Source organism: Lutra lutra, chromosome 2 (assembly GCF_902655055.1).
Source record: "Lutra lutra chromosome 2, mLutLut1.2, whole genome shotgun sequence".
Taxonomy (NCBI): domain Eukaryota; kingdom Metazoa; phylum Chordata; class Mammalia; order Carnivora; family Mustelidae; genus Lutra; species Lutra lutra.
Window position 1 is genome coordinate 124,515,078 of NC_062279.1, and position 144,179 is coordinate 124,659,256.

The window sequence follows — 144,179 nt, forward strand, 5'->3', positions numbered from 1 at the left end:
TAATAAGGAGTCCCATATCTTGACATTACACAGAAACTGAGCTCACCACTGTATACTAGACATTGGCTGTGGGTCTAGCTAGATGGTCCAGCAGGGGCCAGAAACCTGAGAAATTTCATAGTTGTGGTTGTTATACACCCACCCACCCCCCAGAACACACCAAAAAAATCACTGATCTAAAAACAAACCAACACAATTATTATTTTAAATTCCTCCCACCCTTCAAATATTATTCTAAATGCCCCCCCCATGAGAGAAATTGGAGCTAAAAGTAAGTGAAGATTATTACCATAATTCTTTTTTTAATCATTTTTTAAATTTATTTTCAGCATAACAGTATTCATTGTTTTTGTACCACACCCAGTGCTCCATGCAATCCGTACCCTCTCTAATACCCACCACCTGGTTCCCCCAACCTCCCACCCCCCCACCTCTTCAAACCCTTCAGATTGTTTTTCAGAGTCCATAGTCTCTCATTGTTCACCTCCCCTTCCAATTTCCCCCAACTCCCTTCTCCTAACTCCCCATGTCCTCCATGCTATTTGCTATGCTCCACAAATAAGTGAAACCATATGATAATTGACTCTATTACCATAATTCTTTTAAGGAATACGTTATGTTGGCTTGGAAACTGGAAGAGGCTAGCACCTATTGATCATGGAATCCCATGCTGGGGAACTAGAGAAAGCAGAGGTAAAGAAAATATGCACATAGAACTATAACATTGTTTCTGTGTCTTATTCATTGGGGCTTCCTCAGTGGCCATTCTCTTATAGGGAAAATACCTGCTTTGAAACATATTCAACTCTGTTCCAGGAGTCTCCACCATGATGACTTTCATTACAGAACAAAAAGACAAGCCTGAATGTGTTTTGCTTTCATTACAACAGACTCCCATTTAATAGGTCAGAATTCTGACATCCAGACTAAAAGAGCAATTTGAGGAATAAACATTTCTAAGTATTTAAATTCCAAAATACAAGCCTATTTGAAAATATGCGTTTTAAAAAACTTACAAATACAATAAGTTTCTTCACTTGGAAGTATGATAATGTATGATATCTTTATTTTCCGTTTTCCATGGATTTTAGGCATTTTCCATAAATAAGCTTCATGGATGTAGCCATCTGTGTGTGTAATGTCGGGAGTCATAAGGCAAAACAGTGTCAACAACATTCTAGACAAAGAGCATGGGTCATTCATTTAATAAATATTTATAATTGGTACTCTTCTGGACTCTAGAAATCTAACATTATAGAATCAAATCTTTATAGCATGGAGGTTACATTTAAGTTGAAATAGATACCTACTAATAATTTTTTAGAGATTAAATATATTATATGTATGCTACTATGGAGTTAAGAGTGACCAAAGAAGGACTCAGTGGGAAGTTGACATTTTACCAAAATTTTAAGGAGAGAAGAGTGTCAGTCTGCATCTAATGTGCCTCTCCAATTGAGTCTCTAACGTTTGTCCCAACAGTTTCAGCATGCCTCTGCTCTGATTGATTGAAGGCCATGAATTAACAGCTGTTAAATATTTGGGATATCATTCCTGAGTAGACATCTATAGTTTTCCTGGGAAAATTCTGACCATTTCTTTTTTCTCTAAGACAAGCTACCTTTCTGAACCCTAATTCATGTTTCTGAGTCCAAAAATGATGGACCAGGATAAAGGTTCAGCCAAAGCCTGGCCAATCATAGGCCTTCTCAGAGATTTTAACCACAGATCTGAGGAAAGGCTCTCAGTGTCCTGTCAGCACAATGGTGATACACAGAGCACAACTACAGCCAAGTTTATATGTATATACATTATATTGTCCTCTTTTTGTGTGCCCTGGTTGACGCTGAATTTATGGAACTTGTAAAATATAATTTTAAATAATGCAATCAATTATGTACCAGACACTGTGGTAGAATATATGAAGTAAACACTGTTAAGATGTCTCAAAATTATTTCAGAGAAACCTGATTTTCATCACAAATCTAAAGCAGAGAGCATTCACTATCATATAAACAATCTCGTTTAATTCTTGCAGAACTCAAATGTAGCTTACTTTGACTCAGGCACTTCTGAAATCCATACAGACAATTAAGTTGTGGAATCATGATTCAACCTGAGACTCCAAAGTTAAACTATCAAAGTTATAATATTACTTATTCTTAGGTTGCCAAAATTTGGAAGAAAAATTATTTTTATTCATTTTTTTAAATTCTATAAATATTTTTAGAGAAATCAAAGATGAGAAACAGTAATAATAAAGACAGAATGCTATAATAGTTTAGAAAAAAAGAGGAAGTTGGCATTAGGACTATTCTATAAATATTGTATGGAGAAAAGAAATGGGGATTATATTCTACTTGTTATTGTGCTCTTACTGTACTCTGCATGACTTTTTACCTTTCTTTCCATTAAGACTTCTTTTTTTTAAATCTTAATGCAAATGTCACAGGGAATTTGTTCCCAAAGTTAACTGCTCTCCCCATATAAAATTCAATTGGCATTAACAGTTATACAAAACTTTGGAATGTGACAGGTATTAAAAAGATTGTCACCTTTATCATGTAATGGTATTCTTCAGGCTCAGTAATATGTACAGAAGTTTTCTTCAATTTATAGAAAACAAAGACATTAGTATCCATATGTTTAAAAACTGATTACTCAGGGCGCCTGTGTGGCTCAGTGGGTTAAAGCCTCTGCCTTTGGCTCATGTCATGATCCCAGTGTCCTGGGATTGAGCCCCGCATCAGGCTCTCTGCTTGGCAGGGAGCTTGCTTCCTCCTCTCTTTCTCTGCCTGCCTCTCTGCTACTTGTAATCTCTGCCTGTCAAATAAATAAATAAAATCTTTAAAAAAAATAAAATAAAAAAATAAAAACTGATTACTCAAAACAACTTAGTACAAGTAACAAGTGACAGAACCAGAACCATAGTCCAAATATTCCAATCCTGAGTGTTATCTTCTCTCTACCTAAATACATGTGAATGTATCACATTTAGGAGTCTCGTGAATATTTTTTTTTGTTTCAATTTTTAAAAAAATCTGCTATTAACTGTTTAGTTCTTTAGCAATTAGTTTTGAGCAGTAGTAGAAACATTTAGTTGTCTGTTGTTTCAAAGAGCAGAAACTAAGACCAGCCCAAATGTAGAATTTACTGAAAAGGCAATGGGAAGTTCACAGGGAAGATCACAGGAAAGAAGTCTATGACTTTGATGATGTAGACCTAGGATTTAATGTGTTATCACATTAAATCTATCACTCTGTGACAGCTCCTTTTCACTTGCTGTTAGTAGAAATAGTCTTTCCTACTTAAGTCTCTAACCTATGCATTTGATCTTTCTATTGTTATAGTCTGTGTTTGGCCTTAATTTAGGTTTATTATGGTGCTGCTTCAGACCTCAACTTTAAATGAAACTTTAGCTCCAGAACCTACAGTATGGGTCTCTGAGTTCAATTAAAATAATAATAATAATAATAACAATAATGATGATCAGTCTGTTCCATAACCAATTTTTTGACTCTGTTTAGCTGAAATATGTATTCTGGTCTAACATAATATGGCCAGAAGGATGGATTCAATAATACATATATGGGTGTCCCAGCATATTTATTATAAAGAATTTGCTCAGAGACAGTTATATGAAGGATTGTGAAATTTTGCTAGAGTTGAGAAAAATCTACTTTAGATTTTTATTTTCCCTGAGAGGATACATTATCCACATACCTACTTGATCTCTTCTCTTCACTTTTGCCTCAGTAGACACAAGCAGTATTTCAAGGCTTCCAGATGAAGGAGTTCAGAAAATGTTTAGTAAATGTGTTCTTCTGGATAAGGTCAAACAATTTTGCACCTAAGGAATTTCTAATAAAATCAATAGCTAGAATAAAATTTTATAGAACCAAAACATGTGAACCATGACTGACAAAACCATGTGAGGTGTGACTGACAAAAACATTATTCAGGATTTCTTGGAAAAAAGTCAGCGAAGTCTGGGCAAAACTACTATGGTTACGGTAGATTTAAAAGTATGGATCATTCAGAAATGACTAGCAACTTCTGAATATCATGGATTTTGAGACTGGTTTTCTTAGTATTTTCCTATTATTTCATTTAGAAATAAAAACAGACTTATAGAACATTGCAAAATAGAATTCCTGTATACACTTCACACCCAGATTCCCTAAATGCGAAGAGCTTACCATGTAAAATATATATAGTCCTTGAAACTTTCTGAACCATCTGAAAATAAAAGACATGACTCCTTCTGCCCCTAAATAATTTTCTAAAAAGAAGGACTGTCCTACATAATCATATAGCCACAGTATGATTATAAAGATCAAGACCACTGACATCATAAAATTACCTGAACCCTAGATCTTATGCAAATTGTGATAATTTCTCCACTAATGTCATTTACCTGGTCAGGATCCAATCCAATCACATCTTGCCTTTAGCTGTGATGCTCTTTAATCTCCTTTAATTTGGAATAGGTCTTTATTCTTTCTTTCATGACCTTGACACTTGGCTTGCAGAACGTGTCTCTGTTTAGATCCTTATGGTTCTATTCAGATGGTGTATTTTGTTGGAATATCACAAAAGTGATTGTGTATTCCTCTGAGTATATCATATCAGGAACCACATGATGGTGATCTGTCCCATTAGTAATAACATGAAATTGATCAGTTGGTGATGGTGGCATCTGGCAAGAATTGAGTACGGTAAAGTTACTATATTTCTTTTGTAATCAATATTTGAGACAATATCTGGTTTCTTCTCAAGGTTTCATCTCCTAATATCAAGCATCCATCAATATGAATCAATTATTGCTCTGATGGTAACCAAGAGTGATGATGCTGATTTTATTAATTAGCAGTTTATTAGTTCAGCCAGAACATGCTTTAAATGTTCTGAATTAGTCCTAAAATCAAGCAGAGTAAATATTCCCAACTTAAAGTAACCAGTTCAGAATTTTGTTTCTAAGAAATTTGCCATTCTACTTTCTCAGGAATATATACAGCTCTAGTAATTACAAGCACGTTTTCATGGGGGGGATTAAAATGAGCAGAGATAATGAAATTTGTATTTGTGATCCCTCCCGAGTCCATTCAGTAACCTGAAAGATTAATGCATTTGTGTTTTATTTAAACTTCATGATTTTTTTTTTTTTGGTTTTGGTTTTTGTTTATTAGTGGGATTTTTTTTCTTTGTTCATCTATTTTCCTCCTACAGTTCATTTTGTCCAAGAGGCAAGTCAGGCATTAGATATCATCCATTTATTCAACAATGCCACACTAAGAAATGCTATAATCAACAATTCTGAATATAGCAGAGTTTGGAAGAAAAAAAAAATAAGGTTTTACCTCCTTGAGCTCCATCCTTGTCTTTGGTCAGAGATTGTCTTCACATGGGTTTCTTTCTCTCATCTATATTTATACATAAGCAAATGCTTTAAACAAACTCCCTGAGTTATTCTTTGACATTAACCTGAAGTTCTCATTCTCTACAGCATAAATTCATCTGCGTTAAATCAGATTTTCCCTAATTCAATAGTAGCAAGTTCCTATTAACCTTATTATATCTTTGAGTCTTAATATTTCTCTTATCAATAATATGTCAGAATCTGTTAAAAAACATATGAATAATCTTTTAAAACCAAGATATGGAAACATTTATTTTAAAATATTGACTAATCTGAAAATAAAAGTGATGATTTTAAGGAGATGTGCACTACTTTATACTATTTTTTTTCCCATCCCCTATAAAGCCTATCTCTATACTGCCTGTTTAGAGGGGTCATCTACAAGTTTCTAAAAACATTTGGTAACTTGCTCTGATCAGCATATTCCTGATTGGTCTAGGGTTGGTGTAGGGTAGCAGGGGTGAGGGTGATGGGTCTCTCAGTCTTGCTGAGCTATGAAGGAAGCTTGTTGTTGTTATTTGTATTAGGTCATAGAAAACAGATATAAAATAAAATATATCAAGTTAAATATAAGGTAGGCTTATTAATGTTCTTATTTGGCACAACATCTTGTTATCCTTTATTTATGGACTCCATTTATTCTCGACATCTAACTGGTTCATTAAAATCTGAAATGATTAGGGGGCGCCTGGGTGGCTCAGTGGGTTAAAGCCTCTACCTTCGGCTCAGGTCATGATCCCAGGGTCCTGGGATCGAGCCCCACATCGGGCTCTCTGCTCAGCAGGGAACCTGCTTCCTCCTCTCTCTCTCTGCCTGTCTCGCTATCTGTCAAATAAATAAATAAAATCTTTAAAAAAAAATCTGAAATGATTAGGATGAGTAACAGAGGTACTCTAGTAAAGGAGATCCCTGAAATTTGACTACCTGTGAACCAAATGTGGAGATTTCACTGACTTAGGCTTTCAGGGTATAATGAGAAAAAATGCATCTTGGAAAAAAAAAATGGAAATATGCCAGTACCTATCTTATCATGACAAAACTAAAGAGATTTCTACTTCTCAGGTTTTACTGTTTCCTTGAAAATAAATAGACCCTTACTGTTATAGAAAATCAAATAATAATAATACTTGAAGACTAAACAATTCTTCACTTTGATATCAAAACATAGAAAATCTCATCTATGGTGGTCAAATCCTAGAATCGTAGGTGCTCAGAACTCAAAGGGACTTTGAAGGCCCATTTATTCTACCCCTCTGGCAGAGATTGGTTCAGTGCTACATAACTATCTACAGTATTTTCTCAGTGCATTTGTGCCCTTTCCTTACCTCATTCTTCTCACATCTAAACCATAATAATGTTTTCAAGTTTCAAACAGGTATTGTGATATAATGATTTTGCTCCTTATTAATATAAAGGAACATTTTTTATTTATTTTAAGTTCATCAGAAGGTCATTAGGGTCTCCTTTGTCCTGGTGGAACAAACCAAACGTCTTCTAGTCTTTGTTGAATAAGCTAGTATTATCACATTCTTGCACTGCTTCTTGTCTGCTCTTTATAAGTTTGCACATATAAATCCTTAAAAACCAAAAAGAAGAATCAATCAGTACTCCAATTATCATGCATGGATACATTTGTCTTTAAAAGAGCTCCGCATTTGGGATACATAATTTGAATTAGCATTGTATGGAAATATGGTTCAAATAGTCAAAGAAGAATAAAACCAAAATCCAGACTATAAAATTTTATCCTGAGATTGTATATTCTAATAACTATAGACTCTGAAATGAGCTTAGATATGAAACCCCACACAACGAAGCTGATATTGAATTGGTCTAATACATGTTACAAGATGTGACAACTAATTATAACTTTCTGGTTGTATTGTCTAAAGAAAATCTTTAGCAACCGCCATCGACTTCCAGACTTTTTAAACATTTCTCAAACTGCTAAATTTGACAAGGCATTACTCTGCTGACCGTGTACAGTAAATAATCAAAAGCATGGAATGTATCATTGGAGGACCTACTGTTGATGAAATCATCATGATTTTTATAGCTTAGCTCACTTTTACAAGCAGAAGTGCTGTAAGGGTCAAAGCCCTGTTTCATGTCATATGGCAATTGAACAAAGCTGAACACCCACCATGAGACACCGAGGTGGCCAGCTGGCATGGTGGCGGCTCTGCAATATTGTTTTGCCCACCCACACAGTGTGTTTTAAACCAGTAAATAAAGAACACAACAGTAGCTTTTAAAATTACCAACTATAAACAATTAACTCATTAGATAAAAGATTGATAATTAAAGAAAGAGAAAAATTGCACATGAATCTTAAATATACTGGAGGAATAAGCCCTTTCCAAATGCAATGAACAGGGCAGAAAAAATAATCTCTTAAAATGCTCTATGAGACAATACAGTTTGCTACTTTCAAGTTTCAGCCAAGAAACTATAGATCAGAACTAGATTTAACTTCTAGTTTTAGCTATAATATTAACATGTAATACACTGTAGGATACATTCAGTACCTTTCTTGGCATTCTAAAAAGCAAGCACTCCATGAAGTAGAACAGGCTATATATTATGTGGTATGACATAGAACACCCATGTCATACTCCAATTTCAGAATCTCACACAAAGATCTGACCATCTGATAAATGAAAGCTAGTGGGGTAGCTAGAATGATTTAAATAGTTAGGACCACTCTTGTTGACAGTTTTACTTGTTTAAAACACAATCTTAATTCCAGTTGCAAAAGAGCTTTACTATGTTTTCTAAATTGATTAGCAGATGCATTAGGTATTATCTTTATTCTTTGAATAATAATATAACTAAATTAAAAAAATATTTTAACTAAAATAGTAAATGTGGGTTGAAAGAAAACTTGCTTTGGATTACATCAGGTATGGGTCAAATATCCCCATTTGGGCTATATACTTGTTATGAATAAAGTTTCTAAATAACTTCACAGGTAAGATATAATAAAAAAAATATACTGTTTGTCTCTTTATCTAAAGAACTCTGGTGTTCTACAACTTCAAGTTTCATTTACTCTATCATTCTTTTTTAGCAGTCTCTGTTTATTTTTCATTTGTGGGGTATCTTATGCACATCTCTGCATGATATTTCTGTTGGCTTACTTTGTAAACTATCTGCAAGTGTTTTGAAATAAGCTAGAAACTGCGATTCCTATTAATGGGTGTGATTACTAAGATAAAAGATAAGAGAAAATATTATTTTTAAATGGGCCAGATTCTGCTATAAGAGTAAATTATTATTGATTCTTTCATCCCTCTGCTTTGAGATTTTATAGATAACCATAAGGCCCAGTGAAATTAAAAAGTTTCAAAGATTCACTTGATGGTGATTTTTTTTTTTTTTCCCTACAGTCTTCATCAGTCTAGCCCCACTTCTTCAGGGCCTCAAATAATCATTTTAGATTTTTTAAAAATCAATAACAATAACCAAGCAAAAATGCAAATTCTCATGATTAAAAAAAAAGAGTATGAAGCCAATTTGTCTTTCATTAATGCATTCTGATTACAGTGAACATGTTAACATGATTTCTGGTGATCAAATTCCCTTCTAACCACACAAAATGCTCTGGCTTCTTTCCAAGTGTGGCCTAGATTCTGGATTCCCACAGTTAGGAGCTTTGGGATTTGTCTTTGCCTATTATAGGTAGAGAAACGGAAAAAAGGGAAATGGAATTCTAGGTGACATGATTTTAGGAACCAAATAATGGATTGATATGGCCACTTTGTGAGAAAAGGCACTGGCTGATGAGACATTTAAGTAACAGGACAAGAAGGTGGTATCTAGAAATTTTTCCTGAGGAAAGGTTCACAGGGAGCTAGAGATTCTGTGTTTTGCTACTGAAGAGTTTATAGAGAATATTCTTGAATATATAAAATTTGGACAGGTAATCAAAAGCAAAACAGAAGAACTGAGATATTAATTAAGTACAAAAGAGGGAAAATCACAAGACTACAACAAGCTGAGACGAAAGGCAGACTTGATATAGAAGAAAAAGACCTGGTGGTCAGCCCAAGGATGCACTGAACCACACACAACTGAGAGCAAACCTAAAGGCCAGGCTTCTAAGGAAGGCCCAGTATTTTTACAGTGTGACTAAATCCTTTGTTGTCATTTCAACAGTCTTCTCTGCCTAAGCACCAGGAGTAGACTCCATCTCAAGAAACTCCTTTCTTTGCTTATCGGTCAGAAGTGAACTCATCTATTCAAGTTTCATCATGAGATTTCAGCAAGTCAGTCACATTTTCACGTTTCATTTCTAATTCTAGTTCTCTTGGTATTTCTACCACGTCTGTTCTTACTTTCTTCACTTAGGTCTTGAACCCCTCAAAGTCATCCATGAGGTTGGAATCAACTTCTTCCAAACTCCTATGAGTATTGATATTTTGGCCTCTTCCCAACTCACAAATGTTCTTAATGGTATCTGGAATGAAAACTCCTTTCCAGAAGATTTTCAATTTATTTTTCCCAGATCCATAAAAGAATCATTCTATGGCAGCTATAGTCTTAACAAAATGTGTCTCTTCAATATTAAGAATGAAAGTCCAAATTACCCTTTAGTCCATGGGCTACAGAATGGAGGTTGTTTTCACAGGCAAGAAAACATTAATCTCATTGTACATCTTCTCTAAAGCTCTTGGGTGACTATGTGCATTCAATGAACAGTCAATCATATTTTCATAAGTTTTTTTGTTTGTTTGTTTTGTTTTGTTTTCTGAGCAGTAGGCCTCAACAGTGAGTTAGCTAATTCTGTAAACCATGCTGTAAAGAGATATGCTATCCTCCAGGTTTTGTTTTTCCATTTATAGAGCACAGGCAGAGTAGATTTAGCACAATTCTTAAGGGCCTTAGGATCTGCAGCATGGTAGGTGAGCCCTGGCTTCAACTTCTTGTCACCAGCTGCATTTGTCCCTAAGAGGAGAGTCAGCCCTCCTTTGAATCTTTGAATCCAGGCATTGGCTTCTCCTCTCAAGCTAGGACAGCCGTAGGTGGTATCTTCTTCCAATGGAAGGTTACACGACATTGAAAATCTATTGTTTAGTGTAGCCATCTTCATTAATGATCTTAACTAGATCCCCTAGATAACTTGCTGCAGCTTTTACTTAGGGGATCTAGTTAAGATCATTAACTCTGCAATCCCAGAACTGATGCACTTTTTAAAAAACTGCTATGTGGATAACTCAAGCATTTTTACATGATTTGGAAAACAACTGGCACATCTTTACTAATCAAGTCCCACTTTCAATGCTTTCTCTGCCCCACCCTCATTGCTCAGCTGTACAATATTCATTTATCTACCTTGTTTCATATATCTGTCTCATAATCATCTGCCAAAGTTTTTGTTGCAAAAAAAATCTTTATGATTAAATACACAATGGAAAGATGATTAGACATTTATAGAATTTGAAATGTTTAAAATTAACACATAATGTAGTGTGATAAGAAGGGTACTTTTTTGCTATACAGATAGCTTCTTTGCTTTTTTCATTTCCTTTCTTCTATTAGCTTCATACTTTACTTCTGTAGCTTCCTCACTTCTCTTGGCCTTCATAGAAATGAAGAGAATTTTCTGGATTAGGTTTGGCTTAAGGAAATGTTGTGGCTGGTTTGATCTTCTATCCAAACCACTAAAACTATCTCCATATCAGCATAAGGCTGTTTTGCTTTTTTATTATTCTTGTGTTCACTGGAGTAGCACTTTTAATTTCCTTCAGGAACTTTCTCTTTGCATTCACAACTTGACTATTTGGTGCAAGAGCCCTAGCTTTCAGCCTGTCTTGGCTTTCAACATGTTTTCCTCAGTAAAGTAAGCTTAATCATTTTTAGCTTTTGATTTAAAGTGAGTGGGGTAAAAAATCTTTCTTTTGCTTGAATACTTTAGAAGCCATTGTAGGATTATTAGCTGGCCTAATTTCAAAATTGTTATGTCTCAGGGAAAAGGGAGGCCAAAGAGAAGGAGAAAAATGGGGGAATTACCAGTTGGTGGAACAGTCAGGACACATAAAACATAAGGTCCACAGTCTGATATGGGTATCATTCATGGTACTCCCAAAATATCACAATAATAACAACTCAAATCACTGATCACAGATCATAACAATATAATAATGAGAAAGTTAGAAATAGTATGAATATTACCATGCTGTGGTAAAGGAAGCAAATGTTGGAAAAAATGGTGCCAAAAGAAATGCTTAATGCAGGGTTGCCACAAAACTTTAATTTATAAAAACACGATATCTACAAAGTGCAATAAAGTGAAGGTCAATAAAACAAGGCATGCCTATACATCACTGGGATGAGGTATCATCATCTGGAAGTATTACATATAAAGATAAATACTAAGGCATTTTAAATTTCTTAAATTCCATGTCAATAAAATCCTGCAGAGTGAAGGAGAGGATCCCTATATGAATATCACCAGCCACAGAATTGCTTAGGTAGATTGCATGTTTTCTATATATTTTTCATTTAAATGACTCAGTCAAAGATACCATAAATTGATTGGATTTAATGGTATTGTTTTAAAACTCCCCTTTTCTACTACTCCAATGGAAGTAAAGAGCACATTTTTTAACTGTATAACATTTGAAACTGGGCATTTTTTTCTTCATTTTGTGATACATATCCTTAAGTGGTTTAAAACAATCATTAGTTCTGAGTTATGTCTTGTATATATAAAGAGTAAACTATTCTTTCACTGTAGTAGTTTCCAAGATATCATTTTATAAATGACAAAGTATCTAGTTAACAAAAGAAACTAGAGTCATTAATAAAGAAAACTGCTTTTCTGGAAACCCAAACATCTGAACAATTAAGCTCTGAATAGAAATAAGCAATTTAAAATTTTATGATAAGACAAATATGTTACTGGGGCACCACTGGAGGTACATATTTTGCACTTAATTTTTCCCCTGGGAGGGGGAATCTCCTTGAAGAGGGAATCCATCAGTCTGGGACACAGACTGGGGAAGAGAGGACAGAAAAAATGTTCTTCCTCATTTAGGGGTGGGGGTTGCAAGAAGATCTCATAGCTATTACAGAAAGAGGCTGTCCCTAAATAAAAATTCTGATATTCTCCAATCTATGTTTTCTAAATTTCTGGATTGATTGATTGATTTATCTATCTAAATTCCTGGGTATACTTGCAGGATGTTTTTGCCAGGGAAGTACATGGGATACTTTTTGCCTTGAAGCATACAGGAGAGTTTCACATAGATGCTTTTAAGTAATTGTGAATGAGCTAATCAAAATCTTAGAGGTACAAAACAAAATCTATAAAAGTAAGGGAAGTTATCTCCCCCTTCATTTACTTCTTCTCATCAGCCTCCAACGATCTGTATTGAACTCAAGAGGTAAAAATGTTATTAAATAGACTTAAACATTAATTACAGAAAAAAATGAAGCTGGTATATATAATCCATAAAGCAATTCATCACAGAGCATATAATTATAAGAACACAGATTATAAAAATATTTTCATTATCTGAAAACTTATAATTGCAATTATATATTGCTCATCTGGTCAACTGACTGAAACAATATGATAAACACAACATTTACTTGATAATGAACTTCTGGTAAATAGTTTATATTTTCCCACAGTTATAAAAGAAAGTTATTACTTAAATAAGGAGATATTTAAGACATATTTTTTTAAAAACTCACAAGTGATTATAATTTTGTTTTTATCTGTTCCTTTAAGTTGTTTAAACTTAGATTTAGGAAATGCTTATACCTCAAGCCATATGTATGTATGTGTGTGTGTGTATATATATATATATATATATATATATATATATATAATTTTTTTTTCATATTCTATTTTAGGTGTAGTTAGGTTTCCCCTCTGGCATGACGTGGTGGCTTTGGGGAATAAAAGTTTTAGATTTTCAAAGAAGATAAAAATAGTTAATTATTTAATTTGACAGTTTATTCCTATAAGTCTAACTCTATTAAGCTTTTAGTTACAACATTTTTTAAGGAACTGAGATTTAATAAACAAATGAGATGATCCAAATGTTTTATAATTTTAGGAACAACCCCAAAGAAATAATGCAAGTGAACTTAGTTAGAATAATTATTTTTCAAACTAATGATATTATAAAACTATCCTACCATATCTTTTTATTGTTTTGTACCAATGCATCTTTCAAAATTGCACAAAAATAAAGTTTCTAGAGATGGTAGTGGCAATGATATTTCTACTACTGGTGATAACTAACATGATTTTCCAAGTAATAGAAGTTAAAACATCACTGAAATAATAGCAGCATCTTGTTATAGTCTTACTGAGGGACATAATTCTCAGGAGTCTATAATATACATACAGACATAAATATCATTAAAATTTGGATAATTCAAAGAACATAACAGTGAGCACTTTACATTTTATTATTCATTATTCAGTATAGAGTCTCATTAAAATGCTCTGGGTTCTATATAGCAGAACATCCTGTATTTAAATGATAAGGCCTAACATTAGGCTTTATACTTCCCATTCACTCAGCCATCTGATGAAGTCAGCTTCCCTGGGAACGCAGTGTCCTTAGGAGTTGGCTCACTGCAGCTGAGACAGATCCTGAGGTTGCTGATGAGTAGAGGGTGTGGGCTGACTATCCTCTTTGCTATTATTCTCTTTGCCATTCCCTAAAAACTCCTCCCTAGAATTGAGATTCTGGCAGTAAATTGACACTTCTATCACAAGGGTGCTAGGTAACAATATGGAGTATGAGAAGTGGTCAGATTTGGGATACAGTATGGAGGTCAGGCTGGAAAATTTTCTTAATGGATTAAATGTGTGTAATAAGAAAAGTAGTTGTCAGGAAGAGTCCTAGATTAGATTTTTTTTTTCTTAATAGTGATCTCATGTTGTATTTCAGCAACACTGCACTATTCAAAAATCAACTATATTTCTTTTTAATCAAGGGAGAGGGATTTTTTTTTTCCCAGAGTTAATTCATGAAAAGTCAACTATTTTTCCGAAATAAGAGAGGGATTGATTTGGAAGGTAGAAAAATGAAAGTTTTGTTTGGAGTGAGTTTAGTTTGAGCTATGCATTAAACACCTCATGTGTATGTCAACTATAGACTTAGATGTATGAGGTTAGTGAGGAGATTGGAGAAAGAAATGTAAATTTGGACATCTTCGCTGTCATAGGATCAACAGGGGTGAGGGTTAAGACAAAACAAGAAAGCCAAGGATGAAACCAACACTTAAGAGTTAATCTGATATTTAGATGCTGGAATGAGGAGGAGGATCCAGAAAGGAGACTAAAAAACTTTCCAGGGAAATGACAGAGAACAAAACAGGGAGCCAAATGAAGATGTTTCAGGTTTGGAAGATGGAGATAAAGATGTTTCTAAATCATTCAATCTGATTTTTTTCCTGTTCCGATGAAAAAATCCCTCTCCCTTGATTAAAAAGGAATACAGTTGATTTTTGAATAATGCAGTTTTGCTGAAATACAACATGAGATCTCTATAAAAACAAATGACTAAGCAATAGTCATCAGCTTTCACAAAGTTATATTTAAATATAAAGATCCTTCTGCAAGTGAACTATAAATTAACTTTGACATAAAGGAGAAAGAGTTTAATATGCTTAACTGTAATGATTGCCCAGAAAAACATTCCAAATCCAGTCAAAATGTATTCTCCTAAATACACAAAAGCTGTGTTCACTGCATAAGTTACTGTTTGGTCAGTAGCTAATTTTATAGGCTGTCTTGCTTATGAAGGAATTGTTTTGTAATAGCATAACAAAAAACTAATGATAGCTTAGGTTTTTCTTTTGTGATTTCCTGTTGTGTTAACTGTCTATGTAAAACCAAATATCAAAACAAAACTTTTAGATATATTTAGATGAATTTTAAATAATGAATTATTTTAAAGTTTTCTTACATAAAAGTGATAATTAACATCAAACCCACTTGAGACACATTAAAAGAAATTAAGCTTTGTGGTAAACATATTAAATAATTGCCCATTCAGCCCTTGGGCAAATTTTGTAATGCAGTTTTATCACAATATAAAATTAGTATTGTCGATTAGTATTGTCTTAGTTTTACTGACAATTGAATAGTAGTCTACATTTGGGTCAATAACTTTAAATGTGAACCTAACTTATGATAAAAAAATAATGAAAAATTACTTAAATTACCATTTAAGAAAAAAAACCTTACCTGTATTGTGCTTACTGTTCATTGTTTTTTTTTCCTTTAATGAATATCTTCAAGGATATAACTGAAGTTAACATATTTTATTCTTTCAGTGTTGATATGTGGATTTTATACTCTCAAAATTTACTTTTTAAAAATCCCCATATAAAATTAAATTTTCTAATTCTTCTCTTTTAGTAACATAATATTTATTGAAAAGACGTCTTTGTTATGAGGAACAGCGTTATATGTTAATTACTATATGACCACATGTGCCCTGGAAAAAATTTTCAAATTAAAATATTTATTTAAGTAAGCCAAAATTATATTTGGGTACATTCAATCAGACTAACGTTTGTTTCTGGGGGAAATACTTGTTTAAGTTTCAATTTGTTAAAGGTTGTTTCAATCACAGTATTGTTTACTTCTAAGACATTGAGGACAGTATGAAATTTTTGTAATTTACAAAGATATATTGCAAGTTAAAATACAGTTTACCCATGAAATAATCTAGGCATGATTGGAATTTATTTTAAATCATATAAACGATGAAACTCTGCCATAACTCAATAAGTAAAGTCCCAAAATTCGACTGTACAAAATGTGGGGTCACGGTATTGCAAGGTAACAAAAAACAATCGTTTTTTAGTTGCCCTTCCACTTACTACATGGTTAAAAAAAAATAGAGAAAATATTGTCATTTATTTGTTTTATTTATTAGGCCAAGCAGGAAAAAGGACTGATGTTTCAATATATACATCCTACACTGAACTAAGGAAGACCAAAATGATCACCAGACAACTATCTAACACTTCCTTCTACTGCCCCCAACACCATCAAGAAGAAATCAGCTTTTACTCACCTTGCCCCTTTTTGAGAATTTGGGCTGGCCAGAGAGTTGGATTTATTCACCAATACCACATAATCTGTATTTTGATACTGTGGGTGTTTTACAGTAATTTGAAATATTATCTAGTCAACAGTCTTTACTTGTTGCTACATTCATCATCTTGCTTATTGCCAAGGTTTATTTAGTTGATCAGACTGACGTTGATTATATTATTCCTTTCTAATTGCTTTCTAGAGGGTTTAATTAATGAGACTGGTCTTTCCAGCAAAAGAACTGTCTTTCCAACAAGAATGAAAATGAAGTAGTTGTACTTCTCTAAGGAAAATTCTAAACACATTGTGTATGTTTATTTTTTAATCATTCATAGAAATCGTAAAACTTCATTTTATTAAAACTGTGTTTTGTTAAAAAGCAAATATTAGAGCTCCATCACATTCCACAATTTATTTCTACATTTACTTTTTCTCCAACATATACTGAGATTATGGTAGCTCATGAAGATACACTTATGAATAATCACAGCCTTTTTGCCTAACTGCTTAGTCTTGTGGAGTAAAAAAACAAAGAAAAACTCTAAGAAGTGTGATAAAGGCTGTAAAGGAATACTCACAGTCCTCATTTAGTACCACCAAAAAGCGAGTAGATTTGAATGTAGAACAAGCCTAAATATGTTTGAAAAAATTTTTCAAAATTAAAACTTGAGATATAATAAAATAGATTTAATAATTTGATGTTCTTTTTATTTTTTTATTTTTTTAAAGATTTTATTTATTTATTTGACAGAGAGAGATCACAAGTAGAGAGAGAGGCAGGCGGAGAGAGAGGAGGGAGCAGGCGGAGAGAAAGGAGGGAGCAGGCTCCCTGCTGAGCAGAGAGCCCGATGCGGGACTCGATCCCAGGACCCTGAGATCATGACCTGAGCCGAAGGCAGCGGCTTAACCCACTGAGCCACCCAGGCGCCCCCAATTTGATGTTCTTTTCAAAGTGACCACTCATGCTAAAACAGCCATTCTTTTAAAGACTGGTAAAAGAGAATTCATACTACCATTGCTGAAATCATATTAAGGAAGAGAGAGCAAGATATCAGGAGAAAAATACTGTAATTAATTTTCTTCGATATATAAGGCTCTAGAATGCTTACACTAGGATTGATTCGTAAGACATACAACCTGCAATGTCATAATGAAAAGATGATTACATTTTATATATTCCTTTTGTAGGGAAGAAAAAATATTTTTTAAAATGAGGTTAGCCCTCAAGCACAATTGTTGAATTTCATCATGGGTTTGGATGCCAGGCAAGGCTTTATTGCCATATTAGCAAGCATTATCTTTGATATGTTTTTCTACCAAGTCCTTTTTAACATTTATGTGGGAGATAAAAATTAAAGATTATCAGAGTTCTTTTAGTATGCCTTCATCCATTGATATCTCTATATCCAATCCCAAGAAGATTGATTGATATCAATTAATTGATATCATCCATCTCTATAACCAATCCCAAGAAGAAAATGCCAGAAACTTTACAATAAACAACATTGCAGTGCTCTGAGATATTACACAGTACAAACTAGAAAGCATCACCCTCAAAGTCTCTCCATCTTTTGTTAAAATTCTACCAGCTTCTAGCCATTAAAACAACAAACAGAGGTGAATAAGAGTCTCCAAAGTACTGAAACTAGAGATAATTCCTTTCTATTCAAGATTTCCCCATGCCTCAAAGTTCAAATTTGGGATATATTTATTTGAGGAAAAAATCTTGAGAAAAGCATTCAACATGCACTCAATTTAAATCATTTTGAACACAATGCTTCTGGATTATCTACATGTGTTCCTCTTTAAGAGCTACATTCTTTTTCTTGAAATATTTATTTTATTTTATCTTAATTTGTTCCACTTAAATTATTAAATTATACCATGTGCCACACATTTCCTAATATAATTTTAGTAAAGTCTACTGATAAAGCTTTTAAATAATTAAATGAGCAATTCTCAGTTTTCTTGGAAACTTGCCTCCTTATAATACATTACACTTTGTAATTCCTTCTTACAACTCTCTTACCACTTTATGTACAATTCTTCTACCTTCTTGACTGCCCTTTCCCATTCATTGTCTGTTGATTTCCTTCCTCTTCTAATCTTATAAATATTTGTATTTCCTGAAGTTTTGTGTTTTGCCCTCTACTTGTCTCTATGCTTTCTCTCTGAGCCATTTTGTCTGCTCCTTATATTTTCAGTATATTTCAAATATGTCAAGCTGTTAAATCTATAATCTTAACTAAGCCTTCTCCCCTAAAATCTTCAAATGCTGTATAACTTGACTGGAGGTTCAAATATTATATCTTATAACATGGTTTAAAGAGACTTCTCAATTTCTAATTTGATTTGCAACTTATTTTGTTTGTGTCTTATTTCCACTCTATATTAATTGAAAGATGTTCTTGGGGCACCTGGGTGGCTCAGTGGGTTAAAGCCTCTGCCTTCAGCTCAGGTCGTGGTCCCAGGGTCCTGGGATCGAGCCCTGCATCAGGCTCTCTGCTCTGCGGGGACCCTGCTTCCTCCTCTCTCTCTGCCTGCTTCTCTGCCTACTTGTGATCTCTGTCTGTCAAATAAATAAATAAATAAAATCTTAAAAAAGAAAAAAAAGAAAGAAGTTCTCAAGAGATAAAATTAAAAGTATAGCATGGAAAGAGAAAGATCTTGCTCTAAAGAGAATGTACTTTGTGCACACTTGATTCAAACCCAGTGAAACCTCATTTCTTTTAATCATTAGTCAATAACTGAATTGCCAAAATAATTGTTCATAGTTATTGTCTTTAAAGAATAATTTTTCATTAGTGTTCTTTATTGTATATTTGAGATATATAACATATAAACTCTATATATGTTTATTTTCAGGCAATTATATTAAAAAAGGAAAGTCTTTAAAATGATACAGTAGTTTCATTTTTCTTAATGGTTTCTTAATGAACTGTCATAAGAATAAATGAGGTTAATTCACATATTCCATTTAAAACTTGATGTTGATATAAGTTTTCCTAAACATGAGTATTTTTCAAACATAAGTGGTAAAGAACAAGTCATATATAAAGACACTTTTAGAACTACTTGATTTTATAGTGTATTAAAGGTATTCTTTTTTTTTTAAGATTTTATTTATTTATTTGACAGAGAGAGATCACAAGTAGGCAGAGAGGCAGGCAGAGAGAGAGAGAGGGAAGCAGGCTCCCTGCTGAGCAGAGAGCCCAATGCGGGACTCGATCCCAGGACCCTGAGATCATGACCTGAGCCGAAGGCAGCGGCTTAACCAACTGAGCCACCCAGGCGCCCTAAAGGTATTCTTTATAGGCAGATGAACTATCATTGCTCATTGGAGGATATCCTCTGAATATAGATGCTTACTTACTAAAAATTACTGATGCATTAACCCAGAGCTATGTAATTGAAACATAAATGCTCTTGAAACAGCTGAAGACTCTCTAATAGAGAAAGTTTGGAACATTTTGAATTTCATTGTTTTGTGCCATAATTTTTTTTTATTATTATTTTGGCTGGCCCAGAATGAGTTTTCAGAATCTTTTAAATATGTTAATTGTTTGATTACTGACTCTCATGTGAAAAAAAAACAAAAACAAAAAACAACGTTGGTGTGTTTCTGACTTCAATTAAGTCCTTTAGATCAACACTAGAGAATTTATTCTCATGTAGTTCAACCTTGGAAAAAGCATAAGCTAATTTTGAAGTTTATTTCTTTATGAAAACCAGTTTGTTCCAAAGGCAATTCATCTGGAGATACTAATATGCCATTTTCCTTCTATTAAACTACAACTTTTTCTTTGAGAGTAGACATTCAGAAATGAACTAGTGGTTATATTTCAGTATGTAGTGGTAGAATGGTATTGGCATATGATATGTTTATACTATGAGAGTAAAATAATAAATACCACTTAATTCCATTATCTACTGAGAGAAGATATACCATTTCATTATAATTATTATCAATTTAGAACAAATGCAATAAGTTGAAAAGATGTTTATAATAGCTCAAAATCTTAAAATAGATAAAATCTATGTAGACTAAAATACAATAAAGGTTTCATAAAATCTCATTGACCAAGAAATCAGAAAGGAATGCCCTTCTGTTCTTTAGTTTGTGTATTCTTTTAAAAAATCATTGATATGGGGAAGTAAAGATGGCGGGGAAGTAGGAGGAGGCGCCTTTTCAACCTGTATCCTAAAGTGAGCTGATTACCTACTAAAGAACTCCGATCACCCATGAAATCAGCCTGAGATCAGAATTATACACGTCTGGATCTCTACAGGGGCAGAAGACACCAGTGGGCAGGTAAAGCAGAGTGGGAACGTAGGACTGATATCAGAAGATAAACAAAAGGGGGAGGGAGCCACCAGAGGTGACCGATTGGAAAGTAATACCCCTAATACGAGAGTGCCCTGCATCTGGGGACCAGCATTAACTTGGAGACTGGTTGAAAGCACTCACAAAGAGCAAAGGATCGTGGGGGGGAAATTGTGGGAATCAGGGTGGCTAGGGACAGGGGCTTAAGTCCCTGGACCCAGGACAGCCTCTCCTGGTGCTGAGCCAGAGAGAGTGCAGGTCTTGGTCCCTGAGCCCCCAGCACACCCGAGAATGTGTGGGGTCTGGCTCCTGTGAGGGGCTGGGAGCCTCGCCAGATGGCAGAACGCCAAGCCATGCCACAGAGCCTGAGACATGCACGCCCCTCACCCGCTCCTGAGAGAGGTGCACGAAGACCCACCCGGTGCTCTTAGACCCGCACCATTGTTTCAGAGCCTGAGGCATTCACACACCCCAAACTCTCCCCTGAGAGAGGTACGCGAAGGCCCAGCCTGGTGCTCTCAGAACTGTGCCCTGCTCTCAGAGCCTGAGGCGCGTGTGTGACCCACAGCCTCCCTTGAGAGAGGTGCACGCAAGCCCAGCGCTCTTAGACCCAGAAAGACTAGGCACAGCCCAGTGTGCCTGGGACAGCCTGGGACAGTGGGAAAATCTCAGTGTGCAATCTCTGCTTGGAACCTCTCTGGTGGTCTGGAGCTGCCTAGATAGCCACCGCTGCTGTGGTTTTGGGTACAAGCAGAAGATCCTGCGTCCCGAGGGACGGCGACTCGGAACCTGCTCTGCCAAGGGCATAGGGGGAATTTATGTGGGCTCTGCAGCACCCACAGGAGAGCAGACTGAGGCTTCTCTCTGAGAGGGAGGTCAGGGTGCAGTTTGCTTTCCTCTAAACCTACAAAAACCATCAAAAGCTGTCAAGGCGAGAGAAAAAAAAAAAAAAAGTGAACAAACATAAAAACTTCCAGAGAACAAAAGCCTGAAAAAACCGGTTTCCTCAGAACCCACCCCCTTGAGGGGGACAGGAGGAATGAACTCCAGGAACATCATTGACTGAAAACCCACATGGCAGACCCCTCCCCCAGAAAACCAACCAGGAAAAAAAAAAAAAAAAAAAGACTACAAGAGAACAACCACTACTACTTCATAGGACAACTTTTATTTTTAATTCATTCCCACTATTCTGGCTCATTTTTTTTTATATAGATAATTTTTTAACCTATTTACCATCACAGTGAGATGTCCAGTACATCAAATTCCATAATAACCTTCTAACCTGAACTTTTTGATACATACACCTGTGTTTTTCATTTGCATTTCTATTTCTGAAATTTCTTTTTTTTTAAATTTTAGTTTGGTTTAGTCTAGTTTATTCCTTTTTTTAAAATTTAAGATATTTTATTTATTTATTTGACAGATAGAGATCACAAGTAGGCAGAGAGGCAGGCAGAGAGAGAGGAAGGGAAGCAGGCTCCCCACTGAGCAGAGAGTCCCATGTGGGGCTCGATCCCAGAACCCCGAGATCATGACCTGAGCCGAAGGCAGAGGCTTTAACCCCCTGAGCCACCCAGGTGCCCCTAGTTTATTCCTTTTTTATTTTTATTTTTATTTTCTAATATTCATATAGAGTTAAACTTCAAGGTAATCCCCTTTCCCCAATCAATACTACCCCTATAGGTAAGCCAATTTTTAATCCCGCTTTATCTTAGGAAAGTTGAGTCCTTTAACAAAGATATCAAGATACATCCAGGAAGAATCAAAACAACCTTCCTTGCCCACACTGAGAATTTATAACCACTCTCCCATCTTTTTCTTCCACCAGTGTTTCTGTGTTTTTGTGTTTGTCCTGATAGTATATAAATCTTTTTTTTTTTAAAGATTTTTATTTATTTATTTGAGAGAGAGACAGTGAGAGAGAGCATGAGCGAGGAGAAGGTCAGAGGGAGAAGCAGACTCCCCATGGAGCTGGGAGCCCAATGTGGGACTCGATCCCAGGACTCCAGGATCATGACCTGAGCCGAAGGCAGTCGTCCAACCAACTGAGCCACCCAGGCGTCCCATGATAGTATATAAATCTTACACTTGGGGTTCTTTTTGATGAGGTTCTTCCTTTATTTGCCTAGATATATAGATATATATAGATATAGATATATTTTCTTTCTCTTGTCATATACTTTTATCAGTCTTGTTGTTTGTCTGTTTTGTTTGTATACTTCATAAATCTTACCTTGGGGCCCATTTGGGCTGAAACTTCTCTTTTATCTTCCCTTTCTTTCCTGTCTCTCTCTCTCTCTCTTTTTTTTTCTTTTTCTTTTATTTTTTCTCTCATTTGGGTGGGGAATTCTGATTGCTCAGAAGCATTCCAGGGTGCACCTTGACTGCACCACGGTCGACACATCCAGCTACATCCATTCAGTCATCTCTCACCAAAATGACTAGGAGGAGGAATGCTCAACAGAAGAAAAATACAGAGGATGGACCTACTGCAACAGAGCTAATGGCTATCAACATAGACAATATGTTGGAAAGAGAATTCAGGCTAACAATTATCCAGGCAATAGCTAGGTTGGAGAAAGCCATGGATGACCAAACAGAATTCATTAGGGCTGAGCTGAAAATGACCAGAGATGATGTTCACAATGTTAGGGCAGAGCTGAAAGCTACCAGGGATGAGGTTCACAATGCTCTCAATGAGTTTCTTTCTTTTTTTTTTTTTTAAGATTTTATTTATTTATTTGACAGAGAGAGATCACAAGTAGATGGAGAGGCAGGCAGAGAGAGAGAGAGGGAAGCAGGCTTCTCGCTGAGCAGAGAGCCCGATGCGGGACTCGATCCCAGGACCCTGAGATCATGACCTGAGCCGAAGGCAGCAGCTTAAACCACTGAGCCACCCAGGCGCCCTCTCAATGAGTTTCAATCTAATCTAAATTCTCTCAAAGCTAGGGTAACTGAGACAGAAGATAGAATTAGTGATCTGGAGGACAAACAGATAGAGAGCAAGGATCAGGAGGAAGCCTGGAACAAACAGCTTAGAAGCCACGAAAACAGAATCAGGGAAATAAATCATGCCATGAAATGTTCCAACGTCAGAATTATTGGAATTCCTGAAGGGGAAGAGAAAGAAAGAAGTCTAGAAGATATAGTGGAACAAGTTCTTCATGAAAATTTTCCCAATCTCACGAATGGAACCAGCATTCATGTACTAGAAGCCGAACGGTCTCCACCCAAAATTATAGATTCCAAAAAAACATCAAGGCACCTGATAGTCAAATTGAGGAATCATAATTGTAGATATAATCTCTTGAAAGCTGCTAGGACAAAGAGGCTCCTTACTTACAGAGGAAAGCCCATCAGAATAACATCAGACCTGCCCACAGAGACCTGGCAAGCCAGAAAGGGATAGCAAGATATATTCAGGGTGCTAAATGAGAAGAACATGCAGCCAAGAATACTTTATCCAGCAAGACTGACATTCAAAATGGATGGAGAGATAAAGAGTTTCCAAGATCGGCAAGGCTTAAAAGACTATTCAACCACCAAGCCAACACTGCAGGAAATACTAAGGGGAGTTCTATAAAAGAGGGAAAATCCTAAGAATAGCATTGAACAGTAATATAGAGACAATCTACAGAAAGAAAGACTTCAAAGTTAGCACGATGTCAATAAAAACGTATTTATCAATAATCACTCTCAATGTGAATGGCCTAAATGCGCCCATAAAATGGCACAGGGTTGAAGATTGGATAAAATGACAGGACCCATCCATATGTTGTCTACAAAAGACCCATTTTGAACCTAAAGATACACCCAGACTGAAAGTGAAGGGATGGAGAAGCATCTTTCATGCCAATGGGCCTCAAAAGAAGGCCAGGGTAGCGATTCTCATATTAGACAAATTAGATTTTAAACTAAAGACTGTAGTCAGAGATACAGAAGGACACTACATAATTCTTAAAGGGACTATCCACCAAGATGATCTAACAATTGTAAATATCTATGCCCCCAATATGGGAGCAGCCAATTACATAAGAAAACTGTTAATCAAGATAAATAGTCATATTGATATGAATACATTAATAGTAGGAGATCTTAACACACCTCTCTCAGAAATAGACAGATCGAAGCAGAAAATCAATAAAGAAACAAGAGCATTGAATGACACATTGGACCAGATGGACCACATAGATATATAGAGGACATTCCACCCTAAAACAACAGAATACTCATTCTTCTCAAGTGCACATAGAATCTTCTCAAGAATAGACCACATACTGGGTCACAAATCAGGACTCAACTGATACCAAAAGACTGAGATTATTCCCTGCATATTATCAGATCACAATGCTATGAAACTGGAGCTCAATCACAAGGAAAAGTTCGGAAGGAACTCAAACACCTGGAAGCTAAAGACCACCTTGCTTAAGAATTCTTGGATCAACCAGGAGATCAAAGAAGAAATGAAAAAATTCATGGAAACCAATGAGAATGAAGACACTTTGGTCCCAAACCTATGGGATTCAGATCACAATGCTATGAAACTGGAGCTCAATCACAAGGAAAAGTTCGGAAGGAACTCAAACACCTGGAAGCTAAAGACCACCTTGCTTAAGAATTCTTGGATCAACCAGGAGATCAAAGAAGAAATGAAAAAATTCATGGAAACCAATGAGAATGAAGACACTTTGGTCCCAAACCTATGGGATACAGCAAAGGCGGTCCTAAGGGGGAAATACATAGCCATCCAAGCCTCCCTCAAAAAAATTGAAAAATCCAGAACACACCAGCTCTCTCTACACCTTAAAGAACTGGAGAATCAACAACAAATCAAACCAACTCCACACATAAGAAGGGAAATAATCAAGATTAGAGCTGAGATCAATGAGGTAGAAACCAGAGATACATTAGAACATATCAATGAAACTAGAAGCTGTTTTTTTTGAAAGAATCAATAAGATCGATAAACCATTGGCGACACTAATCCAAAAGAAAAAAGAGAAAGCCCAAATTAATAAAATTATGAATGAAAAGGGAGAGATCACAACTAACACCAAGGAAGTAGAAACAATCATCAAAAGTTATTATCAACAGTTATATGCCAATAAGCTAAGCAACCTAGATGAAATGGATGCATTCCTAGAAACTATAAACTCCCAAAATTGAACCAGGAAGAAATTGACAACCTGAATAGACCGAAATCTAGTAACAAGATTGAAGCAGTGACCAAAAACCTCCCAAAAAACTAGAGCCCAGGACCTGACGGATTCCCTGGGGAATTCTACCAAACTTTCAATGAAGAAATAACACCTATTCTCCTGAAGCTGTTTCAAAAAATTGAAGCAGAAGGATATCTTCCAGACTCTTTCTATGAAGCCAGCATTACCCTGATCCCCAAACCAGGCAAAGACCCTACCAAAAAGGAGAATTTCAGACCAATATCACTGATGAATATGGATGCTAAGATTCTCAACAAGATCCTAGCAAACATGATCCAACAGCACATTAAAAAGATTATCCACCATGACCAGGTGGGATTCATTCCTGGGCTACAAGAATGGTTCAACATTCGCAAATCAATCAATGTGAATGAAAAAATTAATAAGAGAAGAGAGAAGAACCACATGGTCCTCGCAATTGATGCAGAAAAAACATTTCACAAAATCCAGCATCCATTCCTGATTAAAACGTTTCAAAGTATAGGGATAGAGGGAACATTCCTGAACGTCATAAAATCTATCTATGAAAGACCCACAGCAAATATCATCCTCAATGGGAAAAGCTTGCAGCCTTCCCGTTGAGATCAGGAACACAACAAGGATGCCCACTCTCACCACTCTTGTTCAACATCATATTAGAAGTCCTAGCAACAGCAATCAGACAACAAAGAGAAATAAAAGGTATCCAAATTGGCAATGAAGAAGTCAAACTCTCTTTCTTTGAAGATGACATGATTCTTTATATGGAAAACCCAAAAGACTCCACCCCTAAACTAATAGAACTCATACAACAATTCAGCAACGTGGCAGGATACAAAGTCAATGTACAGAAATCAGTGGCTTTCTTATACACTAACAATGAAAATACAGAAAGGGAAATTAGAGAATCGATTCCATTTACTATAGCACCAAGAACCATAAGATACCTGGGAATAAACCTAACCAAAGAGGTAAAGGATCAGTACTCGAGGAACTATAGAACAATCATAAAAGAAATTGAAGAAGACAAAAAAAGATGGAAGACCATTCCATGCTCTTGGATTGGAAGAATAAACATTGTTAAAACGTCTATACTGCCTAGAGCAATCTATACTTTTAATGCCATTCCAATCAAAATGCCACCGGTATTTTTCAAAGAGCTGGAGCAAATAATCCAAAAATTTGTATGGAATCAGAAGAGACCCCGAATCGCTAAGGAAATGTTGAAAAACAAAAATAAAACTGGGGGCATCACGTTACCTGATTTCAAGCTTTACTACAAAGCTGTGATCACCAAGACAGCATGGTACTGGCATAAAAACAGACACATAGACCAGTGGAACAGAGTAGAGAGCCCAGATATGGACCCTCAACTCTATGGTCAAATAATCTTTGACAAAACAGGAAAAAAATATACAGTGGAAAAAAGACAGTCTCTTCAATAAATGGTGCTGGGAAAACTGGACAGCTATATGTAGAAGAATGAAACTCGACCATTCTCTTACACCGTACATAAAGATAAACTCAAAATGGAAAGAAGACCTCAACGTGAGACAGGAATCCATCAGAATCCTAGAGGAGAACATAGGCAGTAATCTCTTCAATATCAGCCACAGCAACTTCTTTCAAGATATGTCTCCAAAGGCAAAGGAAACAAAAACGAAGATGAACTTTTGGGACTTCATCAAGATCAAAAGCTTCTGCACAGCAAAGGAAACAGTCAACAAAAGAAAGAGGCAACCCACAGAATGGGAAAAGATATTTGCAAATGACAATACAGACAAAAGGTTGATATCCAGGATCTATAAAGAACTCTTCAAACTCAACACACACAAAACAGACAATCATATAAAAAAATGGGCAGAAGATATGAACAGACACTTCTCCAATGAAGACATAAAAATGGCTATCAGACACATGAAAAAATGTTCATCATCACTAGCCATCAGGGAGATTCAATTAAAACCACATTGAGATACCACCTTAGACCACTTAGAATGGCCAAATTAGCAAGATAGGAAACAACATGTGTTGGAGGGGATGTGGAGAAAGGGGAACCCTCTTACACTGTTGGTGGGGATGCAAGTTGGTGCAGCCACTTTGGAGAACAGTGTGGAGATTCCTCACGAAATTAAAAATAGAGCTTCCCTATGACCCTGCAATTGCACTACTGGGTATTTACCCCAAAATACAGATGTAGTGAAAAGAAGGGCCATCTGTACCCCAAAGTTTATAGCAGCAATGGCCACGGTCGCCAAACTGTGGAAAGAACCAAGATGCCCTTCAATGGACGAATGGATAAGGAAGATGTGGTCCATATACACTATGAAGTATTATGCCTCCATCAGAAAGGATGAATACCCAACTTTTGTAGCAACATGGACGGGACTGGAAGAGATTATGCTGAGTGAAATAAGTCAAGCAGAGAGAGTCAAATATGGTTTCACTTTTTTGTGGAGCATAACAAATAGCAAAAAGGACAAGGGGAGTTAGAGAGGAGAAGGGAGTTGAGGGAAATTGGAAGGGGAGGTGAACCATGAGAGACTATGAACTCTGAAAAACAATCTGAGGGGTTTGAAGGGGCAGGGGTGGGAGGTTGGGGTAACCAGGTGGTGGGTATTAGAGAGGGCACAGATTGCAAGGAGCACCGGGTGTGGTGCAAATACAATGAAAACTGTTATGCTGAAAATAAATAAATAAATAAATAAATAAATAAATAAATAAATAAAAGCAAGAAGGGAAAAAAATCATTGATATGTTTACTGTAATATCTTAAAGAGACATTCAGTAATATCCAAAAAGAGATGGAGAGGGAGATCCTAAAGGACACTCATATCAGTGATAGTGGTCAAGAGACTTAAATCAGAGTTCTTTTGTTTTTAATGAAGTATGACTGATCTAAAATATACTATGATTTTCTGTTGCACAGCATAGTGAGTCAACATGTTTATACATTACAAAGTGATCCTCACAATAATTCTAGTTATCATCTGTCACCATACCAAATTATTACCATTCCAGTTATTTTAACAGAGAGAACTTTATATAAAGAACGGTTAAATACCCATTGAAAAATTAGGACAAAGAGAAACTAAGGTATTATTTTGGAAACAATAAGAAACAGATATCACCCCTTGAAGTAGGACAACAAGGGGAAGAGATTGGGATTACTAAAACCTTCCAAGTTTGGAAAAGGGTCCTCCTAAGCTGAACTTCAATGTTCTAGGGGTGCTATTTGTCTGGTGCTGTATCTCGGAGCTTAGAAGAGGGGCTTTAAGGATGAGGAGGGACACTGGCCACTTCATGCCAGTGTAATGAAAAGGTCACAAGTGCAAGTATTGGAAAAATTCCCAAAGGTTGCAACTGTAATGAACCTACTATTGCTGACATGAAGAACCAAGGCTGTGTGCCATTAATGGGAATAGGAAGTCTAAAGAAGCAAAGAGAAAGAAACTATTTCTTTCTCTTCCAGGCTCCCAATCTTCCCTCTGCTGGCAGAGCCTACCAGGAAATAAGCTTACAAAGCAGAGCTGTAGTTTGCAGAGCTCTAGCCCCCATATCACAAATCATTGTGTAGAATGATGGGTTACAAGTGAAGAAAACTAGCTTAATAACTTACAAAACTGAACACTAATGATGGCAATGTTTTGGAAGTGAATTTTAAAATTGTGAAATCAAATTGAAACCACAAGTTTTGCTGAACTGCTCTAAAGCTTAAAGAGGACATAATATGCTGAAATTTGGAGAACATCCAAAGAAGTTGCTGAGTGTTATTCTCAACTAAGTTCTTTTGAAAGATATAATGAATTTGAACCTCACCAAAGGAAAAGAAAAATAATATTAGCAAAACTGTAAAAAAGTAATATTCATACTTGCCTGTCCTCCAATTCACATATACAAAGCAGAAAGGTCATGTCTATGATAAAAGATGGCCAAATGAGTTAAAAAAGAAAAGGACAACTTTGTAATCTCACTATCAGAAGAACACAAGTGTCAGATTTCTCAGCAGCTGTGTACAATGTATGTTTATGGTCCCTGGGAGAGTATCTTGTGCTTACTTATGTTTATAAAGAGCAAACTTCTGTTAGATACAACATAAACCTACTATTTATTCCCCCACAATTCCTTGAAATCTTATCTAGATTTATACAAAATATATTTGATGTTTGTATTAAAATTAGAACCTAGAAAGGCAGTCATATTTAGTTATAACCTATGAGCATGTATTCTACACTTCTCCTTTCTTTTTTTAGGAGGTGAACTATCACAGAATTTTTTTTTACTAAAAATTATGGTCATTAGTTTCAGGTGAAAGAAAACTGGAAGAGAGAAAGGATGATAATTTCTGCAGAGAATTTTTTTTTTCAGAACTCATCTTTATGCTGAAAGGTTCATAGCTTATTTTAATTTATTCTTTTTATAGAAAGACAGAATGTGATACAGCGAGGCTGATTGGAGGAATGGGCAGTGAAAGAGAGAGAATCTCAAGCGGTCTCCACTCCCAGCATGGAGCCTGACGTGGGGTTGGACATGGGGATCAATCTCACTACCCTGAGATCATGACCTGAGTCAAAACCAAGAGTCGGACACTTAACTAAGCCATTCAGGTACCCCAAAAGGTTCATAGCTTATACTACATTTATCTCTAATGGGAATTTACCAGTGTAAAAATAAGTAGCCATTGCTAGTTTGATCTATTATAACTACGTGCACACGCACACACACACGCACACCCTTAGGAAATATAAAGGGTATATATCCAATTCGATTTACCTCTTATTAGTGTGCAAAATTATATGTAAATTTATGATACTATAATATATATATACCTATATATAAATTTTGTTGCACAGTAATATAAATCTAGAAGAGCCATTTAAATATTTGATTATAAGTCTTTAAAAAATGGCTAACATTTACTGAGTGCCTTCTAAGTATCCAGAGCTACTCTAGGTGTTATAGAAACACAGGTGAAGAAACAAAGACTAATTCATGCCCTCATGCAGAAATAGTTGACAAACATATAGTCTGTTACATGGTAATAAATTATATGATGAGATATAAAGTAGGAAAGAATTTAGAAACTGTTAATAAAGTGGATAGTTATTATAATCTAAGGTAATAAAGGAAGAACTCACTGAGAAATTACCTTAGAATATAAACAGAAGGGAGAAAGAGATAGTGAATAACATTATCTAGGAACAACCATTCCAAAAGGGGAGAGAGTAAGTGCAAAAATTCTAAAACAGGTGCAAACCTGGAGTGTTCAAGTAACTCCAAGATTGATGTAACAAGATGTAAGGGTTATGAGAAACAAAACAAGAGGTCATATAAATAAAAGAAGTCTGATGATATGGAGACTTGTAGATACTGGCCTGGCAACTGTAATCCATGTGAGTCATAGCAAAAGCAGCATTAACACTGGCTATACAACATCAGTTTAAAGCCAAATTTCTTCACATTTCACATTTCTTCCACATAACTAACTCCCTTAATTGATTTTTAAAATAAGCATTGAGGTCTTCATATAGCAATTATGGGAGGGAGGACAAATCAAAGTTATTTCTGAGTTTAGCCTGAAATGAAGAGAAATAATAGCTCAGGTTAAATGGCTTTTTAGGTTAAATGGAGTGGAAATCCCTGTGACATATGTAAGTTGAGCCAATTGTATCAAGCAATATATCATAGAAATACCAGTTAACAATTATCTTTGCGTTAAATTAACCTCCATACTTTCTTCTCTTGGTCATTTCCCATCCCCCAACTTTCCTTTTTAGAAAAGTTCTAGAAGTAATTTTATAAAAGTAATAAGCAAGTTTTATCCAACTCAATTTCAGTAAAAGAGAAAAAAATTATCAATAATATCTTAAAGCTTGAATGTGTAACTTTTTAAAAACAACCAACATTTGCCCACTTATATTTTTTGGGAAAAAATGTGTATAAATTAATTACTGAATAAATAAATAGGGGAGAAAGGACAAATCTCCATTACAGATAAATTTTTAGAGATAAATTTAAACCTTTCTTAAAGAACATAGAAGATTTTAATAAATAGAAATGCATAACATACTGAGGGATGGGACAATATTATCAATTATTTCAATATTAATATAAAGACAACAAAATTTTCACTTGGACATTTTGAAAAACTCTGCATCTTAAAATTTAAAGGAAAGGCTAACAATAGATGGATTTCTAAAACTTAGATAAATGTCAGAGAAGCTGTAATTGATCTATTATTTATGAAGATGTAAATGCTATTATAATAAGTCATAAAACACTATAATAGAAACATAGATATACCAATGGAATACGTCCAGATTTATATAGAAACTTGACAACATTAACATTGAATGGCAAATTAATAATGAAAGGGAGGATGGGCTAAATTGGGTGATGGGTATTAAGAAGTGTACTTGTTGGGGGCGCCTGGGTGGCTCAGTGGGTTAGGCCGCTGCCTTCGGCTCGGGTCATGATCCCAGGTCCTGGGTTCAAGCCCCACATCGAGCTTTCTGCTCAGCAGGGAGCCTGCTTCCTCCTATCTCTCTGCCTGCCTCTCTGCCTACTTGTGATTTCTCTCTGTCAAATAAATAAATAAAATCTTAAAAAAAAAAAAAAAAAAAAAGAAGTGTACTTGTTGTATTTAGAATTAGGTGTTATATGTAAGTGATGAATCACTAAACTTTACTTCTGAAGTCAATATTATACTATATGTTAACTAACTAGAATTTAAAGAAAATATTGAAAAAAAAGAATAGTAAATAGAGTTATGTAAACTAGCTCACACTATAAAAAATGAAATATTTCCTAATACAACATATAAACTCAGAATCATGGTGGGTAAAAGCTTAAGTCTGAAAAGTAAAGTTTTGCAGTATATCTTTTTGAATCAGAGATTGGAAAATATTTATTTTTTAAAAAAATCTCAAATAGTATATACTAAGCAAAAAAAACAAAAAAAGATGGAATTGATTAATTTGTTTTAATATACACAAACATTTTATTTTTTCAAGATTTTATTTACTTACTTGAGATAGAAAGAGAGCATAGGTGGGGAGGGTGCAGAGGGAGAAGCAGGCTCCCACTGAGCAGGGACCCCGGCCCAGTCAGATCCCAGGGCCCTGAGATCATAACCTGAGCTGAAGGCAGACACTTAGCTGACTAAGCCAACCATGCACCCTATAGACACAAATATTTTAAAGAATTAAAACCAATTTTATAAAATCTCTGAGAAAAAGAGAGAGAGAATACTTCCTAACTGATTTTTTGACAATAGTACTTGATACAAAACCATATAAACAGTACAAAAAAAAAAAAAAACAAAAACAAGAATGGATTGACATCTCAAAAAAAGAGAGAATAGAGTGACATCTCTAATAAACATAGATACAAAAGTCCTCAACAATGTATTAGCAAGTCAAATCCATCATTACATAAGTAATTATATATCATGACCAAGTGAGATTTATTTCAAGTTTAAAAAGCTGGTTCAATATTTAAAAATAAATCAATATAATTAACAGGCTAATTAAAAATATAATCACATTAGTGGGTACAGAATAAATATTTGACATAATCCAATAATCATTAAGGTTAAAAACTCTTACTGAGTTAAGAATGAGAGGAACTATGTCAGCTTGATAAAGAGCATCTACAGAAAACTTATACCTAACTTCATAATAGTGAAAGACTGAATGTGTTCCTTTTAAGATCTGGAATAAGTCAAGGATATTTGTTCTCACCACTCTTATCCAGCCTAGCATCAGAAGTTCTAACCAATATGATAAGAAAAAAATAGAAGGGATATGAAAGAAAGATATGAAACAGTCCATAATTTTAGATGATTGCTTATATAGAAAATCCCAACAAATCTACCAAAAAAATCTCCTGGACTTATAAGTTAGTTCAGCAATTTTGTAGGATGCAAGGACACAGATGGATCTATCACACTCCTGCATAGAAATAATTAACATGTGGAAACCAAAATTCAAAACATAATACTATTTATAATCATGCTGAAAAACATAAAATACTTATATACCTAACAAAACTTGTATAGAATCTGTACAATGAGTCTTTTTAAATGGTGATGAAAGAAATAAAAGAAGAGCAAAATAAATGGAGAGAAATATTGGAAGACTCAACCTAGTACAGATATCACTTCTCCCTAAAATGATTTAAAGCCTTATGTAATCCATATAAAATTCTAGTAAGGCTTTTTTTGTTGACATAGAAAACTTATTCTAAAACTAATATAGAAAGACATAGACTCTAGAATAGATTTAAAATATTGAAGAATAAATGGTGGAGTAGCCCTCTACCTCGTATGAGGCCTGTTACATCGGCACTGAAACAAGGTAAGTGTGGTAGAAGGATATTGTGGTAGAGGGAAAGACTCTTGGATTGTTCCAAAAAAACAGGGAATCCTGAAATAGAGGCACATAAATATGCTCAACTGATTTTTGATAAAGAAGAAAAAGCAATCCAATCGAAAAAGGTTACCCTTTTCAACAAACAGTGCTAGAACAACATAACATCTGTAGCTCTCCTCAGCCCCTGAAAAAACAACAACAATAACAACAACAACAAAAAAACAAGAATCTTGATTCATATCATGACCTTTATATAAAATACAATTCTAACTACAATATGTTTTGGCATGGATGGAAGAAAGGGAAACCCTCTCACACTATTGGTGGGAATGCAAACTGATGCCACCACTCTGAAAAACAGTATGGAGTTTCCTCAAAATGTTAAACATAGAACTACTCTATGATCCAGCAATTGCACTACTAGGTACCAACCTAAAGGATACAAAAATACTGATTCAAAGGGATACATGCACCCTGATGTTTATAGCAGCATTATCAATAATAGCCAACTAATGGAAGGAGCCCAAATATGTACTGACTAATGAAAGGATAAGGAAGAGGTGATATATATATATATATATATATATATATATATATATATACACACACACACACACCCCACACCCCTACATACATACACACACATATATATACACACACACACACACATATATACATACATACACACACACTATGGAAGAGATGATATATATAGAGAGATGAGATTATATATATATATATACATATATGTATATATATATATATAGAGAGAGAGAGATTTGTACACACACACACACACACACACAGGAATATTACACAGCCATAGAAAGGAATGAAATCTTGCCATTTACAATAATGTGGATGAAGCTAAAGTAGTAAGCAAAATAAGTCAGTCAGAGAAAGATGAATACCATATAATTTCACTCATATGCAGCATTTCAGAAACAACACAGATAAACATGTTGGGAGAGAGAGAGGCAAACCATAAAATAGCCTCTTAACTAGAGAGAACAAACTGAAGGTTGCTGGAGGGGAGGTGGGGGGAGGGAAAGGGTTAACAGAATGATACCTATTAGGGAAAGTACTTGTCAGGAGTATCAGGTGTTATTTTTACATGATGAATCACTAAATTCTACTCCTGAAACTAATACCATGCTATATATTAATTGGAATTTGAATAAAAACTTGAAACAAGAAAACAAAAAGACAAATACCATATGATTTTACTCATATGTAGAATTTAAGAAACAAAACAAATGAACATGGTGGGGAGAAGAGAGGCAAACCAAGAAATAGGCTCTTAACTATAGAGAACAAACTGATGGTTACCAGAGAGGTGGGGATGGAGGGAAAGATTAAATAGGTGATGGGGATTAAGGAGGGCACGGTTCATGATGAACACAGGTGTTGGATGTAAGTACTGAATCACTAAATTCTATAGCTGAAACTAATATTACACTGTATGTTAGCTAACTAAAATTTAAATACAAACTTGGGGGAAAACAAAACAAAGAAACAAACAAAAAAAAACAAAATAAATCTAGATTTATTTAGTATTTATTTATTTATTTATTTATTTGAGAGAGAGTGAGCATGAGTTGGGGTGGCGGGGGGAGGAGAGGAGCAGAGGAAGTGGAAAAATCAGACTACCTGCTGGGCAGGAAACACAGTGTAGGGATTAGTTTCAGAACCCTGAGATCGGGGCACCTGGGTGGCTCAGCGGGTTAAGCCGCTGCCTTTGGCTCAGGTCATGATCTCAGGGTCCTGGGATAGAGCCCTGCATCGGGCTCTCTGCTCAGCAGGGAGCCTGCTTCCTCCTCTCTCTCTGCCTGCCTCTCTGCCTACTTGTGATCTCTCTCTGTCAGATAAATAAATAAAATCTTTAAAAAAAAAAAAAAAAAAGAACCCTGAGATCATGACTTGAGGTGAAGTCAGATACTTAACCAACTGAAATGCCCAGAGGCCCTGAATCCAGATTTATTTATTTAAATTTAATTTTATTTTTTTCAGTATTCTAAGATTAACTTTTTATGTACCACACCCAGTGCTCCATGCAATATGTGCCCTCCTTCATATCCACCACCAGGCTCTTCCATCCCCCCGCCCCTCTTCCTTCCAAAACCCTCAGTTTATTACTCAGAGTCCATAGACTCTTATGCTTCATCTCCCCCACCGATTTCCCTCAATTCACTTTTCCTTTCCTTCTCCTAATGTCTTCTATTTTATTCCTTATGCTCCACAAGTAAGTGAAAACATATGATAATTAACTTTCCCTGCTTGACTTATTTCACTTAGCATAATATCCTCCAGTCCTGTCCATGTTGATACAAAAGTTGGTTATTCATCCTTTCTGATGGAGACATAATACTCCATTGTATATATGGACCATATCTTCTTTATCCATTCATCTGCTGAAGGGCATCTTGGCTCTTCCCACAGTTTGGCAATTGTGGCCATTGCTGCTATGAACATTGTAGTATAGATGGCCCTTCTTTTCACTGTCTCTGTATCTTTGGGATAAATACCCAGTAGTGCAATTGCAGCGTCATAGGTTATCTCTATTTTTAATTTCTTGAGGAATCTCCACACTGATTTCCAAAGTGGCTGCACCAACTTATATTCCCACTAACAGTGTAAGAGGGTCCCTCTTTTTCCACATCCTCTCCAACACTTGTTGTTTACTGTCTTGTTGATTTTGGCCATCCTAACTATTGTAAGAGCTTCTCAATGTGATTTTGATTTGAATCTCCCTGATGGCTAATCATGATGAACATTATTTCAGGTGACTCTCAGCCACTTGTATATATTCTTTAGAGAAGTGTCTGTTCATGTCTTCTTTTTTGATGTGATGATCTGTTTTTTGAATGTTGAGTTTGAGGAGTACTTTATAGATTTGATATCATCCCTTTGTCTGTAGTGTCGTCTCCCATTCTGTGGGTTACCTCTTTGTTTTGTTGACTCTTTCCTTTGTTGTGCAGAAGCTTTTGACCTTGATGAAGACCCAAAAGTTCACTTTCGCTTTGTTTCCTTTGCCTTTGGGGATATGTCTTGAAAGAAGTTGCTGTGGCCCATGTTGAAGAGATTACTGTCTATGTTCTCTTCTAGGATTTTGATAGATTTCTGCCTCACTCTGAAGTCTTTTATCCATTCCAAGTTTATCTGTGTATGGTGTAAGAGAATGATCGAGTTTCATTCTTCTATACATAGCTGTCCTATTTTACCAGCACCATCTACTGAAGAGACTACCTTTTTTCCACAGTATATTTTTTCCTGCTTTGTCAAAGATTATTTGACCGTACAGTTGAGGCTCCATATCTGGACTCTGTTCCACTGGTCTAAGTGTCCATTTTTGTGCCAGCACCATGCTGTCTTGTTGATCACACCTTTGTAATAAAGCTTGAAATCAGGCAGCATGATGCCCCTAGTTTTGTTTTTCTTTTTCAACACTTCCTTAGCATTTAGGGTTCTTTTCTGGTTTCAAACAAATTTTAGGATTGTTTGTTCCAGCAATTTGAAAAGTGCCGGTGGAATTTTGATAGAGATGGAATTGAAAGTATAGATTGCCCTAGGCAATATAGACATTTGACAATGTTTATTCTTCTGATCCATGAGTATGGAATTATTTTCCATCTTTTTGTGTCTTCCTCAATTTCTTTCATGAGTGTTCTGTAGTTCCTTGAGTACAAATCCTTTGCCTCTTTGGTTAGGTTTATTCCAAGGTGACTTTTTTTTTTTTTTTTTAGATTTTATTTATTTATTTGACAGAGATTTCAAGTAGGCAGAGAGAGCAAGTGGCGGGGGAGCAGGCTCCTTGCTAAGCAGAGAGCCTGATGCAGGGTTCAATCCCAGGACCCCAAGATCTTGACCTGAGCCGAAGGCAGAGGCTTTACCCACTGAGCCACCCAGGTGCCCTATTCCAAGGTATCTTATGGTTATGGAATCGATTCTCTAATTTCCCTTTCTATATTTTCATTGTTAGTGTATCAGAAAGCAACTGATTTCTGTGTATTGATTTTGTATCCTCCCACATTACTGAATTGTTGTATGAGTTCTAGTAGTTTGGGGATGGACTCTTTTGGGTTTACCGTATTAAGTGTCATGTCATCTGCAAAGAGAGAGTTTGACTTCTTCTTTATCAATTTGAATACCTTTTATTTCTTTGTTGTCTGATTGCTATTGCTGGACTTCTAGTACTATGTTGAACAGCAGTGGTGAGAATGCTCATCCTTGTCCTGATCCTGATCTCAGTAGGAAAGCTATCAGTTTTTCCCATTGAGAATGATATTTGCTGTGGGTTTTTTCATAGATAGGTTTTATGAAATTGGGGAATGTTCACTCTATCCCTATACTTTGAAGAATTTTGATCATGAATGGATGCTGTATTCTGTCAAATGCATTAATTGCATTTTCCACATCGATTGAGAGAATCATATGGTTCTTGTCTCTTGTTGATTTGTTCTATCACATTGATTGATTTGCAAATGTTGAACCACCTTTACATCCTATGGATAAATCCTACCTCATCATGGTGGATAATCCTTTTTTTTTTTTTTAATTAAATTAAATTTTTTTTTTAGTGTTCCAAAATTCATTGTTTATGTACCACACTGAGTGCTCCATGCAATATGTGCCCTCACTGATACCCACCACCAGGCTCACCCAAACCCCCCTCCCCTTCAAAACCCTCAGGTGGTTTCTCAGACTCCACAGTCTCTCATGGTTTGTCACCCCCTCTGATTTCCCCCAACTCACTTTTTCTCTCCATCTCCCAATGTCCTCCATGTTATTCCTTATACTCCATAAGTAAGTGAAACCATATGATAATTGACTCTCTCTGCTTGACTTATTTCACTAAGCATAATCTCTTCCAGTACCATCCAGGTTGATACAAAAGTTGGGCATTCATCCTTTCAGAAGAGGCATAATACTCCATTGTATATATGGACCATATCTCCCTTATCCATTCATCTATTGAAGTGCATCTTGGTTATTTCCACAATTTGGCAAATGTGGACATTGCTGTTATGAACATTGGGGTACAGATGTCCCCTGATATGGACCCTCAACTCTATGGTCAAATAATCTTTGACAAAGCAGGAAAAATTATACTGTGGAAAAAAATAATCTCTTCAGTAAAAGGTGCTGGGAAAATTGGACAGCTATGTAAAGGAGAATGAAACTCAACCATTCTCTTACACTATACACAAAGATAATCTCAAAATGGATAAAAGACCTCAACATGTGGCAGGAATCTACCAAAATCCTAGAGGAGAACATAGGCAGTAACCTCTTTGTCATCAGCCACAGCAACTTTTTTCAAGACATAAAGGCAAAGGAAACTAAAGTGAAAATGAACTTTTAGGACTTCATCAAGATCAAAAGCTTCTGCACAACAAAGGAAACAGTCAACAAAACAAAGAGGCAACCCACAGAATGGGAGAAGATATTCACAAATGACACTACAGACAAAGGAATGATAGCCAAGATCTATAAAGAATTCCTCAAACTCAACACCCAAAAAACAGATAATCATGTCAAAAAATGGGCAGAAGACATGAACAGACACTTCTCTAAAGAAGACGTATGAGTGGCTAATAGACACCTGAAGAAAATATTCATCATGATTAGCCATCAGGGAGATTCAAATCAAATCAAAATCACATTAAGATGCCACCTCACATCAGTTAGAATGGCCAAAACCAAAAAGACAGTAATAAGTGTTGGAGAGGATGTGGAGAAAGGGGAACCCTCTTACCTGTTGGTGGGAATGCAAGTTGGTGCAGCCACTTTGGAAATCTGTGTGGAGATTCCATAAGAAATTAAAAAATAGAGCTACCCTATGACCCTGCAATTGCACTACTGGGTATTTACCCCAGAGATACAGATGTAGTGAAAAAATCTTTTTAATGTACTGTTGGATCCTATTACAACAAGATCCTACAATCTTGTTGGAATTCTTGGCATCCACGTGCATCAGGGATATTGATCTGAAATTCTCCTTTTTGATGGGTCTTTGCTTGGTTTGGGGATCAAGGTAATTCTGGCTTCATAGAAAGAATCTGGAAGTTTTCATTCTGTTTCTACTTATTGAAACAGCTTCAGGAGAATAGGTATTACTTCTTCTTTGAATGTTTGGTAGAATCCCCCAGGGAATCCATCAGGTCCTGGACTCTTGTGTTTTGGGAGGTTTTTGATCACTGCTTCAATCTCATTACTAGATATTGGCCTATTCAGTTTGTCACTTTCTTCCTGTTTCAGTATTGGAATTTTATAGGTTTCCAGGAATGCATCCATTTCTTCTAGGTTGCTTAACTTATTGGCATATAACTGTTGATAAAAATTTCCAATGATTATTTCTTTTTCCTTGGTGTTAGTGATGATCTCTCCCTTTGCATTCATAACTTTATTAATTTGGGCTCTCTTTCTTTTCTTTTGGATTAGTTTGACCAGTGGTTTATCGATCTTATTAATTCTTTCAAAGAATCAGCTTCTAGTTTCATTGATGTGTTCTGCTGTATGTCTAGTTCCTAACTCATTGATGTCTGCTCTTATCTTATTTCCCCTCTTGTCCATGGGGTTGGCTTAATTTGTTGTTGATTTTCCAGCTTTTTAAGGTATAAAGAGAGTTGGTATATTTGGGATTTTTTCAATTTTTCAAAGTGAGGATGGATGGCCCTCTTAGGAGCATCTTTGCCACATCTCATAGGTATTGGACTAATGTGCCCTTATTCTTATTGGTTTCCATGAATTTTTTGAGTTCTTCTTTGATTTCCTGGTTGATCCAGACATACTTGAGCAGGATGGTCTTTAGCTTCCAAGTGTTTGAATTCCTTCCAAGCTTTCTCCTGTGGTTGAGTTCTAGTTTCAAAGCATTGTGGTCTGAGAGTATGTAGGGAATAATCTCAATCTTTTGGTATCAGTTGAGCCCTGATTTGTGAACCAGTATGTGTTCTATTCTGGAGAAAATTCCATGTGCACTCGGGAAGCATGAGTATTCTGTTGTTTTAGGGTAGAATGTTCTGTATATATCTATAGGTCCATCTGGTCCAATGTGTCATTCAAAGCTACTGCTTCTTTTTTGATTTTCTGCTTTGATGATCTGTCTATTGCTGATTGTTATTGCTATTGTTAAGATCCCTTACAACTGGGGTGCCTGGTTGGCTCAGTGGGTTAAGCCTCTGCCTTTGGCTCAGATCATGATCTCAGTGTCCTGGGATCAAGCACCGCATTGGGCTTTCTGCTCAGCAGGGAGCCTGCTTCCCCCTCTCTCTCTGCCCACCTCTTTGCCTACTCGTGATCTCTCTCTCTGTCTGTCAAATAAATAAATAAAATCTTAAGAAAAAAAGATCCCCTACAATTAATGTATTCATATTTATATGACTCTTTGTTTTGATTAACAGTTGGCTTATGAAGTTGGCTGCTCCCATATTGGGGGGCATAAATATTTATAATTGTTAGATCTTCTTGGTGGATAGACACTTTAAGAATGATGTAGTATCAGGGTACCTGGGTGGCTCAGTGGGTTAAAGCCTCTGCTTTTGGCTCAGGTCATGATCCCAGGGTCCTGGGATCAAGCCCCACATTGGGCTATCTGCTCCGTGGAGAGTCTGCTTCCTCCTCTCTCTCCCTGCCGGCCTCTCTGCCTACTTGTAATCTCTGTCTGTCAAATAAATAAATAAAACCTTTAAAAAAATGATGTAGCATTCTTTTGTATCTCTGACTACAGTCTTTGCCTTAAAATCTAATTTATCTGATATGAGAATCCCACCCTAGCTCTCTCGAAGCCCATCGGCATGAAAGATGCTTCTCCATTCCTTCACTTTCAGTCTGGATGTAGCTTTAGGTTCCAAATGGGTTCTTGTAGACAATATATGGATCGGTCCTGTCATTTTATCCAGTCTGCAACCCTGTGCTCTTTTATGGGAGCATTTAGTCTATTCATGCTGAGAGTGATTATTGAAAGGTAAGTTTTTATTGACATCTTGTAGCTTGCAATCTATAGATTTGTCTATAGTATGCTTGCAATTTATAGACAACATGTTGCATGTTTCTATAGATTGTTTCTGTAAATTTCTGTTCTATGTCACTCTTGGGTTCTTTCTTCTTTTATAGAACCCCCCTTAATATTTCTTGTAGTGCCGGCTTGGTGGTCACATATTCTTTTAAACCTTGCTGGTCTTGGAAGTCCTTTATCTCTCTGTCTATTCTGAATGTCAGCCTTGTTGGATAAAGTATTCTTGGATGCATGTTCTTCCCATTTAGTGCCCTTAATATGTCTTGCCAGCCCTTTCTGGCTTGCCAGGTTTCTGTGGACAGGTCTGATATTATTCTGATGGTTCTTCCTCTGTATGCAAGGAATCTATTCCCCATAGCTGCCCTTAAGACCTCCTGTCTAAATTTATGATTCATGAATTTCACAATTAAGTGTCAGATGTCTTTCTAGACTCATTGTCTTGGGGCTGTCTTCTCTGCCTCTAGGACATGAACAATTGCTCCATTCCCCAGATCAGGGAAATTTTCATCCAGTGTTTGTTCAACTATATCTTCTATTCTTCTCTCTTTCTCCACCCCCTCAGGAATCCCACTAATTCTAACTTTGGAATGTTTCATGGCATCATTTATTTCCTTAATTCTGTTTTCATGGCTTCTAAGCTGTTTGTTTCTGACCTTCTCCTGATCCTTTCTTTCTATCACTTTGTCTTCTAGATCGCTAATTTGGTCTTCTGCCTTGGTTACCATACCTGTTAGAGTATTTAGATTAGATTGGATCTCACTGATAGCATTTTTAGCTTCTGCCAGATCAGCTCTCAATTCCACCCTTAGAGATTCTATTGTTGCCGCTAATGGTCTTCTCCAACCTAGCCATTGCCTGGATAATTGTTACCCTGAATTCCCTTTCTGACATACTGTTTATGTTCATATCCAATAATTCTGTGGCAGAGGGCACAGTGTCTGAATTTTTCCTCTGTTGGGTGTTCCTCCTCCTAGTCATTTTGGTGAGAGATGTTTGAGGGGATGTATAGATGAATATATCAACACGATTCAGGCAAGGTGAACACTGGAAAGTTTCAGAGCAATCAGAAGTCACCACCAAAAAGAAATGAAAAAGAATAAAAAGAATAAATCAAGCTTTATTACAAAGGTGTGATCAACAAGACAGCATGGTGCTGGCACAAAAATGGACACTTAGACCAGTGGAACAGAGTCCAGATATGGAGCCTCAACTCTATGGTCAAATAATCTTTGACAAAGCAGGAAAAAATAAACTGTGGAAAAAAGGTAGTCTCTTCAGTAGATGGTGCTGGTAAAATAGGATAGCTATGTATAGAAGAATGAAACTCGATCATTCTCTTACACCATACACAGATAAACTTGGAATGGATAAAGAAAGAAAAATAAAATAGAGAAAACTCAGCCAAAATGAGCCCCCAAAGTAAGATTTATAAGGTACATAAACAAGAACGAACAAACAAAAAGGCTGACAAAAGTAAATGACAAGAAAAAAAGAAAAAAACAACCAAAATGATCCCCCAAAATAATATTTATATAATACCAGATCAAAAACAAATACACAGAAACACTGACAGAATAATAAGATAGTAGGGTGGTTATAAATCCTTGATTTGGGTGAAGAAGGTTATTTTGGTTCTTCCTAAGTGTATCTTGTTATGTTTCTTTAAGGACTCAACTTTCCAGAGATACAGGGAGATTAAACTTATTTACATATAAGGTAGTATTGAATAGGGAAAAAAGATTACCTTGAAGCTTCTATCTATATGTATATTAAAAAAAGAAAAAGAAAAAGAAACACAGGTATATGTATGAAAAAAGTTCAAGTTAAAAAGTTATTATGGAATATGTTGTATTAAACCTCCGGTTGTAATGGTAAGTAGGTTAAAAAAATTAAAAGACAAGAATTACGAGAATGAATTAAAAGAAAAAAAAGAAAGAGAAGTTATATCTATGAAATATACAGGTTTTAGGGCAATACCAGAAGCTTAATATATTGTTTTCCCCTGATGTTGGGTTTTACAGTTTTATGGGGACCCTGTGGTGGTTGTCCTCCTGTTCTTTTGGCTTGTCTTCTGGGGGAGATGCCTGCTGCATTGTTTTCAATCAATCTTGCTAGATTTGAGTCACCCTGGCCCCTATCAAGGTGCTGGGCTTTGCGGAAATCAGTTTTTCAGACTTTTGTTCTCAAGGTTTTGTTCTTTGACAGCTTTTTGAGGTTTTTTTGAGGGTCACATCAAAGAATCTATCCGCACCCAGACCTCTGCCTCAAAGAGAAACCTCACACTGTTCCCCTCTGGGTGCTCCAGAACACACAGACTCCCCCTCTGCAAACTCCCCTGAACACTGCAAACTCCCACATGTGGTGTGCACTCCCAGCCACCATCCCAGTGGTCACTCAATGCCCCCCATTTGTCTCTGCACCCCCATGCCACTAAAACCATGAACAACATTGGTCAGGGGGCCCGCTTCCAGTGGCTGCCTTTGCCGGGACTTCTGTCTGGAGTTCAGGCCCATGCTGTGGACATTCAGACCCCATGATCATGCAGGTTGCAAAAGGCTGCCACCAAGGGATACCGATCAGAGATTGAGCCTGTTTCTCTCAGGCATGGGCTGGGAGGGTTTAGGCCCTGTGGTCAATGTCAGAAGGCTGTGGTCATAGAGACCACTGGCTAGAACCCACAGCAAGCTCTCTGAGGTGCAATAGGGGTATGTCCAGCCAAGCGGTGGTGCCACCAGCAGAAAGACACAGGCTCAGGGACCACAGACTGGGGGCCCCGCTGGACTCTCTCTGGCACAGGTGGTCCCCGGTGGTGACTGTCCTGGGACCAAGGGTTTATGCCCATGCCTGTGACTGCCTGATTCCACCAGTTGCCCCTTAAGATCTTCTGCCCTTTTTGAGTGCTTTTAACCAGACTTCAAGTTAATGCTGGTCCCCAAGCACAGAGCACTTTCATATTGGGATATTACTTTCCAGTGGGTCAGTTCTGGTGGCTTCCCCCCCTTCTGTTTATCCTCGAATAACAGTCCTAGCATTTCCACTCCACTTTAACTCTCCACTGATGTCTTCTGCCCATGTAGAGATCCAGAAATGTATAATATTACATCTCAGGCTGATTTCATGGGTGTTCAGAGTACTCTGGTAGATATTTAGCTCATGTTAGGGGACTGGTTGAAACAGGGTCTCCTACTTCTCAACCATCTTGCCCCTCCTCCTATTAAACAGCCCAGATCCAGATTTAAATGAAAATACAAATATATAAAATTTTCAGGAAAAAAAAAAAAAGAAACAACCTTTAGGATCTAGGGCTAGGCAAAGAGCATGATTTATAATAAGAAAAATTAATAAATTAAAATTGTTTGCTCTGTCATGGATCCTATTAAGAGCATGAAAGCACAAATTTCCAACTGGAAGAAAATATTTGCAAACTTCATATCAGACAAAAAATAGTATCTAGAATATAAAAATGACTCTCAAAACTCAATATCTAAAACACACACCCCCCAACAAAAAGCAATGTAATTAGGGGTGCCTGGGTCGCTCAGTGGTTTAAAGCCTCTGCCTTCAGCTCAGGTCATGATCTCAGGGTCCTGGGATCGAGCCCCACATTGGGCTCTCTGCTCAGCAGGGAGCCTGCTTCCCCTCCTTAGGTCTCTGTCTGCCTCTCGGCCTACTTGTGATCTCTGTCTGTCAAATAAATAAATATCTTTAAAATAAATTTTTTAAAGAGCAATGCAATTAGAAAATGCAACTAGAAAATGTGCAAAAGAAAAAGAAAATGTGCCAAAGGTAAAAATAGATATTTCACCCAAGAGGATATACAGATGGTAAATAAATACATTAAAAAGTGTTCAACATCATAATCCCTTAAAGAAATGCAAATACTAAGCCACAAAAACATATCAGTACAACAACTATCAAAAGAGTTAAAATTAAAACAAAACAAAACAATGACAAGGATGTGAAAAAAACTATTAATTTAACAATACTGGTAAGTGCTGGGAATCTAGAATGACATAGCCACTCTGGATAACCGACTTTTTTTTTTTTTTTAAGATTTTATTTATTTATTTGACAGAGAGGCAGTGAGAGAGGGAAAACACACAGGGGGAGTGGGACAGGGAAAACAGTTTTTCTAATGAGTGGGGAGCCCGATGAGGGGTTTTATCCCAGGAGTATGGGATCATGACTTGAGCCAAAGGCAGAAGCTTAACGACTGAGCTACCCAGGTGCTCCAGACTGTTGTGTTTTTTTTTTTTTTTAATAAAACTAAACATATAATTATCATACAATCCAATGATTGGGCTTTTATCCTAAAGAAATGAAAATTTATGTTACACAAAAACTTGAGCACTAATGTCAATAGAAGATTTATCTATAACAGCTAAAACTGGAAACTACCCAGATGTCCTTTATTGGGTGAATGGTTACACAAACCACTGTATATCCATATGATGGAACACTACTCAGCAATAAATAGGAACTAACTATTGACACTCGCAACAGCTTGGATGTATCTCCTGACCATTATGTCAAGTGACAGAAATAACCCTATAAGTTTACATAATATCAGATTCTAGTTATAAAACAATCTTGAAAATACAAAAGTATAGAAATGGAAGCTGATTAACGAGTTCCAGGAGTTAAGAATGGGGGATGGGTATAACTATAAAAGGACAACAAAAGAGATCCTTTTGATGATGTAATCATTATGTTTCTTGACTATTTCAATATCAATAACCTAGTGGTGGTTTTGTAGTGTAGATTTGCAAGATGTTATCATTAAGGGAAACCAATTATCCTGTATCATTTCTTACTACTACATGTGAACTTGTAATTAACTCAAAATAGTTAAGTTAAAAATACACATATTTATTTGAATTAGATATTATAGATGATGTTATGATTTAGTTGACAGATTGGAAGAAGATTTTTATACTCCCTAAATTTGAGAAGTACTAATATAGAGACTTCAAAAGAAATTATTGCAATAAACAAAATGAGCAATCTATAAAATATAGGTAAACTATGAACATATTATTCATATGAGATAATATTTAAAAGGATAATAAGGGTACAGAAATATGTAAAAATTCACTGGGAATCAAATACAAGAATATATTACCACCCACATACCAGGTTTGCAAAAATTAAAAATTTAATCCAGTCTAGTGTTTAGAAAGAGGTGGAGAAATGTAATTCATGCTGTATTTGCCTTTGATATGAGAAATGCTAATACAGACTTCTAAAGAACAATCTTATAGTACTTAGTAAAATTCAACATGTATACATATACATATACATCAAACATGCACACACACCACAAAATCTAAGACCTAGCCACCTAGCAATTCTTCTTTGTACAAAACCCAATATAATTGACTCAGTATTATGTACAAACATGTTAATCTCATGTAGTGTAGTAGAGATGTGTACACACTACACACATGTAGTGTGTAGTATAGAGAAGTTTAAAACAATTTAAGTATTTGGATATAGACAGAATAAGGTGGACAAATATTATTATTATAGAAACAGAATATTGCCAGTAACAATAAAAATTTTGGGAATCTATTATCTATTTATCAAATAAATCCATGCTACTGATTTACAAGTAGACATGCAATTATAATGATATATGTCTAACACATTAAAGGGTTTGACAATCTATGGGGGGTTAGGAATGGTATTAAAAGGAATAAAAATAAAGTAAATGAAAATGATGTTATTGAAAAATTGAATATTTCATTCATAATGTAGTCAATCATTGTGTAGGTCTTTCTCTCTTAATCTAGAAATGGTGACCAGAGTCCAAAATCAAAAACAAAGTGGCCTTAATTACCTGATATTTTACTGAGACTTATCAATAGCCAAGGCCTGACCCTTTCCAGAGGGCTTATTACATGTTTGGAGATGTCTGAACCAGTGGGACTACCTCCAACCATGACCACATCAACCATTTATCCCTCAATTCACAGCTTTTAAAATATCCAAAATGACTAAGGTGGTGGGGGGAGTCCTTTACCAAAGAGAGACTGTAGTAATTCTTTCCTGATTTGCCCCATGTGATGAAATATTTCCATCCCATAAGCCAACTGAATAATGAAAATCCTCAAAGTCACTCATAGCTTGAGAGAGCTGAGCTATCTTCACCTAAATCTATAGTATTCTTTTACTTTGAGGATTATATTCCAGAAACAGAGAAAGAATGGAATCCAGGACCAGGGATGTCTTTGGGCCTACTCAGTCTGAATTTTCCAGGTTGCCTAGAGAAATAATTCTATGCATTTCTGAACAACATGCAGCATAAAAAATATGAGGTATGTGTTGGTAAGGATGTGGAGAAAAGGAAACTCTAGTACACTGTTGGTGGGAATGTAAATTGGTGCAACCACTGTGGAAAACAGTATGGAGGTTTCTCAAAGAGTTAAACAATAGAAATACCATATAATCCAGTAATTCCAGTACTCGGTATTTGCCCAAAGAAAGTGAAAACAATCATTTGAACAGACATATGTTCTCCTACATTTATTGCAGTATCATTTACAATGGCCAAGGTATAAAAGCAACCTAAGTGCCCACTGATGGATGGATAAAGAAGATGTGGTATACATATACACATTGGGATATTATTCAGCCATTAAAAAGAAAGAAAGAAAGAAAGAATGAATGAAATCTTGCCATTTGGCACAACATGGATGGACCTAGAGGATATTATATTAAGTGAAATAGGTCAGGCATAGAAAGACAAGTACCATATGATTTCACTTACATGTAGGATCTAAAAAATAAAACAAAGACAAATAAAAAAGACTTCTAAATATAGATAACAAACTGGTAGTTGCCAGAGCAAGATGGGCAAAATAGATAAAGGGGATTAAGGAGTACAAACTTCCAGCTATAGAATAAGTAAGTCACAGAGATGAAAAGTAGGATGTAAGAAATATAGTCAATAATATTGTAATAATGTTGAATAGTGAGAGATGGTAGGTACGTTTATCTTAGTGAGCACTTAGTAGTGTGTTGAAGTGTTAAATAAATATGTTGTGTACCTGAGACTAATATAACATTGTATGTCAATTCTACTCCAAAAAAAAAAAAAAAAAGCCTGACCCACACATTCAGTTACGTGAAGTCCAGAAATTTGCAATGCAAAATCATATGGATCATGACATCTGTCTGATTTTTCTTTTGCTGAAAGAGTCTTCTTTCTAATAATTTCATCCAAAACAAAGTTTAATGCCAATTTTTCCAGCAATTATGTTCCTAAAAAGGAGCACTCACAATTTAAAACAGACTATAGGTCAAGACAGTTATGCTAAAAGATATTTATCATCAATGTTTCAAAAGTGATACTCTTTACAGATTCATAGAAAAAAAATTCAAAATAAAATAATTATGTAAATTAGAAATCTGAAATCCATATTTAGTACCCTACTGTCTCTAATCCCTCCTATTTGATCTATCACAATACCTTAAATATTTTATGGGCCATTTACTGCTTTAAACACATCCACTATCAACTGCCATCATCCTAGGTTAAGTTAGCATCATCTCTAAACATGAGTATTCCAATTGTCTCTAGACTTCCATAATCCCTGTTGGCTCTTTCCATTTAGTTTTACTACACTGAAGTCAGAGTGTCTTCAAAAATTTTAATCACACCATCACCCTAGTGTCACACTCTATCCTCACTTAAAATATTTCAAGGGTATTTATTATATTGTGTATATGTTAGAATCAAGAAAATAGGGGAAAACTTTATGTTGTCTTCAAGTCTCTGCATAAGAAGGAGTCAGAATATGCCTATTGGTTAGACAAAATTAAATTTATTAGGTATACCATAATTTGGGGAAATGTCACCTTGACAGAGTCTTTGTAATATCATAGAAGAAGGCCAAATGAAAATATTTATGAAGTTTTGAATTCTGGACTCAAGTGGTATAAAGAGAATCTTTCAAGGCAGGGAGCTTATTAGGATTGGGCACATTTTATATCATAATAATAGCTGAAGTTTCAGTGACCCAGCTTAGAAATGAGTTTTAAGCAAACTGTTGTTTGATAAATGAGTTGGTTGTCTAGGACAGCAATGAATTCTTCTGTTCAATGAACTATTTCCAAGATTAGTTTATTCAGATAGATTGGTCTGTAGGAATTTACCAAAGGAACCAGAGACATATTTATTGGTTTACAGCCTATTTTCCAGAACAAGAATTTTTTGAAGGCAATAGGAAAGTCTTGTTGATTCAGGTGGCCTCAGTTCTCAGTCCTTGATTGTTAAATTGTGTGGAGGGGGGAGGTCCCAGTTCTCATTCTTCAGCTAGAGTTTATACTAATTTTCCTCTTTCTCCTCTGGCCACATTTCTTACATATAATCAGGGACTCATTTACACCATGGTCCCTTTTTCATTAGTGTTTTTGCATACACATTCCTTCTATGTAGAAGGCTCTTTCTTTCTCCTTTTCACATCTTAAACTCCTATGTCTTCTTCATAGCTCAGTAATTGCTTACTAAAGTCTTTCCTGACACTTCTGACTTGACTAAACCAATCTATTTTGTGCTTTCATAGTTTAATGAATTTCTCATTTATATAGCACTGGGATAATTTTATTTTGTTTGTTTTGTTCTTTGATTAAAGGATAACTCTTCCACTAGACTAAGATTTAAGAGGTAGGTTTCATTTTATCTTGGTTCCCTCATAGACCCTCAGTATCTATGACAGTACGGGCCACACAGTAGTCATTCAAATATTTGAATGCACATAAAATATCCCTCTACCTAACACTTCTGAATTTACTTCCTATAAAAAATTAGTATCCAGACCTTAACTCTTGGGCCATGTAATTATCTCCAGGAATCTTGAACTTACCACTGGAGAGAAGATTATATGGAATAAAGTAGTTTTTTCAATAAGTAGGGTGGGGACTAAGAATCATAAAATGTAAATGTTTAAAGAGTATAACCTTATTTAAAACCGAAAATTGATGAATTGGGACTTATCAGTATGAAAGATGTTAACAAAAATGATTCATGATTAATAAGATTATTCAAAACACTTTATTATATAAGAAACTATTCAAAGCAGGAAAATTTTTCTCGCTTTTCATTTCAAAGTATTTTCTCAAAAGGATGTTGTGTAACCAAATGTAAATATGGAAATCCAAGTTTAGCATCTGTGAACAATAAGAAAATGCTTTATTCATTATAATCAAGATGCTACAAAATTAAATATGAGACCAATATTTTAAAAGCATTTTTTTTTCATTTTTTTCTCAAATTCAGTTTACTTTCATGTCATGGGAGAAACCATCTATTGAGTATGCAAGCACACATATACACATACACAAACACACTCTGAAGACATCTGAGAGAAAACAATAAAATATTAAATAACTTTAAAAATAAACCAAATAAGCTGTCAGTTTCAGCAGAAGGCCATAGGCTAAACTTTAGTGAACTAAAATTACATAACATTTATTAAACATCTGCCAAGGCCTAACACTAAATAGCACTGCAGATATAAAAAGAGAGGATGAAGGAAATTGAGTCTCTCTCCCAACCGGTTCTAAACTACAGAATATAAATAAACAGTTAAATGAAATGCATGTATACCTGGCCAAGTGGTAAAGTAAGCATAATACATAAAGAGATGACCATGACTGACATACCAATAAAGTAGATTTATGAAAGATCTTCGACCTCAGCCGCAGCAACATCTTCCTAGGAACATCGCCAAAGGCAAGGGAAGCAAGGGCAAAGATGAACTATTGGGATTTTATCAAGATCAAAAGCTTTTGCACAGCAAAGGAAACAGTGAACAAAACCAAAAGACAACTGACAGAATGGGAGAAGATATTTGCAAATGACATATCAGATAAAGGGCTAGTGTCCAAAATCTATAAAGAACTTAGCAAACTCAACACCCAAAGAACAAATAATCCAATCAAGAAATGGGCAGAGGACATGAACAGACATTTCTGCAAAGAAGACATCCAGATGGCCAGCAGACACATGAAAAAGTGCTCCATATCACTCGGCATCAGGGAAATACAAATCAAAACCACAATGAGATATCACCTCACACCAGTCAGAATGGCTAAAATTAACAAGTCGGGAAATGACAGATGCTGGCGAGGATGCGGAGAAAGGGGAACCCTCCTACACTGTTGGTGGGAATGCAAGCTGGTGCAACCACTCTGGAAAACAGCATGGAGGTTCCTCAGAATGTTGAAAATAGAACTACCCTATGACCCAGCAATTGCACTGCTGGGTATTTACCCTAAAGATACAAACGTAGTGATCCGAAGGGGCACGTGCACCCGAATGTTTATAGCAGCAATGTCTACAATAGCCAAACTATGGAAAGAACCTAGATGTCCATCAACAGACGAATGGATAAAGAAGATGTGGTATATATACACAATGGAATACTATGCAGCCATCAAAAGAAATGAAATCTTGACATTTGCGACAATGTGGATGGAACTAGAGGGTATCATGCTTAGCGAAATAAGTCAATCGGAGAAAGACAACTATCATATGATCTCCCTGATATGAGGGAGAGGAGATGCAACATGGGGGGTTGAGGGGGTAGGAGAAGAGTAAATGAAACAAGATGGGATTGGGAGGGAGAGAAACCATAAGTGACTCTTAATCTCACAAAACAAACTGAGGGTTGATGGGGGGAGGGGGGTTGGGGGGGTGGGGTTATGGATATTGGGGAGGGTATGTGCTATGGTGCGTGCTGTGAAGTGTGCAAACCTGGCGATTCGCAGACCTGTACCCCTGGGGATAAAAATATATGTTTATAAAATAAAAAAATAAAAAAAAGAAAGATCTGGATATTAAGGAAAAATTAGAGAAAATGAAGTACAAAAGAGAGCCTAAGAAGATATTATAACACATTTGTTTATGCTCATCTTAAACATTTTCTTTCTAGGTCAACTCATTTGAATGTAGTCTTTTATGAAAAAAATTCAACCTCAAGTCTTACCACAGCTTATAGGGATGTGCTGCTTGTAAGGGCTCAATTCATATAATTAAAGAAACAGAGTGCCCAAATAAGGATGCACTAAGAGCGCACTGACATGGTAAAGTGTAACTAGGAATCTTACAACTATGGAAGCTAAGCCCATTTAAAAAAAAAAAAAAAAAAAAGTACCAAAATTGGGAAATATTTCTTCATGGAACCCTGTCCTTTTTTCACATCTTATGAGAAGAAGCACTTTTTTTTTTTTTAGATTATCTTTTCAAAGATATTTATAAAAGGAATAACCATTAACAATGTCTCCTTCCCAGATCAAAGAGCAGGCATGTTTACTGCTCATTATAAAACCTGGAGTTCCTTTAACTCAATGTTCCTCTCCCTTAATATAACCCACTGCACATGCAAACATCCTTCTGGGTTCTTCTACACTAACCCATGGGATGTGAGCGTATGGAACTGATGCAAATTTGTAGATGGTTATATTGCTTCCTCTGCTCTGAACCAGAAATCTTGCATCTTCTAAAATAATTCATAAAACTTAACTTGCAAGTACACTATCATCTGAGATCCTTCACAGTCCTTGAAAGTTGCTTTAGACAGTTTACATTGCTATAACAAAAATAATGTAAACTGGATGGTTTAAGCAACATTTATTTCTTATAGTCTAGATCCTGGAAAGTCCAAAATCGAAGTGCCAGTAGATCCCTTAACTAGTGAGGACCTGCTTCCCGGATTATAGATAGCCAGCCATCTTCTCTCTGTGTCCACACATGGTGGAAAGAGAGAGAGAGAGCTCTCAGGGGTTACTAATCTTATAGGCTTGACCCTCATGACTTAATCACTTTCCAAAACCCCTTTCCTCGTACTATCATATTGGGGATTAGGATTTCAACTTAAATTTTAAATGGACACAGTTAGTCCATAGAAATAGTTATGGTGGGGCACTTGGGTGGCTCATTTGGTTAAGCTGAGAATTTGGTTCAGGTCATGATCTCGAGGTCCTGGGATCAAGTCCCACGTCAGGCTCCCTGAACTGCGGAGAGTCTGCACCCTCTCTCTCTGCTCCTCCCCATGCTTGCCCTCTCTCTCTCTCACTCACTGTCTCTCAAATAAATAAATAAATAAATAACTTTAAAAGAAACAGTTATGACAATGAGATTGAGATGTGGGATGCTGACAGAGACATGGCTTTCTAGAATAGGAAGGGTAAGTTTGTTACAGACCAATTAACATGACTTAAAGAATGAGCATCAGAATAAAGAGCAAGTACGTTGACCATACCATAAGGCCAGTTGGGCAATATATAGCTTTTATTTCATTGCCTATAAATGAGGAAGAATTGGGACAGTAGTTATAAACTGAGTACTGAAAAGTAGTTTCAGAGATAGTTTCCTGAACAGTATCTTGTTACTTACTACCTTTCTAGCAGGGAAATTCCTTGCCATTATGGTAGTCACCCTGCTGTAATAATTAATACTAAGATACATCCTAGACAGCCAGAAGTATCCTCTCCCTTTCAGAATAAGTTCCAACAGCAGGTGAGAATGGAGGAAAATGGATAAGCAGAAATCAGACCAGTTGTGAGTATTTTGATTCTCTTGGAACATGAGGGAGTAAAGTCTATAACGTGTGTTAAGGAAGATGGCAACAGCTGGACGGTCTCAGATCTTACTTTCTCTTGGTATCTACTATGCCAACTTTAGATAGATTACAACTGTGACAATAAAAGATCTCAATGCTTTATTACAGTGATTTTTAACTCATGCAAGAGAGCTCCTGCTCTCTCTGGAGAATTTCTCTGAGCATAAAAAAATTGTCAGGGTGCCTGGGTGGCTCAGTGGATTGAGCCTGTGCCTTCAGCTCAGATCGTGATCTCAGAGTCCTGGGATCGAGCTCTGCCTCAGGCTCTCTTTTCAGCACGGAGCCTGCTTCCCCTCCATCTCTGTCGCCTCTCTGCCTACTTGTGATTTCTCTCTCTGTGTCAAATAAATAAAATTGTTAAAAAAAATTGCCCTACCTATTAAGATGAAACCTGGTATAAATTTAAGAGATATTTTCATGACAATGGGGTAGTTAATACCCTGGATGAAGGTGGAGTCCTTTAAAAAGTGTTGCTGTGTGGGTCAGTGAAGGCTGAGTCATCCAGTCAGTGGGTTCAAAGCCGATGGCCCCAGAGAGAAATGAATGTGACTTCAGATACAATGTTAAATAATCTCCAAAGCTAAAATAAATGGGGTCAGTAATAATGACCTTATTACATGGTATAGGGCTTTGGAAGGACCAAAAACATTGAAAGTTTGAGCTGTCAGCAGCAACCTTGGAAATAATTCATCCAGCTTATTATTCATCTGATTTATACTGATAGTCATTCATTCCTTCCATATCTCCAATTTCTACTTCTCCTCCACCATGACCCAGTTACTTTAAAATTAAAAAAAAAAAATGGATTAGGTATCACATCAAGGTCTCCTTTTCTTCCAAGTGTACTAAAGTCTATGCACACCCATGGAGTATGCTGAGGACTTTTGGGAAAATGAATAATTCCCATTTTTATGGTTCTGCCCAACATGATTCTATGGGGGAATACATGCGTGATTTTAGATGATGGGGTTTAGGCAAGACTACTAGTGGGGAAGTGAGGTCAATATGATCATACAGATGAAGGCTGATAAGATCCTATTGGGGTGATTCAGTGTACTGTTATTTCTTCTACATCTGAATGTATTATAGGAAATAATGTGCTATATGTTTGTACTTCTACATCACATAAATACGAGACAGGATTTTTCTGACAGAGAGAGTCCAGCAATAGAGGAATACTAATGGGACATATTCTCCTGCTATTTGCCACCAGTTGGTAGATGAAGATTTAATATGACCGCTTCTACTCTCTGATGCCTAAAATTTTCACCATTTAATTGATATTCTCTCAGCCATCTTCTGAATTGTCTTGGCAAATCAAAGCCTCAATGATCCTAATCATAAATGTTATCAAATCTCTGCCAGCAGGAATGACAAATAAACACTTGCATAATTCAGATGGCTGTTCACCAAAAAGCACTTCTAGGGACTATGTGGACAGATTCATAGTGCTTAATTCTGCTGGCAGTCAAGGAAAACCAGTTAATTTTTGGAAAATGGCCTCACCCAGAAAAATAAAGCTTAGCATCTTTTTGGAATCTAGGGATATTAGAGACAACGTATGTCTCATTAATGTATTCTTCTTGATCTTTTATATTGGCTGGTACACAAAGAAACACCCTTTTAGTAGGGCCCAAACTAATATGCTGCTTGGAACCTGACTCTCTTGCCTGATATTGCCATGATAGAGTAAATCAACTTGTACTCAATAATTAACAAGGTAGAAAGAACCCAAAAGCCTTACTTGTCCATTGGAAATGGTATATTAAAAAAGTGCAACCTGCTTAATCCCAGTGGAATCTTGGTATTACATGAAAAAGTGATAGTAATCCTTTACTCAGTCATCTGGAACAAAGCTTTCAGCTCATTAGGGCTGTCAATTCATCTAGGTTCCCTTAAATGCTGGGCTAGCTTCAGTGATGATTCAGCCAAGCTAAAATGCACTATTATCACATTGAGGCTGTTTAGCCTTAAAATCAGCTATGCATAGCTAAAAGCAGACAAGGCTACTCTGCTTGGTGGGCAGAACTCAAGGCCATTCTCATAGCTCTAACCAATCCCTTGATGAATGTTGTACTATTTCACTGACTCCTGGGTTGTAGCCAATGGTCTGGAAGTTTCATCTGCCACTTTGAAAATTACAGACTGCCGGATTAAAGACACCCCTTTTGGGGGCCATGAACTCTAGGAAAAAAAAAAATAGTCTGCTTATGAAAACACTTAGGTTATTTAAGCAGATGCTTAGAGTAAGGACCCATTCTTCGGTAAGGAAAACTAGAAATAAACTGCTGTTTAAGGCTATCTCACTCAAATTGTCACCATTACTACCTGAACCCATCATTTAGCAGACATGAAACATATTCATTATTATATCTGGCAACAATATGAAGTATTCTATGTTTTTCTTTTGTCTCTGACCCAGGATTTTTGTGTCTTCTACCAGCATCATGCTATTTCAGCAGCTAACTTGTTCACTTCAAAGTAGTACAAAATCTCAGGCACTTCACTCTTTAAAACCTATAGATAAGCACTTTAAAATCCATTATTTAGCATATTTAATAATTTTCTTATATTATATTTGGATTATGGAACACATCTGTATGCATGTTTATGTGCCTATGTCTTAATTTTGTAGTTAAAAATATATTTACAAAATTTAATTCTAAGTGTGCATAAAAGTGGGAACTTTTGGACTACTGAGAAAAATAGTTTCCAAGACCTGCTTTGTAGAGACAGTGCTAACTGAAGTGCTAGCTTAAATATTTCCCCAAGTGAAACTCCTGCATAAATAGATACTAAGTCTTTAAGATTACTATTACTTAAAAACAAAAATATTTCACTCAGTATTATCAGCAAGTAGTAATAAGCTAAAAGTTGTATTATCAAATAGCATCTTGTTATTGCTGTTTTTCTTTTCTTTTCTTTTCTTTTTTTTTTTTTTTACATTTCAACCTGTCACTTATTTACAGGAATTATCAATTTAGTAGTTTTATTATCTGCTAAATTAATTTTTCAAAAACATTGAAGTTTCTATGAAATATTATAAGTGAATTAGTGAAAGCAAATATTGAATTCCAAGAATGGGTGGTAGATTTGAAAATCTATGATTTAAATTATTGTTAATAAGAAAGAGTTTTTCCCAAAATTGTATTTCTTTTTCCATGAGAAAATACATTTATTAGATCTACTGCCATGCAAGCTAATGCATTACATTCCACCAGAACAAATGACAACTGTGGGCTGGTTTTCATTGCCACAGAAAACAGATGAGAATTTCAAAGTTAGTTCTTTTGGATTGTTTCCTACGTATACAGCACCAATGGAAAAAATCACCCCCCATTCTTAAGATTGGAAGGTAAACATTTCCTCAACATTTGGGAAGCCTCCTTATCAGTGAATAGAGTCATGGATAAGGAAATAAATGTTTTACAGGCATGAATACTGGTCTCTCCCTGGAAGAGGAAATGAATTCTCCTGCACAATTGTCTGTTCTGAGATTCAATGTCAGACAAAACATTTGATGGAAAAGTTTTACCCAACAGGGTTTATAAGGAGATAATATCTTTGACCTTTTTCTTAAATGTTTAGAAATCATTTTGTATTTTGGCTTTTTTTTCTCTCCTAGGAATTGTTTACATGGAAAATCATTTTCACACATACAGCAATTCCAGCATTGCTAATTGGAAAGTATCTTGCCACTATTGCCTTGTTACTGAGTTTTAGCAACCACCCTGTGAGGTTTGCCAACATAATGAAATTCCTTTTCAAGAAAAAGGCAATAATGGTATAATAAAATTCTATTTCATTTTTGCATGAGAGAGTAGCAAAGCAGATTCCAATGTAGAGTTTTCTGGAGGCTTTACTTCATTCTTGTTGTCTGTCTGTATATAATACATGAAGTAAATATCAAAACTCTCTTTTCATCTATTATTTTCTCATTTATTTGTTAGAAAATTTTAAAAAACAAATTGAAGAATCTAGAAGTCTTACTTTAATGACAAGACATTATGTTTTCAGAAAAACTTGAAAAATTCCTAGTTATTATACCAAGTTCATATAACTAAACCAAATTCATGACTTGCTCCATCTACAATTAATCAAAATGGGCATGGCACCTCAAGTTATCACTTGAAGATGTATAGTTTTAGTTATGACTGATATGCTGTTTCTGAGAGAAGTTATAGAATAGATTGAAAATATATAACTGCCAAAAAGTTTGACAACTTGTGGAGTGTGTGGGTGGTTCTGTTGGTTAAAACATCTGACTCTTGATTTCAGCTCAGGTCATGATCTCAGGGTTGTGAGATTGACCCCGCATTTGGGCTCCACTCTGGGTATGGAGCCTGTAGGATTCTCTGTCTCCCTCCCACTCTGTCCTTCTTCCTCCACTTGTGCTCTCTCTCTAGTAACAATAATAACAATAAATTAATTTTAAAAAAACGTTTGACTACTTGAATTCAGTCTCTATAATCTCTTCAAACTTGAACACGAGATGCATGAAGGTTTGGCTTTCTCTGTTTGTGTAACTGGCTATCTATGCACCCAGAATAGTGCATGGGTATAGTAAGTACACAAGTATACAAGCACCCATACTTTGGAGTTTCTAAAGTATTAGTTAAATCATTATTGCTTTTTCCCATTTATAATTAATTCCTATCCAAGGTAAGATAAATGTTCACAAAGTAGAATGTGTTTGTCCTTTTGAGAAGTTAGAATTCTCCTGGAAAAATTGTTATTAAACTACAGTAATGCCTTTTTATTTTCAGATGTACTGGAATTACTATGTGATATTTACACAATAAAACATTCAGCCTTTGTTTTCTAAAAAATATAAACTTAATAAAGTTCTATAAATGGAGCTTCTCTTTCAAAAACACAGTAAGGTATAAGTTTCACAGAAATAAGTAGAATGGTGAGTATACTTCAAATAAAGAGAACTACAACAATCTACATAATCAATTAAGACATTTTGATCCTATAATGATTGGTTCTTCTTCTGAATGTCCGAGTAGCAATAATTGCAACTTTCTCATACTGGTTGTTCTTTTATAACTTACTTTGGGATCAAAGGGGCTAAAAAAAAAAAAAAGAAAGAAAGCAACAACAAAAACAATACTCCCTTCCCCTGAGTTCTGTATCAGTTGAGGATTGACTTTAGATGTGTCTTATCTGTGGGAAAGTAGGTTTCCTCACAATTAGGATAACTACATTATTAAGTGTCCAAACCAGGACACTTTTGAAAGAAAAGAAAAAAAGCAATGTTAATAATTACAGTAAGCATATATTGAGACCATCCTGACAAACCAGCACATATGTTTACACTAGTTATAATGAACCACAGACTTCAACAAATTCACCCATCTTCTACCAGACTGTGCTGAATGATTCCAGGCATCTCCTATGGAAGCAAGCCCTTTTTGCTTCATCCTGGAAAGGAGAAAATAGCACATATTCTTAGCAGGCAGATTTTCTCCGGAAAAGGAAATAGTTGAGCCAAGCGTTGTCAGTTTATCCTCTTCAGATTTGCTGTGCCATGCCTGCAATGTTGGAGTGGACTATCTGGGAGGGACAGCAAGAAGTCAGGGGTTTCATACCAGTGGTTATCTCTCTTCATGGAAGGAAATATCAGGAGTGAGTCAGAAGTGTTTCTCCCCTTTCTCCCAAAATCTTGTACTTCTAAAGGCCAGTCCTTCTACATTCGGGATACATGCAGTCAATGCTTCACATAACATACATTTTAACAGAAAAGCAAGTAATTCATAGCTTTTATTTCCAAAGACGATTCTTTTTTTTTTTTTTTAAAGAATTTATTTATCCATTTGACAGAGAGAGATCACAAGTAGGCAGAGAGGCAGGTAGAGAGAGAGGAGGAAGCAGGCTCCCTGCGGAGCAGAGAGCCCAATGCAGTTCTCGATCCCAGGACCCTGAGATCATGACCTGAGCTGAAGGCAGAGGCTCAACCCACTGCATCACCCAGGTGCCCCAAAGACTATTCTTGAAAGAAACAATATAAAGTTTATTCTAAGAAGACGTTTTAAAAAATCTAAGACTAGTTAGAGACTGTTTTCATAGCCTCTGGCCATAAAGAGGAAAGGAGAAAGACTGGTAGAAACAAGAGGGTTAGATTTTGATATGTGAGTCTAAGAAAAGTTTTCGTTTCCTGCTTTACAGTGACCCCTAGATGAAGGTAGAAGGATGAGGCAGGAGAAGAAACCCAAGATCGGTTTATGCCCGAGGGCAGGTAAGATAGTGACTTCTTCAATAAGGGCTAGGGTGATTCCCTGGGCCCAGTCGTTAAAAAGAGTAAAAGCACTTCATGTGACATCAGTGAAATAGGCCCAGTATAGAATGTGAAATTGTGCTTATTTATTAATTTATTATTTATTTATTTATTTACTTACTTACTTACTTATTTGTTTTAAGCTGTAAGGATAATTCACAGATACTCCATGGACTTTTTGCTTGTGAAAATGGAGTGGGGCCAACAGTGGGGAGACCAGATCTGGATGCAGATTAAGGTTCAGTAGTCTTCCATTCTTCCCACAGATGCCATCACAATACAGAAATCCCTAGAATTTATAGCAATCACAAAGAGAAGGAAATAAATCCAAAACTAAGATAGTGATTCTGGTTATTTTATTTTATTTTATTGTAGTTTAGTTTAGTTTATTTAAATATTTTATTTGTTTATTTGGCAGACAGAGATCACAAGTAGGCAGAGAGGCAGGCAGAGAGAGAGAGGAGGAAGCAGGCTTCCTGCTGAGCAGAGAGCCTGATGGGGGCTCAATTCCAGGACCCTGAGATCATGACCTGAGCCCCAGGCAGAGGCTTTAACCCACTGAGCCACCCAGGCACTCCCGTTTCTGGTTATTTTAAAACAAAAATAGAACAGGGAGAGATTGAGACATAGAAAAACAGAGTTATAGTCATATTTATGTGTGTATTTGTTATGCTGACTTTTTACATTTATGGATGCTTGACATCTTTTGTGCACTCTTCCCGTATTTAGATAATTTTGGTAATTCTCTCTAAGAAGTAAAATTCGATTGTTATTTCTCTTTTACCCCTGTGATAGGCTTTCATTTAGAAGTGAGCACTATTGGGAAGTGGCAGCAATGTGAATAGATATTTTTAATAAGGTGAAGACAGAAATATACAGCTTTTGAATGGCAATATTAAGTAATCTATGTTCAATGCAAGTTGTATTAATTTGCTAAGGCTTCCATAAAAAAAAAATACCCCTAACTAAATGACTTAAACAGCAGAAATTTGTTGTATCACTATTCTAGAAGCCGATAGTCTGAGACTGAGATGTTGGGAGGGTTGGTTTCTTCTGAGGGCCATGATGGAGACTTTGTTCTATGCCTCTTTCCTAACTTCTTGTGTTTGTGGGCAATCTTTTGGAGTTCTGAGGCTTATAGATACACCATCTTAATTTCTGCCTTCATTGTCACATGATATTGTTTCCATGTGCTTTTCTGTGTCTAAAAATTTCTCCTTTTTCTAAGAAAACCAGACATAATGCATTAAGGCCTAACTCTAATCCCGTATGGCTATATCTTTAATTAATTATATCTGCACATTACTTTCTGAGGTACTAGGGGTTAGGATCTCAAAATATGAGTTTTGGGACACAATTCAACCCACAGCATTAATATAGTGATATGGGTTGTGCTGTCTGTGTCATAGTGGTAGCAAAATTGGTATTTCTGCTCTTATAATCTCTGCAGTGATTTTGAGATATTATATTGACATTATAGCCTCTAAGGTCTGATTTTCAGTGTTCCTAAAGACCCTCAAGCTATTTAAATTCTGTTTATCCACCTAAATTAGGATCCATCTTATATATTTACAAATATTCAAGTAAATATAACTAACGATGCACAGTCCATACACACAGACACATGCATACCAATTAAAATTTAACATTTTTTAATGAAACTCTCCGAGGTTAGTTTATTTTTTAAATTATTTCCCTTTAAAATTTTATTGACTCATCTGAGAGAGAGAGTGGAGGTGAGAGAGCACAAGCAGGGGGAACCGGAGAGGGACAGTGTGAAGCAGACTCCCAGCTGAGCAGGGAGCCAGCCAGTACGGGGCTCCATGCAAGGACCCTGGGATCATGACCTAAGCCAAAGGCAGATGCTTAACTCACTGAACCACCCAGGTACCCCTCCATGGTTAGTTTAATTTTGTAGTCTTCTCAATGTATTATCTAGGAGAGCAGCATGCACTTTGTAGGGTTTCTATAAATATTTCTTAATGAAAAACTAAATATTTAAGATTTTTGTGTTGGAATTGGATAATACATGAATAATCTTAAGATACCCATCTATCCCCTAAGATCTGTGATTAAAGAACCAAACCATTTGTTTAGACACACCTTCCTTCCAGATGTTCTTCATTTCTGCAACCAGACTATGAACTTTCCTTTAAAAGGAAGTCAAGGGATATATAGAGAATGTTATTATGGTGCCTATCTTCCTGCTTCCTTTCATCAATTTTTAAAGTGTAATAAACATTTCCAGGTATCTCTCCTTTTTCCTGGTTCAGTTTCCCCTGACATTTTAATTCCTTTTTTTTTTTTTTTTTTTTTTTTTTTTTTTGCTTTTGCTTTATCTGACTAATGATTTCTTGGTTAAAACCTGAATTGGGTTTTGCTTATTTCTACACTAGTCTGGTTTTAAACCTTGTCAACTCATTTTATTAATTGGATAATTGAAGATTGTCTCACTTATTTAGAAGGATATTGTGCAGTATTAAGAAATATTTTTCAGTTACATTAAATGATATAAGATGATTAAATAAAAAAATATATTTGAACTAAAATTGTGTGTAGCTTATATAAAACATGAATAAACCATGTTAGTGGAGAGTTTGGATTTCCATTAGAAAATGTTAATTTAAAAAGGACTTCTAATCTAAACACATATTCAATCTATATTATATATCTGTCTCACCAGGATATCAATTAATATTAATAAAATTAATTGAACTGGTATCTGTGACATTATGTAAATAGCATCCTATCTAAGAAAAAGGTATTAGGACTCTTTAAAATCTTATTACTTCATTACATGTATAAAAGTATCTTCTATTAAAGTAATTTTACGTTGAGAAAATAAAGCAGAAAACCATCATGCTGGCCAAGGGGGGGGGGACCTTTCTTTTTTGAGCATTCATGTTTAATATTAAAAAGCAAGGAAGGAAGACAATTAGAGCTAAAGACAATAAATAAACATAAGGATAAATCATTTCTGAGCTGGATATAGACAGGAGGTTCAAGTGTATTGTTTCCTTACTTATATTGCACATAGTGGCAGATATTGGTAATCTGAAATATAGTGTATTTTTTTTAAAGATTTTATTTATTTATTTGACAGAGAGATCACAAGCAGGCAGAGAGGCAGGCAGAGAGAGAGGAGGAAGCAGGCTCCCCGCTGAGCAGAGAGCCCGATGCGGGGGCTCGATCCCAGGACTCTGAGATCATGACCTGAGCAGAAGGCAGCGGCTTAACCCACTGAGCCACCCAGGCGCCCCATGAAATATAGTGTATTTTTACTTTTACAGTTTGGGTGGTTATATTAATTATATAGGCTCTGCAATTGAACTGAAAATTTGAAGTTTATTTTACCTTTGAAATAGTTTCTTGGGGGTGCCTGGGTGGCTCAGTTGGTTAAACGTCCGACTTTTGGTTTCAGCTCAGGTCATGATCTCAGGGTCCTGAGATAGAGCCCAGCATTGGGCCTGGCACTCAGTGCAGAGTTTGCTTCAGATTCTTTCTCCTTCCTCCTCTGTCCCTCCCTGCTTGTGCTCTTTCTCTTTCTCAAATAGATAAAATATTAAAAAAGAAAGGAAAAGAAAGGAAAGGAAAGGAAAGGAAAGGAAAGGAAAGGAAAGGAAAGGAAAGGAAAAAGAAATATCAGGCTCCTGAAAATTCCACCAGAGGGAAAAAGTTTTGAAACAGAAAAACCCATTGTCCAGGTTGGGAGTGGGTGACGTTTAGGAGGCTGGAAGAAATAAATGATACCCTTCATCTGTTGCCCCATGACTAGTACCAAGTCAGGATCTATATTTTGTTTTAAACATAAAGCTAACTTAAAGATTCTGTTACAGACTACGCTTTGGAGTTTTAAAAAGAAAAACTACTACTATGTTAAAAAAAAAAAAAGGCAAAAAGAAATGTAATACCTTAGAATAGAGTAGAGCTTCTTAAATGTTAGCATGTGTCAGAATCACTGAAGGGCTTGTCAAAAAACAGATTGTGGAGCAATGCTCTCTGACCTTCTAATTAGTCCTGGGACAGTGTTGAGGATTTTCTTCCTTACAAGTCTCTGGGTTACCTCGATGATGATGTTGGCCTGGGGATACATTCTAAAAGCCATTGAGATAAAATAATTACTACGCCTCTGTCCTCAGCACCACTTCACATATTCCTGTTCCCCATTTGGTTCCTGATGGTGTTTGAATTGTCTTCTTACTTGGGTAAAAGAAATAGAATAGAGAAAAATTACTTGGGGTTGAGAGTAGTCATTCTAGGAGGGAATGCAAACAAGGGCAATCAATTCTGGGAAGTTATTGTAGTCAGTCTGAAGAGAGAGGAGCCACTTTGCACCAGATGGGGGGGGTTCTTTCCTTTATGGATCAGAAATCAAGGCTTGGTCTGAACTGAGTTATGACACAGCAAAGAAAACAGGGAAATTGCTTGGGCCCTGTACCCACCCACTCAGGGTGCCAACCTGAAGTTGTCCTTACTGGTCAGAGACAATACTAGACAGGATTAAGGGATAAAAAAAACAAACCCTTTAAGTCCTTCAAGGCTGGTCCAACAAGTCAATCTGTGGTTGAGATTCCAGTTACCTTCAGAGAAGTGAATCTATATGTAAACTTATCTGTGTCTAGATCCCATATTTTATTTGTCTTCATTTTCTCCTTTTTAATAAACTTACTTTGGAATGTTTGTCCACATTAAGCCAAGACGTCTGAACCTTTAGAGGCTAATTGTGGTACCAGCCATAAAATACATCTGCCAAGAGGAGAAGGGTGTTAGTAAAGCTGTGGTATTTCACTCTAGTCAAACTCTGGAACCTGATCTATCATGATCCCCTATGATAGCTCTTTCTGCACATGACAATTCAGATAAGCTAAAAACAACAACAACAAAACATCATAGTTTTCAAAGGCAGATTCACAGTATATATAAGATACTAATGTTACTATATAGACCTTGCAAAAGATTGCAAATAATCCAGTGTGCTCTTTTCCATAAAGAATGTTGCCAAAATTACAAAATTATTCATGACATAAAGCCTCACATATCAGATGCAAGAAGAGAAACAAGTTTTGGACATCAGTTTGTACCATCATATGCATATAAAAGGGTGAGGGAGTCCTTAAGAATTGCTAAAATAACATGGTGGCATTTTTAAGACTTTAGATAATTTGAGGAAGAAAATTCTTCTGTAATAATTTAAGTAATCATTTGAAGAGTATTTTTCTACAAAATGAGACTTACAGTAAAAGGGCAAAAAAAATAAAATCATGAAAGATAGCTTTGTTAAATGTCAGTGATACATGTCTGTTATTCTTCTGCTTTGCAGGCTAATAAACCGCAGTCAAATGCTTTAGAGACAGGGTTGCTATCAGCTCTCTGTAGAAATTAATGCACTGCAGGGATTTTCTACCCCAAGGAAAAAAAATGCTCTTAAGAATCTGGAGTCATCTAAGCCACCCAGAGTGAGTGTTTTTCTGGCACCTAAGGTCTTATGATTGCTTTGGTTCTGTCACATGATGCTATTTTTCTCAAGTAAATGTAGTTTTTTAAATGCCATAAAGAAATTCGCCCAAATGCTTCAGCTATAAGCCAAGGCTTCCCCTCCCCCCAGCTTTAGGAAGAGAGGATCTGCCGTTAAAAAAACAAAATAAAATAATTTTTTTCTACAACCTCAAAATTAATTAAAAAAAAGACAATTACAACCATACAGTAATGTTAAGGGATGTAATAAAAATCACAATTAACCAAACAGGTACTAATATTTTCTATAGAGTCAATTTTGCCACTCAGTTGATATGGTGGTCAGGAGACAAACAAGGAGAATCTCTCTCTATCTTCTATCTACTGCTTCCTGGGGTGGTACGAGATGGTGTAGAGAGCTGGTAAAATGAAGAAAGGCAGAGGATTTGGAATGAGTTTTTAACTTACTGATTGTTGAGATGCAGTCCTCCAAAGAATAATGCTTTCTAATTATCTGCCTGACATCAGTTACAGACAAGAGGTGCAGACATTGGGGATATAAAGCTGTAACATTTAAAAAATATATAGAGATGATGATAGATAGGTAGATAAGAAGATGATAGAGGAAAAATAGAGATCTATCTGACATCTGATATATCATATATATGAACACCTTATAAATATATAGATATAGGTTATTTTTTCTAAATGGATATATACAGTTTGTTCTTAGAATGCCAAAGGCAGGAGGATATGAGAAATAATGCAGGTCAAAATAGAACAAACATTTATTTAAAATAGTCTGTCTTTTGATAGGCACTAAAAGATCATAGTGGTGTTCTTAACAGTATCTTATTTACATAACATGATTCTCTCAGAGTTCCACAATAGACTATGCAATATGGATGTGAGTGTTGACCATGTTCGAGGCAGAGAACTAGAGTCATATGTTTGTATGTAATTTTATGTGATTCTGGGTGCTGACTGACCAGAAGTAACTTCTATTAGAACAATGTATGGTTTATGCCAATGGTTTAAATTACCTAGTAAAATATTGTTCTCTGTTAGAATATAATGTTCTAAGACATTTCCAAGCACTCATGGATTACTTTCCAATCCTGACAATTGTATATAAGGTCATTTAGCATGGCACATTTTACATCCTGACAGAGAGAAGCCCCGTGTCCCTTGACTGTAAGCATTAGGACTAAACACTTCAGAGGAAGATAGATGTTCCTACTCTACTTGACTAACCTAAGGTGAAACCACTGGATTCAGCCCAGCGTGGTGTATATGCTTTTGTGAAATGCTTTTGATCACTTGCTCAGCTCAAGCTGCTCCTCCACACAGAAATGATGGTTTGTTATAACTCAGGCTGGAGAAGCAATTCCTGTGGCTTCTCAGAAAGCTGATCTTTCTAACTTTAAATTTGGAAGAGCTGAACATCTCCGATGGCTATGCAGTACTAAGAGGGAGGTTGCTACAGATACGAGGACTGCAGCTGTGCTTATTTTGGAAGACACACAGTGCAGACTCAATTGTTGTGCTTAGATTAAAATGCATGGCGGAGATTTCCAAGAGCACAGCGGATGACGGGCCAGAATTGGATATCTTAAGAGAAGACGGGCATCTGTAAGATGGAATAATTGAAGAGAATGTCCCTTAAAACTAAACTCTGTACGTACGCTTAAACAAATACCAAATTATCCTGGGATGTGGGTCCTACTTGCTATCTTCAACAACTGATTTGCTGGCAAAATAGTTTCTCATTTCTTTTTTCTCTCTACCTTCCCCATTTATTTGCAAAATAACAAAATGGAAGGAAATAAGTGGAAAAAAGATAATCTTGGTCACATAGAATTAAAACTTCCTTTATCTCAGCAAAAATAATTTGGTTTCATATTAATTATGATTTTTAAAATGATGGTCATATTTTCAAATCTGGGGAGATTAAATGAACAATTATTTGTTTCTGTGCTATATCAGTGAAAATCCTAAACACTGATGGTCATTATCACTTCGTGTTCAATTTAATGAACAATCATGTTTCTAGTCCCCAGTTCATTTTAATCATACTTTGCAATTTTTATATTACTTTGAAGGGAAATTATTAATAAAATAAAGACTTTTGGGGAAGAATAACTTTTGGGCTGCTCCATTAACTTTCAGTAATATGTAATATTTATAACTAGGTAAATACTCCGGACTTATTCTCTTAAATGGAATCCCTGCCTAAATATGAACAAATGGAGATAATTTATGTATTATTCCTTAATATGTCCTTTTTCTAAGACTTCAGTAAACCATAAATGTTATGAAACATATTATCTGAGAGTAAGTGGTTTAACATGAAGTTTCTGCCATTTAAACCAAAAATGAAAACCAAAAAACAAAACAAACAACGCGTTCAGAAGTAAAGACAACTTGAGAAACACAAAGCATAAAAGCAGCATGGCTTCCAATTATATTTTTAGCAAGATAGGAAATATAAACCAGCAATTGTAGATTTATGACCTTTATAAGACTATATAATAGTTTCATATTACTTATTTTTGATGATCCAAACTGTTTTAGCGTAATGATTAATGATACATTGCCTAAGATGAAACTGCTTAGGGGGCTAGTTTCCAGGAAAGTGTCCACTAACAGTGGATTTTTTTTTCTTTTCTTTTTGTTTAGTTTTGTTTTCTGTAGGAGAAAACTTCAATCCACCAAAAGATAGTGTAGATGTATTCAGAAAGAGAGAGAGATCTATGTATTCAATGTTACTATATAGATCCTTGCAAAAAACTGCAAATAACCAAGTATACTTATTCTCCATAAAGAATACTGCCGATACAAGAATAACTTGTGATTTAGGGCTTCACAAATTAGATGCAAGAAAGGGAAAATATCCTTCTTACATTTGAGAGGGAGAGATTATCTATGTATCTTTTCTTTTACTTCAGGAAAGTAAAAGTCAAGAAAATTACTTGTGTTTGAAAATTGCTTTAAAATAAATAAAAGAAAGATTTTCTGTTCTTCCACATTCCAATAGAGGTTAAAATATACTTTGCTGAAAACTGCTCTTTTGATTTAAAACAAAACAAGAAATTTTTAAAGGAAAATAAAAATTATCTGTTTCTGGTTATTTTGCACTTAAGTCATTAAAATGTTGCTTTCTTAGTCTCCATTAGTAATGCAAAATCATTTTCAACACTTTCAATAATATTTTAGTTGCATTTCTCTTAAATGCAGGCCCATTTTCCAAGGACAAATAAATCTGAACAAAAGATTTGATTTTTGTTAAAAATTTCTCCAGATGTGACTTTTGAAATAAGGTTCATGTTATTATCCTGGTTTGGAATAAAACATGGATTAAAACCAGAGAGAGAGAGAGAGAGAGAGAGAAATGCTTAGTAAATGAACAGATAAACATTGTTTACCATCTCATTCACAGAATTTGATGTTTGCCAGAATATAATTTTGGCTTGAGAGATGAGGTGTTGGCTAACATGAAGGCAAACAATTTTATATTTAGGGAAAAAAATAAAAACTGAATTTAGTTAAAAAACAAGTTACTTTTAGACTTCACTTAATTCGTACTGCCACCATTTTGTATTTCTATATCTTCTTGCTTTGCATGTGTAATAATACTTAGCTGAACTGCATTATTTTGGCTGTATGTCTGTCCTTTGAACAATTTTCAGTCACAGGTCATCAATAAAACTAAATATGTCAGTCAAGTAGCTCAAAAATTAAAGTAAATGAAATAATTCATGTTAAAAACAATTTTAATCATTTTATCCTTCCATTGTGACTTCATATCAGAGAGACACAATTTATAAATCAACATTTTGTGTCATATTAGAAAATATAGCTAATTTTATAAGACATTTTGTTGATAAAATATAAGTATTTAGGTAAATTTAATCTATATTTTAAGCATTTATCTCTCTTTATCGCTCATGTATTTGGGTGAATAAGATTAAATATCATCTGGATATTGTTGCATCTTTGACATACTTCTGTTCTAGCAATACAGAATTTCATATTACTGTATCACATTGATATCATTTTCACCCACCAGACTGGTAAACGGTTTAAAGATTTCTAACATTCTTTGAGGAAACAAAGGAGACTAGGTACTCACATATTCACAGTGAGTATAAAATTTGGTAATAGTCTTCTCGGGAATAATTTGCCAGTACACATTAAATTTTAATTGTGCACAGGAAGCTGTTTTACAGAAATTACATCACAGTACAGATGTTCACGGAAGCACTGTGCTAGCAATGGACACCACTTACTTTTCCATCAACAAGGGAATAGTTAAAATATGATAGATCCATAAAAGTGAATAGAGCAGCCACAAAAAAGAAAGAGAATACACACACACACACACACACACACACACACACTATATATGACATATATAGAATATATATATATATAGCTATGAAAAATATTAAGAGAAAAACGAAATGAAGAATAACATGTAGAAGATCATTCTATTTTCCTATAAATAATAATAGCTGAATATATTTATGAATATCAGTAAGAAATATGACTGGAAAACTAGAACCAAATTCAGGAGGATGGATGAAAAAGGTTGGACTCCTTGCCTTTTACAATTAAGCCTATATAACTAAGGAGTAAAATTAAGTTTAAAGAATTTTCTGCTCTTTTCTCTTAACATCCACTCCTGAAACCAGCATGTTTTCCACTTGGTCAGCATTTTTCTCTTCTCCTGAAAACTACTTCCCATCCAAAATAAATATTTCTACTGTGCCACAAAACAAATTATTCAGTTTTACAATTGCACAGCCTTCGCCATATGGTAAATTCCACTAAGCCATGGCAAAACTCCATCTTTAATTCTGAAAACATTTATGTTTGACCAGTGGGAATGATGATAAATTGTTTACATTACTTTTTGTCTTCTGGGAAAGTATTTTCATTAAGTCTGAATGCTATCTAATGATTAAGACAGGAAAGTTTGAGAAAAGCTACTACTGTTATTCAATTACTAGATACAGAATACATTAAGATAGAAGAAGGAAACAAAACAAGCAAAAAAAAAAAAAAAAAAACAAACGGCAAAGCTATCTGCTCCTGGGTTCCCCTCGTTACCCAATCTTATACTGCGTAAGGTGCGAAAGAAGCATCTCTCTCACTGACAAGTGAATTTCTTTCTCTCTTATAGGACAATATGTTAAACTCTACTGTTGAATAGTTTCTTAGCTTGATGAATATTTGTGTCTGCATATGGTGGTGTTGTGTGTGTGTGTGTGTGTGTGCCCATGTGTTTTAATTCACAAGGAACTAAAAAGATTAAATAGGTCTCTGAGAAATATGTGCTTTTGCTATTTCTATTGTTGCCCTCTCTCAAGGTAATTAAAATAATTTTATTTCTCCAAACAATTCTATGGCTTCATATCTTGTGTGGCTTCATCATTCTAAGTATATTACCTATTTAAATATTAACAAATTATGAAACAGATATCCAATTTCATATTCTGTTTCTCGAGTTAACATCTTAATCATTTTCCAAGTTAATATATATATGATATATATACCTGAATAATGTTAAACCAATAAAATCTATTATACATTTAATCACAACCAACATTTGGTATACTTCAATTTTTTTTTAAGATTTTATTTATTTATTTAATAGAGAGAGATCACAAGTAGGCAGAGAGGCAGGCAGAGTGAGAGGGGGGGAAGCAGGCTCGCTGCTGAGCAGAGAGCCTGATGTGGGGCTCGATCCCAGGACCCCGGGATCATGACCTGAGCCAAAGGCAGAGGCTTTAACCCACTGAGCCACCCAGGCATCCCAGTATACTTCAATTTTTGATATATTCTATGATGTGATGAATTTATTTATTTATTATTTACTTATTTTTGTGTGTGTATGAATATATTTATATATCTGAATATCCCCTATTTTAATTTATTGCTTTTGATTGCTTCTGGAGATATTCCTAAAAATAAAATTACTATATTGAACAATATCATTTGAGATGCATGGCAAAATGCTTTCAGTTTAACATTTATATATTTAGCAAAATAGCAGTAATATTTTCAACCAGGTCTTATTAAATTCCAGAATAATTTAGCATATTTTTAAAAATAATAAAACAAATGGTAATGTTGAGTAATCAGTCTTAATAGATTTTAATGTATTTATATCTTAAGGTAAGGTGGGTTTTTTTGTTTTTGTTTTTTGTGGTTTTTGTTGTTGTTGTTTTTTGTCTAACAGATTCAAGGTCCCTTTACTTGGGTAGTGAAAAATTCAGCTTAGTTTTATTTTGAGGACATTTTCCCTTCTTAGCTCTGTAGTTTTATATATTGCAGTAATCTGGTATAAATGTTGCTGGTCTTTAGTTCACCATGGTCTCCATTGCAATGTCTATTATCTAAGCCAATGTGACCTGTTCAGATTTGCTAAATTCAGTTCCCTGTACATCTGTCTAAGCTTTGGAGGCTACCACATTTGGGGTTATCCCCCTATAACTGACTCCAGCCATCTTCTGTGATACAGAATTTTGTTATGTTACTATATCCAATATCCACAAGACCACCTTCAAATTAAATGATTCGCTGGAAGAACTCACAAGAGTCAGGAAACTATTATACTTACACTTAGAATTTAATATAGCAAAAGATTGCAGACTGAGATCAGCAAATGTAAAGGTACATAGGGAGGTCCCTAAAGAGACAGGCATACCCATCCTTATGTCCTTTCCTAGGAAGAATCTTAAAGACAGTGCTTAACTTCCTAGCAATGATATGTGACAACATGTATGAAGTAATGCCAAACAGAGAAGCTCACCTGAGTTTTGGTGTTGCTGATTTTTTACTGGGCGTGGTCACTTAGCCATGGTGAACACCTACAGGGCTGGCCTTAGTCTTTCAACCTCCAGCCCCTACAGAGAACAAACTGATACCATGTAGCCCAAAGCCTCAAGAAAAACAAATAGACAAAACACTCTTAGAGAGAATGGTACAAAAACTTAAAGATTACCTCCTGGAGCCCTTCAAGGGCCAAGACTTTCTTTGGTTTATGTTGGGTGTGGATAAAACGGCATTATGTGTTGATCCTTTACTGTAGTTACCCACCATACCTGTCCTATTTGGGTTCTTCAATATAGAGGAGTCTTATGCTTTCCTAGGTTGTGGCTGCTCCCAACTCCTTAAAACGCCCTGGAATTTAAAAAGCTAGAGCTTCTCTTTGGGGTGGGGGGGGGGGAAGCTTTTACTCTCCATAACGGAAGGAATCTCAGACCTTCAAAAACAAATCATCACACTGACAACCCTTTTTCTCTTTTAGGGGAACAAGGGAAAAGTGCCTCTTCTTCCCAGATACACTTAGAAGAAAAAGATAATAATCTTTCATCAGGTTATTCTGCCACAAATATAATACATTCCTAGACTAGAGTCATCATGATTGTTTTATGATGCTAAGTTACAAGGTTAACTTGTCACACAACAATAGTGATCAGAAGAGTTAAATTTACACATATAATAAATTATATGTGAATCATTTTATGACTGTGCTGGGATTTTCTATGTGGATAGTAAAATTCTGCAATATACACTAATATTTAAGTTGTTTAGGTAATTTTAGAAACAATAAACAACCCTGAAATCATATCTACTTAGTGCAGATACAATTATGAATTTTCTACTTGATAGATTCTTTTAGGCTTCTTTTTTGTTGTTTTTCAAATTTAAATACTGATAAAGTGATTATTAATTTTAAACACAAAGTATATGCAAAAACATGGGCACATATGTTCAAGTGTTCTACTTCATGTTCCTTGACCGGAGTTACCTTTTTTATGTATTTAAGAGGTGACTTATGTACATATAAGCATCTACCCTTATCTGTATTGTCTGCACAAATTTTAGTAAACCATACGCTATTCTGTAACTTGTTTTTGTTTTTTTTTTCCTAAAATATACATCTTGGAAATTATACAGCTATGTTACCGAGTCTTGGTGTGTATTTGATTTTATTTATGGCACTTGAGCCTTGCAGGTTTTTTTTTTTTTTAAATGATTCTGTAGCCAACTCTATTTCCTTTAATGAAACCTGGAGTTTTTGGTCATACTCTCAGAGACATTTTTTTTAAGATTTTATTTATTTATTTGACAGACAGAGATCACAAGTAGGCAGAGAGAGAGAGAGAGGAAGGGAAGCAGGCTCCCTGCTGAGCAGAAAGCCCAACGGGGGCTTAATCCCAGGACCCTGGGATCATTACATGAGCTGAAGGCAGAGGCTTTAACCCACTGAGCCACCCAGGCTCCCCTTTCACAAACATTTCGAACTGATATAAAAATATTCTAGGGTGTCTTGGTGGCTCAGTCTGTTAAGCATCTGCCTTTGGCTTAGGGTCCTGGATCAAGCCCTGCATCATGCTCCCTGATCAACCGGAAACCTGCTTCTCCCTCTCCCTCTGCCCTTCCCCCTGCTTGTGCTCTCTCTCTCACATGTCTCTCTTTCAAACAAATAAATAAAATCTTTAAAAAATATTCTGAAAATCGCCAGGTTTACACACTTCACAGCACTCACCATAGCACATACCCTCCCCAATATCCATAACCCCACCCCCCTCTCTCAACCCCCTCCCCCCATCAACCCTCAGTTTGTTTTGTGAGATTAAGAGTCACTTATGGTTTGTCTCCCTCCCAATCCCATCTTGTTTCATTTACTCTTCTCCTACCCCCTCAACCCCCCATGTTGCATCTCCTCTCCCTCATATCAGGGAGATCATATGATAGTTGTCTTTCTCCGATTGACTTATTTCACTAAGCATGATACCCTCTAGTTCCATCCACGTCGTCGCAAATGGCAAGATTTCATTTCTTTTGATGGCTGCATAGTATTCCATTGTGTATATATACCACATCTTCTTTATCCATTCGTCTGTTGATGGACATCTAGGTTCTTTCCATAGTTTGGCTATTGTAGACATTGCTGCTATAAACATTCGGGTGCACATGCCCCTTCGGATCACTACGTTTGTATCTTTAGGGTAAATACCCAGCAGTGCAATTGCAGGGTCATAGGGTAGTTCTATTTTCAACATTTTGAGGAACCTCCATGCTGTTTTCCAGAGTGGTTGCACCAGCTTGCATTCCCACCAACAGTGTAGGAGGGTTCCCCTTTCTCCGCATCCTCGCCAGCATCTGTCATTTCCTGACTTGTTAATTTTAGCCATTCTGACTGGTGTGAGGTGATATCTCATTGTGGTTTTGATTTGTATTTCCCTGATGCCGAGTGATGTGGAGCACTTTTTCATGTGTCTGTTGGCCATCTGGATGTCTTCTTTGCAGAAATGTCTGTTCATGTCCTCTGCCCATTTCTTGATTGGATTATTTGTTCTTTGGGTGTTGAGTTGCTAATTCGCAGACCTGTACCCCTGGGGATAAAAATATATGTTCATAAAGCTGTAAAAAAAAAAAAAAGGATGAATACCCAAGTTTTGTAGCAACATGGACGGGACTGGAAGAGATTATGCTGAGTGAAATAAGTCAAGCAGAGAGAGTCAATTATCATATGGTTTCACTTATTTGTGGGGCATAACAAATAGCATGGAGGACAAGGGGAGATGGAGAGGAGAAGGGAGTTGAGGGAAGTTGGAAGGGGAGGTGAACCATGAGAGACTATGGACTCTGAAAAACGATCTGAGAATTTTGAAGGGGTGGGGGGTGGGAGGTTGGGGGCACCAGGTGGTGGGTATTGTAGAGGGCACGGATTGCATGGAGCACTGGGTGTGGTGCAAAAATAATGAATACTGTTATGCTGAAAAAATAAAAAAAAATAAAAAAAAAAAAAACCAAAAAAAAAAATATTCTGAAAAGAAGTACTAATATTCTTATATTTCAATTTCTCCTTCTTATTTATTTACAAATACTTTAGAATCATTGGTAAGTGAGATACCTCCCAAAGGACTAGCAAATTATCACAATCACAGTTATTTAAAAATATAGAACTTCTGCCAATTTAAATTAAATTTTGTTATATTTTAGATTACCACATATGCTTATGTCTATTTATGAACTTTATAGATAATTTACACTGCTATATATATCTATGTACCATTACAACTGTTTTGAGTTTTGCATTTTGTCATGCATTTTATTTTGATTATCTGAAATTTCTAGACCAGACTGGCTTATTTTTTTCAAACAAAGTATAGCAAAGGGAATATATAGCCTATCAATCTTCTAAGTGAATATAATACCAAAAAGCACAGGTTTGTATGTAAAAGTCTTTTTACAGTTCCAGCCTTAAAATAAACTTTAGATCTCCAAAAATGCACTAACAAAAGTTGTCATGAAAACTATATAGTCACAGAAGAATGTACACATCACAAAACTCACTTCAGATGTGTCCATGAGAGTAATGTTAGGGGGGAAAAAAATCTCCCAGAGTATAGACACAAGGGCCATGAAAAACACTGAAAAAGCAAGTTCTTTCCACCAGACAGAATTTCAGCTTGGGAGATAGAGATAGTGTCTCCCTCACAGCAAAGAATAGATTATAATCATATAATATGTTATTAGATCATAAAGATACAACAATATCTCCCACTGGGGCAAAGGTTGGCAAATTGGTATTGCAATCTTAATTGCAAGATTAGGAGTTTTGTAAGCTCAGAGGTTTTAATTTGTGATGCAGATTCACTGCATCAGCCTGTGACATTCCACAATCATGGGACTTGGGATGTCAACAGAAACTAACATAAGCATGAAACTCATCTTACCTGATGTGGCATGAGTGATATGGATCTTTGTCTTTGACCTAGGAGTCTTGTAATTTTTCTCATCATCAGTGACACTATAGTAGAATACCTTGTTAGGTTACAAGGGAGGTAAAATCTAAAATCCTAGAGAGTTTTTTATAACTTATTATTTTCAATATTTAGGTCACTGGAATACTGGAAACCATATTGGATATGATACAAAAAGCCATACATCAAGTGATGAACCTTAACTTTATGCTAAATGCAGTTACTGATGAGAATTTGCAGTTATGGTTGTTACTCATGGTAAGAAGTTGAGCATATTCTATTTGTGTAATGTTATGGGTTGAAATGTGCCCCCTCTTCTCAATTCATCCATCGAGGCCTTAATCCCCAGTGTCTCACATTATTTGGCAATGGGATTGTTTCAAATGTAATTAAGTTGACATGAGATCAGTAGGGTGGACCCTAATCTTATAATGGATGGTGTCTTTATAAAACAGGAAATTTGGACACAGGGATACTGAGGGAGAATGCCAGGTGAAGATGAAGGCAGGTAGTGGGATGATGCTTCGACAAGTCAAGAAATGCCAAAGATTGCCAAAAAGTTATGAGAAGCTAAGAAAAAGTCAAAGGATGGATTTTTCTTCACATCTCTCAGAAGCAAGCTATCATACCAATACTTGGTCTCCAAGTTCTAGCCTCCAGATTGTTAAGTCACACAGTTTGTGGTACTAGCAGCTCTGGCAAACTAATCAGTGTAGGAATATGGTGAAATGGATATAATGAAATCAGAATAGCAGAGATTGTTAATTGAATGCCAAACATGTGCCCTTTGATTTCTTTTTTTTTTTTTAAGATTTTATTTATTTATTTGACAGACAGAGATCACAAGTAGGCAGAGAGGCAAGCAGAGAGAGAGAGGAGGAAGCAGGCTCCCTGCTGAGCAGAGAGCCTGATGCAGGGCTTGATCCCAGGACCCTGAGATCATGACCTGAGCCGAAGGCAGAGGCTTAACCCACTGAGCCACCCAGGAGCCCTTGCCCTTTGATTTCTAGCATAACATTTAAACTGTATTTCCTAGTCTACCTTATATTCTGGCAGGGACATGTATCTGAATTCTGGTATTCCAAACTAAATATAAAAAACAAAAAATGACAGTCCCAAGCCTCAGTCAAAAAAGCCTTTGGTTCATTATCCTTCATGACCTTTCATCTTTCATTGGTAATCTCTGGAACCATGTTTTGAAGATTAAAGAACAAAAGCAATTTAAAATATGGGTTACTAAGTCAACTCATTTTTGAATTTTATGAGACTGAGAAATGTGTTGGGTCACTGAGGTTTTGGATTTACTACTAAAGTAGCTAATGTTATCTTGACATCGTTAATGTTGACAACATACATTGACAAAGTACAATGACAACTTCCTTACCAGTAACTAAACACTTTAGACAGATTAATAATTTGAAAGCATTTTAGAATATACAGTGTGCTGGGATGATGTGTGAGTGCAAGGATATTGCCACTACTCTACTTTCTTAGGTAGGATTAACTATCCAATTTAATAAAACATATTTTGTTGGGTACTAAGTGTGTTAATTCGAGAAAATCTATTTTTTTAAGAATAACAATAATCACCTGAGCCACTAACTCCTCTCTTTTCCCCATATCACATTAATGTGCCAGCGTATCTACTCCTGGTAAGTATGGCAAAGATAATGGGATAATGCCTTTAGCAACCACAAGTGCAAGAGTATTTCCCTGGAAGAGGCAAGCAACCAGCATTTATAATTTCCCCAAGATCCATGCTGCAAAGCTTAGATTCCAAATGGTACAGCTGAAGAGGCAGGTCTTCCTTCCTCTATCTGACTTTCCTTTGTCTGCTCAGCTCTTGCTCACAGAGTGGTGGTTCCACCTGAGGAAAGGAAGGCTGAGAATAATGGGACTTTATTTATCCTTGCCCCAGCCTGCCTCTGGAACAGAGGTTCTGTGCAGTGAAAGGTAAGCTGAGAAGACTAAAGGCAACTGGTCTGGATGGTGCCTTGCTCATTAAACCTGAGTATATTCTCTGAAAGAAGTGGGACACTCTCTCTGCAACTAGCTCAGGATCAATGGCTCAGGGATTTTGTCCAAAGATGACTTAAGAACACAGAGCTCCAAAGTGCTCCCCAAGGGAAATAACTGTATTTAGAACAGTGTGGGGAAATGAAAGCCTAAGGTAATCTGGAAAATGATGTAGATTTTGGGAGTAAGCAATTAAGAGGAAGCAGATCATACCATGAGAACCACAAACTAAACCATCAGAGAGAAGTGGAGAAAGAACAGATAAGAAACCCACATTGGGAGCAGAACAAACCTTGAAGATTGACCTCAGAAACTAATTCTGCCAGGCCTCAGTTTTAGTTGGATTAGAGAGGAGTAATTTCCATTATAGACCAAAACTAGTAGAGCCATCAGTGGATCCTAACTTCTGGGTATGACACCAACAGAAAGAAGAATGAGAAAGAGAGAGAAAGAGAGAAAAAGAGCTATGTTAAAACCACTGATATAGTAGGGTGTCTGTGAATATGACCAATGTCTATTACACTTGCTGAGGAGTGGTAGCAAATGCCTCACATTAGAGAGGAAATGGACTTTATCAAAATAGTCCAGCCAAGTCTCTGAACAAATATGCAAGCAGGCAAGAAAACAAATCCTAGAGAAAGAAGATCAGTATCTTGAGTTGCTGCAGTATCTTAATAAAAATCCAGTTTCTGGGACGCCTGGGTGGCTCAGTGGGTTAAGCCGCTGCCTTCGGCTCAGGTCATGATCCCAGCGTCCTGGGATCGAGTCCCACATCGGGCTCCTTGTTCTGTAGGGAGCCTGCTTCTCCCTCTGCCTCTGCCTGCCACTCTGTCTGCCTGTGCTCGCTCTCTCTCTCTCTGACAAATAAATAAATAAAATCTTTAAAAAAAAAAATCCAGTTTCTAACAAAAATTTATAAAACTTAAAAAGAAACATGAAGATTTGGCCCATACATAGAAAAAAATCAGTCAGCAGAAACTTCCTGTGAGACCAATGAGATGTTAGATTTAACAAACATGTAAAATAAAAACCACTACAAACATGTTCAAAAAATAAAGGAAAATGTACTTAAGTAAATAAAGGAAGGCATGAAAATGATGTCTCTTCAAATAAAGAATATCAATAAAGAGATAGAAATAATCAAAAAGTGAATCATATGGAAATTCTGGAATTGAAAATTACCATAAATAAGGGGCACAACAGTAGATTTTAAGTTGCAAAAGAAATTGCCAGTGAACTTGAAGAAAAACCCATAGAGATTATGCAGTCTGAAGAGCCAAGAGAAAAAGAATTTAAAAAATAAACAAATCTTCAAAGTAATATAAGACACCAACATACATATAATAGGAGTAGCAGAATAAAAGAAGAAAGAAAGGGATAGAAAAAAGTATTCAGAGAAATAATGGTTGAAAACTTGCCATGTCTGTTGAAGACATACAAATAGTCATTAAGCACATTAAAATGTTCAATATAATTAAAAGCCAGAAAATACAAATCAAAACCATAATGTAATACTACTTCACACCCACTAAGATGGTTATAATCACAAAAATAAGTGTTTACAAGGATGTGGAGAATTTGGAAACCTCACCCACTTCTTCTGGAAATGTAAATTGATATGGTCACCCTGGAAATAGCATGGCAAATTCAACCCTAGTTAAACTTCAAAAGTTTAAACTAGGAATTATCATATGACCCAGATATTCCATTCTTAAATATATAATTAGGAAAACTGAAAACATATATTCACACAAAAAGTTGTAAATAAATGATCATAGCCAAATTACAATAGCTCAGCAGTGGAAATGACCTAAATGTCCATCAACTAGTAAGCAGAAAAATAAAATGCTGTATATCCATACAATGGAAAGCTTTTTTTTTTTTTTCTACAATAAAAAAGGATTAAGTATTGATGAATATTATGACATGAATGAAACTTGAAAAGATGATGTTAGGTGAAAGAATCCAATCATAAACCACCATGATTTCATTTATTAAAAAATGGAGAGAATAAGCAAATCTAGAAACAAAAAGTAAATTAGTGATTTCGAAGGACTGACAACATTGGGGAAGGAAGAAGAGAAACTGTTATTTGCTGCAAGGCTTATTTTAGGGTGATGACAACATTCTAACACTCATTGCAGTGATAGTTGCATAACTCTGAGAATTTACTAAAGACTATTGAATTTCATATTTTAAATGTGTGAATTGTGTAGCATGTAAATATGTGAGTCATAATCTCAATAAATATGGTATATTTTTAAAGGGTAATCATAAACCTCAGGAGGTTTTCATCTAGTGAGAAAATAAATACATTTATAGGACCAATCCAAATTTGATAAAAGCCATGAAACACTTATGAACTACCATTGTTTTGCTAATTTGGTTGTGGAGGTATTTCATTGGGAAGAACCCCATTAGAATTAATATTAAAAGTGGATGTTGGGTTTCAGAGTGACAGCCAAGGGTATCAAATGTACACTGTCAGAAAATAATGAAAAATAGAAAAGATATAGGATCTTCCGAAATAGAGTTGAATGCAATGGTAGAGGACTGGCTTTGAAAAACAACTTCTGATGAGAGAAGTAAATGAAGTCATGTTGGTTCAATACTTATTCAATACTCTAGCTTGAGAGAACTTTTTCAAAGGTTTGAGTAAGGTAATAAAAAATGATTATATCAGGTCACTGTATTTTCTTGTTTAAGGAACTTTGATCTGTGGAGATACACACTTTCTCAGGGTTGACTTGGTTATAAGTCTTACATTTGTTTATTCTCCACAAATACTGCTATGAAATATGACAAAGTTGTTCATCTTTGATGGCCAATGAGAAGAAATTTCATGGGTAGTCTAAATGACAGATAAAAAGACCGATGGATAATATGCTACTAACATATTTCTTTGCATTCTCCATTTGTCTTGGGAAATCTTAATCATCCAGATTACGTTAAATAAACTAAGTGATATTACAGAAAGTGAGAGACTTTAATCACTTCTTAGACTTTTAATATCAGTTAAATGCTTTTGGGGAACTAAAAATTCTGCACATACAAATCAAAAAGCTTAGGGTTTGTTTTTTGCTTCCCCCCGCTCCCCCCGCAAACCAAAGAAATGTCTCCCTAATGCAATATTTTCCTGCCATATCAGCAAGAAAATTCAACCCTAGCAAAATGTGTAATACGATTCTCTCTGATTCAGTGTCACACGTTTTCCATTGTTAGTCTTATAATTTCAATATTTAGCTTTAAAATGTAAGTATTACATTTTAATAGTGACTGCTATTATTAATTATAATTATATGATTTTATTATTTACTTAAACATTTGTATGACTATGTAGGTGTTTTAAATAAAAATAGCCACAGAACAAAAAGTTATCTTAAAGATATGATCCACCACACTCGCCCTTGACATTTTATAGATTGAACTGAATGAAAGAAAGGTTATGAGGGATGTATGGGCTTACTGCGATTTAATGCCAAAGCTGGGATACGATTCAAACATCTTAATTCCAAGTTCAGTGACTTTCCTTATATACCATCCAGTAGATTAGCGAACAATAGTTTGGATAATCATATGAGAAACCTAATAAAAATATGTGACATGGTAATAAATGATTTCTATTTCTGGCTTGTCAAAGATTTGGACCGTATAGAACATAGCAAGCCCCAAAGTCATTTATTATATTCTGCTCTGTGACATCCAGTCATAGCAGCCTGCCCGAACTCAGATCTTTGCGGATGGCAAGGGGTCAGTGAAGTCAGTTCAGCCAAGCGCTAACTCCTTGTGTTTGGCTGCAGAACTGCTGGCATTTGCCTGCCTCAGGGTGATCATAAAGTCTTAACTGAGTGCTCTCCTAGTAAGAGAGAAAGGAATTGCATTAGATCTTAACAATCAAGATGCTGTTACCTTCTGCCTTTTCCAGATTTCCTGTGTGACAAACGTCAGAATTAAACTGTTGCAACATTCAGCACATTTTTATCCAGATAAATATTGGAAACATATTTAATGCAATATTGAAGGGATTAGAGCATTCAGAAAAGGGAAAGTCTGACTAATGCAGCAGCTGCACCGCATTCCAGCGCACTCAAGCCATTGCCAGCATTTATTAGCCAGTCAAGTCTTTGACAATAAACAATCTGTGGTCCGGCTCATGCTCTCTAGTGCATAGTTTGTTGGAAGTTTGTTTTCATGATAGTATTAACAGATCTTATTTCTGCAAGGTTGCTTATTGTTAACTGCTTCATCAACATCAGAAAGCTTTTAATTGAGCTTTAGATGTACTTTGAATTGCATTCCAACAGAAGATAGTTTTATGGTAATGATCCACTTTGTAAAATGTAAGCAAATTAATCTGTACCAAAAATCAGAATTTTGACAGAAAATGGGGTATCTGTTGACTGCAAAAACTGAGCTGGTTGTTTCTTAACACTTCAAAAACCTTGTATCTAAAAATGAAATGAAACCATAGGTGCATATCATTTTATCCAGACTTCTTCCATACAGAATGTCACTGTCTGCATCTCTTTATAGCTTCTATTACTCCTGTGGTTAGAATCAGGCCACTTTCCACCAGGTTTGCATGGCAAGGCCACAGCCATCGCATGAACAGTTTTTCCTGATTGGATGATTTTTGCTCTAAGTGATTTGTTCCCAAGTCGGACTACTTGTTCAATATTCTGAATGTGACTTTTGGGTAGATTGGATCATTAATGTAGCCCAAAGAACATTTTTGGTAAAGTTGGAAGGCTTCCAAATGATATGCCAAAGAATAGTTAAGACAAGAAGAACACAGGCTATGCAGGATGGGAAAGAAGAGCAGTGACATACTACATATCCTGGTCTAGTCCCATTTTGAGTAATAACAAATATTTATGGAGTATACAGCAAAGGCTGAGAAAAGAGTTTTTGTTTGCAGAATAGAATTAAGGTAAGTGACTCAATTATTAATAATACACAGGGGCAGCTCAGTGGCGCAGTCAGTTGAGCGTCTCCCTTTCACTGGGGTTGTGGTCCCAGCATCTTGGGATGGAGTCCAGAGTCCTGAGTGGTGCTCTTTGCTCAGCGGGGAGTCTGCTTCTTCCTCTCTCTTTCTGCTGCTCTCCCTGCTCATGCTCTCTTTCACCCTCACAGTCTTTCTCTCTCAAATAAATAAATGTAATCTTAATATATATATATATATATATATATATATATATATATATATATATATATATTTAGCTTAGGCCTTCTGCTTGCTCTCTACCAGAAGAGTCTGGTAGCTTATAAAGGAAGAGCATTTATTTCTCATTCTGGATGCTGGGACATCCAAGATCAAGGTACCAATATAGCGGTGTTCTGATGAGGGCTCATTTCCTTGATCATAATAGAAGGCACTTTCTCACTGTGTCCCCATGGTGGAAGGGGTGAGGGATCTCTGTGAGGCTTCTTTTATGAGAACACTAGCCTCATTCACAAGGGCTCCACCTTCATGACCAAAGCACCTCCCAAAAGCCCCTCCTCCTACTATCATCCTCTTTGGGGGTTAAGATTTCAATATACCAATTTGGGGAGACAAATATTCAGACCACAGCAATACTATATACATATATTCCATATTTCAATCAAAGCAACCAGCTCCACAAGGGAAAACATCAAAATAAAGTAAAAAGTTTAATCAACATTCTGGATATATGTCAGGAAATAACTTTTTTACTTTTATATGTTATAAAAGCTATATTTGCCTAATACAATGATAAAATAAACATATTTTCTTATATTTTTCTGAAAAAGAGCTTTGATAAGTAGATGGAAATGTAATACATCTTGTTTGTTTAAAATCCTTACCGGTTTGTGTATAACTCTACAGATATTTATTCAGTTGGACCATAAAACTGCTAATACTTTATATTGCTCAGCAAAAAAGTATTTGTAGGAAAACTGTTTTTTTGACAATTTAATAGTTTTATTGTAAGATTCAGTCTGAATACTTCCTCATGTATAAAAAAGTTTGATCCCCTTCTTTAAAGACTTTACCACTCTTTAGCTTCTTATTATAACACCTATAAAATTGGTAATACTGCTTTTTTGTTTAGATTTTCTTCATTTAGCTAAACTATAAGTGCTTTAAGGAGAGAACAGACATGGGAAGTTACATAATGTCATACTAATAAAAAAGCTTTAAAGGAAGCAAAATTATAACACATTCCATTGAATCAGTAAGAGACGGTTATAAACTGTTAAGTCTGAGATGGGAGATACTGTTGGTACCATATGCTTCCACATCAGTAGATTAAGTGCGTGCTATCATATTTAGGTAAGTTCCTGTAAAGAAGTGATATTTATGCAAAACAATCACTTACAACTCTCAGATGAGGTAAACAAAATATTATTCTTCCCCATTCTTCCAATCTAATAACAAAATATTTTTTTTCCTGAGGCCTTGTATTATCAAAATAATATTAATCTTAGAGTATCAATCTACATACAGACTGGACAGTCATCTTTCTAGAAAAGAAGAAGACTGTTATAAGTTTGAAAGATTCATTTTATAAATTAATATAAGTGATTGACTGATAGCAGATAAACAATAATAGCTAGTTTGACCTTGAGTTATAGAGTTACTTTAACCTGTATATTAAATTTATAAAACTTGGGGCGCCTGGGTGGCTCAGTGGGTTAAGCCGCTGCCTTCGGCTCAGGTCATGATCTCAGGGTCCTGGGATCGAGTCCCACATCGGGCTCTCTGCTCGGCAGGGAGCCTGCTTCCCTCTCTCTCTCTGCCTGCCTCTCTGTCTACTTGTGATCTCTGTCTGTCAAATAAATAAATAAAATCTTAAAAAAAAATTTATAAAACTTATTAACTGTTTTATGGTACTGGTTGAATCAGAACAATTCTGTTAATTAAATATACTCATTTTCATAGAGACTGAAAGATGTTTTACCCTATTCTTCATTACCCACATCTCAAAAGTTTAATTGTCTGAAAGTTTCATAATCTTCTCACAAATGTGATGTAGAGGATCTTAATAAAGTAATTTAAATTTTAGAGATTATAATTTATATTATTCAAACTTAATTTGGTGATCCAATTGATAATATTTATATATTATAAACCCTTGGAGACCAAACACAGTATAAAATATACTAGATTAGATGTTTAAAGGCTACATTTCTATGTTATGTAAATGTAGATGCTTATATATATGGAATTTCATTTCTATAATGTCTGTATGATGGAGGCACAAATCATATTGATTGCACTCTTGCTGTTGAAATATTTTATAATACTCTCTAGATAAAATATTAAAGGGAGAAAAATAAGAGAAACCAGTTTCAATTTTAACAGCAAAGAACAGAAACCTCTGTATGCATGTAAATATATAGTATTAATTGCTAGCAAAATCTTATATATAAATAACATATTACTAAGTCTTCATATTTTGTGTTAATTTTTATCTTTACATTAGTAGTTTTATAATTTAAGTCCTAGAAATATTTTTATTTAATTTCCTGAGTTTGGTTTTCTACTTTTACCTCAAAATATTTATTATATGTTAATCTAAAGGGGAAAAAGTTTACCTTTTCTTGATTCTCTTATAATTAAAAAAATCTCAACTTTTTTTCCTTACAATTATTTTTGGAAAATGTGTCCTCTTATAGATTAAATCTATGGGTAAAATATTTAGACCGTCAAGTTGTTAAATTTAAAAATTAAGCAACATGTAAATGGAGTTGAAATGGAAATCTGTGTTATTTAAGTGATCAAATAGTATTATAATTATGATTTGTGGAAGCAAAACACTCCCTAAACTCATACCACATTTACCTGAGCTTCATTACATTTTCTTATGTTTATGTTCATGAAGAGGCCCAGAAAGTTCTCAAACCAAACAAAACCAGAAAGGAAACTATATCACCACCAGTGAGTAGGATGTCAGCCATTTCAAAAGAGTTCATTGTTGCCTCTATATGAGGACAGTCTTGTGCTAAAGAATACCACTCTCCTCTAGTACAACCATTCATTAACCCATGTTTTCATAAAATTCCTTTTAATTTATATCAATGCAAATTAGATAGCCATGCTAATTTTTTCCACTGTTTTGTAAACTTGAAATCATAAGAGTATAAGTTAAAGACTTTTTTAAAAGGAAAAATAAATAAACCACAGGTGCATGTTTCAATAGGAGTAACTCCTAAACACATAATGTTAATGTTGTATATTAACATTTTTAAAATATGCAAAATACTTGCATATATTTGTTTTATAGTGTACACATTTAATATATAAGAAACATGTGCAAAGCAAACCAACTACTTTCATTCTCAAGTTGTGGTGCATATGTGCCTAAAAAGAAGGGGGTAATTTGAAATTTTGCTTTAGAACAATATTTGATGTCCCTATGATTCTCCCCTACTCCCTAAAGTTGAGACAGACCCTTCCACAGCCCAGCAGAAGATTAAAGGTTTACTTCATAGAGAGAATAGAGCAGTGTCTCTGGACTTGGGGACAACAGGCAAGTGGAACATTGAAGTACTACATAAAAAGTTAGGTTCCAGTGGAAGTTTACTTTTTAAATATTGAGATAACATCCTGCACCCAACTTTTTTCTTGTTCCCAAAATGAAGGCATTCAGTATCACATCCCATAATCAGGAGATTACTAGCATGGGGTGGGGGGCTTTTGAATGAAGCAATCAAGCCAGATTACTAAGAGAATCTAATAAATACTCATCAATAAGGGAGACCCACAGTTCAGTAGACCCACTTATATAGACAAAGTTTCAGATCAGATTTAAATACACTATTTTTAAAAGTAAACAGACAACCATAACCAAGAAATATCTGGGGAAGCCTCATATGTAATAAATAGATCAAAACAAATAAAGAAGTAAAAAAGGAACTTGTGAGAAATACACTAGAGAGGAAGCAAACCTTACCACCATTAATATTCCTAGAGAGAGAAAGGGTAGCAATGAAACCATGCAAGAAGACCAAGATGTAATTAAAATAACAAAAGATATTCAGGGAACAAAAATTAATCTTTGGAAACATATATACTAGAAATAGAAACAATATATTTATTGGAAAATTAATTTAAGGAAGCCTTATGTAAAATAGATAAAAAATAGACCAAAAAGATACATTTATGAGTAACATGAGAGAAAAGATCAGAAAATCAGAGGGTCAGGTCTGGAGTCTCAATGTCTCAATGAAGACATACAAATGGCTATCAGACACATGAAAAAATGTTCATCATCACTAGCCATCAGGGAGATTCAAATTAAAACCACCTTGAGATACCACCTTACACCAGTTAGAATGGCCAATATTAGCAAGACAGGAAACAGCATGTGTTGGAGGGGATGTGGAGAAAGGGGAACCCTCTTACACTGTTGGTGGGAATGCAAGTTGGTGCAGCCACTTTGGAGAACAGTGTGGAGATTCCTCACGAAATTAAAAATAGAGCTTCCCTATGACCCTGCAATTGCACTACTGGGTATTTACCCCAAAGATACAGATGTAGTGAAAAGGAGGGCCATCTGTACCCCAATGTTTATAGCAGCAATGGCCATGGTCGCCAAACTGTGGAAAGAACCAAGATGCCCTTCAACGGACAAATGGATAAGGAAGATGTGGTCCATATACACTATGAAGTATTATGCCTCCATCAGAAAGGATGAATACCCAACTTTTGTAGCAACATGGATGGGACTGGAAGAGATTATGCTGAGTGAAATAAGTCAAGCAGAGAGAGTCAATTATCATATGGTTTCACTTATTTGTGGAGCATAACAAATAGTGTGGAAGACAAGGGGAGTTAGAGAGGAGAAGAGAGTTGAGGGAAATTGGAAGGGGAGGTGAACCATGAGAGACTATGGACTCTGAAAAACAATCTGAGGGGTTTGAAGGGGCAGGGGGTGGGAGGTTGGGGGAACCAGGTGGTGGGTATTGGAGAGGGCATGGATTGCATGGAGCACTGGGTGTGGTGCAAAAACAATGAATACTGCTACGCTGAAAATAAATTTAAAAATTAAAAAAAAAGTCTTTGCAAGAGATAACAAGCAAAAAAAAAAAAAGAGAGAGAGAGAGAGAGAGAAAATAAACCAATTCAAGAAATTATTTTTAGAATGAAAGTATTTGTTGTTTGAGTAAATAAAGTACCAAGTGCCTAGAACAATGGATGAAAATGGATCTACCCGTACATATAATCCTATAGTCCTGAACATCATAACCAATAAGAAAAGCATGCTTTTCAGAGAGAAAACTGAATGTTTTTATATAAGGAAGTGTGAAGTTATAGGGCAATGAGGTATGCCTTAAAATATTGAGGGAATTTATTTTCTTTTCCTGATCTAGTAATCTGTTCCTAAAAGATCTATCAATTAAATGTGACCAAAGATATTTTGATATGCAAAGTATTAAAAAACTATTTACCTCCATGCACTCATTCTCAAAAAGCTGCTAGTGGATAGGCTTAAAAGAAAATCAATTACTTAATAATTAACTATTTAAAGCTACAGGGGTTAAATACATTAAAAAAAAAAAAAAAGGAAAAGAGATTTAAAAGGTGATGAAGAAGGAAGGTCTAGAGAGCAAACAATCCAATCAGAGGAAGTCAGAAATCACTGAGAGATATATTTCCAAAAAGAGGAGTTTTGTAGGACATCTGATGTATTCAAATATGTTTAGAGAAATATTTTACTTCTAGAGATAAATTTGGGATTGATGGTTAGTACATAAAATTGGGGATTAATCCATAGAAAATTTAGCAAATAGAGATAATTTGCAACTCTAAGGAAAACATTAAGTTGTTCAAGAAAAGAGAAAATAAAAGTTATAGTCCATGTGACTTCGATGTGAATCTTGTCTACAGCATCATAATAACATAAATTCCGGCTACCGACCTAACCGTAACTGTAAGTATATATAGGAATGGACAGAAGAAAAGTGTGTTTGTTGGAAGTGGTGGGAAAGAGAGCTAAATATCCAAGAACAGAGATAAATAACAAATGTAACAACTAACATAATTAAATATAATTGTTTGTGGGAAGCAATGAGAATGAAGATTTGTTTTTTTTTTGTTTTGTCTTGTTTTGTTTTGTTTTGTTTTGTGGAGAGGATAGACTTCCTTTTTTCATAAAAAAAGGTTTGACTCTTTAAACAACATTTAAGTTTTTGAGAAAATTAAACATAAAATTTGACCAAAAAATAATCATTAAAAAAAAAGATTATATGAAGTAGATGGATACAATTCAATTCTGTCTGAGAAAGGAAACACTATTATTCAATGGAGAGGAGATATGGAGAACCGTCCTGACAACAAAAGTAATTAAAGACCACTGAATTGTATTTAATTCTATATGACCTATACAAGTACATGTCTTCAGTCTTGTTTGTTCCTTAATCCCACGGAGACTTCTTTGCAAATTACTTGCAATTCTCTCTCAATGCTCACCAGATGGAATGTTTATCATATATTCCATTCTTTGATCTTATAGATACATTTTACATTTAAATCTAATCCCGTTTTATGAAGAAAATGTCTAATGTTGTAAAATCACAAAATGTTAAAAGAACATTTATGGTACAATAAAATGCATGATTATAAACACTGTTACAAATCACATCACACATAAAACCACTTTAACTTTTAACCAGATTATCATCTGGAAGGCAATGTATACATTCTAAAATCCAGAGCCGTTGCTCCAGTGTTTTAAATTAAAATGGAACTGTGCCAGAAAAAAAATTAAAAACACAAAAAAACCAAGAGCTTGAGCACAAAGAATAAACAGAATAAACCTAAAAAGCATCAAGACAAATTTAAGAGAGTTGCAATTTGAAATCAAGTATCAAGGAATTATCTTAAAATCACAGTACTCAATGATCAACACAATTCATTTTGAAGCTTTTCTGCAGAAAGAATCAGATAAAAACTGTATTACAGTGGCCCAGAGAATGACATCACAAATAAGTGTATCCATTTTGCAGACTCTTGGCCAAACAATAACATATTTGGCAGCATAAACAAGTAAGAGAAGACTATGCTTTTTAAACTTCTCCAAAATGCTTTTGTTAAACCCATACTCATGACTTCAGATTATGTATAGGCCAGTGTTAAAAGGATCAAGGATCGAGTTGGACTCAGACTAAATTTGTGTTCAATTGGTGGAAGTAAAAGTTATGAGTGCTAATAGTCAATATGAATGATTGTAAAGAAAATTATTTTCTAAAATGCACTATGAATTGTGTTTCTCAAAAAAATTTGTTAATAAAATGAAAATAGTTTATTGAAGGTGATGAGTTTTTTAATAGTATAATAATCATTAAACCCAAACTTCCAAACAACTCACTTTATGAAGGAGAATAATGATTCATGCTTATACTTGCAAAGTTGTGTGTCTATGTTTTAAAGTGTAGGGGGTAGCCTTTTGTTCTTGGAAGTATTCATAATTTTTCTTATTCAAATACTATTCTGCTGTAAAATGGAGTTCATTTTAAGTTCAGATATTAAAAAATACAATGGTAAACTACATGCAGCTATTACCAAACAAAGAAATTTATTTTGGTTTAGGAGAGATTATCAAAAACTTAAAGTTTCTAGAAGTTCAGACACTCTGATCCATAAAAGTCCATTCCAGTCAACATGTCTACCCAAGAAACCTAGAATGGAAAAACAAGCCTGGACCTGAGTAAACAAATATCTCATTTATGAGATTATGAATGTTTTTATATCCTAATACAAACTTTTACAAAAATATTCCTCTTTGTGGTCTGTGGTTAAAATTCTCCTGATTTTCTCCTCTCAAAGATCTAGAAGGATATGAAGGATCTAAAGTGAAATTCAAAGATCATAAACTCTAAATTTCAGTGTCACTGAAATGTCCACTGTTGAATAAAACTTGGGGAATATGAACACAAGTGACTTGTTAAATTCCCCTGACTTGATGCATTGTTACTGTTCTTTGAGGTTGCTTTACCTGAGACAACTTCATGCCCTGTTTTCATCTGCATACCTGTGTGTGTGTGTGTGTGTGTGTGTGTGTGTGTGTGTGTGTGTGTGCTATTTAATTCAAATTAATTAAAATTAATGTTGAGTTCAATCACAAAACTCAGTCACCACTTCCCTATTTTCAGCTTCACAACTATTTCAACAAACCTTTAGATTCAGAGATCAATCAACTCAAATAGTTGATTAATCTAAAAGCTAAGCAGATTTATTTGATTAATGTAGGTAATTCTGTGTGAATAATCAGACCGCTGGCTCCTGATTAGTAAGGTATATTATAAAATGCAAAATCAAAGCATGAGGGAAAACAAACAAAGAAACAAAAAATATGAATCTAGCCATGTTTTTCACATATTTTTGAAGGTATAAACTTCAAAGCCACATTAATCTGTGCTCCTTACCAGTTTAGGAAATGTGTTGACTCCACAGCCCCCTTACCTGTGAAATGGGATTAATGGTACCCACAGAAGTTTTTCCAACATGTTCCCTTCCATAAACCCATCTGCATCAGAAGCATCTGAGACTTAGATAAAACTCATATCCTTGGGCCCTACTGATAAACATAGGAACTGTGTTATTAACCAGCATCCCAGGTGATTTTTAGCTCCCTAAATTTGAAGAGTCATGAACTTTGGGATTAGTGTGTAGATTAACATTAACAACCAGAACATTTAAATCTCTGGCAAACTGGGCTAATTCTGAATCTAATTTTAATGGAGAAACCAGGAATTCTATACACAATATTGCCAAGATTTGTGTTGGGAGGGAGGGGAAGGATTATAGTTAGGACTGCCCCAAAGTCTCAGTGAACAGTAGCCCTGTGTGGTGGGACTAGAAAGGGCCCAGGCTTTTATGTGCTGCCATATTATTACATGAGCTCTAGTGCTGTCATAAAGCCCAGCCCTGAATGAGTGTGGGATGAACTGACATGAATATAATCCTGTGGGCTCTGTGGTTAGGATGAGTGGACTTGCAGTAGGGAAGACAAAGGATGGCCCAGACATGCGGCCTTCCCCCTTGACATCGTTCTTCGTCCTCAAATCCTTTATTACGAATACATGAGCATTGCCTTACGATACTCTAAAATATCTAGTAAATGCAGTAGGAAATTTAAGTTGATTAATTCACAAGAGAAAGGAAAACAAAACAAACGGCAAAACTAAGAAGGGAATCTGATCATTCTAACAACAAAACAATGTATAAATCCTGCTTCTCTTTCATTGCCTTTGCAACACAGGACAAAGCAAATGATGACAGAGGTCATTCCATTCATATATAAATAATTAATTGACTGTATTACAAATATATATGATATCAAGACATATTTAGAGAAATAACCAAAATAGCACAATAAACAAAGCAGTCCATACTAATGTTTCAGTTTTTTCAGTAAGGTTTAGAATTAGAGTAAAAAATGGTCTTTTGTCTTGTTCTGAATTAAGAAAAATTCTAGGTAGAAATGAATTTTTTAAAGTATCTAATTAAGGACGAGAACAATGTGGTCCCAAATTTAAAATCATTTTCTAGGGGACTCTGTGGATTTCATGCATAATTTATTTTTTATTGTTCTTTAGATGCAAAATATGTATTGTGAAAATCAATTAAAACTCATTATGCAGGAGAAATGTTCATTAGGTGTAAGAATGATTAAAGGAAATATTTACTGGGAGGGAGTGATTATAAATGCTTATCTTTTATTATTCTCTAGGTAATATACACCTAGGGATTTATAAATGAAAATTGGATTACGTGTTGGAGGTTAGAAAGCCACTTTCTATTTCTGGCTCTCTGTAGATTATAGTAGGTAGAACAAGTTCATGGAAAACCTGAGCTACACTTGGAAAAAAAAAAAAAGCCTCATGTATGTTTTGAAGCAGATATAGTAAGAGGCCTGGTAGTGTGAGGTTGGTTGGGTATTCAGCTTTGGTTTAAGGATTTGTTGACTCCAACTTCTGAATTTGCATACCTTAGGGCAATGGAGACTGTGTTATTATTTGTTCATATACACACCACTTACATCAAACTCTTACTCACTCTACAGAAGCAGAGATATATGGTCCTTTTAAGCAAATCAGTTACCTTTAATTGTTTAAAAAAAAAAAAAAAAAACTGGCAGGTAGTCTTTACCTCTGGAATGCAGCTCTGCAAGGGAAGAGTGAGTATGGCGTTTCTCTTATTGGAGGTCTAGAATTAAATTTGGAAGGAAAATAGAGAAATGAATCAAATAAGCCCGTTTTGTTAAATAAATAGAATTAGATTTAAAAATAAGATTAACCATTAAATGATATTAAAAATTAAATCTAGAAAAATTTCAAGGAACTCCCATAATTATAAAATATGCTTCACAAGAGAGAAGAAAAAGTAAAAAAAAAAAAAAAAAAAAAAGTAAATGATTTTTTTCATATAATTCATTTTTTCATCATTACAAAGCTGGAAAAAAATTCTGACAACAAAGCTCACATACTAAGAGCTCACATATTCTTAGAATATGGCTATTTTAAATCTTAAACTCTCTATGGAATATTTGTTTCTAGGACTTTATTTGGTTTATGTAGGGCAGGAACTGAAGGCTGATATTTATATTAGTTCAATCTGTGAAATATTTTTGATAGGCCTATTTATGACTGGTGAGGATTTAGTTCTGCCTACACTCAGGTTTCATGTCAGGTCTGGAAACTTTTTCTTCATGTCACAAAATTTTTTTCCATTTTGAACACAATAGACTTACAAATTCATCAGAGAGGGAATGTTACACACACACACACACACACACACACACACACACACTACACACACATACACAGACCCACAAAACAAAAGAAAACAAATAAAAACCTAGGAATCCTTGATGCTGTTTCCTTGTACCTTCTCCAGAAATATCAGTGGTGGTCTTTGGTACCTGCAATCTTTATTTATTTATTTATTTAAAGATTTTATTTATTTATTTGTCAGAGAGAGAGAGAGGGAGAGAGAGCGAGCACAGGCAGACAGAATGGCAGGCAGAGGCAGAGGGAGAAGCAGGCTCCCAGATGAGCAAGGAGCCTGATGTGGGACTCGATCCCAGGACGCTGGGATCATGACCTGAGCCGAAGGCAGCTGCTTAACCAGCTGAGCCACCCAGGCATCCCTGGTACCTGCAGTCTTGAGGACTATATGAGACTGTGCTCCAGAAACACTACACATTAATTTCTTAGACAGTCTTGTGAAGTACACTGCAGAAAAATTGGTGAAAATGTTTTTTTTTAAAGATTTATTATTATCATTATTATTTTTATTTTATTTTATTTTATTTTATTTTATTTTATTTTAGGGGAAGAAGCAAACGTGACCACATGTATGCATAGGGAGTGGGGCAGACGGTAGAGAGAGAGAGAGGGAGAGAGAAACACAAGCTGACTCTGTGCTGAGTATGGAGCCTGACGCAGGGCTCAATCTCACAACTCTGAGATCAGAACTGAGCTGAAACCAAGAGTCAGATGCTCAACAGACTATGTCACCCATGTTACTTTGTACTGAGTCATCTTCTTAACCACACCCATAAACACAGAAAATCCTTAACTTGCCTTGCTTAATGATGAACATAAATTCTTCTTAAAATTTATAACACTGTAAAAAAAAATTATAACACTGTAGAATCAACAGAGAGCCACTGTCAAAAGACAGGATCAAATTGCTACAGATGTCAACAAGCCATAAAAGATTCTTAGGCAGAAATGAGACTTCAGAAGACTTTCTCTCCCATGATTCATTTTAGAGTTCAATAAACTGAGGCAAAGAGAAATGAAATATTTATATTCATCTAATATGCTAGTTAACAAAGCTAGTTCCTAATGCAAGCTAATGTCACCTTGCTTTCTTTCTTTTCATTTTTGACAAAAGGAAGAAAATAATTATGAGAATTAAGGTGTATATAGGTAATTGAAATAAGAATTTTGAATTCTCAATTCACTGAACTTTGAAAATATTTTTGTCAGATTTGAGTCCTGAGAAGTCTCATAAATGGAATCAATTTGAGAGACTTGATTTTATTCAACCAAGGCTGGAAGACTGTGAGACATATAGTAAGAACATAAAATTCAACATTTGCCAACATTTTCTGAGGCATCTTGTGTGGAAAATATTGGAAATTAGTAAATGAAAAAGACATAGCTCTGGTCTAGAGAATAGTACAGTCTCTTGTGATAGTATATTTCAATTATTACAGGAGGAACATCCCTGAGAAATATGGTTGATTAATAATTATTTTTTAAAAATATTTTATTTTGGGGGAACCTGCGTGGCTCAGTGGGTTCAAGCCTCTGCCTTCAGCTCAGTTCATGATCCCAGGGTCCTGGGATCAAGCCCCATATCGGGCTTTCTGCTCAGCAGGGAGCCTGCTTCCCTTCCTCTCTCTCTGCCTGCCTTTCTGCCTACTTGTGATCTCTATCTGTCAAATAAAAAAAAAAAAGATTTTATTTTGTTATTTGAGAGAAAGACAGTGAGCACGTGGAGGGAGAGGGAGAGGGAGAAGCAGACTTCCCACCCAGCAGAGAGCTGGACATGGGGCTGGATCCCAGGACCCTAAGGTCATGACCTGAGCTGAAGGCAGATGCTTAACCAACTGAGCCACCTATGTACCTCAATAATTACTTTATTTTTGTTAGCTAAATAGAGTCTTCAACTTTTGTATATTTTGTACAATGAAATCAACTTTTATTATTATAAAATTTGGGTGAGTTCATTACTAAGTGCAACAAATTAAAAGTGCTAGTGTTTGGACCAACCTCTTTAAAGGTTGTAACATTTAAGTCATTTTGGATTATCCTACCAGTGTTAAAGTATTATTTTCAAAAAGATAAAATCATGACTCTCAAGCAACTATAAAAAAGAACACCAGTTAAAGATTTTCACTTTAATTCATTAGTTAACCAGTGAACAAGTAATGTGTTAAAACCAGTACAAAGAACATTTCAGAAAGAAATATAAGCAATTGAAAGGATTGTCAGGGCAAGATTGATTGCTGGGTTAAATACAAAACAGGTTAATGTCCAACAGGGTAATAAACCATAACTTTTCAGGTTATCTTTTCCATACGACAGAAACTATTTACATACCCATCAGAAAAAAAAAAATATGCAACTTTACCTCTGTCCCTAAAAAGTTGTAAAATAATCTAATCAATGGAAAATTAATAAAAAATGCAAGCCCAACACTGCCCTGAAAGAACAGTATTCTCTTTTACTTATTTCAAAGCTTTGGAAAGCTTTTCTTACATCAGCATGCTTTATATGTTAAGGCACGATGTTTCTGTTCAAGAACTCCAAATAATGTATCTTTTCTACCTTACATATCACTCACATACAGAATCTATTTGACTTGAGTTAGTCTTTTTTTTTTTTTTAAGATTTTATTTATTTATTTGACAGAGAGAGATCACAAGTAGGCAGAGAGGCAGGCAGAGAGAGAGAGGGAAGCAGGCTCCCTGCTGAGCAGAGAGCCCGATGCGGGACTTGATCCCAGGACCCTGAGATCATGACCTGAGCCGAAGGCAGCGGCTCAACCCACTGAGCCACCCAGGTGCCCCTTGAGTTAGTCTTATTGAATGTTTTTAAGTAAACCCATTTGCCAGCTGTCCAACTTTTGTAGTAGAGAAATTAAAAACAGAAAATTTCTGAGTGGATGTCTTTGCTTTATTTGGAGAACAAATTTTCTAAACTTCCTACTGTCTAAAATAGGTTCAATTTAAAGTTTGTTTAGGTATCTGTTTGAGATCCATAAAAATCTAAGTTACTTTCACATTTTAATGATTACACAGGAACTTCAAATGTAGCAGTTAGAGTTTAAATACACTGGAAAGTAGAGAGTAGGGGATCTCTTGATGAAGACAGGATTTCAGTTGATGGAATTTAATATGCCTGTTAAGCCCCTGAAAAGCAACATTTTTGGAAATTGCTTTAGGGCTTTGCCTTAGAATATCTAATAATTTATTTGTTTTTGTAGGACAGGGATACAGAGGATTATAGTTGCAATTATTGCATCAATTTCCATTCTCCCTTATCCATTGCTGTTTAAATGACAAGGAGATAAAAGAAGTTACAGGGCACCTGGATGGTGAAGTCCATTAAAAGACTGACTCTTGGTTTCAGCTCAGGTCATGACCTCAGGGTCGTGGAATCAGTTGAGCCCTGCGATGGGCTCTTAGCCCAAGCACAGAGTCCATTTAAGATTCTCTCTCAGTGGGGCGCCTGGGTGGTTCAGTGGGTTAAGCCGCTGCCTTCGGCTCAGGTCATGATCCCAGGTCCTGGGTTCGAGCCCCGCATCGGGCTTTCTGCTCAGCGGGGAGCCTGCTTCCTCCTCTCTCTGTGCCTGCCTCTCTGCTTACTTGTGATTTCTCTCTGTCAAATAAATAAATAAAATCTTTAAAAAAAAAAAAAGATTCTCTCTCAGTTCCCTGCTCCCCGTACTCTCTCTCTCTCTCTCTCAAAATAAACAAGCATATCCTTTAAAAAAAAAAAAAAAAAAGCACGAGAGCGAGAGCTAGAGAGAGAGAAAAGTTCTGCCAACCCAGCTAGGAGAAATGGAAAAAATGACTTCTGAGTTTGGACTATAGATGAAAAGGAAATCCTAAATTTGTGAGGTAAAAGAACTTCATGCTCATGACAGAAATGAAAACTCATCATTAAGATACTGCTATAATTATATAACATGATAGCAAACTATAAAGCACACTTTATATCATAGGAATGGAAAAAGATATATAATTTCTTAAAATCACAAGCTACCCAGTAAGAACCCTAGCTATGTACAAGTTTCTCCTTGATTGTGTCCTTCTTCTTTTTCCAACATCAACGTTGAAGTGCAGTCTTAATGAGAAATAGTCACTGATGATGCAATGAGGATAACTTCTTCAGGGGAAATTATGTTGTAATAATACTTCCTCTGTGCAGATTTTGACTTCTTATATTTTTTAACAGTTAACTACATTTAAAGTTCTAATATGGCTGAATTTTAGCAAAGAACAAAAATACCAAGTTGTTGAGCCTAAGCTAAGGATAAAATTAACCTCATTAGCTATGGAATAACTCTCATGAATAATATATATTGGCCTCAAAGTTTTACTTTAACATTTTTCATTATTTCATAGTAGAATAAGCCATTTAGTTTTCTCAGAAACATAACCCCCATGTGTTGCATTGTTTCTGCTGGGAATTAGGCTTTGAAAATACTGTTTTGAATGAAATATCTATTATAGTACATACAGAGAGAATTTTTTTAAACAACTATCATGTTGAGATACTGAGTTTCTGAGCAAAATATTAAATTTGAAAATGCAAAAAATCATGAAATAATGAGAACATATAAGCTAAACTAATTTAAAAATATTGTGAGAATTAATTTTCTTTAATTGTATTTTTACAAATAATTCAGATTTTTTAAAATTATGGCCAATATTTCTCATTCACCCAAAATACATTTCATCACAAAGTAGGTTTTCAACTTTACCATAAATCTATTTTTTGGAAAATGTAATTACAGTGTATATGAATAAAATAATTTTGAATTGCTTACTATAATTAGGTTATTCTTATCTTCTTATCTAAATTAGTGTATTTTTTTCAATAATGCCAGGACTGTGTTTTGCTTACTACTGTCTGTCCAGGACATGGAGAACCTGGTCCATAGTAGGTCCTTTTTATTGACTGAATGAATTAATGAATGTTTTAATTTGGCAATATTCAATCTGTCACTTAAGAATTACTTTAAAGCCTACAGAGTGCATTTTTTTTAATATTGTAAGGATTGTTTCAAAGAGCATTTTAAAAACTGGCTAATGATGCCAGCTGGAAAGTTATTCGTATTTTGTACAAATTGTTACAAATATAATTATGGTCAACTATCACCTCAAGAAAATGTCTAATTTGTACAATATATCTCATCAAATTCCACACAATTCTTGATCTATAGTAAAAAAAAAAGTCAATATAACATTACAAGTAGCTCACTTCTGATATATAGTCCCTTAAACTTGATATTTTTACATAATTTTGCTCATAAATTTATCTTACCGTCTGTCTGGGCAAATCCAACAGCTTCTCTTATTTTGGCAACTCTGAATGAACGCATTTCTAAAGGAAACCTTGACATATTTATTTTATGCTCTTTCATGAGGGTTACAAAATATGTGCTTCATGATCTAGAAAAAATATGCTAACAACTAAAATCTTAACTGTAAAAAGCTATATATTTTTTTACTTTAAAATCCCTTGAAAATCTCTTATTTGATTTTCTTAGTACTCTTTTTAATAATATGGAAAGCAAGATAATTCAGCTGTGAAAACAAGCAAAATTTCTTCTAATATAGAACAGCTGAGTGCTTCACTGTCTTTACAAAGAATTCACTCCTGGAACCGCAGGTATTTTTTTTTTTTTTTTAATCAAGTTTATTATGAGCACAGTGCGGTTGAGTAAAGGTTCTTCTTTCTTATTGTAGAAAACTTAGAAGAATGAAAAGGCGGAGAGAGCCTAAATTGTTTTAGTTTGTGTTACATTGGCCTTGAAAAGAAATAGAAGAGGATAATTTAGCCAAAAACAACAAACATCCAGTTACCACGAATCTCAAACTTTCAGGTTTAGAGTGAAAGAGACCCATTAATTCAGGGATGTCAAGGCTGCTGGTGAAATTGAATACAAAAAAATACTGTCCTGTGAGTTGTTATAGCTAAGCTTCCTTTCTTTAGTAGACAGTGTTTGGGGGACTATCTACTCCTGCTATTAAAGTCCTTCGTAAAACAATGGACTAGTGTGGAGGGAACAGAATCATGTAGTCTATAGCACACATCCACTCATTCAGAATCCCAACTCTGGCTGCTAAGAGAAAAATACAAGAACAGTTTCCTGAGAATTGTTAAGCCAACACACTATTAAATATACCTCCTAACATTGTTCTTTTCCTCTCCTTTTTCACTCTTGCAGCTACCACATGTGATGGAAGGAGTCCAAGTTAAACACTCTCACCAGAGCATGCTCCAAGACAGATGACTGGGCCTGAGGCTTGGCCAATACAATGCACTTCTATTCTCTATTTATTTTTGTAGTTCAAAGACCTGGCAGTAACCAAGTTGATGCCTGCCATAAGGACCAGTGCACTCCTGATTACTGCCCAGTGACTTTTATAACTGTATGCCAACTACTCAGATAGACCACGTATAAAGAGTAGGGGGATTTTTTGGAAGGCAAAGAAACCCCAGCTTCCACTTAAGCTTTGAAATTTCAGATGATGTACTGCCAACTTACAGACCTTGCTTTAATCAGAGCAGCCACATAAAAAAGCTGTTTCTATTTACCCTAGGTCATTTAGGAAACCAGTGATAAGTAGGCTGTGCAAAATTTCAACTTCTCTTAAAGTTGGCGTGTTCTCCTCAACTAGAGTTGAGTCTTGATTTCATTTTCTGAGTCGAAATATTTACAACCCTGTCATACATGAGTTTTAGCCTTCCTTCTGTCTACCAACAAATGGGCTTTTTAAAGAATGCTTAGGGTTAATGTGGAAGTTTTCTAACAGTGGGCCCATGTAGATTTAAATAATGACTAAAGTACTTTACTGGTCTGGCTCAGATTTCATCAGAGACTGACTTTAGCTAGAAAAAAAAAATAACATTCTATTTTAGTTTTAAATTGTGTATTTGTGTAATAAGAAAGTAATCTTGCAGAACCTAAAGTAACAACTGTAATATTCAGGAATTCAGTGTTAGAAAGGAAAAAGATTCAGGATCCCCATATATTCTTCAGCATACAAAGAATCTTTTGGTTGTTTAAAATATTTTGATTGTCCTTATCATGAAGAGATTTTGTATAGTCCTTGATATTGTGATATCCTGAATATGTTATGTTATCAAAATATAAACAGAAAAGTTCCCTTTCTCCATTATTTAGAGTCAATTTTGCACCACTTAACACTATAAGCTCCCCCCAGACGTTAGATTTTAACAATTGTATATCAGTAAAATTTCATTTTCATGCTTCCCATCTTTTATGCTACTGTGTCCTATTAAATATTTAACCCCATCTAATAATGTTAATTTTTTGTTTTAAACAGTTTTCTAAGGAAATTAGGAGAAAAAAATACTTTTTTATTTACCTCTACTACACTTATTTTTTTAACCACTTCTAATACATTCGTTCTTAATTTTAGAACCAAGTTTTCATCTGGTATCCTTTCCCATCAACCCAAAAAGCCTTCTTTAGCATTTCTTATTGTACACATGTACTTGCAATGAATTTTCTTGATTTTTATTTATCTGAAAATGTCTTTATTTCTTCCTTGTTTCTGAAGATACTTTAACTGGAGATAGAATTCTGGATAGACTGCTTTTTCAGCACTTTAAAGAGGTCTTTCTTGTTCAAGCCTACATATTTTCAGATGAGAAGTCAGCCTTTATCTGTATCATTGTTTCCCTGTATGGAATGTCTTTTTTTATTGAACTAAGTTCTTGATTTTCTCTTAATTTGATTTTCAACTAGCCTTGGGTTTTTTTGGATCTGTCAATGGATAGTAGATATTAATTATGAAATTGAGGAAAAATCTGGCCATTATAGCTTCAAATATTTCCCAACAATATTCTCTGCCTTCTTCTCAGACCAATCACACACACACACACACACACGCACGCAAAATATATATATATGGCTTGCTGGATATTGCCCCTAAGACTGTGATAATTTTTCTTTCTTTTTTATTGAAGTACCATTGACACATAGTGTTACATTAGTTTCAGTTGTACAACACAGTGATTCAACAAATCTATATACTATGCTGTGCTCACCACAGGTATAACTACATTTGTTGCCATACCTGCTATTACCACTGATTATATTTCCCATGCCGTAACTTTGATCCCCATGACTTATTCATCCCTAACTGGAAGCCTGTACTTCCAAATCTTTTTCACCCATTTTCCCCAAACCTCATCCCCTTCCCTCGGGCAACCACCAGTTTGTTCTCTGTATTGAAGAGTCCATTTTTTGTTTGTGTTTGTTCATTTGGTTTGTTTATTTAGATTCTACATGTAAGTGAAATCATGTGGTATCCGTCTTTCTCTGTCTAACTTATTTCACTTAGCATAATACCCTTTAGGTCCATTCATGTTGCCATCAATGACAAGACCTCATTTTTTATGGCTGAGTAATACACACACACACACACACACACACACACATACACATCTATGTGTGTGTGCAATGACTATAATAAATATATATATAAATATATATATAATAGAATATGATATGTGAGATATATAGATATGTATCTCTCTCCATACCTTCTTTATTCATTGGTTAGATACTTGGGTGGCTTCCATGTTTTGGTTATTGTAAATAACGCTTCAACATGGAGTATATGTCTTTTTTTTTAAATTAATGTTTTTATTTTCTTTGGGTAAATACCCTATTAGTTGAATAACCAGATTATATTGTAGTTCTATTTTAACTTTTTGAGGAATCTCCATACTGTTTTCCACAGGAACTGTACCAATTTGCCCTCCCACCAACAGTGCAAGAGCATTCCTTTTCTCCACATCCTCATCAACACCTGTTATTTCTTATCTTTTTGATTCTAGCCGTTCTGACAAGTGTAAGGTGTTATCTCATTGTGGTTTTAATTTGCATATCCCTGATGATTAGTGATGTTGAGCATCTTTTCATGTGTCTGCTGGCCATCTGTATGTCTTCTTTGGGAAAATGTCTATTCAGGTCCTCTGCCTGTTTTTAATCAGATTATTTCTTGTTTTGGTTTTGAGTTGTATAAGTCCTTCCTTATATATTTTGGATATTAACCCCTTTTCAGATATACATTTGCAAATATGTTCTCCTATTTGGTAGGTTGCCTTTTCATTTTGTTGATGGTTTCCTTCACTGTGCAAAAGCTTCTTATTTAATACTTTATTTTTGCTTTTGTTTCCTTTGTCTGAGGAGACATATCTAGAAAAGTGTTTCTATGGTTGATATCAAAGAATTTACTGTCTATGTTTTCTTCTAGCAGTTATAAGGTTTTTGGTCTCACATTTTTCTTCAATCTTCTTCTTTCTTGATATTGGCTAATTCCTATTCTTATTCAGTTTTATTTACTCCTTTTTTTTCAAGCCCATCAAGTAATTTTTTCTCAATTTTTTTCTCAAATAATTCTCAAATAATTTTTTTCTCAAATAATTTTTTCTCAAGCCCATCAGATAATTTTTCATTTTGGATATTGTAGTTTTCTGTTTTAGAATTTCCTGGTGGTGCTGCTGCTTTTTTTCCCCACAGTTTCTGTCCTCTACCACTGTCCTTATATATTTAGAAATGCCATATTTTCCTTTAGGTCCATGAACAAATTTATAATAGCTTTCAAAACTCTTGGTCTGATAAATCCAAAATCTGGGTCATCTTGGGATTAGTTTCTATTCATTACTTTTTTTTCCTTGACTTTGAGTCATATCACATTTTTTTAAAAATGCCTAGTAAATTTTGACTTAATATTAAACATTGCATAAGTCATTTATAAATGTTCCTTATTGTGTTATATTCTTCTGAAGAACATCACTTTGAATTCTAGTGTGCAGCATAATTACTCACTAATCACCTTAAAATTTTAAAGGCTCAGTTTACACTTTATTAGGGTTCCTCTGTGGAAAGCTCTGTTTTCCAGACCTCCTTAAGTGGTGGCTCAACCTCCACACTCTCATTTTCCTAAACATATTGTTGAAGGTTTATAAGTATATATCTAGTGTGGGTTTTACTCTAGGGCATAGTACTTACTTCAAAGCTATGGCCTTTCTGGAGTCTCAGCTGGGTGGTTACCGTGTTAAGTGGTTTTTGTTTTGTTTTGTTTTGATTTGTTTTTTTCTCTGTATTTGGGCCACAGCTCCAAAGAACTCCCAATGTGGCACTACCTTTAGTTTCTTGAGTTTGTTCCTAAACCCACAGCCTCTCTAATAAGACTTGCATGTTCTGTCCTAACACATGTATCACCCAGCCTTCAGCTCAGAACTTGTATTGGACCCTCAAACTGTCTTCTTTCTTCCCAAATTGTTCTGTGTTGTTTCACCTTCTTATACAGCAATCAAGAAATTGTATCCAAGCAGAGACATTAGAGCTAAAAATCTTCACATAAAGCCACTTTTCTACGTGAGATACAGCAAGAAATCATATTCCTTTTACTACAAAATGTTCACCTAATATGAACACCTTTCTTTCCTGCCTGGCAATTTTTTCTCCTGAGAAAACTCTTGAGAATGCTAGGAGTTACTGAGCCCGGGGAATTAAACCTCCTACTTTTACCCATAGGAAATAAGAAAGGAATGCTTTCTTCAGCTGTCAAAAATCTCTTACTGCTCTTTCAGTTGGGTCTGTGTGGTGGTGTTGGCCATACTAAAATCAGATGGTATGTTTGTTCACTGAGGTTCATTTAAGCAGAATTATCTCAGAGGAAAGTATGTTAGAGGGAAGATGAGGAATGCACATCCTCTCTTTGGAGATGGATCAAACTACTACTGCTTCTAGCCCTGCTGTTGATCCCACCAGTGCAACAGGCAGGAAAATGTTTAGCAGGGCAGTTCATCCTAGCCTGCATCCTGAGACCAGAAGTCGCTTGCCCTCATCATCAAGTTGAATTTGTCCTTTATCTACACTTCTTAGACTAGATCTATGGCCTGAGGAATTCTTTTTCACCTCTATCTTCACTTGTTCTCCCCTTTATTGATATATCATGCCTTGTTTCAGAGTTTTCACAAATAAGTCATTAAATAAAATAGTCTCATTTTAGTTCAGACCTTAATTGCAGTTGCTCAGTTTTCTCTCCAGAGACAACTACAGTTCAGGTATTTGGATAATCATCTGCTGTTATCCAACATCCTGACTGTGCTGTTCACTTTCTTTGTTACAACTGATGTATTCAAGCTACACATGAATTCAGCCTGATGTTAGTCACCAGTACTCACTCTCTCCAGCACCAGTGTAAATAAGCATCTGAAACCCATGACCACACATTTGAAATGTCATTCTTTCTAACTGCCCTCACTGTACTGTCTCCCTCCTGAGCACTTCTTATTCTGCAGTAGATATTTTGATTCTTTTCCCAGGTTCCTCCTTTAGGACTAAAGCATTCAGTTCCTTATGTGCTGGGCATATTACCTCATGATGGTTCGCAGCTGAGTCTCTGTTAAGAAAAACAGCAGTATTATAGTTAACTGACCTGGTGTCTGCATTTTTGCTGTCTGTTACTGAACGTCAGGTTATTTGGAAAAGCAACCAATGTAGGGAAGAAGAAATTACAAGTTGATACTCTGATAAAGCATGCAAATAAATAAACAACAAACTCTGGGATTTTTATAACTATCTATAGTCTAGACATACTAATTTCAAGATAAGTTAAAGATAAGTGTCAGGTAGGCAGCAAGAATCCCTTCTTTTTTTTTTTTAAGATTTTGTTTATTTATTTGGCACAGAGAGAGAGATCACAAGTAGGCAGAGAGGCAGGCAGAGAGAGAGAGGTGGAAGCAGGCTCCCTGCTGAGCAGAGTGCCTGATGATGCGGGGCTCGATCCCAGGACCCCGGGATCATGACCTGAGCCGAAGGCAGAGGCTTAACCCACTGAGCCACCCAGGCGCCCCAAGAATCCCTTCTTTTATCTTGATTATGCCTTGCATAACTCGAAGAGGCAAGAAATGCAATGCAATCTCTCTGAATAGTATCCCTCAGAACCATGAAGTGTGTAAACTCCATGGTATGTGTAGCCCTCCTAAGGAGAGTTATATATTTTTTTCTTCAAAAATGCATTATATGTTCCTTCAACATGATTTCTCTAATGGAAAACTACTTATAACATTAGATGGTATCAATAAATAAGCACAAGAATGTAACTGCAGACGATAATTCCACCATAGCTCACAGTTGTAAGTTGTAGTGCTGTAGTAAAAGCTTTCTAGCAAGTCTATGGTAGACTGATTATTGAACTTGAAATGAATTTTCCCTTAGAAATTATACTGTAATAATGACCAGATTTCTTATTTGCCAAGGTCTATTAAGTCTATCATTTATCCTAAGTAGAAAAATAAAACTTAATAAACTAGTTTTTAGTTCATTATAGTGCTTGGTTCATGGTTAGTATATAAGAAATGTATAATTGGATGACTAAATACATCAGTAAATACATAAATATGCGACAGTGCTTCTATGGAAACATGCTTTAAATTCTGATTCAAGCCATAGCTACCATTCAACACTCATGCCCTTTATACGTACTTTCTTCTCCAGCCCCAGTTCCAGCAGCTGGATCAGTATTCTACCGCATTCCAAGCGTCAGTTCAAGGGAAGATAAGTTATAAGGATTTCTAAATGCTCTGTTCCTATACAGACCTGCAAATACTCACATGCAACAAACAATATGTTGAATGATGGTGTCTTGGGAGAAAGAAGTAGGTTGGGTGGAACACTGCAAGAGAAGAGAGGCAGTGGTTCTACACCATGACAGCCAGTGTGGAGTTTACTCTGGGGGGTGTTTGTGGGAGGGCAATTCCTCTACCAGCAACATTTCCAATTCACAGTCACTGAGATGCCAAAACATGGATCTTTTTCTGGGACAATGGGGAGAATGGTCATTTTATTGACCACAGGTATGTACACTCTTTAAGTGGCTTAAAATTGCCATCTTAAGAAGGGATGACATTTTCAAACTGGATCCAGATGAATATTCAAATGAAAAAAGTCTTTGGGGACAGATCCAACTGCAGGTGGAAATCAGATTTGGCAGGCAGAACACAATATTTAAAACAAATGGCAACAGAACATGGCATCAGAGAAATATCAACAAGGGATTTCCACAGCACTGAATGGAAGGCCAGGACTAGGTAATATTATAACTACATGGGCAAGCAGAGAGGAAGACCTGAAACAGGCAGGGATCTTACATGAGGAGCTGCAGAGTAGCAGGAGTGAGCCATGGGGGTAGACAAACTCCTCTCCTTGAGCTATAAAAATGACTAAAATCAGAGAAATAAAAAGTGCCTGCCACTTATGGGGAAAATACAAGGACTAGGTTTTAGGAATATAGCAGAGTCCCTTAAGCAGAACAGAGACATGAAAGGAGAGTCAGACAGGTTTTGTTCTAGAGATTTTGATAGAGTCTCTTTATTTGCTTCATAATACTTAAGGTCAAGGTGGGCTCCCAAAACTAGGAAGGCAAGTTGTTTTATATTTGGAAAAAGAAAAATCCAGAAATCCCCACAATCTAGGCCTAACCATGTCAGCCAGTCTGGACATCGGGTCTTTACATTTTCATTTTCATTTTCTTCCTATTTCATCCCAATTTCTTCTTTTATATCAATATATCTTTGTGCTTCAAATCTCTCCTAATTAATTAATCTATAGGCTGAATTTCTTATTCTCCATTGCAGTGTTAAGCAAATGTTTTGATTTCCCTATTTCTGCATCTTCTCTAGTTATCTCTTCCTCTACCTCCTTATATGTTGTCAGTTTCTCTGTTTCTATTTTTTTTTTAGACTTTCAAACTGCATTTCTTTTTACATTTGCTGTGTACCTAATGTAGCACTTTGTACCACAAGGCAGAATGTTTTATAAATACAGTTTCATATTTGTAGTCTCTAAAGAGTCTTTAGTTTAATTCCAAGTGACACCCTGAATAAACCATGCAAATTATCAAGGTCCATTTGGAACTGGCAATAAATAACACTTATGAAAAATCCAAAGTGACTGTATATAGAATTCTTTGATAAAGTTGGTGACCACACACATAGCACTGAATCTATCAGAGTAGAATAATGACTTTACAATCATTAATAATTACTTAATAATTAATAATGATTAAACAAATGATTTTCCAATTTAGTATTTTCACAATTAAACTTTTCATGATTAATAATCTGGAAATAGAAGAAATCCAAGCTCAGAGATAGACATGAACTATCTTGACCATTTCCAAAATTTAGGCAATGGCATCTCAGGATTTATATTTGCTTTGAAAAGGAGCTATAAAGAAAACTAAATGACCAACAATCTCAGTTTATCCCCGAAGTTCCAGATGCTTCAACATTCCTCTCTTAGAGTTTTCAGGCATTAAATTAAGGATCAAAAGAATTTTTAAATATATGTATGATATTATAAAGATTTGTTGATAGCTAATGAAATAAACAAAGGTCACTTTAAAAAAAAAACAAATAGGTGGACTTAATATTAAAAGTCTTCTTAAAAAATAAAAAAAAGTCTTCCTGATCACTTATGTTTAACAATTTCTTAGCAAATTACACAATTTACTACATTTTTGTCAGTTTCAATAAAACAGCAGCTTTGTGCTTTTTTTGTTATTATTTTTCAATAAAACATTTTAACTGAAGCTTTGTACTTTGAATAAGACAACAACAAATGGATTCAGTGTGATCTCAGAATAATCTAGGAGGCAAAGTTACATAAGTGAAAATTTCATTCTACTTTTTTTAACCTCCTGTATTATGTATCTTTTTTTTTAAAAAGATTTTATTTATTTATTTGACAGAGAGAAATCACAAGTAAGCAGAGAGGCAGGCAGAGAGAGAGGAGGAAGCAGGCTCCCAGCTGAGCAGAAAGCCCGACGCGGGGCTCGAACCCAGGACCTGGGATCATGACCTGAGCCGAAGGCAGCGGCTTAACCCACTGAGCCACCCAGGCACCCCTGTATTATGTATCTTAAGATGGAAGTACAATGCCACCTCACCTACAAAGCATTATAAGCAAATTCTAAACCAGAATTTGATCAAGACTCTACATATAACTACCAATTTATAGAAACGTAAGAAACAGAAGATAAGCTAAACAATACCAGAGTGATGCAATTAACAAATTTCATACTCCAGAAAATTATACAAGACAAATCATCTTAATTCTTCAGCAAATAAACTTCTAGGAAACAGATACACACACACACACACAAGTTTAGAAAAGGATGGGCTTGGGGAGTTTGGGTGGCTCAATGGGTTAAGCCTCTGCCTTCTGCTCAGGTCATGATCCCAGGATCCTGGGATCTAGCCCAGCATTTGGAAGAGATCATTATAATGATCTGTGCAATCCTCTCACCTTACTGGTGAGGAAACTGAAGCCTAGTTATTGAATTTAAAAGTATTTTTTCTGGGGAACCTGGGTGGCTCAGGGTAAAGCCTCAGCCTTCGGCTCAGGTCATGATCTCAGGGTCCTGGTATTGAACCCCCATTGCACCCGGCATTGGGCTCTCTGCTCAGCGAGGAGCCTGCTTCCCCCTCTCTCTCTGCCTGCCTCTCTGCCTACTTGTGATCTCTGTCTGTCAAATAAAAAATAAATCTTTTAAAAAAAGAAAAAAGATGGGCTTGGAGTTATAAAAGAAATCTTATTTAATCCAATTTTAATATATGAATCTTATATGTATCTCAGTTCTAAAAAATAACTCTGTAAAAGAAATTTTGAGACCATCAGAGAATTTGAACATTAGCTGGATATTTCATAATATTAAGAAGTATTCCTAATAATTTGTTTATGACAATAGATATATGATTATGTTTCAGGATGTGAACTGTGCTTATGTGTTTTTTATTTATAAACATGCTCATGATTTATAGACCATACAGAAATATTAAGTGAAACAATATTCTTGACATTTTTTCAGCAGACTTTTTTTTTTTAAAGATTTTATTTATTTATTTGACAGAGAGAGATCACAAGTAGACGGAGAGGCAGGCAGAGAGAGAGAGAGAGAGAGGGAAGCAGGCTCCCTGCTAAGCAGAGAGGCTGATGCAGGACTCGATCCCAGGACCCTGAGATCATGACCTGAGCCGAAGGCAGCGGCTTAACCCACTGAGCCACCCAGGCGCCCCTCTTGACATTTTTTCAAAATAAACCAGAAAAAGCAGGAATTGGCAAGAGTTATAGAGAAAGCAAGATTTGTCATGAGCTGATAAGAACAAATAGTACATGTTTATTATTATTATTGTCTCTACATATTTATATATTTAAAATTTTCCATAATAAACTAAAAATAGTCTCAGATATTACACTTACTAAAAATATATTGCTCTATGTAGAAATAAAGTTGACCTTAACAGCACAGTTTGAACTGCATGGATCCACTTTTATGCAGTTATTTTTAATAAATATATTGGAAATATTTTTAGAGATTTATAATAATTTGTAAAACTCACAAACTGCATAGCCTAGAAATATAAAAAAATTAAGGAAAATATATGTTATGAAAGCAGAAAATTTATATAGATATTAATCTCTTTTATCATTTACTACCATAGAATATAGACAAACCTATTATAAAAAGTTAAAATTCATCAAAACTTAAAAGAGCACCTGGCTGGCTCAATCAGAAGAGCATGGCACTCTTGATCTCAGGGTCATGGGTTCAACCCCCAAGTTGGATGTAGAGATTACTTTTTTTTTTAAAGATTTTATTTATTTATTTGACAAAGAGAGAGAGATCACAAGTAGGCAAAGAAGCAGGCAGAGAGAGAGGGGGAAGCAGGCTCCTTGTTGAGCAGAGAGCCAGATGTGGGGCTCAATCCCAGGACCCTGAGACCATGACCTGAGCCGAAGGCAGAGGCTTAACCACTAAACCACCGAGGAGCCCCAGGAGGTGTAGAAATTACTTAAAAATAAAAATCTTAAAAAACAAAACAAAACTTACACACCCACTTACAGATCATATATGGCCCTCGACAGTCAGAATATTCTAAACAAATATAAAGACATAGTGTTAAATAATAACAGCATGAAATTAACTGTAGTACACACTATACTACTGGAATAACTTTGTAGCCACCTTCTGTTGCTATTGCTGAGATCAAGAGTTGAGAGAATCTGCTTTAATTAAAACAACATGGGCCACTAATCCTCTCTACATCAGCAGTTTGTCTCTCCAGTAAATTGTGTATCAAAAAAATCATTGAGGAGAGAGGATAGCTGCCAGAGCAGGCTTTTAACGCAGACAAAATTGCCCTATTCTGGAAAAAAAAAAAAAATGCCACAAAAGACATTCATTAGTAAAGAAGAGAAGCAAGCACAAGGATTTAGGACAGGAAGGGATAAGCTAAGTCTACTGTTTCGTGCAAAGGCAGTTGGGTTTATGATCAGGACTGCCCTTATCTATAAAGCTGCTAAGCCCCCAAAAGATAAACAACTGCCAGTCTTTTAGTAATACAAAAGAAGGCCTGGAAAATGAGAACCCTTTTCCTGGCTTGGTCTGAATAATGCTTTGTCCCTGAAATCAGAAGGTATCTGACCAGTGAAAAACTGTCTTTTAACATTCTTCTGATATTGGACAATGCCTCTGGCCACTGAGAACCCCAAGAATTCAAAAACGAAAGCACTGAAGTGGTCTCCTTGCCCCCAAGCACAATGTCTCTAATTTAGCCTCTAGATCAGAGGGTCATGAGGACCTCTAAGTCTCATTACACATGGTACTCTATGGAGAGGCTTGTCAACACTGTGGAAGAGAACCCTGGTAAGAGAGAACACCACGAAAGTCTGGAAGGATTACACCACTGAAGATGCCATCATTGTTATGGAAAAAGCTGTGAAAGCCATCAAGCCCAAAACAAATTCCTGCTGGAGAATACTGTGTCCAGATGTTGTGCATGACTTCACAGGATTTATGACAGAGCCAATCCAAAAAAAAAAAATCATGACAGTGAAAGGTGGATATGGAAAAAAAAAAAAAAAAAAGGTAAAAGGTAAAGGTTTCAATATATGGATCTTGGAGAAAATCAAGAGTTAATAGACACCACACCAGAGGACTGACCAGAAGATACTTGACAGAGATGAGTGCTTCTGAACCAGTGCCAGACTGTGAGGAAGAAGACATAGAAGAAGCTGTGCAAGGAAAAAAAAATTGACATGAGACAGTCTGGCAGGAGGGTTCAGATTTTTCGAGACTTCTTTTGAATTCTTTGTTGACAAGGACCCTTCTATGATATGGGCACTGATACTAAAGCGTATGCAGAAAGACTGTTACTCTATAGGCAGTTTTGAAGAAATGAAAAAGCAGAAAACACAGGTGTTTGGTTTTTTTTTTTTAAATAATGAAACAATGTTTCTTTCCAGCAGTGTATTATGAATCTAATACTGTATGCCCTAAACATTTTATAATGATTCATTCATTAGTGTATAGATTAGGCTACCATAAAGCAAATATATTACTGCTTTTTCACTATCAGTGCATGAATAATCATACCTTTAAGAAAATATGAATTTCTTTATTACATTATCTTTACATTTTTGATATATAGAGTTAGTAATACCTGAGACATCAAGAGTGTTTTGTATCATATAAGAAAATGGTAGGGGCACCTGGCTGGCTCAGTTGGTAGACATGAGACTATTGATCTCAGGGTCATGAGTTGAAGCCCCACATTGGGCACAGAGCTTCCTAAAGAAAAGGTAAAAGAAAAATTGAAAAAAATAAAATAAAATAGGAAGCTGGTTCTTTAAAATTGAGAGAGACTCAAAATAGAGGCCAAAATGAGTCATCGGGACAAGAGCAAAATGAAAGCCCAGAAAACAATTAAAAACATTTTTTGCTGAGTTATTCTAATAACAACAAAAAAATATTGATGTAGGTACTAATAGACCAATAATTCAAGTTGTAAACAGATAACATAAACTTATAGTTTTAATAATACATACTGTAAATATGATTTTCTTCCTTATAATCTTCTAAATAATACTTCCTTTTTTCTAGCTTTCTTTAAAAATGCTATATATAATACATAACAAATAAAATGTGTGTTAATTAACCGTGTATGTTATCAGTAAGACTTTCAGTCAACAGTAGGTTATATGTAGTTCGGTTTTGGCAAGTTGGAAGTTATGCAGGTATTTCTGACTGCTTTGGGGCTCAGTGCCCCTAACTTATGAATTGTTCAAGGGTCAACTACATAATTAATCTTTTTCTAAATTGCTACCTTGCTATATTCACCTATTTAACCTAATAATTTTTACATACATTCTTTTTGGATTTTCTCTAAATACAACATGTCATTATCTCTCTTTTCTCAACTGTTCTCTAATGTGGTGATGAGTGATTAAGATGATTGTCAAGATGAGTGATTAAGATGATTGTGCCTTAGGATGGTAATTAAACAGGTAAAGTTAAATATAATAGGGTTCCTGTTGCTAAAGTCAAGGGAATTATTTCAATAGACATATGTAACTCTTAAATTTTTTCTATTTAGAACAACTTAATGCAACAAGATAAGATATGCCTATATTTGAATGCATTGAGGACCTTTCCCTTTAATATAATTATCTCTTTAAAATATTTTATAGGAAAAAAGAATAAACTGTATTTACCACTGGAGAGACCTTGTCAGTCATATCTGTACAATTCCTGGTTTGGAGCTGTAAGTAAATAATTAACTACAAAATTTTACATATGTATTATAAAATAAAGTGATATAAAATAAAGCTTTTAAAATTAATGAGACAACCAACCATATAGTATATGCCTTAATAAGATACATATACATCAGAGATCAATAAAGTACATTTTTTATGAAAAATATTAAACCACATAAATAGATTTACATCATGCAAGACCCATGAAAGTTCCTATGAGATTTAGTTTGGTAGTCAATAAACATTTACCTCTGTCAAAAACTTTTTTCCATATACTCTTGGGATAAAATGAAAGGAAATAGTTTGGCACAGTAAGAAAGACAATACAGTCAACTAATGATAAAGGACAGAGGCTTTGAAGGTACACTACCTGAGTGTTCTTATTAGTGAGGACAAGCTGCTTAACACCCCAGTACCTCAATTACTCAAGTGTAAAATTAAGATCATAATAGTTCATCAACTCAATGGATTGAATAAATGAGTTATTACCATAAAAGCCTTTAGAACAGTGCCCATTAAGAAGAAATGCACAAAATCATTGACATTATTTTATTGCTATAGTCATCATTATTAAATATAAGTTATTAGAGACGAGGACATAAAGCTAACACAATAGGGGTCTTTAGCTTTACTTCTTCATCAATTAACTTTTCACAATAAGAAAATTAACATATAGAATCATTTCCATTTACATATTGATTTAACAAATAATCATTAAATGTTTACTACATGCCAAGCATTGTACTTTGAGTGTACAAATATGAGTAAAATTTGTTAACCATCCACAAGGTACTTTTAGACCTATAAATTGTTAAAGACACCTAAGTGTTACTGGAGATAAGAGAGATGGTCATAGAGGTTGCAATAGGTTACTAGAGGAAAGAGTGGAGGAGACTGACCTGAGCAGGCTGTCAGAGAAGTTCTTAGAAGGAAGATAGTATTCTAAGGATATTTATTTATCTATCTATCTATCTATCTATCTATCTATCTATCTATCTATCTATTTAAGAAAGCGGGAGCATGCATGTGTGCATGTAAGCAGAGGGAGGGGACAAAAAGAGAGAGAGAGGGATAAGCAGACTCCAAATTGAGCAGGGAGTCAAGTCAGGATCCTGAGCCGTGAGCTGACCTGGAGCTCCATCTCACAACCCTGACGTTAGGACCTACACGAAATCAGGACTGGGATCCTTAACCGACTGGCCACCCAGATACCCCAGAAGAAAGATAATAATTCTAACTCTCTGTAAAAGTTTAGTAGGATTTGTTCACCAGATAGAAAGGACCTGGAACAACATGAACTTTCTAGGCAGTGCTAAAAGCTGGCAGAGAGAGACACAAATATCTGAGACAGATGGCTAGGCATGATGCATTCCTTTATTTATTCAGCAAGTGATATTTGAATGTCAGGCCCAGTATATGCTGTCCTGAACAAAAACATGCAGTATCCCTGTGTTCGTGAAACTTACCCAAACCAATCAATAAATAGACTAATAAATGTAATATCTTTGGTAATGAATAATTATGTAAAGAAAAGCAGAGTAAGGGGAATGAGGGTGTTGGGGAAGTGCTACTTACTGTTTTTATAAGGTCAGTCCATTGAGATGAAGATACTTGCATAAAGATCTAAAGGAAGTGAAAGAACAAACAGGATACAAAAGCTTTGGAGTAAAAGAAATAGTAAGGAGAAAACTGTGAGGCAATTTTATTGACATGTTTAAGAAACAGCAAGGAAGCTAGTGGGGCTGACAGGGAATGAGTGAGTGTGAGAGAGTCAGGATCTGAAAGATGAGAGAAGAAAAGGATGCAGAAAGAATATGGATGGCCTTTCAGGGCAAGGGAAGAACTCTGGATTTTACACTGACTGGAAGGTTTTTTTTTTTTTTTTTTTAATTTAAAGATTTTATTTATTTATTTGACAGAGAGATCACAAGCAGGCAGAGAGGCAGGCAGAGAGAGAGGAGGAAGCAGGCTCCCTGCTGAGCAGAGAGCCCGATGCGGGGCTCGATCCCAGGACTCTGAGATCATGACCTGAGCCGAAGGCAGCGGCTCAACCCACTGAGCCACCCAGGCGCCCCTGACTGGAAGGTTTTGAATAAAAAGTTGTGCTTTTATTGGATTTAAGGGTTTTTTGTTCTGTTTTGTTTTGTTTGTTGTTGTTTTAATTTTTATTAACATATAATGTATTATTAGCCTCAGGGGTACAGGTCTGTGAATCATCAGGCTTACACATTTCACAGCACTCACCATAGTACATGCCCTCCCCAATGTCCATAACCCAACCACCCTCTCCCTACCGCCCACTACCACCCCCACCCCGGCAACCTTCAGTTTGTTTTGTGAGATTAAGAGTCTCTTATGATTTGTCTCCCTCCCGATCCCCTCTTGTTTACTTTTTTTCCTTTCCTACCCCCCTATCGGATTTAAGTTTTAAAGTACTCTGGCCAATGTGTGATTAGATTGTACAAGGTAGGGGTGGAAGTAGGAAAACCAAACATTGTTTTCCTAATAATCCACATGACAGATACCAGTGCGAAAACCCAAAGAGTAGCACTTCTATAATGAGAATCAGTCCAATTCAGAATATAGTTTGAAGATACTGTTAACAAGATTGGCTAAAGGACATGGAAAAGGAGAGGAAGGCAGCTCTCAAACCTGACACCAAGTTTTAGAGACTGAAACAGTGTTTCCATTCACTGGGATGATAAGATTAGTGTTGAGAAACTGAGTTTCTTCTGGGCATGTTAAATTTGAAATATTTATTACACCTTCCACAGGGACAAGTATGTTTGCAAGCTGTTTGGTATGACTGGAGCATAGACACAATGAAGACATGTTGATAGCAAATAAGGCTGAGAAGTGAGTAGACCATATCACATAGGGTCTTTGAAAATCAGTGTAGTTCAAACTTCATGAATAGTTAAATGTACATGTTAGTTAAAGTATATAGCACGATTAAAATTGTAGTTAAATAAACTTAATCCAGCAACAATATCAAAGATTGATCATGAAGACTGACGTTCAAACTAGAATTAGTATTGTTGACAAAATGATTCTTCTCCCCGTTTTTGATTATTATTTCAATAGCTTACTATCCAATTATTATATTTAACATCTCCCCAGTTGCTAAAAGGAAAATTTAGAATCATCTTCATGGTTTACCTTCTCCAATCGAATACATGATTAGTTACTGAGTACTATGTATCTCAGGTTTTTACTGTTTTTATTTAGCTTTCTCTTCATTCTGCTACTTCTGCCCAAGTTCAGGAAATCACTATGTTTTGCCATGACTAGTGGCAATCTAGTCATGAAATCATTGCTTCCTCATGCTATAGTCATAGTGCCCAGCATAGTTGAGAAAGACTTTCTTGACAATGTGTCTTGACCTAATAACTCAGGGCTAGCTTAAGCTTTGTTCCTAGAGGGGTATAAATATCAATTCAGCGTTTGATTTTTTTTTTTTAAGATTTTATTTATTTATTTAACAGACAGAGATCACAAGTAGGCAAAGAGGCAGGCAGAGAGAGAGGGGGGTAAGCAGGCTCCCGGCTGAACAGAGAGCCAGATGCTGGGCTGGATCCCAGGATCCTGGGATCATGAACTGAGCCCAAGGCAGAGGCTTAACCCACTGAGCCACCCAGGCGTCCCTCAGCATGTGATTATAGAATGAATAGGTGAAATAAAATTTTAAACTGCGTCATAACACATTTTTGTTTTAAATATTTCTTCTAGGAATATTTACACTCAGCATTCCCCTTCCCTCCTTGTTTATACCATATGTTATTAGTAACTATACATATTAGTTGGAAAGTAAATGTTATAAAAATAGTCATTTCCTTCCCTTATACTGTGTACATCTGAATTAATAATAGAATTGTTAAATATGTGATGGGAGTAGAAAAATATGACAAGCATCATTTGAGGCTTAAAGTTTTGTATTCATAAGTGTGTGATTTCTGAGACACAGTAATTGAAATTCCATACTCTGAAACAATCATTGAATTTCCTTACATAAATTTAACTCATGTCATCTATAAATAAAATCAGTAGCTGCAATCTTAAGTAGCATATGAGTGAAATATAGTGTAGGATGAATGATTAATTTTCCTTAGTTTCAAACTAAAATTACATTATTTCTGAATTAATCAGTTAGCTGTTGTGATAGATGGTAGGTTAGGAGTTGTAATTCTCCTTTCAGTAGGGTTTCAAGATTATAAATTAAATTTGTTATTTCTTCTGAATAAATGACACTACTAAACTTATTAGACCTTTGCTTTGCCTAGGTTTTTAAATAAGAAAACTGAAATAATGTCTGAGAGTATTTGAAAATACCCACATTCAGTTTTGAGAAATTATAGGGTATTTCTGTTTTAGTGTCCATAAGAGATGCCATGTGTGTATCAAAAAACAAATTGAAATTAAAAAAAAAAAACTTTCAACACATGCAATAGGAAGACCAACTAATTTTTTTTTCATTTTTCTCTTTCTAAGAACAACATAATTTTAAAAAATGCCTTATTATTTAATTATATCCTATTATTGGGATGAATTTAATAAGATACACCAAAAATTATTATAACTACATATTTTCCTCATAATGTTTTCTGCATAATAATAACAGGTACAATTTGTTATTGATTATAGTCATGGCAGGGGTTGATGATTTAGGATAATATACATATAAAAGACAACTTTAATTTTAAAAGAAACTAGTTTTAAAAAATCTCGGGACTCTCTGTAATTATATGTAAACATGAAGCATATCTGATGATTTAAAATTGAAAAAAGACAGTTTTACTGGGAAAAAAATTAAATATTTTGCTCCTCTATTTACCCTAATTAGGGAAAATTAAACATTTTTAACTGTCAAACACTGTTATGAATATGTATACTGAATATGTATAAGTTTTATTAACAATTTTATGTAGATATATATTTTCTTTTGTAAATCTAGTATAGATCAAAAAAATCTACATGAATAAAAATGTTAAGTGAGTGATTGTAGCAATAAATCTACATCATAAAATATTCAAAATACATTTGAAATATAATTACTTTTGGAGAAAATATGTCATATAATTGGAATATATTAATAAATATTGAAAAGGTGATAATACTCCTTAAAAAGCTTAGGTCTTTGGTGGTTTTCTAAATATGTATTTTAATGTCTTTTGTTGAAGAATTTGCCAGTAGTTACAGTTTATTTTTGACAATTTTGCTTTGTGTGTAGATTTTTATCCAACATGATTCCTAATAGTATTAATAATATTAATAAAACCACATTTAAATACTACATTTTCTAAATGAAATTTTAATGAAAAGGCTTGTAACTTCTCTAGTAGATATATTTGAAAATTAAGCTCAAAATGAGTGTCTTCATTTTTTGAGGCTACCTGTGAATCAATATTGTTTTATTGGGAAATAGATCAAAATATACACTACAATTTTGAGAATACCAGAGTGCTTATATTTTGAGAATGTAAACCATAGCAGCAAAAAAAGAAAGACAAAAAATAAGAAAAATTAGCTTTAATTCTTCTTTCTCACCATGTAAAACATTTTAGAGAAATATATCTTTTATTTATTAACATTATTCATACATATTAAATGATATTACTTTGAGTGATACAGTGTTATAAGCAAATAGGCAGTCATTTTACTCAACTCTAAAGATAAATATTCCTTTGTTGTGGATTATTAATTGTTAGTAACTACCCATTCTCTCAATTTCCCCTTTGTAATAAAACTCCCTAATTAATCTAATGAGTGACTATTTTTTCACTGACTTGTAGGCAGGTATGGCCATGTGTACACATTTAGGCTGACTATATGTCAGGAAATACTGTTGTGAGCAGCTTTGATGCCATCATTTTGAAGACAAAGACTCTCTCCAGGTGCTGATTTTATTTCAATATTGGAATTTTAGTTGTAAAGATGACAGAACTGTTCTGACCATTTAGACTACTATATAGGAAGGAAATACTTTTCTGCATATTGGAACAGAGTACTTTAGAGTCACTTTGTAGCAGCAGATAAACTCATACTCAACTAATAGAGTAATAAAGTGCAATTACTATTGGAAAAAAATCCCTATAAATATTTAGTGTATAATATAAATAACTTGAAAGTTACTGAATTCTATGCATATTTGTATAAAGCTAAAGCTTTTTCTACACTGCAAATATCAGCTGTCTTTTAATATATTTAGCTTTCCAAGAATGAAAGGCAAAACAGAGATGGAAATAACAGAGAGGATAAAGAAACAACTTAAAAAGAAAAGAAAGCTGGATGGTATAAAATCTTGAAATTTCAGTCAATTAAGTAGGGTAATTAAAATATTACTATGTGAAGAGAAAAAAGTCAAATAAAACTATGTTAATAAAAAAAAAAACTTTCACATGCTCCTATATTCTTCCATCACCTTTTTTTCTTTTTAACATAAGCAGAATATTATCTCCATATAATTCAGGTGAAAAAAGACTGTATTTCATTAGACAATTAAATTAATAGTTATTGAAGATATATATATACTGACTGTATATGAAGGCAGGCATAAATCAACTGGCTTTCAAAAATAAACTGGTATGCATTTATTTTTTTAAATATTTTAAAATTCATTTTAATACCAAAATAACATATTCTTTCTTTGGACTGCATGTTTGAAATACTGATATGTTTGCTAAAAGAATAAACATCTTGGAGATCTTTGTAGCATGTCAAATTTTAAGTGAGCTTGAAATTTGCAATTTCATCTGTAAATAAGGAGTTTAAATGAGAAGCCAGTAATAGGTCTTTAAAAAAAAAAAAGATTCCTATTAGCCAGCATTGGACTATCACCTTAAAATGTGACATAAAGTGGGATCTTTAGACTCTAATATCATCTTCTTTGTGCACATATCTAGTGCTAATGCCAAATTAAAAAAAAAAAAATCCTACTACCTTTCTTTGAGGCTCAAGTTTCCAACAGATAATTTTTCATGAATAATGGCAAATTTCACAGTTCTGATTTTCTTTTTATTTTTCTTGCAGAAAATTCATAAAGTAAAACCACATTGCTTTAAAGCAGAACACATGGTTAGTTTTTAGCAGAGAAGTGAAAAATCTCTAGTTTGTCTACCACTGTAATTATTGGCAGCCATTAAATTCTATACACAACATAAGGCATAAATTAACTGATCACCAACATGTGTGCAGTCACAAGGTAACAAATATTAAACCTAGGAGAAAAGGAGAAAATGAACTAGGTTAATAGATGATGACAAAGAGATAAGACATTTAGTTATATGTTCATTAGGTTTTCCCACATGTCATTTATTTTAGACTTCAGTGTGAGTTGTTACTCAACATTTTTATAAAAAGATGCATTTTAGGATCTCAGTTTTCATTTTCTTATTGCAAGGTAAACTTCTGCACTTTAGGCAAGAAAAAGAATGGCAACAAATGCAAATAGGGCCACATTCTTCTAGCAGCATAAAACTGATGTTAAGTCCCCCTGTCAACATAGATTCAGAGCCAGAAGGGGGAAAAAAAATAAAGTGCCATAAGTGATTTGTTCCACTGTCCAATTTTCCTAAGGACTCATTCTACAATTAGAAGCTGATGACAGCTCACCATATTTAACTTGAATGTGTAGGTTCTTTTTAACAAATTTGTGGGGGAAAAAAATACCGATGAAGATTTTCACATGTTACAAACAACGGTGTCTGAGTTCTAAAGTTTCAGAGTTATTAAGGAATAACTTAGATGAAAATATAAAGTAAGTAATATGCTATCTTCCATACACAACTATAACATTAACAGCCCACTTTAATACAGCGTATGCCACTGACTTTCTTTCAATCAGTGATGATGGATTTATATTCATTAATTCACAACTACACTTAACGGGAAGCTGCTGACTGGAAACTATATCAGGGGACATAAGGAAGCTGACTGGAACTCAGGAAACCTAAGTCCATCACCTATGGTCATTGATACAGCAAAGCCCTTAACCAGACCAAAAAGAAAAATGGAAAAGAAAAGGGAAAAGAAACACTACTGACAAATACCCCAAAAGTTGAATTTTAACTCATAAACACTGACATTTGTTTCATATTTGCAATTTCCAAATGATTTTTACAACAATTTTCTTATTCAGAACTTAATGCTATTCCTAGTAAGTAGGACTTATAATCACATCCATGTGATAGGAAGAGGAGATATGTAGTTAAAAGTTGCATTCAGAAGACAGAATTACCTGATGGTTAAGACCTGGCCTTTTGCCTGAATTCAAGTCCAAGGTCTACCTCATAAGAAGCTTTACGACCTTCTGTAAAGTCAGTAATAGTCTCAGCCTCAATATCTTTATCTATAAAATTGGGAGAACACTAGCATCTACCTTATGAGAACGTCCAAAAAGTGACATAGGATAATCACCTAATGTGCTCTGTAGGTAACTCATAAACATGGACATTTGTTTCACATTTGCAGTTTGCAATTATGATACCTGTCCCAGGTCTCAATAAACATAACTTAACTATTACCATTTTTTGTTATTACTATAATTACACAAATATCCATTATCATCCATGACCATATCCATTGTTTGAAATTGTAATAAGAATATTTATTTTAAATGGATTTTTACACAAAATAATGGCATAACAGTTCAGGTACATGAGATTCAATTGTGAATATCCTTATCCTTATAAGTCAAGGCCTGACCTGGCCTTACCACTTCTTTTTTTTTTTAATATTTTTTTTTGAAGATTTTATTTATTTATTTGACACACACAGAGAGAGATCACAAGCAGGCAGAGCAGCAGGCAGAGACAGAGGAGAAGCAGGCTCCCTGCTGAGCAGAGAGCCCGATGCGGGGCTCGATCCCAGGACCCTGAGATCATGACCTGAGCTGAAGGCAGAGGCTTTAACCCACTGAGCCACCCAGGTGCCCCAGTCACTTCTTAATGTGATATTAACTCTGACACTTATTAACTTCTCTGAGTCTTGAAATAAAATCTGCTCTGCCATACTTACTGAGTTATAAGAATCAAATGCAAAAGGACATTGAAAACTGGAAAGTACTGCACATGTGTAAAGTATTATTAGTACTTAGGAAATGATTTTTGGTGAAGTCGACTCTTACCATAGAACGCCTATAGCCACTCAACATCTGGTATTATATTACTAATCTTCAACTGAATTGTGCCTTAACACCAATTTCAAAAGAAGGCAAAAGAAAATGCCTTTTTAGTCTTGGTAACCTATGTTTGCAAACATTTTCCTTTCGAAATAATTTTAACAAAATTAGGACACTAGTAGGTAACCATCAAGCAAGACACTGCAGTATCTCTTTCATTCATTTCATGTTCAATGTGATCATAGAAGTTAAAATGACGAGACAAAATGGGACCCTTTAACCAGCACATGTGTTTCATTGTACGTTGAGTTGTAAAATCCTGATCTCCGATTTTTAAAGTAATTTCTCTTTTGACTCTTTTCAACAAGAGTAGTTTCGAACATGTGTTAAGGTGTAAAACAATACGGCTTTGGAGGGGCTGTGGTTAATTCCACCCTACTACTGATTTGTTAACAAATATGTCAGCTCCATTTTGATTTGGATCTTTTCAATTTGATATGAGCTGAAAAGAAATGGCTTTGATTTTTAGACCCTGCATGAAAAATCAGAGCTTAATAGATTGTTTTCCTTTGGAAGAGACATTCAAGAATATAGAGTTCACAAAGAGAAACAACCTAACACATAGCATCATTTGATGAATATTTACTTAACCCCTCTGTCCATCAATAGGCATTGAAAACACAGCAGGGGCACCTGGGTGGCTCAGTGGGTTAAGCATCTGCCTTGGGCTCAGGTCATGATCTCAGGGTCCTGGGATCGAGGCCCGCATCAGGCTCTCTGCTCAGCGGGGAGCCTGCTTCCCCTCTCTATCTCTGTCTGCCTACTTGTGACCTCTTTCTCTGTCAAATAAATAAATAAAATCTTAAAAAAAAAAAAGAAAGAAAAGAAAAAAAAAGAAAACACAGCAGGGAACAAAACAACAAAAATATGTGTCCTTATCCAGCTTATGCTCCCAATGCACTATGCAAAATAACAGAAAGGACAGAAACACCTGTTTTTATGGTTGTATATAAATTTAGCTGAATACTTTAAATTCAGTACTATGTATATGTATTTGCTAGAGGTGAATAAAAACTTGGGATTTATTCAAAGACAGCAGAAGGCAATGCTTCTGTCCATGTCTTAGAGCAGATAAAAGCAATATGCTTTCAGTAAATTTGGAAATCAAGAGTATGCCATGAGGATGACCCTAAGTCCTCCTATATTCTGTGTGTAACCATTACTTTTGTATCAGAATTGAGTATCAGGAGGCTTCACACCACATTCTGCACTCTGCTCAGTGTTCGAAACCTTTCTGTAACCATTTCTGCAAATGCCACTGATGTCCTCATGTGAGGGGTTACCCTTAATTCAAGTCTTTGAAACTGCTGAATTCTTCATCATGACATGATTTTCTTTCCTCTGACCTCTACTTACTGTCAATTTGATCTATTCTGGATCACAACCAGATTCTTTCATTCATGTGTAAGCGACCCACTCAATGTCTTCCATGTTCTGGATCCCTTACCCTTCTCCCCAGCATCGCTGACTGAAGAGACAAAAATCCTCATACTTTTTTATACAAAAGATTTCAACTTTATCCAAAATTTTCCTCTTTAGGCCAACCCAGGAGCCTTACTTTTCTTCCAATATCTGAAAATAAATAAATAATTAGAGCAAATCAGGGGGTTCCGTTTTAGGCAGACTCAAGATTGTTCTTTTTCCTCCCCCTCTTATTTCATTTCCACATGCACACACAGGTATCTGTGTATATAGTTTTTAGTAGAAAATAAATCCCTTAACATTAGCTTAGAATATCATGTACACTTGTATGACAAATCACTAGGTCACAGGAGAATGTAGAATACGTTCTGTCTTCACTGCTTATTATTTAGGTGATACTAGACAAGTTCGTTAACCAATATTAACCTTGGTTTAATCAATTGAGAAATCAGAAATATACTATGTCAGAGGATCATTAGGAGAATTGTATGCATGAAATTGAGATGTTATAAATTACTCCCAATCACTCTTTCCTTGCAGGAAGGCGAATTTGTCTTTCATGATCTGGAATTCCTACTTCCCATTAGTTTGTCTTTGGTGCTGCTCTGTCAGGCATCTGATTCTTCACTCTAACTTCAGTGGCCTTAGGTCCCTCTAGTCCTCCTGCCTGGAATAATTTTTGTTTTTGTTTTTAATTTAATAGACATTTTTGGCACAGTTTTAGGTGTACATAAAATTGAACAGACTTCAGAAAGTTCAAATATACTTCCTTTTCCTCTCCCTCTCACAGCTTCCCTATTAACATCTTGCATTAATACTGTAATATGTATTTGTTACAACTAAGGAACCAATATTGTTACACTGTTATTAACTGAAGTTTATAAACTACATCAGGGTTCACTCTTTCTCTTGTACAATTCTGTGGATTTTGACAAATGCATAAGGACACATACCTATCATTATAATATCTTGTAGAGTAGTTTCACTGCCCTAAAACCCACATGCTCTGCCGATTCATCCCTCCCCCATCAACATACTCTGACAATCAGTGTCTCCATAATTTTGCCTTTTCAAAATGTCATAAACTTGGAATAATGCAGTATATACCCTTTAAGACTGACTTTTTTTTTTTTTACTAAGAAATATTCATTTAAGTTTTCTCCATGTCTTTTTTGTGGTTTAATAGCTCATTTCTTTTTACCACTGAATAATGTTCCATTGATTGGATGTAGTAGTTTGTTTATCTGTTCAACTGTGGAAAGATATCTTCGTTGTTTCTATTTGGAAACTATGGATAAAATTGCTACAAACATTAATGTGCAGGTTTTTGTGTTTTTAGCTCATTTGGGTAAATATCTAAGGTTACAAATGTAGGATAGTACCGTATGGTGAGACTATATTTAGTTTTGCAAGAAACTGCCAAAATGTCTCTCAAAGTGGCTGGAGCATTTTTCATTTCTACAAGGATTAAGAGTTTGACAGGACTTTGGTCATTTCAAAATCACATTGTTGTTTTGATTTGCAATTCTCTAATGACATGCGAGGTTGAACATTTCATGTAATTGCTTGATATCTGTATATTTTCTTTCATGAGGTGTCTGTTCTGATCTTTCTCCCCTTTTTAAATTAGGTTGTTCCTTTTTTGATTGTTTAATTTTAAGAGTTCTTTGTATACTTTGGATAAAAGCCCTTTATCTTAAGTGTTTTGCAAATATTGTATCCAGGCTTGTGTTTCTTTTTTTATTCTCTTAATAGAGTCTTTCACAGACCAAAAGTTCTAAGTTTTAATCATATAAAAATTTCAAGTTTTTATTTCATGAACTGTGTTTTTGGCATTGTATCTATAACTCTTTGTCAGTTCTGAAGTCACATTTGATTTTGTCCTACATTTTGTAGTTTTGTGGTTCTTTCTTTGTCTAATTTTTCACCTATTCCATAATATCTTGATCTCTGAAATTTTATCATGAGGTCTGTAATGTCAGTCCTTAAATTTCATTTTTCTTCTGCAGGATTATTTTGGTTATCCAAGGTCTTTTGTCTTCCCATAGAAACTTGAAAATCAATTTATCCATTTTGACTAATTAACTTGGTCAGAATTTGATTGGGGTTCACTTGAATCTATATATTAAGTGGAAAGAACTGACATCTAAAAAATATTGCTTTCTCATGTGTGAACATGGAATATCTATTTATTTAGATTCTTTGATTTCCTTCATTATAGGTTTATAGTTATCATCATATAAATACACCTTTGTTAGATTTACATCTGACTCTTTCATTATTTTTTGGTGCTAATGTCAATTAGGTTGTGGTTTTTATTTTAAAATTTTAATTATTCTTTGTTGGTATGTAAGAGAACAATGGACTTTTTTATATTAACTTTGTTTCTTGTAAATTTGGTATAATAACAATTTATAGAACTGTTCTGGTCAATTATTTGGGATTTAAAAAATTAACAGACATATCACTTATGAATGAGAATTTTATCTTTTCTTCTCCAATATACATGCGTTTTAGTTACTTACAGTGTCTTATTGCATTAATTAGGAACACCAGTATGCTGCTGAGTAGGTGTGGTGAGACAGGTTTTCTTTTCTTCTTCCCTCATCCTCGAAGAAAAACATTTGTTTTCTCGCTATTGGTTATGATGCTACTTGTAAGTTTTTGGAGATGTTATTTATCAAGTTGAGGAATTTCCCATTATTAGTTTGCTGAGAATTTTATCATGAGTGGGTGTTGGATTTACCAATTGCTTTTTCTGAATCTATGATATAATCATATGATTTTTTTTTTTTTTTTTGCCTAGTGATGTGATGGATTACATTATTACATTAACTAGTTTTCAAATGTTGAACTAGCTTTGTATGCCTGGGATAAATCTCACCCAATGGAGATTATAATTCTATGTATACATTGGTGGAATCAATTTGCTAATATTTATGTATCCGTGTCTATGAGAGATACTAATCTATACTTTCTTTTCTTATAATCGCTGTATTATTTTGGTTATTACGGTAATGCTGGCTTCATAGAATGAGTTAGGAAGTGTTCCCTCTGTTTTTATATTCTGTAACTGATTATATAGAATTGGCATAATTTTTTCCTTAAATGTTTGGCAGAATTCACGAGTGAGATCATCAGGCCCTGGTGCTTTCTACTGTGGATGGTTATGATATTGATTAAATTTCTTTAATTGAGATTGGCATCTTCAGATTATCTATTTCTCTTTGAGTTTTGGTCAACTGTGTTTCAAGGAATTTGGTCCATTTTATCTAAGTTCTTAAATTAGTGAACAGAGGCTTGTTGATAATATTCCATTATTGGGTTATTAATGTTCATTCATGACATCTTTAGTGATGGTCTCTCTTTTATTTCTGATATCAGTGTGTGTGTGTGTGTGTGTGTGTGTGTGTGTGTGTGTGTGTGTGTGTGTGTTTTAAGTCTATTCTCTCTCTCTCTTACTCCATCTTTTTTCTTTGTTAGCCTGGCTAGCCCTTTATCAGTTCTATTGATCTCAAAAACCAGCTCTGGTTTCATTACCTTTCTGTTTTCCTCTTTTCAGTTTTATTAATTTCTATTCAAATTTTAATTATTCCATTCTTTCTGATTGATTTAGGTTTATAATGGTCCTCATTCTCAAGTTTCCTAAAATGGAAGCTTAGATTATTGGTTTTAGATCTTCCTTCTTTACTAATATATGTGTCCAATAATATAAATTTCCTCTTAAGCACTGCATTTATTGCACCCCCCACATTTTTATAGGTTGTATTTTATTCATTCAGTTCAAAATATTTTTAATTTCTTTTGAGATTTCCTTTTTGACCCGTATATGATTTAGAAGTGTGGTGTTTTTTCTCCAAATATCTGAGTATTTTCCAGCAATCTTTCTGTCACTGATTTCCACTTTAATTTCACTGTGGTTAGTGTGAACATACTTTGTATGACTTATTTAAAATTTTTGGTCCAGAATGCAGTCTATCTTGGATAATGATCCATATGAAAAAAATGTATTTTTTGCTGTTGTTCAATGTCATATTCTATAAATGTAAGTTAGAGCAGTTGATTAATGATGTTATTCAGTTAAAATATGTCCTTCCTGAATCCTGTCTATTATTGATAGAACTCTGAAGTCTCAGAAATAGTGGATTTCTTTATTTCTCATTGCAGTTCTATTAGTTTTGCCTCACATAATTTATTTCAATTCCCTGTCATTATTAGGTACATACACATTACTTCTTGGGGAACTAACCCATTTATCATTATGTAATAACTCTCTTTATTCCCTTATAAATTTCTTTGTTCTGAAGTCAGCTTTGTCTGAAATTAATATGAGTACTTCAGTTTTCTTTAGATTTATATTATTGTGTTGTGTGATATCTTTCTCCATTCCTTTAGTTTTCATTATTCTATCTCTTTATATTTTAGGTAGGTTTTTTTGTTTGTTTGTTTGTTTGTTTGTTTGTTTTTTGTGGACATGATATAGTTGTGTCTTTCTTTTTAATCCATATTGTCAGTGTCTGTATTTTATTTGTATATTTAGATGCATAAATATCAAAAAATCAATAATCACTTTAAATATATTTAAAGTTTTAAAGGAATTAGTGATATATTTAGATTAACATCTAATATATACAATATATATGTTTCCTATTCTGTCTTTATCAATTTTTTTAAGATTTATTTATTTATCTTAGAGAGGGAAAGAGAGAGCATGAGTGGTAGGGGCAGATGGAGAGGGAGAATCTCAAGGAGACTCCATGCTGAGTGCAGAGCCTGAGACAGAGCTCAACCCCATGACTCTGAGATCATGACCTGTGCTAAAACCAAGAGTCCAATGCTCAACTAATTATTCCACACAGGCAAGATACCTTGCCTTTCTTCTTTTTTTAAAAGAGTCATTCAGTATTTTTTTACCTTCTTTACTTTAACTAAACATTTTATACAATTTTATTTCTCTCCTCACTTTAAAGCATAACCATTTATTAACACATCACTCTGCCAGAAGCATGAGTAAATTTATCTTAGATCTTCACATAGGGTCTCCACTTAAAAATCACTCTCAACCTTGGATATCTTTTAAGTTTCAAGTTAATCCACATTGAACCTCCAGGAATTCATCAGTATGGTTTAGTTGTTCCTACTGGTACTGACTCCAGAGGCAAGCTTCTGCATCTGTGCTCTGCTCCCTATAGCTCTGATTCTTTGCATCTCTCTCTCTCTTTCCAGCTTTCCTACAAGTACTTTGCCCTGTGACCTCAATTCTTTGATGATTTTAAGAAGAAATATTATGTTTCAATTTGTTTAGCTTTTGTTGTGAGAATGGGAAAGAGACTTCAAAATTCTTATGTGTTGGAGTTAAACTTGGAAGTTTTTGAACACTTTTTGTTCTCTATAGAAATAGTCCTATATTTGAAACTTAACATGTCCCTCTTTTTTCATCACAACTTGCCTGCCTAATTCTCCATGGCTACAAAGAAGTGTTTTATTATTTCCAAGATGAATGTGAGGCACATGACACAAACATCAGTATGAAAGAGGTAATGCTTTATAATGGAGTAATGTGTGAACTATTTGAACATATTTATAACATATTTGGATTAACAGAAGACAAACAGATGATATGAAATTTTTAATGTAAGCAAAAACTTTTATTTTTATTTTATTTTATTTTATTTTTTTACACACAGGCATCTACATACAACAGGAGACAGAGCTACTCTCTTAGTTGGAGGGGGAAACCTTCCAGCAACCAACCAATATTGGAGTTTGGCTGCTAATAATATTTTCTGATGAGGTTGAGAATCATGTTTCATAGTCTATGTTCTTATCCATTTCAATATAATGATTTGTATGAAAACGAACTCTATGGAAAGATGGAGAGCAAAATTTTGACAATAGAATTCCATAAGGATACAGAAAAAGTCCCAAAAGACTTTTAACACTATACATTTTCTATATTTTTTCTTATTGATTCTTCTAAACACTTTGTATTAAGAAATGGCCATAAATTATTTGCCCCATATGGAGGCAAGAAAAATGAAGTCACAGATTGTCAAGTAATTTACTCAAGATTTTAAAGACCATAATCCAAATTAAATGTTTGAATAGGAATCCCCTGTGTATTTCTGTAACTGTCTGCTGCATCCTGCAGTGTCTACATGAAGAAGATAAAATAAAGGAAGAGAAAGAAGAAAGAAAAGGAAAGAAAGAAAGAAAGAAAGAAAGAAAGAAAGAAAAAAAGAAAGAAAGAAAGAAAGAAAGAAGGAACGAAGAAAGGAAAGAAGGAACAGAGGGAGGGAGGGAGGGAAAATCATATTATTGCATATTCTGTGCTGAACAATAGCTGTTGAAAGGATTTGGAGGCCAACACACCCTATGGTTTCCATCTCCATTTTAGTTCTTCGGCAAGGTGGGCTTTCTCTTGTTTCTGGTTACCTACTGAAGTTTTTAAGTACAGGTATTTGATACAGGTTTTACCTGGTTAGAAACAGCTAAGAACTCATCTTTCTACAGATGGTTTGCAAATTTTGAGGGGAGCAAAGCATTTAGCACAGCACTTGGTGTTAATGTCATAGATGTGATTTAGTTTATCACTAAAGATGATTTCCACCCAAAATCCTTGAGAATTCTGGGAGGCACAATGGAAATTCTGATGAAAATCAGTGAGGTGAGATCTAGAAGGAAAATTTGTGAAAATATTCACATTGTGATCTCAATAGGAAATATAGGCAGGAATAAAATAATATCATGTGAAATACATATTTAGAGTGAAGGAGTAAGTTAAAAAAATAAATTCTTCATCGGAATGTAGCTAAGAATATGAACATTGAAAATCTGAAGAGCAGATTTCAAAATGAGTCCCATACTAATGCTAGAAGCTGATTTTTTGAATAACTATTTATTTATTTATTATTTTGGAGAAGGGGGATGGGCAGAGGGAGAGAGAGAATCCCCAGCAGACTCCCCACTGAGTGCAGAGCCTGAAGCGGGGTTCTATATCATGACCCTGACAAGAGTTGGCACTTAACTGACTGAGCCACCCACCCAGGTGCCCTGAAGCTGATTTTTAAAGTTGCCCCTGATCAATATACAGATGTTTATATAGGCTACAAGTTCCATGCACACACATTAGTATGTCTGAAGATAGGATGAGAATGTCATTCTTAATGACTATAATTTTTTTGGTCATGCATTATTTAATGACTCTTTAAGTCGAAGTTTCTTTATTTATAACTAACTTTTTTTATTCATACAGAATATTTTAATATTCTAACATTCTTTAATCTTGCACCCAACATTGATCCAAATAATGCAGTTAGGGTATAAGAACTTTAAATATGTGCTATAAGTGACAGGTTTAAGAAAATGGAAGAAAAAATGAAGAATACAGATGAAATGATGAAATCATTCCACAGAGAATGGTAAGGCATGAAAAATAAATAGACATTCTAGGACTAAAATATGCAAGATATGAAATTATTAACTAAAGGAATGAGTTTAACAGTAGATTGGATTTAACAAAGGATAGAACCAATAATTTGGAAGAAAGTCATTACAGCATATCTACATTGAAGGAAAAATAATGGGAAAACAAAGGGCCTAGGAGACAAGTGGGCTCAATGGATTACAAATGCCACATTGGAGATGCCTTATACATTATTTGTTAATAGCAGCCTCACAGCCAAAATTGTGTTTGTCAGCCATATAATACCCAATATTTCAAATATGTATAATTAATGTGTTTGTTTATATATGTAGCTAACGCTGCCTTTGGTGGAATAAATTGTGCAGAGATATGATGACACTGACTATAGATAGATTTGAAAATATCCTATGAACTCTACTATCATCCATTGTATGCATCCTATTAATGGTAATCACTCAAACCATGTACTTGTTGAGATTATATCAACCTCTTATTAAGCCAAATGAACCATGCTTCTAAGTTTTACTTTAACTTGCTTCTACTTGAGCCAATAAATTTTATTATAATGATGTCTTATTGTAAAAATGAACTTTTTGTTTAACAATGTGCTCTTACACTTATTATTTTGTTTAATTCCTGGATATTTTGACTTATAATTAGAAGTATTACACACAGTAACATGAAGAATCTGGAGAAGTTTGCATAGAATATACCAGGTTAATTCTTAGGTACTTGAGTAGTCTTCTTAGCTGTATAAAACAAATAACTATTTGACCAGATATTTCCTTTAGTAGAGCGTAGTAGAACATTCCAAGTAAAAGATTTGATCAAAAGTTTCTGCTAGTAATATCAATTCTTTTATTAGACATTACCACCTACAACCATATGCAACAATTTAGACTTTGCCAAAAGGATGTTTATAGTAACTGTGGTGTAAGTTACTATACTACTCTGAAACAATGGAGCTGTTTAAAACCATAAATCAATGAAAGAAATCAAACAAAGTGTTTTGGAGATATGTAGACATAGCTATGAACATAGCCAAAGAATGAGGTCAATGTGTGGTTACATTGCTTTCATGATAAAATATTTAAAGTCACTCTACACAATCTACTTCAAAGAAACACATACTCATGTTTTATACTAGTTATTAAAACAAACAGTAAATTAGGTTCTAGTTGTTTCTACTTTCATAATCTAATTTATAAAGTAAAGTTTGAATTTCTTCATTTTCATAGCTTGAAAGAAACTTATCTTTGGAGAACTATAGCTAGAAATGTTTGAAACAAAAGCCTGTAGATCAGTGTGGATAAGGAACAAAATAAAATGAAAAAAAGGAAAAGTGCCACTGCAGTTACACCATGTAATGCCTTTATTTGATGCACATACTGCTAATGTGTGTAGAAACAAAAAGTAAATACAACTGAATCCTTAATGTCCCTTTTTTAAAAATAAAAACAATTATTTAGGAAGTGCACAGTGAAGTAACATTTAAATCCAAGTTAAATGGCCTGAGCCAGAGAACACTCTCTTTAAAAAGAAATTATTTCTTATAACATAGAAAATACTTTGGTTTCCTTAGATTATTTTCCATTAAAAAAAACAACACAACAACAACAAATTACATTTCTCCTTGTTAGACTGCAGAGTCACAGACATAAGAAAATTGTGTTTATAATTCTTTTCTAATCATCTTTTCTTGAAGAATGATGTGTTTATTTTTCTCTGCTGAATTTCTGACTTATCATTGAAAAGTTAGTTTCAAAAATATTCTTATTAAAAATATGTAAATGTTTGTATCTGCAGGAAAATTCTAGCATATTCTTGGCAATATCTAACCTCCAATAAGTGATGTTTTTTGAGAAATTCTAGTCATAATCAATCTCATCATCTTTAATAATGAAATATTTAATGATTTAAATAGAAATATTGATATACTTAATTCCTTGGCTACACTGGTAAGAAAGACAAAGTTTTTTTCCTAGAGCTATGATTTATGGCACTTATAGTCCTGGTAAAGAAAGCAGGGTGTAACTATATTGTAATTTCAGGAAATAATTTTTAGAAAATGGCAAGTATTAACACATTAATATGAAATTCTACTACAGGAGTTTATGGTTATGTCATTGATTTAAGAATCAAGGCTGGTTCTATTAAAAAACAACTCTACTTTTTCTGTATGTTTTCCATTGTATTGAAATTTCAAGGGTTTGGATAGTGTTAAAATTAAACGTTTAGCACTCATAAGAACACTTGCTTGAGAGATTCAGCAAGAGTCTGGAGGAAGTAAATTGAGTGAGTGATATGGCTGAAGAACAGTGTGCCAATTATCTCTGCTCTGAAAACAACCCCTCACCTCAGAAATATTAATTCAGAGATTAATCTAGTAAGTTATGTGGATTTTTGGTTATGTGTGTTTATGTATTTGCACATGTTACTGTTTATGTTTTTATTTAGTAAATGTTACATGTTCATTGTAGAACACAAAAAATATAGAAAAAATAAATACACAAAATCATTTTAATTCATCCGGTAATATTTTTCTTTACAATTTAATTTTATTTATTATTTTTCTTAAAACTTGTTTTACAAGGTACAGATAGTTCGATTCCCAGATCCTCCTTTTTAAAGTTTGTTTTGGAATTGATTCAGGTTTACAAAACAGTTCCAAAGATAGCATAGAAAAATCTGTTTTATAGACCTTTCATCCACCTTCATCTATTGTTAAGACCTTATGTAACTGTGGAACATTTGTTAAAAGTATGAGATTAATGTGATGTAGTAGTATTAACTGAACTACAGACCTCACTCAAATTTCACTAATTTTTCCACTAATGACTTCTTGCTGTTCCAGGATCTAGCACAGGATACACTATTGAATTTAACCAGAATTTTTCTTTTTTTAAGACTTCACAGTATATTGTATTTGCTGTTATAGATGACTTTTTCTTTTTATTTCTATTTTTTTAATTAATTATTTTTTTTAATTTTAATTTTTTTATTTTTTCAGCATAACAGTATTCATTATTTTTGCACCACACCCAGTGCTCCATGCAATCCGTGCCCTCTACAATACCCACCACCTGGTGCCCCCAACCTCCCACCCCCCACCCCTTCAAAATTCTCAGATCGTTTTTCAGAGTCCATAGTCTCTCATGGTTCACCTCCCCTTCCAATTTCCCTCAACTCCCTTCTCCTCTCCATCTCCCCTTGTCCTCCATGCTATTTGTTATGCTCCACAAATAAGTGAAACCATATGATAATTGACTCTCTCTGCTTGACTATTTCACTCAGCATAATCTCTTCCAGTCCAGTCCATGTTGCTACAAAACTTGGGTATTCATCCTTTCTTTTCTTTTTTTTTTTTTTTTTACAGCTTTATAAACATATATTTTTATCCCCAGGGGTACAGGTCTGCGAATCGCCAGGTTTACACACTTCACAACACTCACCATAGCACATACCCTCCCCGATATCCATAACCCCACCCCCTCTACCAACCCCCTCCCCCCATCAACCCTCAGTTTGTTTTGTGAGATTAAGAGTCACTTATGGTTTGTTTCCCTCCCAATCCCATCTTGTTTCATTTACTCTTCTCCTACCCCCTCGACCCCCCATGTTGCATCTCCTCTCCCTCATATCAGGGAGATCATATGATAGTTGTCTTTCTCCGATTGACTTATTTCGCTAAGCATGATACCCTCTAGTTCCATCCACGTCGTCGCAAATGGCAAGATTTCATTTCTTTTGATGGCTGCATAGTATTCCATTATGTATATATACCACATCTTCTTTATCCATTCGTCTGTAGATGGACATCGAGGTTCTTTCCATAGTTTGGCTATTGTAGACATTGCTGCTATAAACATTCGGGTGCACGTGCCCCTTCGGATCACTACGTTTGTATCTTTAGGGTAAATACCCAGCAGTGCAATTGCAGGGTCATAGGGTAGTTCTATTTTCAACATTCTGAGGAACCTCCATGCTGTTTTCCAGAGTGGTTGCACCAGCCTGCATTCCCACCAACAGTGTAGGAGGGTTCCCCTTTCTCCGCATCCTCGCCAGCATCTGTCATTTCCTGACTTGTTCATTTTAGCCATTCTGACTGGTGTGAGGTGATATCTCATGGTGGTTTTGATTTGTATTTCCCTGATGCCGAGTGATATGGAGCACTTTTTCATGTGTCTGTTGGCCATCTGGATGTCTTCTTTGCAGAAATGTCTGTTCATGTCCTCTGCCCATTTCTTGATTGGATTATTTGTTCTTTGGGTGTTGAGTTTGCTAAGTTCTTTATAGATTTTGGACACTAGCCCTTTATCTGATATGTCATTTGCAAATATCTTCTCCCATTCTGTCAGTTGTCTTTTGGTTTTGTTAACTGTTTCCTTTGCTGTGCAAAAGCTTTTGATCTTGATAAAATCCCAATAGTTCATTTTTGCCCTTGCTTCCCTTGCCTTTGGTGATGTTCCTAGGAAGATGTTGCTGCGGCTGAGGTCGAAGAGGTTGCTGCCTGTGTTCTCCTCGAGGATTTTGATGGATTCCTTTCTCACATTGAGATCCTCCATCCATTTTGAGACTATTTTCGTGTGTGGTGTAAGGAAATGATCCAATTTCATTTTTCTGCATGTGGCTGTCCAATTTTCCCAATACCATTTATTGAAGAGGCTGTCTTTTTTCCATTGGGCATTTTTTCCTGCTTTGTCGAAGATGAGTTGACCATAGAGTTGAGGGTCCATTTCTGGGCTCTCTATTCTGTTCCATTGATCTATGTGTCTGTTTTTGTGCCAGTACCATGCTGTCTTGATGATGACAGCTTTGTAATAGAGCTTGAAGTCCAGAATTGTGATGCCACCAACTTTGGCTTTCTTTTTCAATATTCCTTTGGCTATTTGAGGTCTTTTCTGGTTCCATATAAATTTTAGGATTATTTGTTCCATTTCTTTGAAAAAAATGGATGGTACTTTGATAGGAATTGCATTAAATGTGTAGATTGCTTTAGGTAGCATAGACATTTTCACAATATTTATTCTTCCAATCCAGGAGCATGGAACATTTTTCCATTTCTTTGTGTCTTCCTCAATTTCTTTCATGAGTACTTTATAGTTTTCTGAGTATAGATTCTTAGTCTCTTTGGTTAGGTTTATTCCTAGGTATCTTATAGTTTTGGGTGCAATTGTAAATGGGATGGACTCCTTAATTTCTCTTTCTTCTGTCTTGTTGTTGGTGTAGAGAAATGCAACTGATTTCTGTGCATTGATTTTATATCCTGACACTTTACTGAATTCCTGTACAAGTTCTAGCAGTTTTGGAGTGGAGTCTTTTGGGTTTTCCACATAGAGTATCATATCATCTGCAAAGAGTGATAGTTTGACTTCTTCTTTGCCGATTTGGATGCCTTTAATTTCCTTTTGTTGTCTGATTGCTGAGGCTAGGACTTCTAGTACTATGTTGAATAGCAGTGGTGATAACGGACATCCCTGCCGTGTTCCTGACCTTAGCGGAAAAGCTTTCAGTTTTTCTCCATTGAGAATGATATTTGCAGTGGGTTTTTCATAGATGGCTTTGATAATATTGAGGTATGTGCCGTCTATCCCTACACTTTGAAGAGTTTTGATCAGGAAGGGATGTTGTACTTTGTCAAATGCTTTTTCAGCATCTATGGAGAGTATCATATGGTTCTTGTTCTTTCTTTTATTAATTTGTTGTATCACATTGATTGATTTGCGGATGTTGAAGCAACCTTGCAGCCCTGGAATAAATCCCACTTGGTCGTGGTGAATAATTCTTTTAATGTACTGTTGAATCCTATTGGCTAGTATTTTGGCGAGAATTTTTGCATCTGTGTTCATCAAGGATATTGGTCTGTACTTCTCTTTTTTGTTGGGATCCTTGTCTGGTTTTGGGATCAAGGTGATGCTGGCCTCATAAAATGAGTTTGGAATTTTTCCTTCCATTTCTATTTTTTGGAACAGTTTCAGGAGAATAGGAATTAGTTCTTCTTTAAATGTTTGGTAGAATTCCCCCGGGTAGGCGTCTGGCCCTGGGCTTTTGTTTGTTTGGAGATTTTTGATGACTGTTTCAATCTCCTTACTGGTTATGGGTCTGTTCAGGCTTTCTATTTCTTCCTGGTTCAGTTGTTGTAGTTTATATGTCTCTAGGAATGCATCCATTTCTTCCAGATTGTCAAATTTGTTGGCATAGAGTTGTTCATAGTATGTTCTTATAATTGTCTGTATATCTTTGGTGTTTGTTGTGATCTCTCCTCTTTCATTCATGATTTTATTTATTTGGGTCCTTTCTCTTTTCTTTTTGATAAGTCTGGCCAGGGGTTTATCAGTCTTATTAATTCTTTCAAAGAACCAGCTCCTAGTTTCGTTCATTTGTTCTAATGTTTTTTTGGTTTCTATTTCATTGATTTCTGCTCTAATCTTTATGATTTCTCTTCTCCTGCTGGGTTTAGGGTTTCTTTCTTGTTCTTTCTCCAGCTCCTTTAGGTGTAGGGTTAGGTTGTGTACCTGAGACCTTTCTTGTTTCTTGAGAAAGGCTTGTACTGCTATATATTTTCCTCTCAGGACTGCCTTTGTTGTGTCCCACAGATTCTGAACCGTTGTGTTTTCATTATCATTTGTTTCCATTAATTTTTTCAATTCTTCTTTAATTTCCTGGTTGACCCATTCATTCTTTAGAAGGATGCTGTTTAGTCTCCATGTATTTGGGTTCTTTCCAAATTTCCTCTTGTTATTGAGTTCTAGCTTCAGAGCATTGTGGTCTGAAAATATGCAGGGAATGATCCCAATCTTTTGATACCGGTTGAGACTTGATTTAGGACCAAGAATGTGATCTATTCTGGAGAGTGTTCCATGTGCACTAGAGAAGAATGTGTATTCTGTTGCTTTGGGATGAAATGTTCTGAATATATCTGTGATGTCCATCTGGTCCAGTGTGTCATTTAAGGCCTTGATTTCCTTGTTGATCTTTTGCTTGGATGATCTGTCCATTTCAGTGAGGGGAGTGTTAAAATCCCCTATATTATTGTATTCTTGTTGATGTGTTTCTTTGATTTTGTTATTAATTGGTTTATATAGTTGGCTGCTCCCACGTTAGGGGCATAGATATTTAAAATTGTTAGATCTTCTTGTTGGACAGTTCCTTTGAGTATGATATAGTGTCCTTCCTCATCTCTTATTATAGTCTTTGGCTTAAAATCTAATTGATCTGATATAAGGATTGCCACTCCTGCTTTCTTCTGATGTTCATTAGCATGGTAAATTCTTTTCCACCCCCTCACTTTAAACCTGGAGGTGTCTTCGGGTTTAAGATGAGTTTCTTGTAGGCAACATATAGATGGGTTTTGTTTTTTTATCCATTCTGAAACCCTGTGTCTTTTGATTGGGGCATTTAGCCCATTAACATTCAGGGTAAGTATTGAGAGATATGAATTTAGTGCCATTGTATTGCCTGTAAGGTGGCTGTGACTGTATATTGTCTCTGTTCCTTTCTGATCTACTACTTTTAGGGTCTCTCTTTGCTTAGAGGACCCCTTTCAATATTTCCTGTAGAGCTGGTTTGGTGTTTGCAAATTCTTTCAGTTTTTGTTTGTCCTGGAAGCTTTTAATCTCTCCTTCTATTTTCAATGATAGCCTAGCTGGATATAGTATTCTTGGCTGCATGTTTTTCTCGTTTAGTGCTCTGAATATATCATGCCAGCTCTTTCTGGCCTGCCAGGTCTCTGTGGATAAGTCTGCTGCCAATCTAATATTTTTATCATTGTACGTTACAGACTTCTTTTCCCGGGCTGCTTTCAGGATCTTTTCTTTGTCACTAAGACTTGTAAATTTTACTATTAGGTGACGGGGTGTGGACCTATTCTTATTGATATTGAGGGGGGTTCTCTGAACCTCTTGAATTTTGATGCTTGTTCCCTTTGCCATATTGGGGAAATTCTCTCCAATAATTCTCTCCAATATACCTTCTGCTCCCCTCTCTCTTTCTTCTTCTTCTGGAATCCCAATTATTCTAATGTTGTTTCGTCTTATGGTGTCACTTATCTCTCGAATTCTCCCCTCGTGGTCCAGTAGCTGTTTGTCCCTCTTTTGCTCAGCTTCTTTATTCTCTGTCATTTGGTCTTCTATATCGCTAATTCTTTCTTCTGCCTCATTTATCCTAGCAGTGAGAGCCTCCATTTTTGATTGCACCTCATTAATAGCTTTTTTGATTTCAACTTGGTTAGATTTTAGTTCTTTTATTTCTCCAGAAAGGGCTTTTATATCTCCCGAGAGGGTTGCTTTAATATCTTCCATGCCTTTTTCAAGCCTGGCTAGAACCTTGAGAATCGTCATTCTGAACTCTATATCTGACATATTACCAATGTCTGTATTGATTAGGTCCCTAGCCTTTGGTACTGCCTCTTGTTCTTTTTTTTTGTTGTGAATTTTTCCGCCTTGTCATTTTGTCCAGATAAGAGTTTATGAAGGAGCAAGTAAAATACTAAAAGGGTGGCAACAACCCCAGGAAAATATGCTTTAGCCAAATCAGAAGAGATCCCAAATTGTGAGGGGGGAGAAAGGGGATAAAAAGGGGTTCAAAAAGAAAAAAAAAAAAAAGAAAGAAACTATTTAAAAAAAGAAAGCCAATAAAGAAAAAATATAAAAAGAGGAAAAAATATATATATATTAGATAAACTATTTAAAAAACGTTAAAAAAGAAAACAGTAAAAGTTAAAAAAAAATTTAGCAGAAGAAGAGAAAAAGAAAAAAAATTGAAAAAGAAAAAAAAATTAAATTAACTGCAAGGCTAAAAAATCATGGGGAGAAAGCCATGAGTTCCGTGTTTTGCTTTCTTCTCCTCTAGAATTCCGCCACTCTCCTTGGTATTGAAACTGCACTGCTCGGTAGTGAACTTGGTCCTGGCTGAGTTTCCCGTTGATCTTCTGGGGGAGGAGCCTGTTGTAGTGATTCTCAAGCGTCTTTGCCCCAGGCGGAGTTGCACTGCCCTTACCCGGGGCCGTGCTGAGTAATCCGCTCGGGTTTGCTTTCGGGAGCTTTTGTTCCCTGAGCGCTTTCTGTAGAGTTCCGGAGGGCGGGAATGAAGATGGCGGCCTCCCGGTCTCCGGCCCAGAGGAGCCGAGAGCCCGGGGCCCCTCTCCTCAGTGCGCCCTCAGAGAACAGCACCCAATAACTCCCGTCACCCTGGCCTCCGGCCGCGCTCCGAGCTGACTGAGCCTGTGACCGGTTCAAGGCAACCCCGAGCTGAGAGTCACTCCTCGGCTCTGTCTCTGTAGCCGACTTCCCCGTTCTAATACAGGTAAGCTCTGCGACACTCAGACACCCCCGATCCTTCTGCGACCCTGCGGGACCTGAGGCCGCGCTGACCCCGCCTAGGCTTCCAGTTAAGCCTCTGGAGCGATGTCCCTCAGCGGAACAGACTTTTAAAAGTCCTGATTTTGCTCCATTGCTCCGCCGCTCGCCGGGAGCCAGCCCCTCCCCCCGTGGTCTATCTTCCCGTCGCTTTGGATTCACTTCTCCGCCAGTCCTACCTTTCAGATAGTGGTTGATTTTCTGTTTCTAGAATTGCTGTTCTTCTTCTCTTCAATCTCCCGTTGGATTTGTAGGTGTTTGCAATCTTTAGATAAGCTATTTAGCTGATCTTCCGCTACCCAAAGTAGTCTCAGCCTGCTACTTCTCCGCCATCTTGACTCCTGTCCCTCTTTTTTTTTTTTTTTTTTTACAGCTTTATAAACATATATTTTTATCCCCAGGGGTACAGGTCTGCGAATCGCCAGGTTTACACACTTCACAGCACTCACCATAGCACATACCCTCCCCAATATCCATAACCCCACCCCCCTCTCCCAACCCCCTCCCCCCATCAACCCTCAGTTTGTTTTGTGAGATTAAGAGTCACTTTTGGTTTGTCTCCCTCCCAATCCCATCTTGTTTCATTTACTCTTCTCCTACCCCCTCAACCCCCCATGTTGCATCTCCTCTCCCTCATATCAGGGAGATCATATGATAGTTGTCTTTTTCCAATTGACTTATTTCGCTAAGCATGATACCCTCCAGTTCCATCCACGTCGTCGCAAATGGCAAGATTTCATTTCTTTTGATGGCTGCATAGTATTCCATTGTGTATATATACCACATCTTCTTTATCCATTCGTCTGTAGATGGACATCTAGGTTCTAGATCAATGGAACAGAATAGAGAGCCCAGAAATGGACCCTCAACTCTATGGTCAACTCATCTTCGACAAAGCAGGAAAAAATGTCCAATGGAAAAAAGACAGCCTCTTCAATAAATGGTATTGGGAAAATTGGACAGCCACATGCAGAAAAATGAAATTGGATCATTTCCTTACACTACACACGAAAATAGTCTCAAAATGAATGGAGGATCTCAATGTGAGAAAGGAATCCATCAAAATCCTCGAGGAGAACACAGGCAGCAACCTCTTCGACCTCAGCCGCAGCAACATCTTCCTAGGAACATCACCAAAGGCAAGGGAAGCAAGGCAAAAATGAACTATTGGGATTTTATCAAGATCAAAAGCTTTTGCACAGCAAAGGAAACAGTTAACAAAACCAAAAGACAACTGACAGAATGGGAGAAGATATTTGCAAATGACATATCAGATAAAGGGCTAGTGTCCAAAATCTATAAAGAACTTAGCAAACTCAACACCCAAAGAACAAATAATCCAATCAAGAAATGGGCAGAGGACATGAACAGACATTTCTGCAAAGAAGACATCCAGATGGCCAACAGACACATGAAAAAGTGCTCCATATCACTCGGCATCAGGGAAATACAAATCAAAACCACCATGAGATATCACCTCACACCAGTCAGAATGGCTAAAATGAACAAGTCAGGAAATGACAGATGCTGGCGAGGATGCGGAGAAAGGGGAACCCTCCTACACTGTTGGTGGGAATGCAGGCTGGTGCAACCACTCTGGAAAACAGCATGGAGGTTCCTCAGAATGTTGAAAATAGAACTACCCTATGACCCTGCAATTGCACTGCTGGGTATTTACCCTAAAGATACAAACGTAGTGATCCGAAGGGGCACGTGCACCCGAATGTTTATAGCAGCAATGTCTACAATAGCCAAACTATGTTAAGAACCTCGATGTCCATCTACAGACGAATGGATAAAGAAGATGTGGTATATATACACAATGGAATACTATTTCTATTTTTTTTTTTAAGATTTTACTTACTTGAGAG